The sequence below is a fragment of the Aptenodytes patagonicus genome, chromosome 4 (assembly GCF_965638725.1).
Source record: "Aptenodytes patagonicus chromosome 4, bAptPat1.pri.cur, whole genome shotgun sequence".
Classification (NCBI taxonomy): domain Eukaryota; kingdom Metazoa; phylum Chordata; class Aves; order Sphenisciformes; family Spheniscidae; genus Aptenodytes; species Aptenodytes patagonicus.
The window spans coordinates 14,546,819-14,670,040 of record NC_134952.1 but is presented as its reverse complement, the minus strand read 5'-3'; the positions used below and the strand labels follow the sequence as shown (position 1 = coordinate 14,670,040).

Here is a 123,222-nt window from a genome sequence, read left to right as displayed (position 1 = left end):
GCCATTTCAGTTGATCGTGTCAATAAACTACAGCCCACAAAGAAAGACGTGGCCAACCTGATTAAAGCATCATCAAATCACAAATAATAGGTTAATAGTCACAATTTTTGTCCTTACTTTTAGAAAAAGTGTTTTGCAGGGAAAAAACCCTGTAATTTCTAGAGTTTTTGCCTGGGATGAATCAGAAGTCCAGCCCTACGGCACTTACCCATTTACGGTATTTCCTTTGTGTCCATATGTAGAGAGTGTGTGACCTTATTTTTCATATTTCTGCTACAAAATTAGGTTCTTGGTTTAGGTCAAGACGTAGGCTGTCCCATGCAATTGGTCTTTCTCCAGCTTTTGTGAGACATAGGCCTACTGTTATTTAAGGAAGACTTCTGTTATCATTTCCTGGACCAAGTGCCAGCAGACACAAGCTTGGCATTACTTCCTATTTTTTTTTCTCCATTAGTTAGTTCATTAGGAAGAACTACATCTGCTTGATGGTAGTGCAAATTTTCTGCTTTCATAGTTAGGCTGATGGTACACACAGTGAATTCTAACCTCACTGAGACCATTAAGGTTTCAGAGTAAGTAAATCAGAGTACAATCTGACTTAATGAGGCTAGCTGCTAGGTCATCAATTCTGTGCATTGGCTGCTTTTTCTGTTGCCTACATACCAGTCAAAACCCATGAGGAGCCACTGTGTTTCCTGAGAGATCACTAACATTAGATAAAGATTGCTGGCCATGACACTTAAGTGCCTCAGCAAGGGTGTGCGTTATTTGTTAAGCACCTGGAACTTGCTGAGTTACTCTGTAGAAGGTACAGAGGAGGACAGTCCTTTCCCAAAACTTACAACCCCCTGAATAACCATAGCAAAGTGACCTACAGCAGGAGCCCTGGAGGAAGAGGTGTGCCAGTTTTGAAGACACATTTCTTTTCAAATATTCTTTACGTTAATATATACCTTTTTGCATCCTTAAGGCAGCAGCTTCTGACTAGGAAGCATGCCAGTTTTTTTAGTAAGTTACCTCATACTTTCTTCTAAAACCATCAGTAGCAAACTCTAGTTGGCTATTTGATATCAGAAATGAAATCCTCTTAGCTGCTCATTTCACATACCTGGCAAATAAATACACTTATTAGTCACAGATATTTGTATGTGTATATATATGCACATGCATACACAAACACGTATCTTTTCTTCTGTTACATCATAGCATATGGGGTGAAATGCACTTAAAATGAAAAACAGTAAGCCAAGTATTTGTAGTAGTACCGGGTGGCAACAGTGCAGTATCTAGTTGCTTAACAAAAATGCTATGTAAGGATTTTTCTGTAAAACTACAGAACTGGAGAAGACTATGCCTAGTTAGCTAAATTCATAAAAGGCAGATTACCATTAAAGACATGCACAGTGCCAAAGAGAAGAATAACTTACACTGTAGACAGGCTATCCAAAATTCTCCTTTTCTCTACAAGGGACACTACAACAGAGTACCCTGTGAATATGCTCAAATAACTGAAAAAAAAGCCTCACCAGTCAACTGGGGAATTTAAATCCATTCATCTTAATCTGATACTGATACTTCCTCAGGCACACACTTAATACACAATTGCCCATTGCTTTTGACCACCTTCAGCCAATAGAAGGGCTCAAATATAAAATCACATAAGCGGGAGATGAAAGGACCTAGTCAATTTGTTAAACCGTTTGCCGTGTTATTTTGGCTCCCTATAGCATACTGTCAATCTATACTTCTGATCATCCCTTGGACTTTTGATGTCATTTGGATTCTAAATGACTTTGGCTTCACACACAAATGAATTGTGTATGAATAACCCATCCGTGGGTTATTCATCTGTTCTGTTCTAGAACACTTGCTTGTAAGACAAGGGTATTGCCAAAATTAAATAATTAAAGTGCTTTTTGTTTTTTGAGAAACCCCTTCATTTCCACTTACAGGTGCAATTTTCTATATAAAATATTTTTTCTATTTAACACATCCAAGTATGATTTATGAAACGTTACTGAAGTAAGACAAGCTTATTTTACACTTTATTTACTCAGAACAGAACACTGATGGGAGAAATAAATGAGACAGACAAGATGATCCATAGTCAAGAGACATGACTTGCTTTATGCCACAGCCTGGAAGGAAATCTGGGCCTCTTGCATTACAGACCACTGACCTCAGAAAATGAGAGATGGAATGCATTTTGGATTGGACAACTGGAACAAACCACATAAGAAATCAGTACATATTGAGAGCTAATGACTGAATGCCAATCATATCTGCCAGACACAGAGGTCAAGATGCTCTGAACATGTAAGGCTGCAAAAATAAGGCATCGAGAGGTATATAAATGCTGCTGCCCTTATAATGCTCAGAGGTAAATTCACTATTTCAGAGTCCTCCTCTATTTGGTATGATCTTCAACATCAACAACAAAATCAGAACTGCTTGCTCAGTAATTGAGAGGCACAACAATCAATTTCTACCTTGAAAATGTTTTGCGTTGGTTTGGGAGTACTCCGTTCTATATTTGAAGTAAGCTATTCCACTGAGAATGTTTTAAAAATAAGTATTAGCCCACTGATCATTCTCATCTTCAAGTATGTTTATTTGGCTGCTGCAAAGGTAGTTATCCAGCCAGCAGTTTAACTACTTAAGTCGTACTTCCCAGAACTGTGCTGACGACTCTAGCATTATCAGTGATGTTTATGACAAAAAAACAAAGCCAATGAAGGAAAATCCATTGTTCTATGCCCTCTGAGAAAGAAAGGAGAAAAAAAATCAATTATTTGCCAAAGATAAAAAAGGAAAAGAGATGACAGGAACCAGAACATCTTTCTTTAAGAGACCAGCAAAAAAAAAAAAAATCGTATTATCATTTTAAACTGTGAGATGGAGATTTATTTTTATAGCAATAGGATGTTAAACAGTCTTGAGTTCATTTTTTTTTCATTAAGTCTGCACCAGATTCGCTGAGATTCTCCTACGTGAAACGAGTGAAATCATGACTCCAGCAAAGTCAACAGGACTTTCTCCAGTGATTGAACTCAGGTTTCATTTGCGCTCCTAACACCCATTGGAAAGCTTGCAAAAGAGCCAAAAGGGATGTAGGTGGCTAACGTGATTTTCAGACAAAATAAAATTCTTATATTAAAAACAATACTCACAAAAATGAGAGGGTTTTTTGAGATTTTGGAAGAAAACCCCAACCCCTCAGTTTTGCTATGCTAGGCAAAGAAAAGCCTAAATTCCCATTAAAGACATGAAATTCTGACTTGTAGGTGGAAGGGCTCACTGCTGAAATATTTCTAGTATCCTCTATCTACACACATTACAACCTTGCCCATTTTAGAATTAGCCCAAATTCAGCCACCGATGACCAGTGTCTGGTGCTTTTAAATGCAAAGCAGGAAAGCCATGTCTGTAACATTTCTGTAGACTGACAGCTGAATCCCAAGCACAAACAAACCTTTAGTCCCTGCCCCTTGTGATACCAAGAAAAATCTTGTCCCAATGGTAGAATAAACCAACACAGTGATGCTGACAGCAAGAAAATTTGAAATAGGAACTACAGTCACTTTCAAGTTCTACAATCTAATTTTTAATACTTTACAATATTTTGCCTATAATTTGTGCTCGCTCAAAGCACAAATGGGAAAAGAGGGGCTGCTCATGCCATCATCCATGAGAAGAGGTTGGTTGGTTTTGAAGCATAAAACTGCCTCTAGGCTGAGCACCGGTCTGCCTCTTCTCTCTCTCGGAGCTGCCTACCATCCGAGTCACTTGTTGCATCGCCTACAGTGGTTTTCCCTCCCCACGCTGGAAAGCAATGCACCTGCAAGACTACAAAATGAGCATGCTGGTTGCCTTGGGTTATAGGAGACAGCACAGTGATTATGAATCCTTTTTTTTTTTTAAGACAGACGAGATCATAAGATGTCCTCTCTCACTCGGGTTGCAAAGCTCTGCAATACGCATTTACCTTGAAGTGACGCGAGCGCCGGTTCCAATATTCGCGTTTTTCCCCCCCCTTTGCAGAGAGGAAATTGGGTCTCAGCGTCCTGACAAGCACGCTCGTCCTTTCCCTACAGGAACGGCTGGAGGGAAAAAAGGAGACGCGCTAAGGGCGAAGCTAACCGACCGGTGATAAACCCCCGGCTCTCCCCACCTCACGCAGCCGGCGCCCAGCCCCGCCGGCGGGGAAGGCGAGGCCGGGGCCCCCTGTCCGCCGCCTTATTTAGCGCAGTTTCCCCGCCTGGGGTACCGAAGCCGCCCCCGCCCTAGGGGAGGCCCGGTGGGAGCAGCCCGGCCGGGAGGCCCCCACCTCAGGGACAACGGCTCCCCCGCCCGCCCCGGGAGCCGTTAAGCGCAGGTCACGGGCAGCCGCCGCCCCCCGAACCGTACCGTACGGCTCCGCCAGGGGAGGGGCGCGGAGGGCGGCGCGTCCCGTCCCGTTCCCCCGCCGCCTCCGCCTCCACCTGCTGCCGCTGCGCCAGTCGCCGGCTGGGGGGAGCCGCCCGCCTCATCCCCGCGGGGCCCCTTTGTGCTGCTGCTCCAGAGCTGCCCTCAGCCAGGCGGCGGCTGCGTCACGGCCCAGGCGTTGCGGCCGCCCAGAGTCACCCCACGGAGGGAGAGCCGCCGCCTCGCCCCCCGCTCCGCCATTGCTGCGCGGGCCGCGGCGGAACGACGCCTCGCCGCTCCCCGAGGAAGGGCCGGGAGCCGCGGCGGTGAGTGGCGGGACCGCTGCCTCACACCTCGCCGTCCCTGCGGAAGGGCCGGGAGCCGCGGCAGTGAGTGGCGGCGGCGCCGCCCGCCAGCCCGCCGGGGGCCGTTGCCCATGCCCCCCGTGAGGGGAGGCCGGGGAGCGCCATGGCGGGGCGCGGCGGGAGAAGGGCGCGGGGGTGCCCTCCGGGCACGGCCCCGCTCCGGGGGGCAGGCAGCAAGGGGAGCCGGGGCTGGGCGGGCGGGGAGATGCGGCGGTGGGGACGGGGCGGGGGCCAGCACCGGAGCCCTGCCGACCCCGCGGGCTGAGGGGCGATGCCGCACCGGTGCCGTGAGGGAAGTCATCACTCGGATCAGGCTAACATGTCGGGGATTGGGGGTGCTTTTGGTTTTTTGGTGGGGTTTTTTTTTTTTAACTTTGACAATAAAAGCGCTGGCCATCGTTCTTGCTTCCTAAAACGCCAAAATGTAACCGAGTCACAGCGACCAACGTGTAAATTTTTTTTTTTTTTTTTCCCCATAAGATATTTCGGGTTCCCCAGGGGCTGGGGAAAGGTGTGGTGCATCCCGAGTTTCTGACATTTTGCATTTCTCTGCGTGTGTGCCCGTGTGTGCCAGCAGAAAATCCCTCTATCCTGGAAGAATGGTGAAATTGGGGAATAATTTCAGCGAGAAGAGCACAAAGCAGCCCCTTTTGGAGGATGGATTTGACACCATCCCCCTGATCACACCCCTGGATGTCAATCAGCTCCAGTTCCCACCTCCTGATAAGGTACAGTAGGCTTTAGTTTCCACCCTGGAGAATCACACCCAAATCTCAGGCAAACAACAAAAGAATAGGTTATGTGTAAGGAGCAGCTTAGAAATGTCAAGAACTACGGAGTGTTTTAAGGCATGCTAGTTCCCTCTGGGGAAAGAAACCTAACCGTTAAGCTAGTGAAAACCCAGTAGTAGTGATTTGCATTAAAAAGCAGTGGGAAATGTTAGCAATAAGCATATATAGATTTCAGTGCTGCTGTATGAAATATATAAACATAAAAATGCAGGTGTCTCTATGCTGTATTGTTATAGCCCTTCCTAGTCTGTATCTTTCTTTTTTGCATCTGGAAGGTACTGTGTGTTCTCTGTGAACGACATGAATTTTCTCTGTCTAGAAAAAGCCCCCCTAATGGGGGGATAAAGCACTGCTTTATGTCTCTGCAAGATGTACATGGGCAGACTGGCCACAGAGAGAAAGAACTTCCGTATTCCTTCTGTGCTTCAGTAGGAAATTAATGCTGGCCCCAGACAAGCTGAAATAATGACATGAGAACAGGCCCCTGAGTTTTCTCCTTGGCAACTTACTTGGTTCAAAACCCTGCAAATAGGTGATTCAGATGCTCTGTAGCTGGAAGGGAGCAGTCCAACGTGCTGCTCACAGGTTGGAAGGGAAGTGTGCATCCTGTATTCCTCATTATATGGCTTGATTACTAAAGATTTAATTTTAAGTAGTTAGGAAGGTGATGTGATAGCCTGTAAATAAGTTTATTCTCCTCACAATAAAGAATTTAGTAAGTGTTACTACAGGTAAGGCATACAGTAGTAGGATACTTTTTCAGATATTTCAGTATCTTGTTTTTCAGTATCCTATTTTAGTAGGATACTTACTTGCACATTTCTCACCTATGCATCTGGCAAAAAAGCTTTGTGGTCTTTGAAACATACAAAATTTAACTGGGAAATGGTCAGTAATATCTTTGTGCTGATTTTTATTTTTGGCATTGTTTCCTCCACGAGCTCAATTCTACTTCTAGATAAACTGATAGCTCTATGTTCCTCATAGCTCAAAAAAATTCACATAATCTTATCTTAGGGTAAAGAATTTTAGCTTGTGAAATTTGCCTCGGTAGAGCGTTGCTTGTAGGCAATACAAATAAATTTGTGATCTCCATTTGAATTGCTATCAACATTGTTCAGTGTTGTGTGTGGTAACCGGTTGGCAGGCATAAATGCAGTAAGCCATAACAGCTGTTAGAGAGCCTGAGGGTCCATTTTCTGCCCTCAGTTACATGGGTGTAAATCTTGTAACTGAGGACAAAATTGCACCCTAAGGCTTTAAAACAAGTTAAGTCTTACTGTGTCTGATACGCCTGCCAACTGGTGACTGGATATAACCAAGGACCAACGTCCAAAGGAGTTAGTTATGTTGCTGCACTGCTAAGCAGAAGTCTGAACTAGGGATCTGTATGGTAATAGGTTTAACCTGAGTGGAGGCTCTGTAGTGAACCCAGGAGGTTCTGTGTCAGCCTGATTGCTCCTACTAGAATGGGGCAGAACTCCTCCCACCTTCACAGCGTTTGCCTTGAATGAAAGCAAATGTATAACTAGCCTAGAAGCTTAAATAAAGGAATATTTGATTGGCTCTTCTACTCTTTCCACTGTCTATTTGTATATTAGCTTTCCTTTCCTTTCCTTTCCTTTTGCAAACATAGAGGGGGAAAAATAAAAACGTGTATTTATTGGTCCTTCTGGTTTCCTTCTGTAACTGTCTGGTTGGTCATGTCAGTGTGTCTTTACTGGTTGCTGCAGACTCCAAGGCAGTAGTAGAGCAACTGCTGTGAAAAAAAGAAACAGCATTAGGTCAAGATTGACACACAGATGAAATTCTGAAGTGTGAGGACACTCATGTATAATGAATAGGAGTACCTACTTAATATATCTATGCTTATTATTCACTTACAAGGCTCCAGTATGACAGTGAAGCATAACTTCTTGAACGGTAGTGACTACAGCACTGAGAATTTGATGATTTTGACAGCTTCTAAATTAAAGGGATGAACTGATTTAAATTCATATTTAGGTATGTTAAACAAAAGAAATTACATAACCAAGCAGATAGAACTGTATGTTCAGTGTCAGCTGAATGTGATTTGAGTTGCCTGAGCTTATGCAACATAAAGGGGGAGGAAGGGAAGTAAAATGTTAAAAAACATTCCGAAAATCTTCAGACGGTTTACTTCCGTGATGCTGTTGAGCAATCATAAAGTTACATAGTTATGATTGTTATCTTATTAATTATAGCTGAAATAGTTTCAGAAACTACCTATGTCCTGCACGTGTGTGTATAATGCTGTAAAAGTGTCTAATAAGCTTTGTGGTACTGAGTCTAGGTACAGTTAAACATCCTGGATACCATTTCAGGGAAGTGAGGAGAGGGGAACCCAAAGCTTTAATTTCAGTACCTGGCTACCTGCGAGTGTCACAGTCTTACTTTCAGAATAATGTAGTTGCTATTGATACCATGGGCTGCTCTAAAGATAGAATCTGGTTCTAAAAATCTCAGAGGGTCTAGATGTTTAGTCTTTGGAACAACAGAGAAAATTGAGCAAATCTAACTAGTGCCATCAGTACAATAAACTGCACTCTACCTTGAGAGTGATACTTTGAAAGAGATCCTGAAAAATTGTAGAAGACAAAAATGAGGCAAATAGGTTAGGTATGTGAAAATCTTGTACAATTAGAATGCCTGGGAGAGCACTAGAGATATGACTGACGTAATGAATATTTTAGGAATACAGGTAAGGTGCTAAATTGTGTAACTTGGGGCAATAGCTCATAGCAAGGAATAAACTGAAGTTAAAGAGCCTTGGGTGTTTCAATAAATCTCATTAACACAAGGGTTTGTGTGCATCTTGCTGCTTGCAGCTGATAATTCAAAAGTTAGATGTTACAAATAAGAGTGCCAAGAGCTATAGTCTAGCACATAGTGAATAGCAACTTGATGGGTCATTTCACTTTTAAACTCAAAATCCTGCCATCAAAGACCATGGCTACTGGCAGCATCATCATCTGCTAGATTTCCATGGGCACTCTTCAATAGTCGTCTCATCCTATTGGTCTCCAGTTTGAAATCCCACTAATGGAATCTCCTGAAGCAAGTGGAGGTGGCTATTTTCAAACTATACAAAGTGGGAAGCTTCATGATTTGGAGTTGAACTAAGTAGATGCTTGCCTAGTTTAGCAGCACAGTACCACCACAGCTGAAAAAATTGAATGTTTACGAAATTGTTGCATAACAAGTCCACCAAAACTACTTTGAGAGATAATTTTGTTGATGATTGCTATGACAGGAAAAAATAACTAACAGCTTACAGCTTCCAAAGAAGAATTACACAAAGTGGGGGTAAAAAAGCCAAAAAAACCCATTGTGCTAGAAGTGCTTGTAAGCAGGTAAAAGAAGAATTAATGAATAAATAAGATTCCTGTGGCTAGTTTCAGCTGACAGTTTTTTGATTTTTTTTTTTTTTTAAAGGTTGTGGTTAAAACGAAAACAGAATATGAACCTGATCGCAAGAAGGGAAAATTCCGTACTCCTAAAATAGCTGAATTCACAATCAGCATCACTGAAGGGGTTTCAGAAAGGTTTAAGGTAAGCAGTGCTATCTGAAGATGTTAATGACTCAGTTGTGTTCATAGAAGTGCTTAAAATCAATCGCTGATCATAGTCACAACTGGCTATAACTAACAGAATGGCTGTTGTGGGTATAGCTGGACATGAGAAAAATAAATTCATTGTTACAATAGTTCAGTATTTAGCAATTAGAAGCAAAAGCAAATCTTGCAGCATTATTGCTTGTAATCCTTCACTGGCAGATTAATTCAGAAGGCACTTCTGTCAGTGTGCGGGTTTCAGAACGTGGCTGGCCAGGTTGTATGTGGGCTGCACGCAGGTAGCTCTCATGGCATGGATAAAGCTCCCATTAGTGTTGAAGGACAAGAACCACAAAAGTATTTGTTTTCTTTCTGGCTTACTATTTTTCACTGTGGCCAAACCATTCTCTTAAAACACTGTCATAGTCCATTATGTGTTTTTTTTATAGTTAAAATGTAGGACTTGGCAGCTCAGGGATGTATACCAGAGCTCTTTGCTATTAGTTTTCCTGGTCCAATTGTATCTTACAGCTTGGTGACGACTGTTACTGGCAGATGCCAGTTCAGCAAGAATCTGACTCAGATTTACTCTTTAGTGTCCACACCCTTATTACTCCCTTTAGTAGTCCCAGAGGAAAGCTGAGAGCTTAACTGGTGCAAGGATTGAATTACCTTTTCCCCTTCTTACTGGAGGATAGGTTTTCTTGCTCTGTGTAAGTAAAGCAAAGCAGGAATGTTGGCGCTTCAGCTCATGCTTTCCTACCTATTCTCTTAACAAAGGAAGACTACAGCTTTTCAGTGCTGTTAATTTGTCATCTTACCCAAGGATGCCAAAGCATTTTTAAACAGTAGGCAACCACACTGGTCAGTGCACAAGTACAAATACATTTGGAAAGCCTAACGTTTAGTATGAGGGAAAAATACAGAGTTTCAGTAAAGACGTAGATTCTCTTTATATTGCACACTTCTAACTTCTGTTTGCATGATAGGAGTTTTAGGGCACACTCAAAGATTCTAGTTCTGTAATTTGAAAAATAAAACACAGGAGCTGTGCCTGACCAGTGGTTCTAAAAGCTACCCAGGCCCAAGCCTACCTTAGAAGCGTATATACAGCTCTCTGTGGAATCGGAGCGTGCTAAACAAACAAAGTGAAGGCTCAAGGAGGGGTTAGATGGCTTTGAGCTACACTTGCAGAAGAACTTTGCAGAGTGTTGCCCGGACAAATGTTTTAAGTGCAGGTCACCCAGTGGAGTCTTTAGCCATACGGTGAAGCATATAAGTTCCCAGTAAGCTGTGTGAGGAACCACCCCAGATAGCTAATAAGAGATATTATGGGGTGTGGCAGGGTTACTAAGGAGGTAAGAAACCTAGTTCCAGTTTTTCTATTCCCTGATTTGGAGCAAGGACATCCCATCCCTCAGGGAAAATGCTACATTCTGACTAACGTTCTCTCTTTCTCCTCCTGGCACCATAGTACCAGTCCTTGAGAGTAATCCCCTTCCTCTCGGGTGAGGGTTGTTGCACACTATATTGTTGGGTAAGATGCAAATGGACAGCTCAGAACAAGGAGGACCTATGTTTGCCTGTCTTTTGTGCGTGTCCTGGTCACACTAAGGTGATCTGAAAATGCTTACTACGTTGTAGAAGAGAAAGGGGAGAAAGTGTTTAGTTTGAGTACCCTGCTAGGACTTTGGTTCCAAGCAACTGAGCAGAACCTATGGCTGAGGAATTTGCACTTAACCCACTAGCTGTAGGGACTAAGGGATTTCATTGCTTGAACATTAAATTCTAGGTAAGGAAGGGTTTTGAATATCTTAGTTGCATCTGAATGTTTTGCGCATCTCTCTGTAGATCTGAGTTCTTTCTGTCTTTGTTGGGAGAGCTGAGCAAAAGAGACCTCGCTGAACAACAAATAAATAGCTTGTCATGCTGTTGGGTAGTCTTTTCTAATTTGTATAGCTGAACAGTTAGAAGCCTGAGCATTTTTCATTGCATTTTTATATATCTTTGGATGGCATACTTAAATAAAATGTCTTTTAGATACTACTTGATGATGATCACTCTGGGATTAATCTCATACTACAGGGTTGCTAGGTTTTGCTGCTAGGTAACTACTGCATCAGAGAGAGGTTTCAGTAAGATTTGCTATCTCTTGGGAATTGTAGGGTGATTCACACTGTGGCTGTAAGTCTAGGCTTCTAAAGAAGAGTGTGGGGGTTGATTAGTTAGGAAAATTGTGGTTCAATTAATTGAAAACAATAGTTTAATGCAGAATATTCAGGTCCTAAAAATGTCCCTTAATCTCTGTATAACAATTTTGGAATTGAATTATGCTGCTTGCAACATTTTAAAGAGAACTGACTGGTTCTCCAGCAGGGATGATTGTCATATTCACCACTCCCAGTAGTAAATATTACATGAATAATTTATGACATTTTATAAATATGTAGATGAAAAGTACCAATGTGTGAGGTTTTCTCCTGGGTCCTTATTAATTGTGAACCATCATGTTAACTGCTGCTGTTGATTCTGAGAGAGCAAAAGGATATTTGTTTGAAAATTAAATATTTGCTATAATTATGAAATGCATTATTTAACTGGTAGGATATTGATTTTGGCTTGTGTTCATGAAAAAAGCTTCAGATGCCATTTTAATGACTTTAATATTGTACATCACCGATGCATAAGCTTGCCACAAGACACAGCCCAAATGTTGTGCTAAAAATAAAGAAAGTCAGTCATATTTACAAATAATTCACACATGTATTCTAAGATGTACTTCTTAAATAAAGACAAAGCAGATTGCATTTTTGGGATTCAGCAGTGCAGATCATCTAAAGCTGTTCTTCTTGAGAAATTATACATTATAACAAATGAAGCAACTCCGGCATGTGTATATGTCATGTAGATCATTTAGTGTTTTAGCAGCTGGGTGAATAAGGAATCATAAAATGGATTTTCTGCATTCAATCCACATTACCACAGTTATTACAACAGAGCTGAGAATGTTTACAAAGAAAACTGCAAGTATAATTTTCGTGTATGAAGCCACATTCTGAATTCAAATCAGAATCTGTCAGAAGAATGTGAAGACTTTATGATTCCGAGAACCCTGTTGTCTTAATTTAGTTTTATGGCACTAACCACACCAAGGAAGATGTGATTTTTCACTGAAGATTATTTTTCGTTGAGAAATAGAAGTCTTGCTTTTGTTCTTTTAACAGTGTAGGCTAATGTGGGGAGTTGGTCCTTCACGTCTGGAAAGCAACTTGGAATGAGGCAGATTTTTCTCTCCTGTAAATTGTCTGCTATACAGAATAACACAACAAGACTGGAAATGTCATTTCAAAGGAGCCTTACGAATCAGGACACTGGAGGAAGCTATTGCAGGAGAAAATTGATGGTATCAGTTACCCAAGGCCAAACCTTTGCCTCCCCCATTGACAAAGCAGCGTTTTTACAAACTCCAGTTGGATTTTGTAGTGGGATGTCTGTTCTGGCACCCATTGAACTGGGCTACAATTGACAATTGTGCACAAACACACCAATTTTAAAAAAAAAGTCTGTTGTATCAAAGCATGAGATTTTTTTGTGTCTTTGGAGAAATCTGAATAAAGAACATTCAGAACTATTTTGAAAGCAAACACTTAGGTTTCCCAATAAATTTCAAGCCCTTAAATAAACCCAAGCTGTGGTATGCCTTAAACCATTTGGTTCTGTTCAAAGGCAATTCAATTCTTTGGACTTTATCTTTGACATCTCTACATATATCTAACTGCGGAGCCAAAGCCTCAAGCTTTTTTCTGTGGTAAGACCATATGGTACAAGCCATGTACTATCATGTAGCAAGCAGTTACTGAAATGTCTGCATGAGGTTATGGAAGAAGAATCGAGACTTCCTTTCAAAATCAGTTCTCGCAGTTTTGCCTGGTCATTTTAAGACTGAAAAACGTATGTAACATATGTAAATACTCCATTTTTGATCTGTCTTAAGGGGGCATCCTTTAAAACATGTTTCTGCCTCAAGACTTTTTTACCTGTTGTTCTTAGTAATACCGATGATGATTATTGCTGCAAAAATAATCACAGACAAGGAAAATATTTCTCTATTGATTTCTGTGTGATTACTCTGTGTTGAGTAGCTCTTTGCTCCCACTTAAAAAGTCTGTTAGGTGCATGAGATGTCAGCTGATGCCTATACGGGATATCACTTCCTTAAGTGTATTCTGTGTCTCTCAGTGCTGGACAGTGACAGGTACTTACTGCCACGCGTAGTTCTGTTTTCTTCAGTAGAACTACTCACAGGATTAAAGTTGCTCACAAATATAAGCATTTGGCAGGCTTTGAATTTTTCCTTTATTACTTCAAGCAAGAAAAATAAAGGAAATTCTTCTTTCAATGTAACTGCTATTTTAAAACAATTGATGTAAGTAAAGGCACTGCATGGCAACTGTCGGTTTTGCATTTTTCTTAAGTGTTTGATAATTCCCTGATACGATATTGACAATCCTCCTGCTAAATTTTTGGCTGAAAGGATTTTTTTTACAGTCAGAGCTGGAAGATTTAAGTAAAGTGGATGCCTAACAGCAGCTCCCCTGCTCTAAGTCAGGGGTCCTCTGCCATTGTATCCATTAGAAATCCTTTTCTTGGAGCAGAAGCAGAGACACTGGTGACACAGATGATGTTTTGTGTCCCTCCAGATGTAACACTTACATAGCCTTTCTTCTTCTGTAGTAACCTTTTCCAACCTTTCTCCTGGCCTCAGTTAATATCTTCTGGGTTTGTCTGGGAAGGTAACAAGGTTCTTATCTCAGGGCCACAGAGTTTCTTGAACTGCTTCCTCAGATCTCTGTAGTTAAGAAACTAATGCATGGTGCCGTGTGATGGAAGATGATGAGTACACGGTCATGAACAGCTGTGTTAAGCCACAGTGCTAGACTCTCAAGGCCACTGCCTTGTTAACCTGTTTTTGTCTAACAGTATTTCCCTCAGGTTTCACTAATTGACTCCCTTGCAGGCTGGTTCTGTTTTGCACTGTCGCTGTTAATAAGCACTGGGTCTGTAGCTTCTTTTCAGTTACTGCCCTTCATGAATCTATCTGCCTTTCTTGCTGCTACTCCCAGTCATCTCCAGGTAAGCATCCAAGCCAGTTCTCTCTTCCTCTTTGTCATCTTTGAGAAGGACAGTCTTTTGATTTCTCCTGCCTTTTTTGTACAGACTATCATCCTCTTTGAGCACAAAGGTTTGATGGGAATGTTCTGGTGAAGAAGTTGAGTTTAATAGATAGATAACAGTCATATAGCTAAACATGACGTGATGTTAGAAATACTCTCCTGAAATGACACATGGTTGTCTTTTGAGTCACAGGTCATCTCGTATATGTATGTATATTCCCATAGCAAGTATGGGAAATTGTACCAAGTTGTTCTGTATGATTTGGATTGCTCTGTAAATGAATACGAGTCAAATGTTGCATGTATAGATGTCAATGTTCTTTTTTTTTCTTTCATGTTGCCATTTACTTCAAATTGAACTTTTCTTATTCCTTAAGTGTGTTGTTTCAGACGCATCTTTTGTGTAAACTTCTAGGGACAGGCCCAGGTAATAGCAAACAAGAATATAATTTTGGAAAAGCAGGAATGTTAGGGGAAGTAGAGAGCCGATTTCAGTGTTCTCTAACACGCTAGTAGAGGGCATTGTGCAGCTGGAGATGCAGGATTTTAGTGGAGAGAGGTGAAATGGAGGTCACAGCCATTTGCAGGGAAGTCAATGTGGTGTTTTACGAATTTTAGTCTGTGGGATGCAGCCAGACACAATCTATTGTAATTACAGTCTGCCTGCCTAAAATTCTCTTGTAGTTTAAATTGGATAGCAATAATCTTAATTTTCTGTCCTAAATGGTTGTACAGTGTTGCTGTATTTCATCCCAGAGGGCTTTGCATTTCACTGGTGAGCAAAGCATATAATTGGTTGTAAATCACTTCAGATGAAAGGGGCTCTATAAATGTATGTCTTCACTCTTTTTGTTTGGTGCTAGCGCCAAGTCTGTGCCTAGCACTTTACAGGCAAAGCAGAAATGAAACTTGTGTTCCCAAGAGGCTGCAATTGAAATAGATAATGCATAGATGTAGAACAGAGATGAGATGTGACCAAGTGCCAGTGATTGAGCAGTGAAAATTACTGCCTGTCTTGTTAGTTCCACCATAGTTCCACTTCTCGTAATAACACGAATGCTTCTAGGTGGGTTTGTATGCTGAAAGGTGCGTGATAGAAGGAAAAGCATGAAGGAAGGCAGTGCAAACCAGCACAGTAAGAGTGGGTTAATGAAAGAATTTTAGGCAAGAGGAAGGAGGCATGATGAGAAAGGTGGGGGTGAAGGCAGAGGGAAAACAGATGGCATGCAGGCTTTAGCGGGACAGTGGGATACAGGCAAAATGGAAGGAGATAGAGCTAAGAGGAGCAAAAGGGGCGGACTTCTGCATGCCTTGAAACATGGCTTGTAATTTGTTCAGAAAGGGACAGGAGCCAGGAGAGGCTGTGAAGAGAAGCAGGCACAGTGGTGCAATTAGCAGGGCCTGTTGCAACAGGACAAGGGGGAATGGCTTTAAACTAAAGGGGGGTAGATTTAGACTAGATATAAGGAAGACACTTTTTACGCTGAGGGTGGTGAAACACTGGCACAGGTTGCCCAGAGAGGTGGTGGATGCCCCATCCCTGGAAACCTTCAAGGTCAGGTTGGACGGGGCTCTGAGCAACCTGATTTAGTTGAAGATGTCCCTGCCCATGGCAGGGGGGTTGGACTAGATGACCTTTAAAGGCCCCTTCCAACCCAAACTATTCTATGATTCTATAATTGATGAATTCTGCCGTAATATTCTAGCCTGATTAAAAAGGGAGTGCAAGAAATGTTAGCGAAGTGAGGACGGAGACTGCAGTAGCCAGGCAGAAAAAATACAGCTTGCAGTGTTTTGCAGCTGTAGCAAAGTAGGATGGACTGATTGGGAAGATCTAGCAGATCTTGATGGTAAGGCTTTATCATGAGCTGTTTACATGTTAGTGTAGTTGTCAAATCTGGTGAGTTTAATTTTTTCGGCTAAATGCTTACAGAGACTGAAGACAGGGTTTTTTTTGCTGTGGGTACACTTATTTCATTCATTAGTCATCTCTCATTTTGATTACTGTAATGGCTTCTGGCTAGACGTTGTCCTTCTTCTGCTCTTCACTTATAATCTATTAAAAAATCTGCCACATACATAATACCTTGTCGTCTTTTCTGTTCACTTCATTTTGCTGCCAGATCCCCTTAAAACCAACTTTAAAGGACACTCTCAAGATGAAAACAAAACCACACTTTGAGTTCCTAGTTAAAAGAAATGGTTGTTTGTGCTATCTTGTAGTTATTTCATAAAAAGTATTTTAAAAGCCCATCACTTGTGTGGTGTGACAGGCACCTTGGAGTTCTGCAGGATATACATGGCAGTGAATTGATTGTAGTAATTCAAAAGACTCCTGCTCCCACTCTGTGGGATCCTGCACTCAGCCAACTGGTTACCACAAGAAGAGATTCAAGATTTCCTTCTAGGAGAGGGAGTGGTCCTTGCTCACGCATTGCATCCTCTCCTACCTTGAACAGAGGAAGAGAGTAAGTTGCTGCTAGTGCCCCAGTAGGAAGAAGAGAATAACTTTCCTTTAGTTTATAATGAGTGTGCAAAGTTGCTGTGGAAGAAAGCAATAAAATGACAGCTTTGGTAGCACTTGTGGTCTAAAGAGCAGCTTGTTGCCTTCCCTCTTTCTGTGCTTCTGTTTCTGAAAGGCATCTAGGAGGAGATGGCTCAGAAGGTGAGGCAGGGAGGTAAGGTCATACTGTGTTACTGGCAGGGGAGAGAAGCTGACTGTCTCAGGTTCAGAAGTGAACCTGGGGGTGTGACAATTGTGGACCATTGGTGGTGGGTTATTATGAGAGTGAAGGAAAATAGCTGTTAGAAGGAAGAGAAGGATTTTCAGCTTATAAAGGAGAAGTGGATTGGATTAACAGGTGATTGGGATCACCTTGGAATCCAGTGATGGATTTCTTTCCATCTTTGTTGTTTGCATGTGCGACTGTCCTTTACTTAAATAGAAGTTACTCGTATCCGGAAGGATGGTAAGAGAAGGGAGCATCTCTTCTAATAGGAAGGAGACAAGAGCTTACTTAATTAGGGATTTGCAAATGGAGTGTGATTGCAAATTATTGGAGATAATGAGAGTAAAAATTTACATGTTAATACCAAAATTAATAACATTAGGAAATACAGTAAGTGAGAGAGAAAGATTCCATGAGAATTATGAACCAGGAGCCCTGAGAGCTCTTCCCAGTGGCTTACTGTGTGGCAATGGAAGAACCATGCTGGATGTGACTGGTACGAGCAGTGAGAACTCACAGCTCCGCGTAGGTCGGTGAAACAGGTAAATGCTCCATGTCTCAGCAAATCAGCCCTGAGGCTGTGGCTCTGCAACTTGCCAGGCTCCAGCAGTCTGCACAACACTGGGCTTTTGACCTCTTTCAAAAAGCATAATGACTTGCCAAAACAGTTTCAGAGCCTCGGAGAGAGTGATTCTGCAGTGATTGTGGAAATACAAATATTTTTCTATTGTCTAATATTTGGTCTCAACTACAAAGTAAAAAAGCTTGTTAGCTTTACAGTATGTTCCTGAGGCCTCATCTGTATGTCAAAATGGTTAAGACTGGGAAATAATGTTATAATTCTACTATTCCTTGCTAGTAGGATGGCCAGGGAATATGGTTAAAATGCTTTGAGATTTGAGAATATTTTTCAAAGCATTTTAAATTGTTTACTCCTATCTGTGGAGGAGACAAATGCAAGCTGAATTGATCCATACCATAGCAATTGTTCTGCTTGGTGTCTGTGACCCATGTCAGAGGCCTGTGCTCCTAGAGAGAGCAGCCTTTCTTGCAGGCTGTGTGGAATATATCTTGTAGGGCATGGGAAGCCTCAGCAATAATCCTATCTGGATTTTATCTTTTCTGTCCCCACTTTCTAGTCTCTCTTTTCCATTTCTTCTCTACGGGAAAGAGCAGTGACTGTCAGAGCAACAGGAACGGTATAACATACACTTGGAGTCAGTGGGAAGTGAATGACCCAAAACCTGGAACTTGGACCGGGCCACGTGTGTGTTGTAGAGCTGCTGGGCTGCGTGAGGAGTGCTCCCTCCTTCCTGGTTCCTCATCTTCCTGTGCTGCCCAGCAGCAGCTGGAGCTCAGCGGGGGAAGAAGGCCTTGGGCTCATGGCCCCACAGGCAGACAGGGCTGTGGACCTGCTTTGGGGCCTGGGCATGGTTAGGGCCCCTTGGCCTGGTGGCCGTATCTGCGTACGGGTACAGCGTGACACAGGCAGTGTGTGCGACTTAGAGATACCAGCAAGGCAGTAGGGAGGTAGGACAAGGAGCCCTAAGTGGGAACTGCAAATTTAGGGGAGAAAGGTCAGTTTTTCTAGAGCCTGGAATGCAAGGAGAATTTTGGGAGAAGAATAGAGAATAAAGCTCGTTAGAGTTGTGGGAAGGGGAAAACACTGGAAGATGGGATGCAAGGTTTGGGCCAAGCCAGAGGGTGAAGGGCCTTGTACATGTGTGTGGGTGGGATAGCTGGGGAAACATGGGAAGGGGCCCCAGCAACCGCAGAAGAAAAAAGGGAGAGGCCATACAGAGGACATACTGAGACATGGGATATGTGAGCAGAAAATATGAGGTTGGCAAAGACAGAGTGATCTATCCATGTTAACCTTTGTGTATGTGAACGAATAATAAACTTGGGGAAAGACTAATTGGATTTGAAAATTGATGTCAGTGTGAGGGTTTTGGAGGGTAAGAATATGATTTTTTTCTTTTTGTAATCCAGCGACCGTTCTGAGAAACTGAAGATACTGCTATTAACCAGAAAGGTCCTTTGCTCCATGTCTCATTTCGATTGGCATTGTTACATTAATATCTACATTTCTTCTGCTAAATTACTCTCTGATCTGCAGTTCTCCCTGCCTCTCCTCCAGCCCTCCTTTTTTTGCTTATTTTCTGTCTATCAAAAATCCTTATAAAATCCTTGGCTTCAGCAGCACACGATACTCCCCAACCTTGTTTCAGCCAGGAAATTTAGCACTTGCTGTTGTCTGCCTATGGTGAAGTTTGCTTCCCCAGCATGAGAAGTCCCCTAAAACTTCATCTCAGTCCTTCAATGTATTAGTCCCACTGCCACACGCAGTTTGCAGTGTTGCAAATCCTGTTAGTTCTGGGGTTTATCATAAAGGGAGTGTGTGGTGGTTTTTTTTTACCAAAAGGCAAAGCTACAGTTTTTTTTGTTGCTTTCTCAAATAACCAGATTATTCTTGTTTGCGTAATTGAGCCTGATGTGCCTAAGTTCTCTTTCTAGGAGGTGTATATAGCTGGCTTACTCGTCTTCATTTAAAATTCAGATCATACTATACTTTGCTTTAATTAATTAATCACATAATCTTGTTTGTTTCTGTTTATTACCATTTCTTATGCTGTAGCACATGCTGGCTTCTTTCTAAGTTGCCCCCAAAAAAAATCTCAACCACTCTTACTCTGTCATCTCCTTGAGCTACTAATTTGTCTATCAGTAGAAGCTTTAGAATAATAAAAACACACATCTGCACATCTGGGGCACTCTCCCACGTAATGAATGCTATTTGCTCAGCTCACACTTTCCACAAAAACAGGTCTGAACTGGGGAGCTTTGCAGTGTAACTGCTAGGCCAAAGTCTTCTGCTTTCTCTTGTCAATGGGCGAGGTAATTCTAGAGGTGATTGTGTCTCCCGTCTCACCTAAAAGGCTGCCGGTCTCCGTCTGCTCAGAATTTATTCCTGGGAAAGGTTAGCTTGATACTGACACTGATTTCAGGTTCAGCTTACGGTGCGTCATGGATTTTCCTCCAGACCAAATTCAGGACCAGAGAGGTGCTTAAGGACATGGTGAAAAGTCAGTGTCATGTAATGCAGTCTGTAATGGCTTCTCTGTGAGCACTGTGGAAAGAGGTGCAACAGAACTCCTTGAAGCTAGCCCTGTGTTGAACATGGTGTATTCCCTTACGGATCTGGCAGTGAGCTACTCCTGTACAGTCTCCGTGTGATGAAATAGTGTTTCAACCTATAAATTAAGGAGCATTGAGCAACCAAGCATGCAGACTACTGGTGTAACTATCCATACATTCATAGCAGGTGCAACAATCTCATCCTAACAAGAGAGGGCAGACATCACTTTCTCCTTGCCCTGCTAGAGTCACCTTTGTATTATCTGGATGACACCTGTGCTAACTTACTGTCACCTGACTCCATTCTTGGACAGGCACAGGGAAAACAAACATGCTTATTAGCTGACATAAACTAGACTTACACTTACATCATCCAAATACTGAAAAAACAGCTACCTGGATGTGTCCTTCTGGCCTCATGTGTACACTGGACAGAAACGCAACCAAAAAAGCCTTGCAGTACAGAGGCAACGGGCCACTGACCAGATCATCCGCTTTCTTCTCCGAGAAGGGGGAGGTAGAAGCACTTACGTGCTACTTCCTTGTTCTCCCTCAATAATAAAGTAGCTGTTTGTGTCCTTTGCTTGATTTTACTGTAAAGTGCATTCATAGCAGGCTTCTGCCGCCTGTAGTAACAAACAGCAATATAATAAGCAGTGCATTACTAACATGAGCATGTTTTATTTTTCTTTACAGGTAACTGTGCTGGTCCTTTTTGCCCTTGCGTTCTTAACGTGTGTTGTATTTCTGGTAGTCTACAAGGTTTACAAGTATGATCATACCTGTCCAGAAGGATTTGTTTTCAAGGTAAATTGCATACACATTCTAGAAGAATAGGAGAGAATGCAATATTCTCTGTGCTGTTTTCTGCATAACTTTGATTAAGTCATGCTGTATTGCATAGAAATTTGTGTTTGTTTTCATAGGTTACTGTGCTTCCTGCTATGTTCCTTTCTGCTTAATTTATAATTGAGGATGTACTATTGCACAATTTTCATAATGTTGTTATTTTGCTAATGCTTTAAACATTGAAAATACAGCACAAGTCCAAACACCAGTGTTCTCCAAACCTACTTCATCTGCAGTTGTCTGGACAAAGCCCTCATTTATTGGGTCATGTGGTTTAATGTTGCATGTTCCTCCAAATTCGTGTGTCTTGGGAAAGAAGAGAATGATAAAACCTGGAGGAAAAAAAAATTCCTCTGGAATGTGTGTCAAAGAAACAGTAGAGTGATGTTCTCATTAAGAGTAGCAGAGTTACCTTAGGGTTATTTTTGTAGAAAGAACTTCTTGTTCTAGAACAGTGACCTCTGAGCCCTACTGCCACAGGCCAAAACTGATGCCAAAAAAGGGAAAACACATTTATTGGAAAAAATACTGGTGCTAACCAAAAGGGAGGCTGGGGCTCACTTCATTCATGTGAGATGGTAGTGCTGGCTCCTCAGCTATGACCTGGGCTGAAAGTCAGAAAGGTAACGTTGATTTGTCAGTTGTAAATTTAGCAGGGTTGAACTTGGCTGTAATTAGATAAGAAAAGTAGCAGTGACGATGGCATTCTTCCCTCTAATTTTTTAAGAATATTTAGTCACGTAATGAATCAAATGAGTACCTACTGTGATCTTAAAAAGACTTTAAGAAGGAAAGGCTGCCTCAGCATTCCTTGATGATCCTGTTCAGGACTTTTGATTCTGTCACTTCAGGCACATAAATATCTTGCAAGAATCTAGTCCAAAGTTAAAATCAGTGATGCCCTGCTGGATTAACTTGGCTCCAAGCATTCAGTTTTAGGTTACCGCTTTCCCTTGGTTCAAGGGCAAGAGGTACTGTGGTTAGAGTATTTGGCTGTAACTCAGATCCAGCTTTTGGTTCTGCTGTTGTGTTTTTGTTTTGTCTCAGACAAGCACTGAAACTCCTCTGTGCTCCTGTCTCATGGGACGATAGCCTTTTTTCCCTAAGCTTTCTCTTGGCTTTGAGCAATTTGGACTGTATGTTCCTACTGAGCCTATCTTGATGTGATCCTGACTTGACAGGAACGGCCAGTTACATGCTCCTGTCATAAGTCTAGTAACAGTCTGCTGCTTCTGCTTCCTTTCATACCACGTTGTCCCTTCCTTTGAGTTGCAGTCTTCTGGCTTCTTTTGTCTTTTCTTCCTAGTGTTGCAAACATTTAAGGGGAGAACAGTTTCTTAGCTATATTTCAGTTGCACTGTGAACAGAGTCTGGTTGGGTTTCTCTCCTTAGGGCCCTGTGTTTGAAACAGGTTGGGCAGAACGTCCCATAGCTCATGCGTTGTTTTTAAGGTGCAGCACGTACACAGGGCTGCGTTACTATTACTCTCCCAGCATTGGGTTTTGCAGAGGCTGTTTCCTAGCTGCTTGATGACATAATGCCAGGAGACACAGCATCTTTGGTCATGTAACTCTGAAGAGTTTTACAGGATAAACACGTTAGCAAATGACACAAGGCCTGAAACTAGCAGTGTTGACATGAATTTGTATGTGTTGCCTTTGCATCTTTTTTGGAAGGGTCCATAATACGTCATGGCATAGCTTGGCACAGATGTCCTATGAGAGATGAAGAAGTCTGTCACCTTGTGACCAATGTCTCTGTGGACTGGTTTTGTGCTTCAGGTGGACTCAACAACATTCTCTGGTGCTTTCCCGGTTAAGGGCAAAGGTGTCTTCTGCCTCAGGAAGCCTGGTACCATGGGAATCTCTGCATAAAGGCTGAGCTACCGCAGCTGTGAGTCAGACTCACTCTTCTCTGCTTTGATGCTCTCATACATGGAGCAGTTCCAAAGGTTTCGGTGTTTTCAGCCTTTCTGCTGTCCTGCACATCCAGGGCTTGAAGGTGTGCTTGAAAAGGTGCTTATTTTCCTTTGTATAGCAATCTTAAACTGCTTGAGCACAAAATTTGTGCTTGCTCAAGCTTTCTGACGCAGCCCTAATACTGCTGTTGTGCAGATCAGTCCTCTGAAGCACTCTTACTGGCTGTTGGCGAGACTCACCGGAGTTCTCCTCAAAGACCTGAGTGCACTTACATCCTGGAGGAATTTCTCCAGGGCTTTGGTATGCTCCATACTGCATCTGTTATCCTTTAGCTTTTGTTGCCAAGGCACCTGTGTTCGGTCAGACTCATGGTCAGTACAACAGAGTAACTTCAATGCTTTAAAGACAACACCATCATCTATTAAGTTTGGAATTACTGACCCAGCAAAGTTAATGTGACAGGAGATACTATTTATAAGTGAATACCACTGGGGTCTTTATGTCAAAGGAACAAAAGGAGTCATCTTAATACAGCCAGATACAGACCAGGATTTTCTCTGGCATCAAAGGCCTTAACCCATAACTCATTTCTGAAATAGAAGGGTTGTGAAAGAAACAAGAGATTGGCAACTCACTCTGGAGCATCCAGATTTCTCCTCATGGCCTTCCTTATTACTTCTCTCACCTGGGAACAATGGAAACAAATAAAAAGGATGGAGAGAAATGTCCTGCATAAGCTGAAGGTCTCAGGCAAGCAGCAGGGTAAGAATCGGCACCAGTTTCCATCGCTCGGTCACTCCCGAGTGCTGCATGGCTTGCCTTGATTAGGAGCTAAGCAAAGGGAGCTGTCCTTGGGCAGTACACAGGGAGCAATGAGTAAAGGGGAGGTTTTTCCTGTCTTTTCTAGAAGCATGAAATCCCAGGAGCAAAAATGCAGTCAAGGTGGAAACTCTGCTGTGTGTTTCTTTAGGCTCTTCTGTCAGATGTTGTGCATGTTTGTGACTACAAAAAATAACATTACTGAGTCTTTTTTTTGCCTGTTACAAAGCAAATCACTTCTAAAAGCAACAAAAGATTCTGTGGCATTTTTTTAGCCTTGGCTTGTGTTCAGCACTAATAATTATATTTGCTTGAATTTCCTTGGCAGATTTCATTAGATCAATGGATTGTGTTCCTTCCCCCATTTTAAATATTTAGAACTGTGACTACATCCCATGACTGGGTGAAATAATCACTACAAAGATGTCTGTGTCTACATACTTCTTCGTCATTTTATCACATCAGAAGTAGTGTCAGTTATCCCAGATAAAGCATGGATAATACTTCCAGAAGATGGCATGGTTGATGTAGGTGAACATGCATATCAAAGAGCTCTACTCCAGAGTTGTCCTGGATTATTTTTTTGTTAAACCTAGGTCCTGGTCTTGCAGCTGACCTATACAGTGATTATGACCGTGGGGAAACCTCTCTTGACTTAAACAGTGCTGAATAGGCACAAGTGTCTGCTTAGCCGGGCTTAAATCCCGTCTGCTTTGTAGTGCTACTTCAAACAAAACTGTGAGGGAAGATGCGCCCTGGCTGCTATGTTAACAAAAGATAACAAACAAACCGAACCTGGGTGGATGTGGCAACTTTGAGCACTGTTGCGAGTCTGACACACGTCGAGGCTTCTGTCACACAAGCAGGTTAGAACCGATGAGGTGTTAACTCCGTGGGAGAACTGTTAGTCTTGTGACAGCGAGTCTTCTTTCAGCAGTCAAATTTGCCACAAGATTGTATTCATCAGCGGCAGGCAGGTTCGAAAGACTACCTGTAGGCCTATTGTTTTGGCGAGTCTTGCTTTTTTCTTTCATACCTTTTGATGCTTTTTTCCACTCTAACATTTTTAGGATGCAAAATTCATATTAAGCCAAGACTGTGGGATTTTTCCCGCAATCATTCTGTGCTTTGCCATTTAAACCATTTGAAACTGTTGTTACTGGTGCTTGCTTATGCCACTTCTCTTTTTATTTTTTTTTTTTTTTTGACAAGAGTCAACCCAAAAGTAAATGTGGACACATTTGAGATAGCATCTGGTCCTAAAAACCGTGACATTTTTGCATGTGTTTTTGTGCTCAGAGATTTCCAGTATTAGGTTTCATTTGCCAAGTTCTATGAGAACAGTAGCAGTTCAAAGTTGCTGTGCTGTAGTATTACAAATTCTAGTCTTCCGGTGCTGGAAGCAGGAAGACCAAACAGCCTATTTCTTCTTAAAACAGTCAGAGTAGAAATGATTAAACTTATATTTCCTCAAGCTGCAGCTACTCATAGCTTCTATTTTAGAGGGTCGGTTCAGTTGCCCCGATGGCTGCCCCAACACTCTGAAGTATCAGGCCAGACTGCCTGGACTGGCAGATATGGCAGAGGACCTGCGGAGAGACCTGTGACCTGCTGGAGCAAAACCTGGGGGGGGTCACAGGATATGTCTAAGTCGTTTTTTCCTTCAGCGCAACTAGCTGCTTCGTAGGCTTTTACTGCGTCATCACTGGAACGGTTGCTAGATGATACCTGCTGACTAATGCACTGCAGGTGCACATTCACTTTGGTTTTTAAGATGACAGCAAAGTTTGGATCCTGCTTAGTATTTCTCTCTCTAAATCGGGTATTTCACTTTCAAAAGCTCTGAGCATCTAGCATCTTCTATGTAGTGCTCTTACGCTTCTGGGAAATGAAATAACATGGTCCCACAGCTAAAGATAGCTTTTTAAAAGCCTGCTGTTGGCTACATCTTTCTGACAATCAAGAGTGAAGTATTTTGTATGTGTGTACACACTTGCACATAAGCTTGGCCACCCACAGTGTTTTCCCTCTGTGTCTTATTTACTGGGCTATAAAACTGTTCATACCTTGGCACCAATATATCTATTAATTTGTCCCTCAGCCTGAAAACACGGTATTAAAGTGCCTGAAGCTAATCTAACAGTAGGATAACAGACATGAGTAATTGTAGACCAGACAGTTGGAACAAGGCGGGGAGGAAAAAACAGCAAAATACAGCTGGAACTAGAGATTGAGTACTTTTAAAAATAATTTTAGGCAAGCAGGTTTCTTGTGTGTTAATTATCCTGGCATATAAACCCAGATTGGTCTTCCTGGCAAACGCACGAGTAGTTTAAGGATTGCAGGGGAGAACATTTTGAACACAGTAGGACAACGCTGTAGTTAATTGCTGTATGTTGCATCTTGACTCCCAGAAAGTGAACGTTGGCTTAGACTAAACGGAAAAGAAAAAAACTAACCTACTTTCGGTGTGTATGGGACCGTATCTGTAATCTAAGTGATGGATTTTCTTTTCAGAATAATCAGTGCATTCCAGCTGGGTTGGAAAACTACTACTCTGAACAAGACTCCAGTGCTCGAGGGAAATTTTACACAGTCATAAACCACTACAATCTGGCCAAACAAACCATCACGCGCTCAGTGTCCCCGTGGATGACAGTACTGTCAGAAGAGAAACTATCTGAACAGGAGACTGAAGCCGCTGAGAAATCAGCTTAGTATGATAAGCTAATTATTAACACTATGTCATTTGAAGGTAACTAAGGGACTTTAAGGAACTTTTCATTAAATATAATTATGGATAATTTAGAGGTTACTCATGTTTATGGTGCAATTGCTTCTGTTTGCTGATACCGCTTTGCAAAAAGAAAAAAACCAAAAACTTGCTGCAGAACATTCATGGGCATAAAACAAGGTGCATATCAGCATTGCTTTAGAGCTTTGACACCATTTTCAATGTTAAAAAAAATCCAATGTTAGATATGTTCTTGCAGTTTATTGGATACTGACAGATTTCTTCACTGGATTTTCAGGGCTTGGACCTTAGATAAATCATGTGTTCTGTTGTCTGAACTGATACTTTATTTATTAATTTTTTTACTCTGTCATTTTGCAAACTGAAACACCCCAGCCATAACTAGAGTGATCTCTTGTTTAGCTGAAAGCTGTATTTAATATTTAGTTTTGGCTCAAGCAAGAAAGATAGTCAGCATTGATGTCAAGGGCATAATGTAACGACTTGTATGGAGAAAGAAACTGTCAGGTAGCACTTTTCTTACGTTTTTCTTTACTGTTATTTATTTGTAAGTGATAATGAAGTTCTCTGCAACATGGCATGCTCAATGTTTTATTATTGCTGTCGACAGGATTTAACTGCATTTCCACTGTGGCTTTAGCATCTTGATAAGGATGTGCACTGGAACACAAACTAGATAGACATTATGGAAAAACACAGACAGTTTTAGTGATGGATGTGGAGGATAGTGTAAAAAATACACAGTTCAGGATGTTCTAATGAGAAATGACATCTTTTGATCATACTTAAGAGGCAGAAAGCCTATTCACAGTAGATGTAGTCCACTATGTAATTCGGTGGATACAACTGAGGGAGTAACGTCTCTAAGTTTTCTCTTTTATTACCTTAACATTTTCCCTTTTTATTAATTAGAAAGGCCTTTCAGTTTATGTATGGTTTGCAGTTTGGTACTTTTTAGAACACAGAGCATCATAAGTGAAACAATAGCGTACTAGATAACACAACTGGCTGTTTTAAGGCTACGTGTGAAACAGTGAAGAGTAGAAATGTTTATGTATGGCTTGGGAGGGGAAAAGATGTAGAAGAACATAGTATTGTGGATGCACGTTAAAGTTCCATTGTAATTACAAACTTATCTATTCTTTGTGTGAAACCATGTTTTCATTTTTATTATAAATCTTAAATATATTACAAAAAAGACATCTTATTAATTTAACAGTTAGACAAAATAAGTGTGTGAAGCATCTGGGCAAGCAAGTGACCTTTCTGTTCACGTAACTTGAATGGGACAAGGTGTAGTGGACATGTCAAAAGTTCCTTTTTTTGGTAAAGACTATACAAAAACGAAGGGAAGACAGCAGCCTTTCTCAAGATCTGTAGTAGAACAAACATGGTCAGCACTACTTTTATTTTTCTCCAGTAGAAACGCTTTATCAACCACCTTTCTTACCAATACAGTAAAAATAACCATTATTACTTAATTCTCTAGTTTTGATATGAAATGTGCATTACACAGCATAGCTGTAGAAGGCTTTTTATTAAGTCAGTAGGGTATGTGGAGTGCATAAAAAGCAATAAATGATGTGCCAAATTTTTCTTTGCATTTAAAAATTCCAAGCTTATGTTAAGATATTCCAAACATACCATGTTTGCATTTTCTAACAGGCATATGCTTCGTTGAATGTAATTAATTCATATGTAACTTTTGACATTTTCACTCTGTGCAGAGTAAAGAATAAGGATGCTGCTGCTTGTTGCGTATAATGTATAGAAATACACATTTCAGAAGAGAGCTAGCAAAACACACATTTGATATCAACATATTTACAGAGGACATTCGGATTTTACAAGAGGGAAAGATCTGTTCCCCAAGACTGTCCTACATAGAAATGACTCATGATACATCTCCTCCCCTTAAATTTAGGACAATAAAAATAAAATAAAGAAACCTTTAATGCTCAAGTAAATACTGATGAGAAACAACTTATTTCTCTCATAACAATAAACATTGAAAAAATACTAAGCTTTACGATCTAGGAGAAACAGATCCCTTATGCTTCTTGAAGTCAAAACCATTTTTTCCTCTGATTTAACAGGAGGGAGTTTACTGATTCTTAGTTACAGTTGGTTTTGAGACTTTTTTTTTTTTTAGTTAACAAATTGCTCCCAATTTAAGTACTTTGAAGAGTTTGGCTTTAATACTATCTATCCTTTGGCTTTGTTCTGACATCGCAGAACATCTCTTTCGCTGCACCGTCTGTCTGTGTTGCATTCTCTCTTTTCACCTAGAAGTAAAGCTCTTTAGTTGACTTATCATTATTATTACTATTAAATCAACCTGATCTCTGACTCGAGTAGTTTCAAAGGATCAGAAGTAGAGGTCGTCCATGTGCAAAATGATCGCTGTGTACTGAAGTGGTATGATTAAATAAAAGCCTGAGAGAGTGTAGACGCTTTTGCACAGGAAGAATTTTCTCTTGATCTGCTCTGCACACTGGGAGCTGGACTTTAAACATCACAGATGCGCGGGTGACACTGATAAAACCATTATCGCTTTTTTTCCTCCTTCTCTTAGCTGTGCTCCAGCTTGTAGCTTTCTTACCAGCTCTTTCAAAGGTTTCTATGTTCTTCGCAGGATCAAGTGTGGTTTTACGTTCGATAAAGGGATTTAAAATGAATGCTAGCCACTCCCTCTGCACTAACGGATATATACACATGCTTATTCATTGGAAAATACTTCCATCATAGCGGTATGAAAAACTGCCTAAAATACACAGGTATGCCATATACCCCGCTCCATTGAAAAAAATGTCAGAAGTTTTACAAACAAAGCATATAGACAATACTATATTTTTAATTAATTATCATACCAGTCCAGGAAAAGCAAGGAAAACGAACACATCACAAGGAAGAATAAGATCCATACTCTAAATCCAGCATTGTTTTTGATTGCCTGTGGAGAAAAGGTTATCTCCATTACCATCACCAGTAAACACGCAGTAGAATTTCAACAGTGCCAACCCGAGATGACCATTAGTGGCGTCGCTCTTCCCTCCCGTAAGAGAAAAAGCAAAACTTGCCTTTAATTTCAGGTGAATAAAAGCCAGGTTCGCTTATCTCTTTAGATTTATCACACTAAAGTTTCTCTCAAAAATCTTAAAATTGGTCATTTAAAAAAACCAAAACACAACAAAAAAACCCCCCTAAGATCCCACACAGTGGAAATATACCCCAAACATTAGGAACGACATCAAAACGTACATGCTTAAAGGTTAGTTTTAAGTTCCAAAAGTGAAATTCTGTGATTAGAAATAATCAGGCCTTCATCATTCTAATAAAATCTTCTGACTAAAAAAAAAAAACCCAACCAACCCAAAACCTGCCAACTATTGCTGGAGGTTGATTTAGCACTGTCAATCACTTATTTCAGTCTCAGAACAAGTAGAGCAAGGAGCAGGTATCGCTGGTCTTTTTCTTGGATTCTCCTTCCCAAAACTGAGACCAGCATGTAGCAGGGGACCTGTTTCTTTCTCTCATTTTTCAGATTTACACATGGAATAGATTTTTTTTTTTTATGCAATGCAAATGTTAACGTGAGTGACGAAGTCTTGTATTTATCACCTTTTTCTACTGTTTCTCATTGTGGTTTAGGAATCTTAGTTCTACCTACAAATGTGAAAAATGAAGCAAAAATAACTTCAGTTCATGCCATGCTGTTGAATACTGATCTCTAACTATGAACACGGGGACAGTCGGCTGGCATCCCTGTACCCTCCCCAAGCGTCCTATCTAAAGCGCTTAAGAATCCCAATTTAAAGGCAGTTACTGTATGCTAAATATTACTAAATCTATTAATTTAATTCTTTAAAAAAACAAACGTCTTCCCCACCATGTGCCATACCACCATGCCTGTTGGACAGCTACTGAAAAGAATACTCCAGATATTCCACTCTACTTGAAGAAATGTGGGAATAAGTTCCAAATCAGAAATTTGAAGTCCCTAAGTTACGCTTGCTCATGTGCGTTTGATGCACTTTTCAGGAGAGCTGAGCAGTAGATAACTCATCCTTGAGTTACACATTCTGTGTGCTTTCAGGAGGGAGAAAAAAGAACTGAGCCATTTCCTCAGTGGCCTAATTTAGGAACTCTGTTTTTACCGAAATCTCAATTCCTGAAAGAAAACATCCTTTCATTCTAATTAGTCAGACAATGGGATAGACTTGTTTACTGGGAGCATGTGAGATGCGTTCAGCATGGTAAAGAGACTCTTCTGCTAATGCTCAGCATTTAACTCGTTTCAACAATTTCAGCACCATCTTTCATTCTTAGTCTGCAATTCCCCCCCCCCTTTTTTTTTTAAATAAACTTCACAGGTGCTTAAACAAAAAACAGGTGAGGCCAAGTAGATTTCTGCAGACCTGTATAGCTATTCAAATCAGTTAGCGAGACAAGCACTGCGAACTGTTAAGAACCTTAACGTTCCAAAATCATGCCCTGACACCCCAACACAGCTGCACCTGTACCCTGGGTGAGCTCGTACGTGCTGTTGAAAGCAACACTTGGGCAAAACTGAAAGTTAAGAGAAACAAGTTGAGTTTAAAACACAACTTAAAGACATTACCTCTCTTATGTCTTCGTTGCCTTCTTTGATATTCTCTGTTGCACCCACAACTAGTTGATGGATATTGTCAATATCAGTCTCCTGTTAAAAAAAAAAATTGAGAAACAGTGATGAATTTTAGGAAAAAAACACTTCTAAGGATTTGGAGAACAAGCAGAACTCAAATATAAAACCTAGTATTATTAACATCTTCGTTTCAATGATGCAAAGGTATAGAGGCAATTAAGTTGCCATTTCTTTACCTGTGATTTTATGAGCCTGAACGGAGACCGCCAAGATCAACAGCAAGTTTCCCATTTATCTAGAATCAAATTTAATCTGTCTAATTTTTGCCAGCTCTTAGGTGCCACCATTTACAGAAAAAGATGCTATTAAATAACGCATTTAACAGGACACCAATTCTGAGGCAGAGGGATCATTCTAACACGTTACATCTTCCGTTCCCAGTACGTACTAATAAGTAGCCAACAGTAAATATCTCGATTTTGCATTTGAAAAACAAACAGAAAAATCTTTTCCATCGCATTTGTGTCAAAGATTGATTAATCTTAACGTTTACAGCTTGCATGCAACCAAGACCAAAACACCCCCAAGAAAATCTTCAAGCTGTATTTGCTGCTGTAGTATGAAATTATACTAACCTGTTGCAAGACTTTTTCAGTGAATATCTCTTGTAATCTGGAGATTTCCACCACTTTTCCTTCAATTTGTCTTGGCAAAGAACAGAAAGACTCCATTAGAAACTAGTGCAAACATTTCTTGCTCCTGCAGATTGAGATTCTCCAGCCCGGTAAGCGGGCTATTCAAAAGGCACGGCTCTTTTGTCAGCCGCCTGTTACGCAGCAGAGGCCTGTGGTTAGTGCTCTGCCAGTTCGCGGCTGGAAGACGACCAGCCCACAGTGGAGCTCTGGGAAGGGCTCCACCCGGAAGTTCCCAGCTGGCGGCCTTCACTGCGAGAGCCTTGCGTATCGTCCTTCTTTCATCTAATACAACAAAATCCACGGCGGACCCCAAGTAGTTAATTTTGACTTGTCCTTTTTATATGCTACTGTGAAGTGCGGAATTCACCTCGCCTAGTACTAATAATCCAAAAGTAAAGCTCTAGCTTGAGTTAGCCATTCAGGTTTTCTGCACAAGAAGCGGAGAGCAAACGGCACCGCTGCGCTGCCATAAGGAGAGGCAGGTCTCTGCACGGGGGTCAGTGATGGCACCTCCCCTACTGCCGTCTGTATATGCAGCGGACAATGCGGTATGAATGGAAAACTTAATTTTTAAAACTTAGATAAGTGAGATAGAACGTAAACCTTCCAAATTTGACCAGTACTATTTTGGATAGTTTGTGGGTCACTCAGAACCATTCTTTACACTGTGGGACAGCACAGTGTGTAAACTCGTACAGTTCATTTCCCGGGCACTCCTATTTCGTCCCTCCTTCTACCACACCACAATTCACGCAGCTGGGTGTCCTGCAGCAAATTGACTCTGTGTGGGTGTTGTCTGGGTTATGGGACCAGCATGCACAGCAGTCTGTCAAGTAACAGAGAATTGTACCTGACTTCATCAAAGAGATTATTCATTTCACCAACGAGTCTCTGGTTCTCCTGTTCAAACTGGAAGAAGGAGATCACACACGTGAGTTCACACGCTCAGACCCAGGGCACTTACTTCAACCCCCACCCCGATCAGCCAACTTCCACCCTTCCCTGCAAGCTATTTACAATGCGTCTCAACTGAAAAGATCTTCAAGAATTACTAATACTGGCCTAAGTGAACAATCTGAATCTGCTTATTTGTAACCAGTCACGGTAATGCTTGTCATTTTCTTCCCATAAATGAAACAAACCCCAAAGTAACTTGAAGATTTTGCTCAAGTTACTTTACAGTAAGGAAAAATATAGTCAATGAAACCATCCTTTTTTGTTATTTTAGAAATTTGAGTGGGGAAAGCTTTCAGGCTTGTGAAAGCATGTGATTCTCTTCACAACATCTCTGCATTATCATTCACATTACTCATGTACTGCCCATGGCATGAAGTTAAGAGCTTTTAGATTTTGCTACAATATGAAGTATTTTGACATCTAGTACTTCATACTTTACAAACGCATTGGCTTTAGTTATTCCAGCAGACCTCTTCCATTTAAAACTCATGAGTAATCAATGAAACATTTAAATACACTTTTAGCACTACATTTTTCAAATACAAGCATAAATAAAAGTCTATACAGGAAAATAAGGTTTGACTTTGTAGATGTACTTGACTGTCAGATCATTTGGGATTCATTACAGAACAAGTGAACACAATGATTTGCTGAAACAAAATCTGCACAGCCAAAATACAGCTGAGAAAGGTATCCCATGTGGTAGCGGAGTTTGTTGGAAACCACATCATAAGGACTGTGTTTTAGAAAGAACCTGTTAGGACATACTGAGCTGGGATTTTCAAGGTGCCTGAATGACTTCGATCCTGCAGTCTGGCAGCCAGCTCCAGATGGTTAAAAGCCCGAGGGGGACCTGCAGCGTGCCGCTCCCTGCCCCACAGCCACTCGGACCTGGGCAGTACGCTCTGGGGAGCACTGTGGCCTGCCCCAGCCAGAAGGCTCCTGCCATCAGGGACAGCAGAGCACCTGGTATCGGAAGGGTCACAGATCCCATTTTGGGGGAAGGAGGGTAAGCGTATTCAGGGTATTCTGCCAATTAATTCTACACGGCCAAAGCCTCGGTAACAACTGGAGCTTTGCGGTATGGACACAACTGACTAGATCTTTGCACTTCTCTCACAAAGCTGGGAAAGACCTGGTCTGTGCGGTTATACAGAAATAGCACACAGGATATACATTTCTACTGAAAACATTACCTGCTACGCGCCCCTGACAAACCTGGGTGATGCACACTGCAGTGTGAATACCAGAAAATGGGATTCAGAATGCAAAGAATTTGACACGGGAGCTGTGCAAGACAGCAAGCCCTGTTCTAGTTCCATTAATCTCCTTATTTTGAACTAGCCTACATAACACACTGGGATTTTGGCATAAATTCAATCACGTTACAATTTCATTAGCAGTAAAAGTGCAGCAGTCCTCTCAGCCACCTTGCAAGGTCTCATTATCCTTTTTAAGATAGAGCAGTGTGTTGGCAAAGATAAAAATGCCAACAGAGCAGCACTGCTTACAGGTCAGACCTGGTTTTCAGTCAGTGCAATAGGAATTGCTTGCTGAGCAAATGCCCAACGCTTAAGCTGGCAAGAAAAGGACGTGCTGCCCAGAGAAGAGAGTAAGTATTTGAAAACAATGATCATCTTGTGCAAAAAGCAAAAGAAGGAAGGAGGGGGAAAAAGTCTGAATCGCAGAGAATTATGGCAACAGTGAGGGTCGTGTTACATCAGTGAAAGGCAAATGGGTGTTCTGCTTTTAGAGCAGTGCTACTCAAATAGCTGAAAATGAAGCACTTAGTATTTCAAAGTAGTTTAAACAACAACGCAGTTCATCATTAAGATGCAACATGAAAATTAGTGGCTATATGACATACAGTTCATCTGACCCGTAGCTTCTTTCACAGAGCCAGTCTGTAGGAGTACGTAAATTTAACATTATTATACTGCTACGTTTGGTGACGACCTTTGGCTCACCACTGTGACCCCCACCCTGCCCCAATCATGCCACCAGCGTCCCTGTCCCAGGTCTTTTAAGATCTTCCCTTTACAGTTTAAGCAACCCCTCGCACGCATTGCTTCAGATGCTGATGTATGCAACCCTTGAAATGATCCAGAATGTTCCAGTTGAAACTTCTGCCATATCAAGTGCTTTCATAATACTAACACAGAGAAGAAATAAAGTGTGTATACTGCTTAGGGTGCAGTGAAAAAGATCTAGTGCAGCCACCGAGGAATTTGTCCTGCTCCTCTCTCTCCCCACATACAGAGTCCTAAGCAAGCGCTGCTGCTAGTCCGATTTCACAGTATGACACTTTAGCTCACTAACCACCTTTTCCACCTGAGTCTTCTGGTAGATTAGTAAACTGAATCCCACCACAGGACCAGATAGGGCTGGCTTAAGGGAGAGTGGATAGCAGGAGCCGAGCAAGACTTCTTGCTTTTCTGCGTTGCTCTGTGGCAGTGCAGAAAACGAGAAAAGGCAAGCCACCTTTCATACCCTTCACCTTCATTCCATCCTTCTCACACCCCACACCATCGCCACTGTCCCCCACACTTTGTGCTGTAACGTTTCATCTTGCTTCAGGCCCATCAGGACCTCAAAGAAATAGTACCTGATTCTCTGCCAACAGCAAATTAAATGTCAGCCTGCATGACTTAGAGGGAAATGGTTACTGTGTTAGAAATCAGAAACGTGTAGGTTTAATCTGGCAGAAGTGAGTGTGAAATGACAGGTATGTTTAAAGAAGGGTAACAGCGAATCTCATACAAAAAGGTTTAGTCTTCTGACATAGGCAATTTATGTCATGAAGAATAATGAAAAAATTGTTTTTTCTTTCTTTTAAAATATGAATTTCTTTTTGTACTAGAGGTTCACCGTCTACCTGATTGGCAAGAACAGCTTTCTCTCCTTGGTTAAAGGACTCCAAGAGTCCAAGAGCACAGACGAGGAGGAGGGCTGTCGGGCACTGTCACCTTCAATGTGGGGTAGAGGCCTCAGGGAAGGTGCCCAGCCCCACGGGTCGAGGGGGAACAGAGAGGAACATACTGCACAGCTCCCTGAAGTACCACTCTAAAGATCCAATGGTTTTGTTAAATAAAAAAGTACCAGGGTTGCAAGACATTCAAATGTCATTGTCGCTGCTGTCTGTAGTGTCTCCTTCTACAGAGCAGAGCATTTCTTAAAATATAATTGACTAATACAGTGATATTTACTTCACAGTGGCGGATGGTTAAAGGTGTTTCATCACTGGACTCCATTACGTTCACACCACTGTATGTCTCTGGTTTTAGTGGAGTCATCTCAGAACAAAGCCAAGGAACAGAGCAATGAAATAGAGCCACGAGATTTAGCACTGAGTCAACTGGTTGGTCCCTAAGTGACTAAATGGGGCCAGGAAGCCGTAATTGTTTTTCTGACTACTGTAAGGATAAGTATTTCTGGACAAATATTCAACATCAAAAATTCCCTATTTTGCTGCCTTAGAAACTGAGATGATAACTAATATAGAAGGCAAATTTTCAATAAAGAAACAGTGAATTATTTTAATCCCTTACAAATAGCACAAATCCACTTGAGAAAGTATTCTTTAAAAAGTCCCTTTGATATTTAAAACCCTCCACTGGCACGGATTGCCTTTTGAACTGCAAAATGATCTTTGCAATTTGAAATCATGGCTGAGGGACCGCTTGGTGCAGACAGCGGTAAGATATGCTAAAATAGTCAATTGAACAAAAGGTTAGAGCGCAGAACACATCGTATACCAGTGTGTCAAAGGGATTTACATGATGGGAACATAAACCAAAAACTCTAGGGATCAGTATAGCTCAATGATTTATGGCTTATTAAAGTAGCCTCTTTTATGACAGTGAAATATTCTGTTACTAAAGTATGGCATAAAGTGACAAACTGCTTAAGATATGTCTAAAAATCTAATGCATAGAAGAAATAATCACAGTTCTTTTTTATTATCCCATGAGATAAGTCATTATATGTACTGTACCTGAATTTAAGGCAAAACCAAACAAAGATAAAGTCAGGGAAAATTAGATATTTTCCACAACTCAAACAGCAGAGCCAGTTTTTTTCCCCCTCTCAATGCAACCACAAGACATCTGCTCACAATAACTATAAAAACCATTAATATACCTGTACTCAGAGTTATAAACCAAAATTTATTGTGCAAATCATACAATAGCCTGCAACCAACCATTCTGAACAATGTAAAGCGCTCTCCTGTGGGAAAAATAATGATAGAAATTGCTGCTGTAGCAATATGATAGGGCTTTAATTCATTATTTTACCCCCAGGAAGGATCATGGAACCATGATCGAGAATTGTTAAGTATTATTTGACACAACACATTCCACTTTAAAACCAACACAGCAGTTTCTACACTGTAACCTACCCTCTTCTGAGAACTGCTGGATCTTCTGAGTAACTTAAATGCAGTTAACCCAAGCTTCACAAATCAAATGTTCAAAGAGTAGAAATTAACTTCTGTGTAACAGCAAACATAATGCAGAGGAGAAATAACGAACTGTCCTTTGAGTGAATAAATTAACTAAAACTGTGAGGGTTTGCTACCTGTTTGTAAAGACCCTTTGATTCCTGCATTAAAAGCACAATGAGGTAATTAAATATTGCCAAGTTAGTATGAAGGATTTATGTGAGCAGTGAAAAAAGCAATGCACATTCAAATACTCAAATTATTTCCTAAGTTACACCTATATTTACAGCTTGGACCCAAATTTACCTGGAAATTAGCATAATGGATCCAGTTACTTTAAAGTCTGTTAGGAGTGAAATTATACAGTATCCAACTTTTACTAATAAAGGCCAACTCTTAGCTGTAAGTTTCCTCAAAAATGCACCGAAAGAGCAGTTTTGCTGCAGGATAGTCAGCACACATATCCCTAGCCTTTGTAAATTAGCTAATTATAGTGTTCATAAAATGAACACATAGACTCCTTCCAAGGCATATTGTGGAAATAACTGATGCTTGTTAATTTTCAGGAGAGGTAGAAAGCAAGCCTGTATTTCTTCACAACAGTGCCAGAAGCATAGACTCATAGTCAGTGTGAGAAGGAGCTGAGGCACGGACAGCCCTGACCACTGGTGGTCATATTGTCAGCCTGCTGCAGCGAGGTACAACAGGAGAGAGCAGCTCTGGGTGAGATCAGAACCAGAACCACAGCAAGATTCAACAGGTGATTCAGACATCCAGCTCAGAACCAGCTTTCTGCAAAACTGAGAATAAATTATAAGCAGAGAGGAGGCTGTTCTAGTGGTAACTTCCCTTTGTATGCTTTTTTCAATCCTACAAGTACTGAGAGTACATAACAAAAGTAAGTTTTAAATGCAAATTCACACATGGAAATTTAAGAATAAACTATGGCACGAAAGCAGTAATAATATTTCAGTGTATTAACATATATATAGGACTTCAAAGTCTGTTATTTTTATTTTGGTAGCATTTTGATCTTCTGCTTCTCTAAACAGACTAGTAAATTTCTCTCTCTTTTCCCACGGAGCAGACTGATAAAACTGAGATCTAAAGTTTCCAGCACAAATCATTTTTCTCGGCTTAATCATCACACTGACATCAAGGCACTGTTACATACTATACATTTTCTTGCAAACTATAGGCAGAACTGTGTAAGCTAAGAATAAGGACATATTATAGTCTGTCTGAGCTAAAAGTTTATTTAACTCTGAACATCAGTATTATTTTTATACCCCTTTTCACAGGAAGTGCAACTCCTCAAAGCACAACAGAAGTAAATCAGTGTAAAACAACCGGTAAAAGTTTAAAAAACATATAATAATAAAAAAGCATAGCACAGGAGGGCTCTGAATGGGTAAAGAATAATAATGGCTTTTTAAAAAAAAAAAAAAGTCTGTTGGTTCTCCCCTAGGAAGAGCTGTCCAAATGCCGTATAAGAAGCAGTTTAGGATTGGAGATTTAGGAGTCTAGAAATCCTTCAAAGCATGAAACTGTGAACATAAGTTTTTTCCTCTTATTTAGGCCTGGAATCACTGCCCCTCACAAGTCAATAAAGAGAACTTATTCCAGGGAAAAATGCAAATCCTCAGTGGGCAAAAATCAGCATTTTAAGATGTTTATCTTTCTTCAGTCTTGATAACAGAAATAGAACAAAACTCTCAGACTTCGGCAACTTATCTAAGTTGTGAGATATCTGGGGCCTTACTCTAAAAAGTATAAAAGGATTTCATGAAAAAGAAATGTATTTATTCCCAAAGTACCATGGCAAGGGATGTAACATGTTTAAAACCTAATTACAGCATGAGGCCTACAAAAAGCAATCCAACATTTAGTAGTCAGTTATTAGTAAGCCCTGTCAGAGCCATCACCTCTGATGCTTGTTTCCTCCTGATCCTCTGGAAGCTTACAGCAAGGGGCCTAATAATATTGTGCCTAAACACAGAAGAATGAAAATACGTAAAGAATTCTCTTCAAAAAGAAAACAGAAAACAGGAGCAAGCCTTTAGATTTCAGACTGGCACTCAAGAACAGCATGAGAGCATCAAGAGCAGCCTCTGAAGAACCTTTTCTCTTTGACAAACCATACCGTAATTATGTACAACTTACTCATCTCTGACGGGAAGAGTGATGCATATTGTGTCTGGGAACATCTCTAATCACTGCCAAGGAAGCTTCACATATTCATACTGCAGCAGCCCTTTGCCTTAGTAAAGCTCACCGTTTTGAAAACCACACATCTACTGGCTAGTTATAAATCAGTTTTTCTTTCTTTATATAAAACAAGGCAATGTGTGCTAATGTAGAGAGGTTTTCTAAGAATTTTGAGCCATGTTCAAAACAATCAATTTTAGGAATATCAAAAAGTCTAACAGATAGGTTAGTGATAGTGATCATGCTTATGTCAGAAATTTTGTAGTGTATCAGTTCAACTGTAAGCAGAATTGGATCAAACAATACATAAATGTGCTGATAACGGGGAAATGCAGAAAAGGTAAAATTCATGAGATTCTATTGTGACAGAAAGCTTGTAGCTATTCCTTCTAGTAAACCGATCTGATTTTGATAATCCAAAAAAATAAAAAGGAATAAAATGAAGTATAACTTCATAGTTATACTGAGATAGTATAACTATTTAAGGGGTGTTCTAGAAATAGTCCAAGTAAAAAACGGCCAATGCTTTATTCTTTCAGAAGTTTCATAATGCTTTTTCTGACGTTGCCTTGACTTCTATTGTTTTCTGACTAAACAAGCAATTCATAATTGTAGTTTTAAAAACAATTTTAATTTAAATTGTTGAAAAATAGTTGTTACTAATTTCATGGCTCCATGTGAGCAATTTTAAATATTAGCTGCTACCAGAAGAACCAGGAAGCCATGTGCAGAAGGTATGTCTTGTTATGGCATTATTCTGTATAAAATGAAAGCTGACAATGAATTTGGGTGAATCTGTACTTTCTTAACACATATGAATACAGCAGAAAATATAATAAAATGGACAATAAGACACAAGATACACTTACCATTTGTATTTCTTCAGGTGACAGCTCATCTTCACCTTTGCCGTCCCCCCATAATCCAAGGTTACTTTGGGCATCAGGCAGATTCCTGTCTGTGAAAGAACCACCAAACATTTGAGACAATGCAGGACACTGAGTAGTAAAGTGAAAGTAATTTTTCATCCATTTCAAAATGCTTGTGAAATTGTTATATCTCATTTGTCATTAACTGAGATTCACCCTACATTTACAGCACAAAATTACACCAATAACTTTTAACTTCTAAACTGGGTCAAAAGTCTACGCGTATGTTTAATTTTGTGAACTACGAGGAGCTGCCCTAATATATTGACAGGGAAGGATGTAAAACAACTCACAACGCACTAAGACTTGTTAGGGCACAAAATATCGGAGCACTTGTCTTTTAACAGAAGACAACACACAATTTTCAAAATGACGGTCTATATGCAAACTATTCTCTTCCAATGAGACTTGGCAGAGCCACCAGCTCCTCATTCCAAGAAGTAAAAACAGACTCTCAAAGACTTTTGAGCAAAGTTCACAGGACAAACTTGATTCCCTCACGCTGTTCAAACTGCACATTATGGTGCAAATCCTACAGCATGCTATACAAGGGGTCTTCCTGCATATAACAGGAATTGGATCCGATCCCACAAACTAACCCTTACACATCATAGCTGCTTCACTGATTTCAATAGTACTTCCCCTTTGATTAAAGCTAATCATCTGCATAAATCTTAGCAGGAGTCGGGCATAAAAGATCTTGAGCGGCTATTTCTAGGATATTCCCTTCTGGAAGATTTATTTTTAGGCTTAATTATATACTTCTGATTATAGACGAAGAAGTTAGAATGGGAAAGAAAAGAAACTATGCTACAGGATTCTACTGTTTCTGAAGCTGTTCTAGCATCAGTGTTTAAAATCCTAACGATAAGACTGCACCCTTGAGAAGGCCTCTCTTCTCTCTACTGGCTGTGACATTTTTACAAAACCCGATAGAGCAATTTGCACCACCCCACAATGGATCAACGCTGAACCTGCTTTGACTTACCAGATGCAGGTTGCAAATTAAAATACAGAAAGATTTAGTTTTTATTTTTCATAGATTTCAGACTTCCTGTTTATCCCAGTCAATTTTTTCAGGGATGTGTAAGTATTTTCATTTGTTTTGTTATAACCTTCTAAACCTAATTTTTTTCCAATTGCCTAAGCAGCAGTGATGCATCATCATTCAGATACTGACTTCTCTTGGGAAGCCTCTGAAAGGAATAGTCCTATTTATGAACAAATAGATGAAAAGGATTATAAGCAGAAATTTCCCCCTTTATCCTTCATTATAATATTTGTGAAAACTCTTGAAAAATAAATATTATAAAAGAGTATTGTTGTGTATGTCTCCTTTATAAATGTATATTTTGCTTCCCAGCAACCAAACCAGGATGTACAAACAATGACAATGCTACAAGTGAGGGATGTGGATAAGGAATATAGTAAATTAAAAAGAAAAAAAAAAAAAATCTGTTCTTTCTTACAAGTCATAAGAAGTAAAACCAAGAATATCTTTAAAGACTGTTTAGAAAGGATTCAACTCTATGTTTTCCATGGGGTATCATCAGTATTTCAAGTCTATTTCACAGAAACACAAAACTTACTTGTTTAGGTAATCAATGTATTTACATTATATCAAAATTATAATGAATTATTTACTGGATTCAAAGAAAAGAAGATAATTAGTTTATGGAGCCAAGAAATAAGATATAGTCCTATTTTATCCCAGAGGAACCAATTACTTTCAGACGCTGTCAGCACTGTTAAAAAAACAGCACCTGTATCCAATGTGATTGCTAATAAGCAAATATACTTATGGTAAGAGGTAAGTGAGAAACACATATCTCCCCAGGGTTCCTCCTGTCACTGCAGTATGTTTCTGGCTACTGGGAAAGTTGTTCTGCAGCTTTCATGGAGCTGACATGAATGCTTTTCTACAATTCATCCAGCAAAAGCCAAACTACATTTCTTTTGCAGAAAGAGACATAGTTAATGCACGACAGAGATACAAAGTAATGATCAAATCCTCTGAACCCTTTTCCATGCTGAAAGGAGACAGCTGCTAAGCTTGTGCACCAGTTGAAAAGCTACTCATTATTTACATTTATTTCCATAAACTAAATGTCAAGTTTGTAATATGCAAATAAATACTGTCAGCATATAAAAGCAATCTCCAGAAAGACTATTTTCCTACCATGAGGCATGTCCAGTATAATTGTAACGTAAACAGGTGCTTTGCCTCAGAACAAAAGTAATCACATTTTGCTTTGGTTTCTGCCAAAAAACTTGACAAAACCCAAGTTGTGCTTCAGCACGCCAAGTAGGACATTCAGCTGTTCATCCTAATGTTCAATTTAAGGACAGGACCACAAGCTGCTCTCAGAAGAACTATCTCTACAGCTGAGATATTTATGCAAGGGTCCCAGGCGCACTGATGATGGCTAATTTATAAATACAATTTATAAATTTATAAATACAAATGATCACCATTCTCTAAACCAACAACATCCTGAGGATGAGATAGTTTATTTCTAAACACGATAATTTCTCCAATTTCTTGAAAATTTGAAAAGTTACTTGGAAAAAAAAAGTTATCAAAGACTACAGATTTAAACTGAGCTTCTTGTTTCCTAGTTATCTCATTCATGCTATTCCCATGCTTTGACAACCACCTACCAGTGAAAGTCACAAGGCTGGTTTCTGTAAGCAGCAGCAACCAACACTTACACTTATGTGAGGAATCACAGGCTGTGTGCATTTACAAACTGTTTCAGGCAGATTTATTTTGATATACAAGTTTCATAGTTTTCTGAAAGACTAGTCAGCAACCCCTAATAAGTACTGCATCAGCATCACTTATGCGATGAGACCCCTACTTTCTTATAAAAAAATTAAAGCATAAACTAATAAAAGTGAAAACTGGAGTAATCAAAATTAATGTGCAAGAAACAAAGCTTCGTTTCTGTTTATTGCAGTGGTTTGCTGCGTCCAAGGCAACCAAAGAACAGCATTTTCCACAGTGTGGCACAGATTTTTGGAGCTAAAATATTATAATGACACTATGTGGTGGGAGTGCACACTTTCAGAGATTGCAGAGACATTGAGTAACAAGGAAAGAGCACAGGGCAATGAAGATACTACTACACTGCCGCTTCTCTGCTGGCACTAGCTCACAGCTGCAAAACACTGATAACGTGTTAAGGTGAAACTCATCTACGTGCCTGTGTGCTGCATCACTTAAGACATACTGTAAAAACGTAGTAAGCACTAGAAACGACACATAATCAAAACCTTTACTTCTTACAATAAATTCAGTGTCGGGGGCCGGGGTGGGGAAGCACAGTGATAGGGCTGCAGAAGTACAAACTGGTTAGAAAGATAAGCAATGCCATATCAGAAAATGAAACCGTTCGCACACTGTGAGGTAATTCAGTATTAGAGTCTTCATCCAGAAATGGAGTACCCACTTCACATGAATCCACCCTTTCTATGGCCCTAAAGTCACCAACTAGAGGAACTTTACTCTTTTAATAAAAATCACTAAAGAAACAATAACTGATTATCAGAATGCTACGGCCATCCAGTGCATTTCTTCTATCTTGATGAAATATTATCCTAATGTAATATCACATTTCATACAGTTTCTGTTTCTCTCCAAAAATAATTTTCATGCTGTAAATCACAGGGTACCTTGGACTCCTCTAGACAGCACAAGCAGGAGAACTCAAGCCAGGGAAAGCAACTCCAGAATCACAGAAACAAGGTTTCTTTTTAGGTATGCTACCTGAAATTATCTGCATAGTGGTGGTACTCTGAAAGGCACTCTGCAACGAAGTTCTGCCAGCGTACACATCCCAGGACAGACCGAAAGAGCTAAGAGAAGGGACTTGCATCCCCTGGCCTCAGAAGCAGGCCACCAAGGAATCAGAAGCAATGTTCGCAAATCCTGTCAAGAATAGCACCAGCTGAAATGACCCTGGGGCCAGAGGTACTGCTTTGGACTTCTGGCTATCTCCTGTCCACCGAAAGATGAGATACAATCCTTCCAGCAGGGAAACTCAATGCTGTGGAAAAGACCATCCCCAAAACTACTGGATCTGGCCAGCCAGTAACCTTCCCTCTATGAGCATATTCTACCTTCGAGTTCCTACTGTAGAGGTGTCCAACTCAAGGTCTCTGTGCATAAAAACTAGAACATGTTCCCAGAAAGTTGTTGAGCTACTTTCCAATTCCTTGCCATCAGTGAAAGGAACATGGAAAAAAATCAGACCGATCTGAGAAGATATGTAAGTAGATGGATATTGATAAAAATAAAAAAAAAGGAAAAAGTTCACACAGAGTTTATCGAGAGGCTGAGGAATCCAGCAAGGCATAAGACTTTTTTAACTGGTTGGAAAAAGCATGTCAAAAAGTTTAAGATTTTGCTTCCGCAGTCTCACTTTTGCTTTGCAAAAGCCTGATCAACTCAGGGAAGATGAAAATAGAAAAGGTGCAAGTCACAGGAACAGGCCCTTGTAATGTGAAGTAAGTACTATTGACCAGACAGGCCTTGCCACAAAAAGTAAAATATAACTACGTTTTATTCTTACCTCTGCTTTCCTCAGCAGAAAGTTTTTCTTCAGAATCATCTAAAGGATTCTGTGAAGATTTTTCAGCAGAAAGAGGTGATTTGGACACGTTGCTCTGCTCAGGTTCAAGTCTGGACCTAGAAGTACAAGAGCCTATAATTTAACTGATATTACACAGTTGAATTTCTCTAAAACAAGAACAAGCACAGATTATTAAATTCAACACTTTAATTCTTGCAAACTTCACATTAAAGATTTCCCAGTCAAGATACAAAATGTACTTAGCAACTTTCACTGAAATATTATTACAAAAGCAAAGAAAGCATGAACAGTACTCCTGAACAAAACACATTACGTGTTCAGAGTTGAGGAGAATTTTGAAGGCTATAGCATAAAAACACAGACATTTTATTAAACTTCCTTTCAAAAATCCAGGGTATTAAAATATATATTTAAAAAAACCAACCAACGTTTTGGTCATACTGAAAATTCTTTTTAGTAGCAATAGCCAACACCACTACTCCCCCCCCCCCCCCCCAGTAATAATTACAATTTTACTTTATATTGTCAATTATCGTAAAGTAAGAAAATACAATAGAATTAGCTTTTCCCTGAAACAAATATTTTTGTTTAACTAGCTTTAAAGAACAGTTTAACCAGGATGAAAGTGATCCTTATCTTGTCTGCCAAAAGATACAATAGACCATTTAGAAGCAAGGAAAAGAAAGAACGTATGCAGTGGACAGATATATACTACACCTAAGTCCCTGCTATGTAATTTTAATACAATGGCAATGCAAAAAAATGAGAAGCATATTCTCTGATTATATATTAAGTACTTGTCAAGTACATTTCACTGTGGCACCAAAAAAAGTTTAAAATTAGCGGCAACATATTTTTTCCAGTAAACTTCTGTGGTTTATTGTTGCCTACTATGAATTCTGTAACTGCTACGTAGTAGACAGTTAAATGCTTAGCAATTATGCTGTTAGAGAAGCTAAAGAACAAAAAACCAAAAAGCAATGGGCTGAATCCCTGCTGTGCCACCTTCATCACTTCCTTCCCTCTCAAATATAATCGACAGTTAATCTCATTACAATCTGCAATCTTCCCTTGCTGCTTAACAGAAGGTGTTGCATTTTGTGTCCCTTTCCTTCTTTGTACTGTCTAAATTCTAACCCATAATTAGAAAATTCTGAGAAAAAAGAATATAATGCATTAGTCATCACTGAGTGACTATGTTATTTAAGTAAGAAAAAACAGTAACAGGGAACCTTTCTTAGTTCTACAAACTCTGCAAGTACTGGGATTTTGGTAATTTTACACAAAAGAACTCTTCTCCTCTCGTCTCCTCCCTCTCAAGTCCCAAATTTGCCTAATAATGAGGAAAAAAGACTTATCTGGATATCCAAGCAGTTCAAATAATAGTTCTGATACTAATAAAATGCCAATTCCCCAGATAATAAAAATATCAGCTTTATTTTAATAACTGCATACAAAATTCACAAGATATTCTAATGGAAAAAGAAGTTAAAATTGAAATATAATTTTGAATACCAATAAACATAAAACCTGAAAATCACAACCAAGTACCTCTACAGAAAAAGCTGCTTGTGTTTCTATTTCTCAGCTTTTCATTCTGGGGAACTAGTCCTATGTAATTGGCAGAACTTTTTAATCAAAATAATATGAGTTAATACATAAAGGCAACTTATGTAAGAAAATTGTAACACTCAGGCAATTTATTGAAGAGCTTAGGATGTTTATCAGACTAAAAGGAAACATGATGAAGTATATTTCTACTGCAAACCTTTCAGGATTGTCTGATACGCACATATTTTAAGTTGACTAAATTGCAGGAAAGAAGATCTGCACTAGGATTAATTTACTTCTAAAGAAATGCATTCCTTTATTGTTTGTTGTCCTTACTTTGCACAGTATGCTAATGTACGAAGTTTTCAATTAAAAACTAACAAAGTGCCTGGGATGCACTATTTAAAGAATGCCTAGTTCTTTTAAGTGATGGAACAAATTCTTACTACCACATAAAGCATCTGCTGAAATCCTTGGGGAAATTATGAATCAACTAGTTGAAGGCATATGAAAAAAGACAATTTTTCTTCGAGTCATCATAAAGATTGGTTTATGCCCTGTGATTTATTTAAATTGAATTTTAATTTAAATGACAATTTAGCCATTACATCACATCTGCAACGCATACAGACTCCACCTGGCCAACATCTGTTTTCTAGTTCTTACATCCGTAAAGAAAGGCAAAGATGTATCTTCCAGTATTACATAAAAGGACTGCATCTACCGGGTTATTTTTTTAATGCATTATTGCTCTTTATTTAAGTGGTATTCTAACTTCTGAAATTGCTCCATGTTTAGCGTACATCAAATTGAGTAGTTTTCTCTGTTTAGTCATCTGAGAAATCTTGAACCTGGGATTTCACATGGAAACAGTAATGCAAGAGTACAACAAACAAGAGCTGGTATTTGTTAACCAATTCTATAACTGCAGGAACCATGCTATCTTTCTTTGAAGTTCTTTGGTGTGAAGAGTACTGATACTGGGTTTTTTTGGGGGTTTGTTTGTTTGGTGGTTTTTTTTTTTTTTTTTTAACACATGAAAAAAATCACACAGTTTGTTTCTGTATGTTTTTTCTGAGAAGTTATGGGACTTACAAGAGCACCAATGCCTTACTTTTCTCTCATTGCTTCTTGCCAAATTTCAGAACTGGTTTGGTGTATTTTGTTTACTTGGTTTTGGCTTGTACTGCTATTTATGTCTCAGGAGGATATATTTGAGTGAATCTAGTTGTGCTTAATCATGCTGAATCACTCTGAATAAAATGTACTTACAGACTTTTGAAAACATCTCTCTAGTTTCAGTGTAAATAGCCAACTGAGCCAAACACCAAACTGATAAAACAGCATCAAGTCTTGGAAAAACACTCAAGAATTTATTTATTGATGTGTATGTTCTAGATTTTTTTTTTTTTTAATTAAAATGTACGTAATGGAACTTAAGGTTAGAATTCAAATAATGCAGATTGAGAAGACATGGAAAGCCTTTCAGGTATTAAATAAATTGCAAACCTGTTCATTCTCCCTGTCATTCTTACACCTGGGAGCATGCAGAAAAAGAAACTGAAAAAGTATGTTTTTTGATACTTGACTGAAAAAGGAAAAAAAAAAAAAAAAAGACCAAAAAGCCAGCAAGCACATAATCTTTAACTTCTTCTAGACATTTTCACCAATATGTTAGCAGCCTGAACACATGCCATGATAGGAAGCAGAAACTCTTTTGTTTCAGTTAAAAAATCTTGAATGTAACTTCTTATTTTAATCATGTTTCTACTTGCCATGAAGACCCGCCATCTCAAGTAGCATTTATTCACAACATAATCACTTGCTTTAGCAGAAAGATAGTGGCTTAAAAAAAAAAGACAAAAAGAAAGAGAACGGGAGAGAGAAATGAACATCTCCTGTACCTAAACAGACAGTATCCTAAATAGTGTCTTTGAGACATATTACCAATGTGCAGGATTTAATTCTAAATTATTTTATGCAGACTATTACTTAATGGGACACACAAAAATATTGTCTTGCATTTGTAGAAGTCCAATAGGTTTATTAACCCACATTTTACTGATTTGGTGCTTTAATAATTTACATAAATGAGAAGTACAACACTATATTGGCACTCTGCCATTTACCGACTTAACTTCACGTGCCAGAAGTGTAAAAGAGCCCTGGAATGCACCTGCTGACAGCAGAAGTTGCTCATCCAACTACAGATTTCCATTAAAACAATCTCCTTAGAATCTAAACATGAATAATAGTTTTGCTGAATGTCCTACAAACAAAAGGCACAGTTAAACTATTTTTTGACACTACTCACAGTCTCTTCTTATCTATCACTCGCTTAACTCGGATGGCTCTTTGTTCAGAATACAGCTTACATACTCCTGTTTAAGATAAACAGTAAACAAAACTTCAGGTTAGAAGAGCATGATTTCTTTCTTGGAAACCATTTTTAACCATTCAATAAACACTAAGTACTTTTTAAGTAATCTTCAATGAAGTCCAAGACAGCTGTTCTGTGCTCCTTTACCTGAGCAGACTGGACACCCTTGTGTGCTGAAATACAAAAGAAAGATGTAAGACAACTTTTAACTTTTTACTGAATTGCACAAAAGTTTGCATTTTCAGTTGATACGCAAGTTATATTCAAGAGCCTATTAACATTTTATATATGTTATATATTAGTATTTATTTTAAAGATAGCTATATTTAAATATAGGTTCTGTAAAACAGTAAATCATTACAACAAACCAAAAGCTGAAAACAACTAGTGTCTTACAATATTTATGTTATTGGTTTGTTACATACGCATTATATTATGTCAATTAAATTTCTAAACAAGAATAGATGTCACCAAGCTAAGCATAGCAAAACAGATCTAGAGATTTAACTTGCTTAAAATATTGAACTTCTAACATTTTACATTTTCCAGTGTATAGACTAGGTGGAAATCTTTGGGATTTATTGTGTCAAGCATCCTTTTAATTCACATATATTAATATTTCTTATTTTGATACTATGTAGTTCCCATGAATGACTGATTTTCAATGATTCAAATAATGCTACAACTATGTTTAGATGGCATTCCAAAGCTGATGAAAGTCTTTGGTATATTGATAAAACATACATACAGCAAGTAAACTTGAAAATGGCAAAACAGAAGTTCTCTCTACAACTTTCCTAAGATAGTGTTGTAAAGGTATGATCCCATACTCAAGTTGTCAAAAACGCTGTTACTTTACCAGGACTCTGTTAAAGTTATTTAATTATCTCAAACTTGGAAAGATTATACTTGTAATACCTTACAGGTGGACAAGCTAGAAAGAGACAACCATTGAATTTAGTGAACTTTGGTTCAGGCCTCTGGGCCACAGTGCTAACTTACTATTCAAGTAGTAAATATTGAAGACTATCTTTTTTTACACTTACTAATTAGTGTATTTGAACAAATAAATAAAATTCTATGCTCTGGCTTCTCCTTCCTCTAACATTACAGAAAATTAAGTACAGTACTAATCAGCCAATGGGATTACACAGATGCAAACAAAAAGGCAATGAGACTTCACCAATCTCTTTCCAAAAGCATTTCAGATTCACCATCCAAGATTCAGCATTATATTAGCCTTTATCAATAACTAAGAAGAAACATTTAAGAGTTGCTCAGTTTACCTTCTGTTCTCAGCTGATGAATGGCATCGGCACACGTCCTCATAAATATCTGAGCATCTTGATCTATCTGATCACGCTCTGTATCTGTCATCCTCACATACTCAGACATAATATGGCTGAGAAACAAGACAAACTGTCACTGAAGAAATCCCCAACATAAAATCTACAAGTACACATCTTAGACCTTCTTCCCACTCACCATCTCCACAGAAGCTTTTCTGCAACACTGAGTTTCACAGAAAAGGAAGTAAAAAGTACAATAACCATCACTGATAAAAATGCCACTTCTATAAAGCTGAGAGGTTTTTTAAAACATTTTTTGACTAGTAAAAGATGTAGGAAAAGCAATATATGCTATCATCTTGTACATAATTAAATACTGAGCAGATAAGGAGAAAATACAACTAGAAAAATATATCATTACCCTCAGTACTTATTCCAGTGAGGCATATTTCAAGTCTAAAACCACGAAAACAAGTAGGATAAAAGAATAGCTCAAATGTTGAAAATAGTAAAAAAAATTGGAACTTATTTACTTAAATGTATGTTTTCATTATCCTAAATACTGAGCTTCGTTTTTAAAGTAGTTGTACTATGAAATCTGTAAATTCAAGCCATAGTAAGGAATAATACTGGAAAATAATGCACATTTTTGTTATCAAGTCAATTATAAGATTTATTAAAACCTGTTCCCATTGTTTATTTCTATTTTAGATTATATATTATGTATTTAATATTTTTTAATAGGATTAATGCATCTTTTTGTTACTAAATTAATAAAAATGGAGGCCTATCAGTAAAATATTAACACACTGTAGATAACCACCAGAAAAGCATACTGTATAAAGGTATTTAACAGTGTTTGCACAGCCATAGATGATAAAACTTTGCTACAGCAGCTTATCTTATGTTCATCTTGGGTTTCCTGATGATACAGTCATCACAGCTTATTATATTTGTGTTTAAAAACAGGAAAGAAAACCTTAACTCATACTCTTATTTTAATTTAGATCTTTATTTATATGTGAAAATTTCCCCCCTTGTTCAAGGTATGTATAATGCAACTATATTAATACAGTAAATACAAATAAAAAGAAGGGATCTTCAATTTGCAAAGCTAGCCTGATACCCTTAGAGATCTCTCATATACTTCAGCAAGAATGCCAAATCTTCCCTGTGACTGCTGCAATCCCTGCCACGGGAATGCCTACAACCAATGCACATCACCCTGTTCCATCACGTCTCATCACATACAAAACCACCAACGCCTTCCTGCATCTTCAATGCACTGTCAAGCCAGATCACCTCTACAAAGTTTTAATGTTACTCTAATGTCCCTGAGTATTATACCAAAATGTCTTCATTCCCATCCCATGTGACTGCTGGCACATAAAAAAAGCAGCACATGGTTCATCTGGCGTGAAAATTAGTTTCTGCTTACTGGCCAGCTAGTACACAAGCACAGATTAGCCAGCAAACAGTAAAGCAAACTAATTAGAAGTAATATTCTGTATTTTACTTGTTTGTTTCCAACACTGTCATGTATGTGACATCTAAACATCAGGATTTTTTTCATTAAAACTATTCTAAATGTTATAAAATTATTTTTTATAACTTACAAAAAAGCAGCCATATATAGTGTTTCCATTTATATTTTACTAGCTGAATTGCTCTCCTTTGGTCAGGACAGATGGGTTTCATAAATCTGTGGCAAAATCCCTATCGCAACTGTAATCAGTGGTCTTCTAAGCTGTAACTCTAATTTGCACTCTCTGAGAAAGCAGCTTCTGAATGATGAAAGATTTGAAATAGTCTGATTTTAGAGACATCTGATGGAAGGGCTTTCCACAGCCTGGTTAAGATGACATATTGATAGCTACATATGCAATATAAGATAACTCATATTGTTAAATACATTAGGACAGATCTCTCCCCCACTCCCTTTGCACAGCTTATATAGATGGGACTTCTTATTACTAGTCTGTGGCATAAGCAAGTTCTCAGCATGTGTAAAGCCAGGAAATCCATTCTTACACCCATCTACGCACAGGTCCAGACAGAAGGGGACCATTAAGATCATCTGGTATGGGATAATGCATAACATTGTTCAGCGATCCACGCCTAGACAGTTACTTGAGCATGTTAGGGCACACAGATTCAGATGGAAAATGAGCATGGAGTAACAGCTTCATGATGGCCCCTTGATGAAGCAAAAAAAATCTCTACTATTCTATTTCAGATTACAATAATAAGTTCTGGCTGGTCTACTACTGAACAGAGTATAAAGTTCTTGTCTTTATATGTCTAGGTTCTTGTACCCTGCCCAGCTTTGTGGTATTTGCAGAGTTCTATGCTTTCAATGCACTTTTCAACATTATAGGGTAAAATAAAGATTACAAAATGCAAACCAGAATTTTCTTTTAAATCAGACTTAGAAATACATATGAAAAAACCTGCCTCAGGCACACTACTAACAGTGTAACTAGTAGTAATATAGCGATACACTGAGGGTAATTGTAACAGCTTTAACATCGGGAAACAAGTTGTTCAGTTACTTTTCATAGTTGCTAATACAAAAATAGGGTAGATCAAATTCTTAAATAGGAGTTTCACAGCTTCAAAGGTAGCAAAATGCAGCTTAATCCAGTAAAAAAGAAATAAAATACTCTTCCTTTCATAACTGCTTACAGCTTACATAGCGTCTAGTACCAGCACTTTCGAACAAGAGCTGGTCAAGCCACTCGGAGGCAGGGATACCTGAAACCCAATCTCCTTGGGAAGGCAAGAATGGAGTCATACAATCACATCCTATTATGTCAAAACACATATGGCATCCACTAGTACTAACAGGGTACCGAAGTCCCCATTGCACTCCCCAGTAAATCTGCACGGAGAGATTATACTGAATATCCATCTAATCACCATCCTCTAGCCTTACTGTAAAAAGAACCATTCATTTAAAAAGAACAGGACAAGGAAAAACAAACACACACAAAAAACCTCCCAACCGAACCAAGAAAAATCCAGCTGTGTCCTGTATGTCAGAGATGCAAATACTTGCTCAGAAGTGCAGTGGCAGTATCATAGCAATGGGCTGATACATCGCTAAATCAAGAAAGGTCAAACGAACCAGGTTTTTCAGAAGCAATCAGAAGAATCAGCCAAGACACACACTGGCTAATGCATGCAGATAAAGAAGGGAGAAAACAAATTCTTCTAGATTTTTATCCTAATCAATAGGAGAAATCTTCATGAGAAACTTGGGCTGGAAGGCAACTTGGGTCATTTGTGATTTTTAAGAAGGTGGGTGAAGAGTAAGATAAAGACAGTCGCCATCAAGTAGGCAGACTTCAATAGTCTAGAAAAATTAGTAGGTTAAATTGCATTGAAAAGGAAAACCTAAAAAGGGACAGAAAAGAATTGAGGTGAAGTAGTAGTTTCCATATAGAAATGACATTAAGATAACTTGCAATTCTGCCCTTGATGAAAGGGAAGAATAGGCAATGCAGTAAGAGATCAACTTAGTTCCTTCATGAGCTCTTCACTGAGCTCAAGCACAAAAAGCAGAATACAGAAAGTGCAAATTAGGTCTGATTGCTATTGACAAGTCTAAAGGAACACAGCATGTAGGGACACAATCAGAAAAGGGTCAAGTGCAGGATGAGACACAACTGGCAAGGGATGCCAATGATAACAAGAGATTACTCTGCAAATACTACTAAGAGAAACACCTAAAATAGGAAATGCATCAAATGAGATCCTCACTGCCAAGAACTAGGGGAGAATAAGTGAGTGCTAGGTCGATGAAAAGATGAAGCATAGCAACTATCTTTAAAAAATAGCGTTAAGGAAGAAAAAAAAAAAAAACAGAGGACTTATAGACCACTCAGCCTAGGAAAATACAGGAACAAATAATCAAACAATTTTTAAGCGTTTAGGAAAGAACAAAAAGATAACCAGCAGCCAAGATGTATCAAGAATAAGTCATATGCAGTGTAATTTACTTCTGGGATGCAGTAACAGGTCTTATGGATGGATGAAAAGCAATCATTGCTATCTATCTTCTCTTTAGTGTGGCTTTTGTTACCATCTCACGTGACATTCTCATATGCTACCAGCGAATAAATGAGTTGGAAGAAACAAGTACCACATGGATGTGAAACTGTTTGAAAAGCTGAACTTGGAGTAGTTATATACCAAAACAGAAGGACACACTGAGTTGTGTTCCACAGGGGTTTGACCTGGATCTGACATTAACAACTCAGACAGCAGAATGGAGTATACACTTATTAGATTTGCAGAGGCATACAGTTAAGTGAATTAAAACTGTATCAAGAGAACAAGACTTCAATTCAAAACAATACTGTCAACTTGGAGAAATGACATGAAGAATTCGAATAAGGAATGGTCAGAGGCTCTTTGTTGCAGCAGGAACAATTATCTGAACCCACAGAGAATGGGGAACAACTGATTAGAGAACAGTTCTTCAGAAAGTCATCTGGGATCATATTGGATCATAAACCAAACATAACAACAACATGTTGTTGCATAAAAAGTCATCATTATAATGGGATGCATAAATGCAGTATAATCCATTACGAATGAAAAAGAATCTTTCTGCTATCCTTAGCTTTGGGCAAGGCCTCAACTGGAGTTTTGTTCCATTTCAGCACCTCACTGCAACAGCAACTGGGACAGTGTCCAAAGGAGAGGAAAAAGTACGATCAAAGGTTGAAGAGAACACGTATGAAAACCCAAATATACTGTAATTGTTGATTCTAGAAAAGACTGAGGAGAAACCAAGATAAGTTAGTGTAAAAAAAAAAAAGTTCTAGTAGCATGGATAAGGAAACAGGAAAAAACAGAGGGAGGATACGGAATCTCCATTGAAAGAAATATTTGAAAGCAAGCAAAACACGGTGGTAGAATGACCTAGTCATTCTCTTTTTGAATGTGTCAGCCATGCTCCTTCCAGCCTATCATTTCTATGATCCTATTTTGCTGGCAAAGCACGAGGAACCAGAGCTGATGGAGGCATTACACCAGCTTTTGGAATTAGTAACTCTTTCTGCTGGTGCATAAAACATTTTCTGCTTACTGATTCAATAAAAACACCAAATCAAGCAGAAAAACTTGATTTTCCTCCAACAACATATTTTAAAAAAGAGAGAGAGAAGCAATAAGCTGAAATAAACCAGTTCTAAAATACTGATATGTACTGTTTTAGCAGAGATGCCCAATTGACCACCTGCAGATATTGCCTTGCAAATATATACATAAGTGCTCCCCCCCCACACATAAGTGTGTAGGTATATGCACATGTATGTATAACCTTAGTTGTAAATACAGCAGACATTTTTAAACTTCTTCCCTTTGGGCATCTAGTATGTTTTAAATTATTTTATTTCTTATTTAACTACTAAATTTAAACATTATTTATTATGTTTTGTGCATTTTAATTTACTGCCTTTTTCCATCCAAATGCTGTCCGACAAATCCAAGGTAAAAACTTGTCTACTCAAATGACAAAACATTCCACAACAACATATTTAAAACTTTTTTTTTTTTAACTCTGTGGGGAAGCTTCAGCTACTATAACAGGCAGTACAGGCATACCTGAATTAGTATTTTCAGTTTTGTAAAATATTGCTGAGAAATTCCAGAATGCTGCTACAAAGAATTACTATTTCTAAAATGTGATATATGAACTTAGTACAATCAAAAAAAGAAGTGAAATAATTTGAAAATAATTCCCTGGAGAACGGGAAAATACTATATACTCCTCCTTGAAGAAAGTCCTTACAGATCATCTACATGTTTTACTATCCTAGTATAACAAACAAAGCCTTGCTTCTTGTAAAAACGCGATTAAGTCAAGACAAGAAAGCAGTCTGGCATTGTATGGAAGCCAGTAAGACACTAGAGTGTCCTTTAATGTCTACTTCTTTTCTTTTATTGGTTAAGCCAAGGGAACACTCTCCACAAAACTATAGGGTAAGCATTCTATGATTTTCTGTTAGGTGGCAAACATGTAACTAATTTATTGCTGCTTTTTTTTTTTTTTTTCCAGCTTTACTAGGTAGATAAATGCTAGAGCAAGAGGCGTAATTACTGGGCACCAACATTATTTTTAAGACAGAAAGATAATTTGTTAAGAATTTTTTCAAAGTATATTATTTGCAATTAACAACATATGAAATGTTCAAACACTTAACTGTACAAAAGGACCACAGAAGCATGTAATGAAGACACATCAGAAGCCACCCATCCAGCCTTTCCCATGGGAAAAATCATTTCTACTCAGAACCAATCTACGCTACACTGATGAACTACATAAGTATCTCTGCAGTTGCAAAAGACAGTAAGTTAGATGTCTAATAATCCCAGATGGAAAGCTCTTCTCTCAAAGATTTTCCTTTTAGGTATGAGGTGTTTTGTGGTCAAAATCTAGAGTTGTCTCAATTCCTTTCCAATGTCTGATTAAAACAGTAGGAATAACTACTGGTCTTTAAACTGTCTAAACCTTGAAAGATCCTTCAGAGAAACTGGAGGCTGCGGAGGAATCCCAAGAGGACCATTTCAAATTCCCAAGTGTTGGGGCACTACAGCTAGTTCCTCGAACTATAACTCAACCGTACAAACTGCCTTGGTGGTTCAATGATCAAAAACATGAAGGAGCCGATGACGAAAAGCAAAGGCACAAGTTGTTCACAGACAAAACATAGACAATTTACCAAAGACTGAAGATAGGATCTCACACGGCACAGTGTAGAAAGCAATGTAGGAATGCATTATAGCAAATGGACTGAGAGGAAGAATATATAGAATGTATACCAGTCATACACTAAAAATGGGGAGGTAAGTAACAATCCTCATCTGAAAGGAATGATCACAGTTTGCTTAATAAGCAAAAATAAAAAAGCACCCACATCTTGTTAACATCTTCAGGAACCAAGAGTCCCTGCCTTCTCCTTTCCAGGAACAGCGATCAACTTGTTCTGCTGGAAACAGTTTATGACCAAAGAGAGATGAAAGAAATGGCCACCTACCCTTACATCTAATTCTCTACGGAACTGAAAAAAGGAAAGGTACTATTCATTTTTCTGTTATGGCAACATAAATGAGAAGTTATTCCACTAAATTCAATAAAGTCTCATCAGCATTATCACTTACGAGAGAAGAATAAGAATCTGATACTCGGACTTTACAGAGTCAGGAAGGGCTTTTTTTTTTTTTTTTTTTTAAGTACTGTTCATCACTAACTCACTAAAGCTATGCATTAGCCAAATGCAACATTGCTGGGAAGTCCTTAAAATCACAATTTAGCAGGGATCATTTTCTAATATATGTGTGTCTGGTGTTTACCATATTTACTCATCAATTGAAAATTACTTTTGTGATTATCAAATAAACTTAAAAAAAAAGTTAATCAGTTCTGTTTTAAGGAAAAGTCCTTGGTTATTTTCTCATACATTGCCTCAAGGACTACACCCCATGTGTGCTTTCTAAACACCACTCTGAAGCTTAATAAGCCTACTTGAAAAAGCTGGTGAGGAAGTCCTTGAGATAAACCATAAACCAGATATGAACAAATAGCCAACTACTGTTTACCACTGCTGTTTTTAAGTATTGTCAGAGCATTTTCCAATAGAAACTAATTAATTTTAAAATACTCTGAGATGTCCTAAAGCATTTCTTGATTGTTGAGTTTCACTTCTTTCCAAAGATTCTTGGAGAGAGACTGCAGTTAACAACATCACACGTGACAGCTCAGAGACAGCTACTATTAGCAGGAACAGTGATGATGCAATGTCTCATGATTTAGCTACACATTTCTTATAAAATACTCTGCCACTGACTGTGTTCACTGATCACGAGTATGATACCCAAAGGGCTTTGTTAGGTTTGAAATGTGTATCTGAAGCTAACAAGAAAATAATTAAAATTATTTAAGTTATTTTTAAGACAAGGCTCTAATGTTAAATAAAAGCAATGGTACATATAGTTATTCGTCCTTCCCTTAGTAGCTGTTACGAAGAATAACATGAGTCACTCATAGTCTTTGCTACTCATTCAGTATTTTCATTATTTATTATTTTTCCTTAAAATGTGTTGTAGAGAAAGCCCAAGTTTTCACTATTCTTGCCACAGATTTTAAGATTAATACAACTCCCAATTTTTAAGCCAAACAACAAGAAATAACCATGCATTTAGAGAGAAGTTTGAAGAAGCTTCTACATGTGCCCCTCTGTAAATCAGAGTTTTCTAACAGGCCAGTTTCAAGTTTCCTTCCATTGTAACTCATGCTGTCAGTAGAAGATGATACCACATCTCTGGTACCGCTAGAGCTCTCAGAAGTTCTATCCAGAGGAGAGAATCACGGTAGACAGGGTAAAACAGGCAAGAAGACAAAACAGAAGAGTTCCTTATCACAAAAAGCTGAAAACCAAGGTGTAAGAGAAAGCAAATGAATCCTGATAAACAGGAGAGGATAAAGGGGCAATTGCTTGTAAGTCAGTAAGCTTAGATCACTGCGTCACTAGTTTCATCTGTTTTGCCATTCACATCTTTTATAGCAAACAGTCAAATCAAGAAAAAAGAAGGTGAATAAGCAATTTACTAATTCTTGAGCTTTTTGGACTCAATTTAGGTATTTCAGTTAAATATTTAAAGTTTGATAAAATGGGTCAGGGCCTTAGTTTCAATTAACCCTTCTTCCAGTTGTCTTCCACATTGCTAAAAATCTTCCTCTAAAAATGAATTAAAGACATCCTCTCCGTAGCAGGACATTTTATGTATGCCAAAAATAAAGACTCTATTAATAAAGAATTTATAGTCTGCAAAAGTAAGGTCAAAGAAGCAATCAAGGACCTGGATGTAACACATTACGAAGAAGTTTTACAAGGCATACCATAATTCAACTTGGTAACTGAAAAGCCAAATTTCACCAACACATCATGCTATAGCTGAAAAACAAATAGCAGGATTGACAAAATACAGAGCAGCCAAATTTCATTAACAAAATTAAAGCTCTTACATAAATTCCAGCACAGCCTTTTAGCATTAAATTGTTTAAAATTTTTCCCCATAGCTTAAGTATTGAAAAGTTGTTAAAACTGCTGTCTTGAATGAGTGAGGCATTTGCTAAGATTGTAAGATTCTATGACGGCATGGATTCTATGATCATCTTTGCATCCACAAAGTAGAACAGCATGAGCAATGTAGTATGGAATTTGACAGTACTATCTATTTTAAGTTTGACCATTAAGGACAGGATCAACTGCAATCACAGATGAGATTTGGAGGAAATGACACTTCTTTTTTCCTCTCCTTAGTTAATACCTGAGGTGCATGGGGGTGAAAATCACCATGATAACTGGTTAAAAGACAGTTTACAAAAAGAACATAAAAAAAGCCTTTTAGAAACCAAAATAGCTTGGACAAATTTTTACTCCTCTTATCACTTCAATTTTATGCACACTACTGTTAATAAAATACAGGGAGTACCCAAAATTTAACTGCTACTGACTTGTTTGCTCCTACTGCAATTATTTGCAGTTTCTCAGCTTATGCATTCACATGAAGTTTTCACACAGTAAAAATAGTTATTTCAGTATTAAATTGGTAGCTCCACCTAGTGTTGGTCATGACCTATTCCAACAGGAATTGAAAAGCAGAGAGCTAGTCATAACATGTAGCTGTACACTACTTCTGCTTGCTGCTTGGAAAAGCAGTTCCTCATACGCCTTGCACACAGAATTGACACCCGCACCCCCAAGATTCATTTTCACCGGCACTGACTATGAATAGCTCTCATGGCCTCACACTTATGAAACATGTCAAAATCTTCATTTTTTTGTTTCATTTTTGAAACAACAAAATACTGCTTTTAAAATCTCAGGGAGACAAAAAAAGGTGCCTGAAGTCTTCTGGCACCTTACTTAGGGACACATTTTGATACCACTGATTGTATAGTACTGTTATTACTGTAACAGACCCTTTCAGGCCTAGAAGTTGTTTCTCAGAAAGCCTGTTTCTCCAGTATGGACTGAGCCTAAGGAATAGCAGATGGCTCATCTGTTCCTATTGTCTTCTCCTGGGGGATGGATACCTGTCTGGATAACGCTCCTATCGGGTACCTGTGAAGCCTTTTGGAGAAAGGTATTAAATTGATTTGGGACTCAGTGTCTTCAACCCAAGATGACTTTAGACTGCATTTTCTCTACCTTGATTGCAGCAACAGCTTAGCTTTAGTCAGGGTTGTGGCAGAATCGGAATGCAGACAGGGCTGACTCACCCCATGCAATACTGCAGTTATGCTGAGGGACTGGAGAAATACAACACAGGAAATTGTGAAGTTTCAGAAGATCCTATAAAAGGGAAAGCTTACCTACACTGTTTCATTTGGATATATCAAAACTTTCTCCACACAATAATAACTACCAGAACTGAAGCCTACAGTTTTTGTCACAGAAAAGCAAATCCTGTGCTGCTGTCCCCTGACACTGTGTTCTCAATGGTGTCCTTCGTCTGGAATTCACATTCGGGTCTGAAATATGAAGAGTTCACATCATTCTCCTCCAGGACCTGCTGATGCTACTGACTGTATACTTCATGATAACAGGTAGGTTTAGTGTCACAGAGTGAAGGGGAAAACCTGGATCATTTAATCCAGTATTCTGCTGTCTGAGGAACCTTTCAGAAACCTACTCTGCAGGTCCTTAAAAGGTGTTGGACTTGGGACTACCAGGTTGTTTTGTTTCAGAACTCATTCCTAAGAGCCAGAAATCTTCTTCAAATTCTGAGTCTCATTTTATTTAGGATCATTTTCTTCTTGTGACAGCACTATTCTTCATCTTAAGTAGCTTACAGTAAGCCAATTAATAAGCAATCTATGTTTTGGTTTTAGTCATTATGCCTATAGATTTTTAAGCAGTTCACTTTATAAATCTGAAAATAAATAAATAAATCTATTTAAACACAATGTACACTTACCTGTAAGCATTAATGTAATCTTTTCTGTGTTGCAGAAGAAAATCTTTCAGCTTTCCAATATGAGAAATCTAAATGAATAGAAATCATAATTAAACTTCAGTCAGATAACGGATTACTTTTATGTTTGAAGTTCAGTATTCCACACTTCAAACATGAATTTGTAAAATTATTTATTCTGTAACTAAAAAGAATCATAAAATTTACTCTTTTGTAGTAGTATTTTCACATTTTGCAAGCAGTCAATGCATAAAAATAATCTAAAAAAAGATCTGTTGTAAGAAGGTACAACTCAGAGAAAAGTAGTTAAAATACATCTTCTATCCAAAAAGCATAAACTAAACACTAAATATTAAATATAACTACAATATTAAACATGATCATAATAACACAAAACATTATCTAAACTGGCAATCCAGAACCTAATGTACATTTTAGAAAATGAATTCATTTTAGAAGATCATGCAAGAAAGTTTTAAACATTTTGCTGATGGGACATGATATAAATATTCAAGTTCAGTTATTAGAACGTGTAGAGCAAGGAGAGATCCCTCTCCTTTCTATTTTTGCCATAACAGAATGACCAGTTTGTGCCTAAACTAAAGCAGTATCTCTATCATCTGATAATCATTAGTAAGTTTTGCCAGAGCATACATCCCTATCAAATTTCTATTTCTGGATTTCCACTTCACTGTGGATACATTTTGCTATAAATCCACTTGATTTTATTAAAAGTCTTTACAAAGATCCTTTGAAAAGATGAAAAAACTCCTAAAAATCTGAAAGAACTTTTGCAAACTTTAGTCTGACTTACAAGATTTGTTGTAGCATAAGATGCTGCTTATCTTAGACAATGGAGGAACTACAGAAATTGAGTTTAATTGGCCACAGAAATGAGATGACTACCAATATGACTTCCTTGGCAGGTCTTGAAGGAGACATGATGGCGGGGAAGAGGAGAGGGGAGAATTATATACGTTAGTGGTATGTATTTTCAAGGGGAAAGCAGGGGGCACCTTTCTAAAGCATATTCTCAAACTTTCATTAATAATTCAGTGTAAAAAGGCATGCAAGGAATTTTACAAAACTATAATTGTTTTAGTTTACAAATACAATAAATGCGGTTTACTCCATGTATCTGGGAAAAAGCATCAGAAGCCGTTCAAGTCTTAAAATCCTATTTTCATGCAAATGTTCCTTGTAATTAAACAAACAAAAAAAACCACAGAGAAAGAACACAGAATAGTTTGGATAAATAGAAGATTAATTCCCCCAATTACTTTTTTCAAAAGATCCGCAGCTCTTTGAAAAAAGTAAGAGGAAAAAAAAAAATGTACTTAGTAAGACTGCAGTGATTTGTACAACTAAAAATAAGTGTTTCCTTGTGCAAATAAATACGCATACATTTCCCTATCATTATTTGCTCTGTTTCATTTTTACTACAACTCATCGTATTGGGTAAGAATTTTCCCAGTTTTCATGTTTAAAGTTTTCCATGTGATTAACAGGATGGGGAATTTCATCCCGTTCATAGCAAACTGAGTTCTGTTAGTATCTCCAGTAGATCTAAAGTTTCCTGAATTGTGTTAGCACTGTCATAAGCAATAAGAAGGGAAATACTGAAATCACTACAAGATCAGTGAGGCACAAAGAATAAGCTAAACCGTTCTACAGACAGTCCTTCTCATTGCCACTGGAACTTATTTTTTGTATACTAATCTCCTTCTCAGCTCAGACTTGGTATGTCATGAAATTTGCCGAATAGGTAAATTAAGCTCGACTATGAAAGCAAAACATTTAAAACAGTCATACAGTGTTTCAGTAGAACAATAATACTTAATAGGCAGAAAGAAAGTACTACAGAGGACAAAGAGTAGAAATGTAAAATAAGAAACATTTCAAAACATTTATATTAATATGTGAACAAACACTAAACTAGAAGAGAGATTAACAAAACTTTATAAGTAATAAATCTTAATATTACTGCAATAGCTACAATTTAGGAGTGATTAACAAGCAGAAAGAATCAGAATGACAAGCAAGAACACTGTCTTACAGTAATTAATTCATCTAGTCACAAAGAGCATTCTATTTAGGCTAAAATTGTCATCATGTGTTTGAATTGCACTGACCCCACTTTGCCTCTCCTTCATTTGTAAAGCTATTTTCATGAATTTAGAATGACACCATTATGCCCATACTCGCATCAAGCTCTTAGTTCCCAAGATTTGCATCAGAAGTGAGACTTCTTGTTCTACTTTCCCTCAAATTCTAACAGCATCTTCTGCAATCCTGCACTGCTGCTATTTCTCTTTTGCCTTTTCTTTACCGTGTACTACTGGCATAGTTTTGAATTCAACTTGTCATTACCATATCAACAAAATTAAACAATTTTTACAAAAAAGATGATCTCACTAGCATAACAGGGAATGTGAACTTTATCCAAAAAAATAGATTTTTTTTTTTTTTTTGGTACAATGCTTAATCTTCTGCAGACACGAAATATCCCTGACTATACAAATATAAATTTTGACAATATCTCCAGTGTCATCAACCTGCAATTATTCTGGGGTTATCAGAGGCATACCATACACTCTTTACAAAGTTATCAAGCTCCAGCCTAAAGGTAATAAAACATCTCCCTATTCCAACTGAATGGCTTTATCAGAAACCTATTGCTCTTATTATGAATAAGAACCTTCAAATTTCCAGGTTTATGGATTACCAACTTCTTGCTTCAAAACAGTCCTTTCCCTTAAAAGCTCTGCTTCCCTGCATGTGTGTTTGAGTTTACCGTCAATAATCCTATCTCCCTCTAACTTCTGTAGGCCTGGACAAACGACCCCAAGCTTTTAGTTTCTTCTTACAAGATAGTTCTGAAGTTGCCTAACCCGTAACTTTCTGTTGCATTTCCTCCAGTTTGTATCCATCCTTTTCCAATGCAGATGGCTAGAAAGGCATTCACTGGTGTCAGTTACTTTGTAACTCAGCTTGAAATATCTTTTCTTCCACCATTTTCATTGATTAGTTTCGAGCTTATTCTTTGTTTCGGTCTCTAAATACATATTCTACTGCTGAATTTCTTTCTTCTCCCCACAACTCCAGACCCCAGAGTCAATCAGCACTTGCTGTAACGTGTCATGCTCCTCCCTCTCCTTCCTCTCAGCATTCCCTCATCAGTAAATTTTACCGATGCATCTTACTCTGGGATTGATTTTAAACCTCATCTTGTTTAGTACTGTTCTTATTTTGGGGAATGCAAAAAGTAATTCCACTATTAACCTCTCTTCAGCCCAATGCTTTTTTCAACACAGAAGCATTGCTTCTGGTTATTCATCTTATTCAGTTAATATTTTCTCTGCTAATCTCCTCTAGACTTCCTATTAGCTCTTCATCAGACACTTTACCATCAAATACCAGGTCACCTTAAGGAAGGAAAAACAGATTTTCTTAAAGCATCAGGTTGGTTGGGCAAATCCTATTTTTAGTAAGATAGCAAATAATACTGCATTGTATCTTGCTTTCTATTTATCATTTTCCCCTTAAAGTCTTTTCTGAATCCTGGACCACTTCTGGGTCAGGCCCTGCTGATGCCATTATCAGTTTCCCTCTGCTGACTTAATTATAGGCATTAAATTTGCTTCCCTCTGATCAAATGGTACCATCTTCAATTCAATGTATTTTCATTAAAAATAGATGCCTTCAGAACTTGGGATTTCTCAAATCCGCTGTGTCTGAACTCAACCCAGAGATTATCTAAAAACCACAATTTGACTGCATTAAAGTTCTGAGATTTTGTACAAATTTCCAGTAACGTGCTCTGGTTCCCAGTACATATCCTGCTTTTACCCTGCTGGTCCACGGCTTTTTCCTTATTAATTTAGTCTGGAGACCATGCCTAAACTATTCTTAATCTATACTCCAGATGCATGACAAATCCACTTTTTTGCTAATTCTCTTTTTATTTACATAGCTAAAGAATATTTTAACTTTGGGGGTTTTTAATATCATTAGTTAACTCGTGAATTTTGCCAAACCTGACTTTACCTCTATGAAGTCTTCCCTTCTGCAACAGTTTTCTTGGCCAGTCAGTCTCTCTCTCCCCCTGCTTTTTCCTGCCTTTGCGCTAATTTTTTGTATCTTCTCTAATTAATCTTTCAAGTAGACATAGAACAATTTTAAATCCCACTTGCATTTCAGCATATCCATTTTTTCCACTCCATTTACCCATCCATCATAACTGCAACTTCTTACTTGCTGTATATGCCTGTTTTCAAAACAATTATACCACCAATTGACACAGCCGTCAAAAGGCTAGATGAAAGCAATTCGAAGACGAAGCACAAACACATCTGAGTATTGGCCTCTTGTCATGGTTCCCATTCTCTGCCTCTGGAAATTAGCTTTCTTCTTCTCTGAAAGCCTGGAGCAGAAAAATAAGCCTCTCCTTCAACCTTGAAATAATGAAATTATTTTGGTTTTTCCCTGATAGGATAAGGAGGGCTTAGAGAAATGCCCCCTTCATAGTTGCAGCACTCTTGCACTACGTTAAGACTAAACTTATATTATGGGGTTTCCAGATATAACTGACATTTTTATGAGAATCATGGGAAAAAAAAATACCCTTCCTCCCACTATTGCCAACATCAGTTATATCGTTATACTAACAGCATGTTCTTGAGCTTCTATTCACTACCAGAATACGGAGGGTTACGTTCTTTCTGACAAGGAAGACTGCTTACGAAACTCCAGGCCCTCCCTCTTCTCTTCCCATTCCCACTGGCACTCCCTTGAGGGTCAATACCACACACCAAAACACTGAAACAACTTTTTTCAAATCACTCTTCTGGAAGTGGGGGTTAATAATGCTTAAGACCAAATATAAAGAATCGGTTTCTTTCATTTCAGCTCCACAAATACCTGTATCAGCACAAGGGAGAGCAGAAGCTGTAGGAACTACAGCACCAGTAGGGAACTTCCTAAAAGACGCATCTGCCATGAAAGGAGGTATATTTAGTTGCAACTTAAGAAACTTAAAATGATAAGCTCCTAAGCTCAAGTACCAAAGCTGGTGACTCCAAGTGTTATTTAAAAACTCCCAAGTGTAGTTCTGGTCATGATAAATCAATTGAGTCTCTACAGTGAAGCAGCAGCAGTTTTCCACTGGGTGGCAACAAAAGCATCAGCATCACACAAGTAAAAAACACTCTATAAAGTCACATTAAAGCCTGTAATGTAACTTTTTTAAAGTTACTTCAGGTTCCAGTTTGCACTTCAAAAAGTTTATCTTCATTGTAAACTACCTCTTTAACGCACATATCTGTGTTTTGTTGCCACTCTAGACTTTTTTAAACATCTCTTATTAAAACATAAAAGCAAATATTGCATATAATGCAGGTCCAGCACAAAAGGAAGCTGTGAATGGCTGCCATCTGCTACCACAGGTGGCATGCACAGCTCTATTTATATTTGGGGCCTTCACTAGAAATGGTACATGTTCTTCTATTTAGACACTTTTCTTATGATTTTAGAGCAGGCTATATTTTTAAATAAGAGGAGAAACAGGAAAACATTCCCTCCAAAGCAGCATCTTCAACAGCTGCATATACTTTAGAACACAGACGCTGACTCTGCTTCCCTCAGTATCTTAGCAATACATACAACATTTCTTTCCGCTCCCAACAAAGAATTGATCACTCATGAAACAGTAGGTTCCAATTTGCATACGTTTAACCCAATGCAAGAAGCAGCAGCATTGTTTACGATTAAAATGATTGGAGTAAGTTCCCGTGACATATTGTAGGGAGAATTCGACAGCGTTGAATAGTCATTTTCATTGAACAAACATAGCATTTTATCAAGTTTACTCTTCCAGCAGAACAATAAGCAACTATTTACTACCATATAAAATTGACTGTTACACTTCACACTATACTGCCATTCTGAATTTTTAAAAGATGTACTTTGTTAAAGAAAACTTTAAAAATACTTAAAAGCAAAACATAATAGAAAGGCTCTTGCAAAAGTCTTAAGAGACACGGCATTTACTCTTGATTCAGCAGCACCGACAAGCACTGCTGATGGAAGTGTCTTATTAACCATAAAAATTTAAAAAAAAAAAAAAAGTAAAACTTTTAAATTTTTCAATACATCCAAAAAGCCTGATCTTCAAATGTCTTACCTAAATAGATCCCATCTACAGATTCATGAGAAGGTGCCTACATTGTACAATCCCCTCTGCAAAGAACAGCAAATTTAAGATTGTTAAGATTGTTATAATATCTAGACACCTATCAGGTTTTCGATTCCATACATACAGTCAACCCAAACATACCCACTGCCTATTTCAGAAAAAATTAAGAATTTCAATAAGACATTAGGTGATGTACAGGGACTGCATGTTTCCGACCAAAAAAAGTACAGTCTCAGTACTAGGAGGAGATACAGTAATTGGTGTAACAACAAACTTGTTCTTATTACAAAAAAATTTTTTTCCAGTGTCTAAACCATATTAAGAAAAAAAATAAAAAGAAGAAATTTTCCACAGTTAGTGCATGTAATGAAGGCAAGCATTTTCAGAAATCTGGAATAAAACACAAACAGAATAGATACTATAAGAAGAAATCCAATTTATATTAAATAAAATTTTAAAATTAAGAGCTTGGGCTCTTACCTAAACTATTACAGTTGGGAAAGACTAGTTAGAAAAGTTTTGATGTAGACATGACTCCTATGGAGAAGTTTCCCACTACAAACTACCTTGGATTATTTTAAAAATACAATACATGAAAGGCCAGGTCCCACACAGCTTCCTTCTAGGTTATATTTTAAGCACTGTCAGCCCATTGAATTCACACAGGCTCCTGCAGGATGTTGCCTAAGAACAGACAAGATTTTGTTTTTAAAATACTATTACCAGGATTCTATATTTGAGAAACTGGAACCTTCAAAATGATGTAATTCCCTGATACAGTGGCATGTGACAAAGACTAAACCAATTAAATTAAACCAAAGATTAAATTCAGAGCTGAAGCTTCAGCTCTGAATTCAGTAGTGTGAAAACTGTTATTTAAAGGGGTTTGGATGGTGACTTATTAGTAAGCCATGAGGTGGTGCTGTCCTACCAGCATTCATTACAGAGCAGCGCTGGCTGCCTCCAAACATCAACTGGCAAGTTTTCAGCTGATTTGTCTCTTGAGGGGATACATTTGGTTTAGGTTTCCCCAGCAAACGTGAAAGTTTCTGAAATAGGTCACACAGATCAATTGCTCTCGTAATCTGAAACCCAGAAGAGCAAATAATATCTAAACTGTGGCATGGGGGTGGCCTGATGCTGGAAGCGGGTAGCAGGAGGCGAGGAGACAGCCAGCCTGGCTACCTCTAATCTCGGGAAAATTGTGACTTTGTTCAGCTTCTGCTTTACATCAGCATATATGTTACAGCAGCAGCAACGGACAGGGCAACATTTTAACTGCATTTTATTAGTAGTCTTGCATTCGGAGCAAAGGAATTAAACATAACCAAGAATGGGGGTGTTGTATTAATAAGATGTATGGTACGTGGCATAAGAACATTCAAAATTGAATTAATTGAATTAAAAGCCATGAAAATGAAGACTGAGGCATTTTGACTCTTCAAGGTAAAGATGGTACAAAACTTTAAAAATATTTAGAAAATAAAATGTGTAATATTATCAGTATTTTTCTAATTTAAAATAACACAATATTTTTTTGTAAAACCAAAGTAAAATTTTAAGGAATCACTGCAAAAATTTGCATTAGCCATTGTGGGATATTGGAAGATAAAACCTGTTTGCAGAATACCACAGGCAGTATTCGATGATCATTAACGAACAGATTAAGAAACCTCTAAACTGCAATAAGAAGCAAAGCCAATTTCCTAACGCCTGGTCTGGAGCAGAAAATGCTTCCTTTTGCTTAATATCAAACTGGCAAAAAGGAAAGAGTCAAAAAGTACTGTCTTGCACAGTAAAGAAAAAAAAAGCTTGCTTTTAAAGGAAATATTTTTTGTTTTTCAATTCCTGCTTTACTTAGTATATATTTATAAATACTGCCTATGGTTCAAAAATTGTCTCTCATTGATTTTTGCTACTGTCAGTTCACATTTGAAATACTTAGCCTCTAAAGTGCACTTTAGATCTGCACTTGGTTATTTTGATTTTTTTTATTCACCATTTATTATACAAAGTGGAAAATTTGGTAGTAAATAACTCACTATCAGCCTAGAAGCCTCACATTTCATTTTACCATGCTTTCCTTAAAAATAATCCAGAGTTCGTATGAGATTTGGTCAAGTGCATGATGAAGAGATTATTTTTGGAATTCTGTGACACAGTGGCAAACCATTTTTTTGTTCAAGACTCTTCTAGTAAGAGTAAAGCAAAATGAAGACCTAAGAGCTCAAAAGCTCCAGTTCCCCATTGACCACAATAAAGACTGAAAGTACCCAGTATTATCACTGGATTTAGGTTTTACTGGGGTGTTATTTGGGGGTGGGGTTGCTGCATGTTTTAAGAATGCGTATGGTACCTACAGCAAACTCCAACTGTATAGAAAAATTATTTTGAAGCCATTGAATTTTTTTAAGATTGAAGTTATCCTAAAGTATATTGTATATTCTTAAAACCATTTTAATGCTTTTTATTTCAGGCATTTATAAATACAGAAAAAGAAATACCTTATTTTATAGGATAATTACTTATAAACACTGAATTTTGATTCTGAACCAGAAAACTGCAATACATGTAGAATTTAAGATAAAGAGGTCTCTGTTAATTTTGTCACCGTTTTCTTAGGTCTTGTGGGAACACACGGTTTGATACCCGCATGTACAGAAGCACATCTAAATATTCTGAAAATGGACTGTAGAGGATCAACAGGAACATGAGGTGACCTCCAGAAAAAAATTAACGGTAGACTTTCTAAAATGTAATGTCATGCTAAATGTTTTTAGTAACTAGTCTTCATTTATTCTCTGTGGCAACAAATACTTTCAGTTAAAAAAAAGCAACATCTGATTTTAATAAAACTTACTATTTCCCTTTTTCTTGTTTATTGTCCAACTCTAATCATAACTTGCTTTAACATTTATATTTTTACACAATCATCCAAACCCTCATTGACTAAAATATAAACCCCACAACAATTGTGGGGAATGTTTTGGTTGAGACATAAAAGTAAATTGGTCAAAATACATATTTGCAATAATTGGCCTTCACCATTGCTGTTCAAAACGCTCCATTTACAACCTTTCAGTAACTGCATTCAACTTTGCTTATGTCTTTCTGTAAGAGATATTTTTCTTGTCCCTTGTTCTCACAGCCTGAGCTCATTTAGCGCTGTTTTCTTGACTCAAAGATGTTTTACAATATAAAAAGATTTCCAGTCTCATTTAACAGACATACAGTAATAAAAGGCTACTCTGTCAGATCATCATTATGGAATTCAAGAATCCAAGTTTTTGCAGTGCAATTCAGAGAGAGTTACATGTACGTGTGCTTCACTTTGGGACTAAATTGAATCTGCTTCAGCAGAAGCCATCACAGGGCAGCAGAGCAGTTAAGCCTGTGGCATCAGCTGTGCCGTCGCGCTCTCTGCTGAAGCCGCAGCCAGACCGGAGCCTCCCTCACGCATGCCGCAGTCCCACGCTCCTCTGCCAGGCCCTTTTCATTCTGAGTTCTACATTTTCAGTGTATTTACACTAATACACCTATACACTGATGCAGCACAAACTGACACAGCACTTACTCTGTCTCAAAATCTTACCACTCTGTCAAATACGATTCAGGGGGACCAAGCACAGTTCTGTTTCAGTGTTCAAGTATTCTTCTGGATTTTCATCATCGCTACAATAGTGTTCTTAGTGCAAAAATCCTTTCATCATGTTTCAACACCTTCATTTGTATTATGCAGATGAAACATTACTTTAGTGGTTGCTCTAGCATTTATGCCAAGTAATAAGTTTCTCCCCCATTAAAACACTGGACTGGACCAAGAAAACGCCCAGTCAGAAACGAGAAGTTTATCATTCCTTATCTAAAGAACACATATAGATCAGACACAAAAGCAAATAAATAAGTGTACTGGCAAGAATCTAATTCTGTACACATTAAGATTTTCATCCAAGTGCTTTATGGTATCAGCAGAAAAATTAAGACCAAGGGCCCTTCCCCCCCGCCACGTAAGAGGAAACCCCAAGACCTGGATCATCTGCCCTAAATCTTGGGAACTCACTGGGCCACCTGGTCACTGTAAGTCCTTATGTGGCTGATGCGCAGTGATGCACTGATAGAGGCTGTTCACATCTTTGGTAAATCTAGACAAAATTTCTCAATCAGGCACGCAGATCTCTTCCGTGCCGCCCCACTTCCAATGGACTGCTTTGCTGCGTTTTCTGAGCAAGCTACTATTCTTCTGTTATAGCACCTAGGAAGCAGAACCAAACAACAACAAAAAAATCCCTCCTCCATCCCTGGGGAAAATAACTCTTCTCCACTAGTCCTTATAACAGCAAAAATCTTGGCTAAACTGAGGTGAGGAAAACAGCAGTAGACCGAAAAAAAAAAAAAAAAAAAAAAAAGATAATCCTTTTAATAACACTTGGACTGGACAGGGATACTAATAGAGTTAGCCTGAAATCCAGTCTGCTAATATTATCCCGTTCCCTCCACCCTACCCCTCACTAAGAAATAGAAGTGTCTTATAAAATGGTAATTAAGGCAAACCACGACAGGTTCTCAACTCTACAGCAAGGGCTAGAAATTTTATCAGAGCACAAGCTGGCCTAAAAGCATCACTGAGAATGAAGGCACCTTACTTTGTCCCCGCTCAAGAATCTTCTGACATGACCGAAGTCCGGCCATAATGCCTGAGAAAAATGCCTTCCTTTACAGTACATCGCTCTGTCATATTTCTGTTAACTACCAAATAACCATTAGCTTCCCAAGGTAATGTATGATGTAGCATGAAAAAGTGTCTCTGGACCCCTATATTTTTTCCACCACAAAATGCTATTCATACTGGTTTTGATCTGCCTCAGGGTATTTGCCAACTGGTTTGGCCTATGAAAGAAATGGTCCCCCCCAACCATGGGAGGGAATAATTTCTACTTGAAAAAATTCCAGTAGATAGTCACGTAGAAATTTCTTCCGAGAAAGTGTTTGCAGAATTTGGGAGCCGTAAGCTTTAGCTGTAATTAAAAGGGAAATCAACGCTATTCTTTCGCATCTGAGTAATGCTGACAATTCAAAAGTATATTTTTAATCACTGAAAGCAGAAACTCCTGTCAAGAATTTAAGTTGTGAAGTAAGGCACTTTTCCTTTCTCGCTTTTTCTCAGCCATGAATCTCAGTAAGATTTTTTAAATGTCCGTTTCCTGTAATTTTGGTAATTTTAGAGTATAATTATTTTTACATTTTTATGATGCCTTTGGGGTATCATTACAAATATTTTTTGAGCATTTAAACTTAGAAAAATAAAATTAAGTAATAGCTTCTCTTAAGGAGAAACTGTCAGCCCTGTTCTGAATAAACAATCCCTTTTAAAAGCAATCTAGAGATTTATATCCCCGTAACCATAGAAATTAATCTTGAGTTTAAACAAAATAGAGTAAAACATAATTTATTTAATGAAAATCAGAACACTGCTATTGCAAATGAAAGTTGGGTTTCTGTTTTTTTAATTCAACAGACAGCTTTGTATGCAGTCGTAAGATTTTACTTGATGGGCTACTTCTTACAACTTAATCATAGTCACTTAACCAATTTGAACAAAGCATTCAGATTTCCGAGTATTTTAATTTTACTCAAGATATATGTCAATCAGTAAGAAAAAAGGTAAAGACTTTTCAGATTAAAGAAGCTGAAGTTAAATGTTAGAAACATTTAATAAGAGCAATCACAAGGAACTGCTATGACATTGTGAGGCCATATGAGTTTTTCATATAAAAAGTTTGGGAATAGCAGAGAAGAAATGCACAAAGTGGGAAACATTTTCGTATGTCAGCATAGCTAAAAAAATGACATTATGTTCAGAAAAACCAGTGTTTCCTATAGACTAAGAGTATTTACAAGGTTGCATGAAACATTCCAGCATACAGACCCTCAAAAGCAATGATAATGCATAAAGAACTTCAAGGTTAAAATAAGTAAATATTTAGAGCTCAGTTAAGTAAGAGCTAAAAGAGCATCAGCATTTGCCATGTTTTCAAAAAGCAAGGAAAAGAACTTGAAGTTCACATGAGGAAACATGGACATGCTTCACAATGCAACATCAAAACAAGAAATTATAGCCCAAAACCTAGAAAATTTTTCACAGCACAATAGATTGAAATAGTTTCCTCTGGGAACACTTGTAACAGCCACATAAATCTAACAGAAGTTGTGAAAGATACACAAGTATCCAGTAGAAGGAATCTCTATCAAAAGAAATACAACCTAACAGATCATTCCTCTAATCCCTGTATGGATTATGATAAACTATTATGTGGCACTTCTAGCTGTTACATTACCTGCATATAAGGCCTTCTCCTAAGCCTCCCTCAATCATATCAACAGGAAATTATCAGACCATGTCAGAAAAAACAAAAAAGAAATCCAGCCTTATTTACAACTAGAAAGCTAAACTCTAAACCCAATTATTCTACCTATTATACAATGACAGATATATAACTGAAGAAGAGAAAGAAAGAAAATTAAGCTGCTTAAAAGCCGGAAGTTTCTAAAAAGACAGTAATAGGTCATAAGCCACAGTAACAACTCCGAAGTCCTCAGGAAGCCCCTCTACATGGAGTGACTCACTGTCAAGCTTTGCGATTTGAAAACCAGCAAGCTGTTAGGATACTTGCAGCTGAAAACCACAGTGTTTCCCATAATTTAAAACTTTATTCCAACTTTTATCACAGGCAGTGAGAAAAGAGATGAGTTTCCAGAATGGCACTGCCCTTACCTCCTTGACTGAGGGTCTTTTAAAGAAGGAAGTGAACAGCTGAATGTAAAAGGGCAACCGTTACAAAAGCACTGATCTCAAAGAGTCGGTTTTTGTTGTCAATACATAAAATAACGACATTCTCTACCCCAATGTATGAACAGTTCTAGGATGCCCCTATCAATCCAACGAGGCTACTATCTGCAGTGTTACTGGTTTACTCCAAACACTTTTGTCTGTAGATCCCCCTGTAAAACCTCATTTGAGCAAAACCTGAACCTGGCTCTTCATTCACAGCCAGCAGAAATCGGTTACTCACAACAGCTTTGACTTTTACTGTCAAGAAAACAGAGGTAACACAATGGCACACTGACAACATTTTAACATGAGTTCCCTCCAAAGTCATCTCTCTCAAACAGAGAATGTAGGCAACTTTTCCCGGCAAAGTAACCTTCTCCTGTCTTGCAGAAAGGTGAATCGTGTGCTCCCGTTATCCTCCTCCCACTCCCTCCTTCACACACATGCACCCTCCCAGGAAAAACTTCTATTTCTTCCAGCTGCATCCAAAGCCCGATGACATTGCCTGATGACATTGAACAAACTATATGTTCCTCTTACCAGCACCTCAGAGAGATTTATGAAAACCGCCATATCTAGCAATGCTCCTTAGCAGCAACTGCAAAAATATGTCAAAATGGCCCAAATTGATGCTTGCTCTTGCAATGTCACTATTTATCAGTCAGCAGAAAAGAAACCTGGATGTGATTGGGGTGAGCTAAGCAACTGTGTAATAAGACACATGAATATGCATCATCCTAACCAATGCTAACATAGGAGATACAAGCTTCTGGTATCCTTCTCTTACCCCAGTCCATAATGGAGAATTCTCTAGGAGACTCAGCCAAACTCAAGGCTCACATGGACATATAAACACTTGGATTGTAAAACAAAGGGGAAAGAGAAGACTCAATTAAGTGAACTTCGCAAGTCATACAAGACACCTGAAAATACAAGTCCATTCCTGTCTCCTAGCTAACGCACCTGTTCACTGTACCTCTCCCTGCAATGTATTACTCAGTTCTGAAAGCATTATGTCTATCTCTACAAAGCCTCAAACTCATAGGAACCCACAACTTAACGTAGTGGGTAGCTTTTTGATGGTATGCATCCACAGAAAATACACAATGTGCAAGTAGGGAGAGAACACAGAAACAAGCCAAAAAAACTAAGGCAAAAACTTAGCACCGACACACAAGAAGAGGAAAGAAAAAGGTTGGCTGAAATAAATAAAAGGAAACAGCATCTGCACTGAGACATACCATCACCATATACTGCCATGTAGAGTCTGGGGTTTCAGCCAGTAGTCAACTCCAAAGGGCCTCCAAGAAGAAAGAGCTGTAAACTACAGAGTTATCTTCATGGTTGCTCAGGAAAGAAACCCAGCCTCCATTCTGAAATTACTAAGTGACTATAAATACAACTGAGTCCCCAGCCAGCTGTGAGACAATCTTAGGAAGCAAGACGGTGAAACACACACTGACACATCTTATATTTATTGACAGATTTATGTTCACAAGCACTTTGCAGTGAGAGCACATTTCAGTTATCCAGCACCTAAGTACACCGAGATAACAGCATGTTAACTTCCAGTCAGAGGAAAGGGATTGTGCTTATAGTTGAAGCCATAAGAGTTAGAGAAGCTTTGTGTTAAGATTCAGTGTCCATCAAGCAGTTTCATTGTCTCACCAACCTGTACACAGCGAAGAAATCAATGTTACCTCTGTGTCTTTTGCCATAACAACTAGATTGCCCAGGTTTGGCTGCAGTAGCTACTGCATTGCGGGGGGAAATAACAGAACAACTGGATAGAAAATACTTGTGTTTCAGCAGATATGAATATGTAGAACTAGGAGTATCTACTATAAGATGGGTACTGGTTTGTATACAGTTTTCACTCAAGGTTAGAGTAAAATGCTACTGCAATTTGCCACACCAAAGTTTTACAGCTCTCATACGAATTCTGTGAACAGTCTCTCATGTCAAGGACATGATACTATGTTTTCCAGTTTTTATTTGGGTTACAAACACCTGATTTACAGATGTCATACCACTGTTCCACAGTTCTGCTCTGCACTACAGATGAGTCAGTATTACTGAAATATTTTTCATCAGTATTTCAGTATTCTGCCCATGCACAGGCATGATGTACTTAGGAAGAGAGAAAGGTAAACATGAGGTACCTCTCAACTGGGAAGTTATCTCACCAGCAACTTTAAGATGAAAACTTTAAGGCTAGGAATCAGAATTAAAACATGAAAAGCTTAATATTGGGAAGAGAATTTACCGTGAGGAGACTGGTCAAGATTACGTGGTAAATGTCAAGCAGATATCTGACTGTGTGAGTAGATGGAACAGGAGTTAGTAAAGCTCACTGTGGTATAGAGGTTAAAAAAAAAAAAAGCAACACTGAAAAGTGAAGGAAGGCAAGAATTGAAGATGGAAGATAGATTAAAAATGGCAGCAGACGGACATGGTCTGAGGTAAAGAATGAAAAACCCCAAAACATCGTAAGATACATCCTGGCTAAAACAGTAACTGTATTTTCAGTGCAAATGTGAGACAGACACCAGAGACACAAGAGCTAGCATGTACTTGGGAAGAACGAGGCCCTTATTTAGGGTAATAAAACAAAAAACCCACTTAATAGAGGGAAGAAAAAACCCCCCAAACCCAATAATTAAATCTATTAGGATGTAAAATATTGTCCTTGAAAGTGTTCAAAATAGCCTAAACAAAACACTGTATGCTACATATATGCTAGCAAAGAGAGGGTTAACATGACCTCATGTTTTTAATAGCGTGTTTTACTCCTCAGCACATCTGCATTAGAACCAGAGCATCTCAAAATTATCATTTTTGCCCCACAGAAACACAAAACTTCAAATTCCTGCAGCTCTAACATTATACCAATGGAAAAGCATATTGTTGAATGCACTGTACAGATGTGTAACTGTGTAGCAGCAGTGCAGATACTGAAAGCCATGATATCTAAACCAGTTTGAAAGTTTTTTTTCTTTTTTGTCCTGAATGTTCTTCAGTCCCCTTCATAATGATTCGAACCTGCAATAAGCAACTCAAGTGTCTGTCTGACATAACTACAGCATCAATAAGCATGGAAGAGACAGACAAAAATGACTAATGATAGAAAAACAGAGAAGGAAAACAAAACAGCTTTATCTAAATAGAAAGTTTTACTAATATAACTGAACAAAGTTACATTTAGTTGCACTGTATCAAATTAGCTGAACTGCTACTCTTTATGAAGTTTAGGTAACAACACAATTTTTCTTTTATTTAAACTAATTTGAGGAATCTGCACTTCAGAAAATAAGAAAAACATAGCTTTAATGACTGCATGCATCTTTTTATTGCTTAATTAGTAGCCATTATTAATACTAATTAATGATATAGATGGAGTCAAGAAAAGGAAAAAGCCCAAAAAGCAAGAGTTGGACAGGAGAGGGAAAAAATTACAAAGGAAAAATAAATTGAATGGATTAGAGCTTGACATGGACTGCCCTTTTCCTTTTAATTTCTTTGTCTTATAAGACAAATTAGACAGCAACAAAGAGAATAAGCCTGCCTTCTTCTGCAGAAAGAAAGTAAAACAACTGACTAGATATTTGTGGGCAACCCACTTACCCTTCCTGCAGCTAAAATTTTCTTACCATTTAAATAAACAAGCAACTATTAAGTCTGTAATATGTGCTGGTAGAAAATCAGGAAACAAATACAGTAACAAAGGAATCAAATGGAGTGCAAACGAAGAAGAAAATATCAACAGTAAGAAATCAGTGACACTAAAATTGTGAGAGACAGATTCCAACAGAGAGCTATGATGAAATACGACACACAGAGCTAGAAATAAAAGCACACATCAAAAAAATAAGAGTTGGAAGTAACGGATGAGGACAAAAGAAAGCTACTCCTTCTTTTAAATGAAACAGGAGAAAATGGGGTGACTCCTGAAGAGCCACTGTTTTTTGCCAAAGTCAAGAGACTGTAATATAGTTAATACTCCCTTTAGATTTAAAAATGATCCTACAAGGAAAATTAAATGCATTTACTTGAACAGACGCAGTTAAAAAGACACGTGCTCTCCACCCGGTTCGGAGTGTGTGCTCCGAGGCACAGAATGTACATGCAATTGTAAGAGCTGACAAGTAATCTGGTTTGAAAATAGTCAACACAAAAATATCCACTGAAGCAAAGGACAAATACTTTCACTTTTACAATTTCCCGTTCCATTAAAGTGAAAAACCAGTTGTTTTTTAAAAAATAATAGTACTGACTGTTTTTCTCTCACATTACAAACATGTAGTGTACGCAATGCACATGGCAGAAAATCTATTAGGCAATGTTAGTTGAATGCGACTTCCTAATCGAAATTGGGTATTTTCTTGCAACAGTCACAAAACAAACTCCTTTTGCTAATGAGCAAAGAGGTGGAACCGTACCAACCAACCCTCACTTGGGACAAACAGAGTTGATAAGGACATGAAAAATCTTGAGAGACTATGAAACAGTCATTTTTCCATTTTTACTGTAACACAATTTTTGTCTATTGTGGCAGGCATTACTCTCAACATTTACTGTTAGTAGCCTTAGTATTTGGGGTGAAAAGAGGGTCGCTAGATCTTAGAATTAAAACTACCTAGATCAGACAACACAGTGCAAAATCTAGACTTCTCATTTCAGGTAACCTACAGACTAAAGGCACTGCCTTAGTTTACTCTCAGAACATACTCATTTCAGCTGTTGGTCTAAAACGCTTTAGTTTCTGAAGTGCTGTGCAACACTGAAGCCCTATAAAATGAAATGGAGCAGAAGTAACAGATTCAGCATCCTGGACGTAGTAGCCTTTTTCTAACTCCTATGAAGTTAGAATGTAACACAATTTTATTACATTTATTACATAAATTAAAAAATCCAGAAATTTGTATCAACCATCCTTACTTCCAATTACAAAGCCTGGTGATACGTTGAATGGCAGCATAAACTTTAGCAGAATTCCCAGGTGAATTGTTTATTTCTTATGGCCATTATGGTAAAGAGAGGAAGAAAAGTGCTATGGGACTTATTGGAAGAGCTCACTGTTCTTAAACAGCATATGGTCCTATCTTCTATGATGAACCTGCTAACAGAAATATGATTGTACAACAGGTTATGGCATTCGCCATTAGCAACAGCTGAAAGGTCGTCTTAGCACCTGATGTGGAGTTAAGGCAGGGAGGAAACAACAAGTTCTCAGTGCTTTTGTAAATAGGATTTTGATGAAGAACTGAAATTGAAGACTGGATTTCCTGACTTCTGAGGGCATGACAGTCCTTCTTTTTTGAAAGGGAAAAAAAAAAAACCAACACCCAGACCAGACTGATGTTATATACCAAAGACTACTATGTTTCCTCATCATATACTATTACAAATTTTGCTTTAAAATTATGATTACGGAAAGAATCTTATGTATTTCCATATTACTTTTTCAGAACACTACCGTTCATCCAGAAAACTACTATACACTACAGAAAAACAGAAGACAAGTATTAGAGAACTTTTCCCATGCTTATAAAATAGAGACAAAATACATTCAGAACAATCAGTGCAATCTCTTGGGCCTCTCAGCTTTACAGTTACGCAACATTTCATTAGATCAGTTTTTTCTCAAGTGTTACAAGGAACACCAATTAAACATCAAAAGATTCCTGCTTGTCACATCAAATTTACTACTCATTGGAACAGTATGCCTTATTCCCTAAATACGTGTTGACTTGGAAGTCATCATGAACCACATTCTTAACTAATTACAGCAACTGCTACAAAATACTGATTACTATTAAGAATCAGTAAGCTAAACTAAACACACCAATTATCATAGCCTTCACTTGCCAAGAGACACCAGTCCAACAAAAGCACACCACACAATTAAAAGTTAAAAATATAGCATTTATTCTGTCCTTAATCATTGTCCCTCCACTGCTACCCAAGAGATAGGAAATGTACTATTGTAACAACAAGTCTTGCACGCTGCGGTTGGTTTCTGCAAGCTACACACATCTTTATTGCAAAGAATGCTTCTCAAGTGAAGGTTGCACATAAACTGTCGTATAAGGAATGAGAACATGATGTTGGCAATGTTATGTCAGACAGTGAACACAGCGCAGGATAATTCTCAACAAGATGTGTATTATGTGGTTTGTTTCGTTTATGGGATAGTATCAAAAGATGCCTGGGCTTCAACTTGGCGGTCAAAGGGATAACCTATACTAGGTGCTTCATCTTGTAGGTGTGTATGTATTCTTTAACACTGCCTGTATGGCTGAATGGATAGTCCATTTGCTCTAACTGAAATAAATTAATAAAATATATCTTTAGCACAGTTTGTAATCTGTGTCAACTACTGGCAGTATTGCAGTCAGGTAGGTTTGTTCATTTTTCTAAAAGAGCAAAAAACAACATCAAAGTTGTTTTTTTTTTTTAATCTGAACATTAAATATACGGATACAAGCACAGAGAATAAATTACATTATTTTGTTCAGATTCTTTCATAATTTTGTTGTAGCAATATTAAAGACTCAAAAGAGATGGTTAACCCACTTTTGTTACATTTAAAATGATTTATCCAGTAAACTCTTAGGACTCAGTGTCATTTTATTAACTTCACTGAGATAAAAATGTAGCCGTAAACACTAGGTCAAGAAGTAAAAACTTTCATAATCTAGCAACTAGGTGCAAAATAAATCCTTTAAAAACTATCAAATGAAGCTAAAAATAAAATTAGATATAAATTCAAGTTTTAGACTGTGGTCAATTGAGGTCTAGACAAAACCCTATGTTTGTTCACTGCCTAGTCTCCAGTCTGCTCCAAGTTTGAAAAGGTAATTGAACTCAGTCTATAATTACTGGATTAGATACAGATGGGCTCTGTACATTTCAGGGAGGAAAGAACTGTTTTGATTCATTTTATGATTGCCTGTAAGGTCAAACTTTTCAAAATGTACTTTCATCTGTTAAATGGTTTCTCAAAGTCCCAGGGGGACATCTTCAATAACTGATGTTTTAAGCAATTTGGGTCTATCAGATCCAGTCTTTGAATGTAATACGTTGTCCATTTTCTAGAATTATAAATGTGCATGTAGGTTAATTGCTACAACTCTTACATATTTTCAAAACTACACTTTTTTGAAAAATTGCAAGTTTTACCCAACAACTGTTATGCATAAATATTCATAGAATTATTTTGGTTTAGGGTACAGAATATCTTTGGAAATATGAATAAATAACGCAAATTAGAGATGTTCTTACTTGCAATTCCTTCCCATTTGTCAGAAGTTTCCGAGAATGCTCTCTTAGGACCCAATTCAATAATGTATGAATAGTCCCAACGAATTCAGTTCACTTCTTACAAACCAAAAAAGTGAGGAACGTACCTTAATAAAATATCCTAAAAAACACTTGAGAAGACTTCTCTTTTAGCACTCTCTTATTTGACCCTTCATCCTCACCCTCACTCACAAGATAAAATGTGGAACAAACAATAAGCATTAAACTTGCACTCCACTAAGAATTTTTTGCAGAATCTTTTCTTCAATTAAACCAACCATAACTCTGCAGCCTGTTTCAGTACAACCAGGATTTCATCTTGCATCTTTAAATGACTTGCTTAGTTACAAGTTCAAATGCTCCACAAAGGATATCTAGCTCTGCTCTCAGTTAGGGACTCTCAGAGCTACCGTAATAGCAATTCAAAGCAGAAAACACATCATGCAATCAGAAGGCAATATAATAGTTTGGTTCATAGTCTTCAAAGAGGTAGGAAACTTAATTCCAAACAACTTACTATTCAAGAGTTTCAGTTTATTTGCATTACAACAATCTTCTTACTTATAAAATTCCAATAAGAAAGTATTTTTTGTTACAACATACATTTGTATTTAATTAACAACATCATCTCACCGGCAACAACCTCAGTCAAACAGTTATCTTTGTAGGATCAGACACCTATAGAGTTATTCTGCCAGAGATTTAGTATTTAAGCACCTGTTATAAGGATAATAGGAAATATGTTAATATAATCTCCCTCTGTCTCCAAGTGTGCTAATGGAAGAGGCTTAAGAGCATAGCAAGTTATCTCATGTAATTTCCATGATTAACATTTTATTCATATTATTTCAAAGTCCTCCAAATAAGGGAAAAAAAACAAAGTCAGAACCAACCACCACAAAGCCCCAGCAGAAAGATGCATGATAACAACAGAGTTATTCGTATGCCTGCTTGGACAGAAGATCGTGCCTATCATCATCAGGCTGTGCAGAACTCCCACTACAACTTACAAGTCTCACTGAAAAAAGAAACTTCTTCCACTATATTTTAAGAACTGATTGACACAAATCAGTTTGTTCAAAACAGTTCAATCCATAAAATGCCTGCAAACAAACGATGGGTTTTTGTAATAGAAGCTCTTCTTTAAATGTAAAAGCATCAGTAACAACCATGTATAAACAACAACAAAAAAATGGTCTTTGAAGTAAACTTCTGATTCTTATTAGTGTCAAAAACAAGCATGCAAATTTACTCAGAAGATAAAATCCATGAAATATTTGCATTATCTTCCTTCCCATATCTCTAATGGATGCTTTTAAATGTATTTCTTCAAAACTGGAGTAATATTCAGATTAGAATTTACATAGGGTGCATATGCTTAATTCCGTAAAATAAGAATTGATCTTTATTTAAGAGCTATATAGAAAAAGCTTCTTTTCATTCATTGTAAGCAAAAAAAAAAGCTTCCTTCAGAAAATGTACATGCCTTATTTTCCCTACAAAATAAAATTATAGTATTTCAAGCGCATTGTGCGAACCCACAAACCACTCCTGAAACTACTGTAATTTTTCAGACAATAAATTGTGAAGCAATGGTAAAGTAACAGCCAGACCACAGCACCATGTATTCTCTATGCCATAACACAGAAGAAAATAAATATGGTATAAGAAGTTATACTAGGTCACATTTTAGTCCAACTAATTAACTCTTTGGTATTTTTTCCTTTTTTCTTCTCCTTCACATTTTGATTATCTCGAAGATGTATTTTCCTGTATTTGCTGTACGTTCCTTTACAACATATTCAAAAACATAAGAAACAGTATCTGAGCTCTCATAAGTATTTCCCATCTATACTTCAATGGGTTCCACAGTGAGCTAAAAATCTTATCAATTGCAAACAACATAATTAAGAGAAATAAAGTGTATTCTTCTAATAAGCTAGTCTCGCTCACATTATGGTGTATCATTGTATCTTTTCACAAATCTTTAAAAAACAAAAGGCACGCAATAACCAATTCATATACATGAAACTGATTTGGTACGAAGACTACAGAAATGTAGTCATTCATTTAACCAATGAATACCTCACACTGGTTAATGCTGCCTTTATTCTTTAAAAAAAAAATCATTTAACTGTCTTTGTACATACGGAAAAAAAAATCATAAAAAGAGGTTACTTACTTTGCAGTAAATAACTTCTGTAGTAGATAACTAGATTAAGCACCCTGTTAAGTCTAATATAGCTATTTTATTTTAGAAATACTTTAACACATTGTTTCCTGTAAGTTCATTTATTATTAAAAATGAAGACAGAACATTCATACATTCACACAGTCTAAGGTCAGACTGATCAGAGTCATAGGTCACTGGAGCAGTAGACTGGGATTTGGGAAACCAGTATCCAATTCTTTGCTTTGGTACGAAGCAGTGTCCCATATGTAAAAAGGAATTCCTGAGCCATCCCTATGCATTAACTCCTGCATTACTTGTTGAGTACTGCACGTATTTTGCAATATATGCACTTGACTTAGAGATTTCAAGTGATGCAGAATCTACCAAATCAAGGGTCAGCTGAATCACACCACAAATAATGTGTACTTTTTTCAGCACTGTATCTTACTTTTGCTTTTTCATAAGAACCATGAACAATCGGAGACTTTTTCTTGTGATCATGTCCCCTGACAAAAGAGGATGAGAACACTTCTCACCACAAAGTAGGTTTTTCAGACTTTAGATTATTTTTGTACCTCTCTTCTGTAAAAAGCAAAACAAAACAAACAACCTCCCACCACCATACTTCCGAAAAAGGTTGACATCAGAACTGGACACAACATTTTGTCATTTTAGCAGTGCTATACTCTTTTCCCTTAATTGGTAATTCCCTCTATGTTTCACTAAAGTTACATCTTTTAAAAACTTAAAGTTTCTTTATTTTGGTATTGACTGCTATGTGCAGTATTGACTAGGAGCCAAAGAGACCAAATTATGCCCTACCATACCTACAACCAGAATTGATAAATGCCCTACTTGTACACGCAAAGGTAATATCACGCCCAAGAATCTTTGCATACATGTAATAATTTTTCTATATTAGTTGAATGACCCATGCCTCAATTTAAGCCAACATAAAGGAACACTTTCCCTTGAATATCACAGCAGAAACTACAGTATGCATCACACTGTCCAGCTGAATTGACCCGAAAAAAATTATATATAACAAAGACAACTGAAGAAAGAAGAATTTTAAATTAATCAAAAATTTGTAGCTGTCACTTGAGAATGGGTATGCAACGAGGTTCTGAAAGAAGAATAACCCAAGAACACGCACATCTGTTTAATATTACAAGCCAACTGTCAACATCCTAAGTGAAGTTTTAATTTAATATTTTTTCTTTCTTGATGTTTTACCTTTAGTCAATGCCTTGTGAGAGTATCAGCTTTCTATAAGAAACTGTTAAATATAAAGAAATGTTATTGTAGCATGTTTATAAAATCATAGTTCGAGAACTTTTTATTTTTCTAAAGCCTGACCACAACTTAATTATCTGCAGGACATTCCAAGCTCACAATTGCAAGCTCCAGTTCCCAAGCAATTTTAAACAATATCTACTGTACAGAACATACGGTATTGCAAATACCACAACATGGTAGTGTTTCCAAAAGTCAGCATTAGAGCCTTTAGACGTGGTTTTTATTTTCAATAAATATTTGTTTCCCTACTAATCATTAAATGGTTTTCACCACCATTACATGTTTGTCTTTCACATGTCAGTTTGCTATCACCATTTATTTTTAATAAAAGTGAACTAGTTATAAAAAAGACAGATATAATATCTAACACACCTTATGTTATACATAAAGTGCCATAAGACTAAGCAGTATGTTCCTCTGCAGCTCACACAATGTTTTGCTGCTTTTCCAGGAAAGAGCAAGAGTAAAAGCAAGAAGAAAACCCCTGCTAAACTGGAGATAAGGTAGGGGGGGAAATGAGACCATTCGATCAGCCAAAAACTCTCGAAGAAAAGCTAGAATTTCTTTAAGAAAGAAATCTCAAAAAGCCTGGGAGTGCAAAATTGTTTCTACTTTGCAAGAACATCCAAACCACCTGAAAATAGGCAAGAAAAAAATCCCATAATGCAATTATGTCTGTATTTTACATGTCAATCTGAAAAACAGCAGATGATACAACACTTTAGAACAATTTGGAACTCCAAAAGCATGCTTTTCCTCCTCAAAATACCAATGCTCTGTAGAGCACCTTGGTTTCAACACGTTGCTGATGAACTCCCCTGTCTTCCTGCCTCTTTAATCAACTTTCCCCTTCTCTCAAGACTGTTTGAGTACTCTTGGCATTCTGCACTCCCCGGCACACTGCCGCCATGGAGCCAGTGCAAAGAGTCCCCACTGCACTCGTGGTAGGCTGCCATACAACCTGGTGCTCGGTTCTCAGCTTCTCTTTTACCTGCTAGGCCTCAGGTGTGTATTTTGTTCCAGAAACCCCCAGAAGTCCTGCAGCAAGATGGTCTTCTAAATGTAGTGATATTTTACTTTCACCTGTACTAAACAGTTGAGGACTTACCATAAAAAAAAAAAAAAAAAAAAAAATCATCGAATGACCATATTAGAATTCTAATTAGAATATTACTCCATATTAGAGCTCTGATAAACTTACGAGTCAAACCAAGACCCCTTCTCTTATTTTCAACCACAGACCAACATAACGTTTAAGAGCTTCTGGATATCCTCACAGAACCTCCACCAACATTCACCTGAAACCCATTTCACACTTGCTATCCAATTGAGACATGGAGAGACGGGAAAAACCAGTCAGTTGCATCTTGTACTACAGAAATGAAATACTCAATTTAGAATCAGTGAGATTACACCCACATTCAAAACCATTTAAAAGTCAACCAAAAAATGAAATATCCAATGGGAAACGTCAAGCAATCTATTAATAGTGGAAAAGCAAAGACTGAAAGGAAGCTAGATTACATTTAACTGTATCTGTTCTTTTGTTTTGTTTGTTTTTCAAATGCTGGACATCACCTATGGAAATGGAATAGATTTACATTTGAGCAGATGCAGTACATCCGCTTTTCTATTGCTCTCACCACCCTCCATCAGAAGGGAAGGCAGAGTCAAATGAAAGGGTAAAAAGGGACAAACACCTCAAGTCTGGTGCCTGATCACTGTAAAATATCATTTTTTTGTCAGACAGAAAGCTTTGACACACCACCCTGAAGTCAGGAAACTTACATTTTCAAGAAAGTATCCATCATTTAAAGTTCTATGCAATTATCTCACACTGTAATACTTTCAACACTAAAGAACATTTTCCCAAAATTGCTGGAACAGATTCATACCTCCAATTTTCACCCTTTAATTGCTTTCACTGCTGAAGCTATCGTACCAGGTTTTAATATTTGCCAGTCTGAGAAATATTTTCAAGCATAGTGGTCTGAAGTTTCAAAGACAGAGCATATAATTACATAATCTTTCACTGAAAAAAATATATCCTTTTGTCTATGATGAAACACACAAAAACTTAATCCACTCATTACCAAAAATCACAAGGAATCAGCTCAGCATTACAGCAATAACTAATCGTGATGACCAAAACCAGCCCCAATTAGCAAAAACACAAGTGTCAGTACTACTCGTTGAAAGCAATGATTTGTAACCCATTTTTGTAAGAAGTTGCAAAATCTTTATGCTTTGAAATAGCTGTTCCCCGAGATTAAGAGGGTTTAAATGCGGAGGGGTGGGGGTGGGGTGGGGGTGCTGATCACACGTGTGAAGCATAGGTAGCATCCTAAATTACAATATCTCCCCATTTTATTAATATTTCAATACACTTCAGAGTTCAAAGCAACTAACATGACGACTGAGAAATTGTTTGCTAATTTGCACAGAGAAGAAAACTCCTTAGTCCAAGTCTAGATTTAGCAGAAGCTAACAAAAGTAGTACTTCTCAAATGTCCAAGACATAAGGAACGCTCCTCTCTACCTAACTTAAGCATTTCTGCACACAGAAAATGAGAACTGCAGGATGCCGGAAGAGTCACGGGTAAGTTCTTCTCTGGGCTACTATCCACAAAATTTCTCCTATTTAAAAAAAAAAAAAAAAAAAAAAAAAAAAGAGGAGGAGGAAGGAAATCAGAATCTTAAAAGTTACTAACTTCCAGAGGAATTAGCTTTATTTTGGCCTCACTGCTAATACCTGGAAAAATAAACCCCAGCAGTTAAATCTCTAATGAATCACACAGACTCTTGGGTCTGCTTATTTTTAAGTTCATTTCTGTCCCAAACAAGAGATTATAGTTTAAAAAATACAAATACAGAGCCCAAAGCTTCTAGCGATGACAATGTATCGAAGTACTCAAACCAATGAGCTGTTCTTGCTCCAAAACCTTTGATAAAAAACCCAGAGAAACAGTAAAAAGCGTAACTGCATCAATTAAATTCACTAATGTATAAGTATTAAGTTTCATTCTCGCTCTTCCTTCCTTCATTTCCCTTCCTTTCTTTCCTATTTAGATGTATTCTATCATAACCTCCTTATCATTTCCTGGTATTCATTCTTTTTACCCATATTTCCACCTCTTATGTTAGACTGTCTCTTCCCCAACCTACGTAATTCTATTTTCTCCCAGCTAAGCCTGCTCACTTTCTCTTGTCTTTCTCTTCCATTGTATCTCTCCAGCTTTTCAGATGCCACAGGACCCACCACCCTGCCCCTAGCCTGCCTTTCTCCTTCTTCAGATGTCATGCTAATGTAACCTATGTTTGAGAAAAGAAAGAGGCTACATATGATAAACCTCAGCTTTCTTCTACTTCCATAGGCACTACAAACTTCCATAATTTATTTCCTTATTTGTGGCAAGATGACAAATCAAGAACTCACAGGAGGTGTCAGTTTAATGGACAACCATAGCCTGGAAAGAGTTTGTAATGACCAGCTACATGATAGAACAATTCCTCCAACAACTGTAAGTCAGGAAAGAACCTCCCACAACCAACCTGGCCCTGGAAGGAGGTGAGGTGAGGACGAAAACAACGTCCCCAAAATGGGATCTGCAGTCCTAGATACTTTCAGACTCCTCAGCACCACATGAGGTCCAGTTAGTCAAAACAAAACTAACAGGCGACTAAGGAAAGTTGTCTCCCAAGCCAACTTTCAATCCTGCTGTTCAGTTATATTCAGAAAATAATTCCCATGGAGTTAAGAATGTACTTAAAAAACAAACAAACAAAGCAGGGGAGGACAATGACAGACATTTCCCAAAATATAAGAGTTCATAACTCTTCCCCCAAGGCCAACCTATACCCTCACCACTGTTACTGATGTGAGTTTTGCTAAAACCAGAAGCATCACATGGGGAACATTAGTGATCTGGCATTTAATCCTATTGCATTGAACAAGGTCAGCATTTCATTCCTCTCCAAAAATTTAAAAAAAAAAAAAATCCTTCCTCTGCTATTTCCTTAACAGGCTTTTTATGTGTTTCTCCTCTACTAATGAAATTACCAACTTCTTTCCCTTCCATCTCTCAGGCTAAATTTCTTCTCTAACAAGGAAATGAGAGGTAAAAACAATAAATGCTCATAATAAAAAACTAACATTAACCATAATTTGCAGAGGCGAAGAGATAAATCTGAAGTATTAGAAAGCAGTACACTGTAACTCCCCATTTGAAAAAGTGTAATTTAGAATCATATTTTCTGCCTAGAAAGTGGGTGAGGGAAACCCATGTGCATGTAAATGAGTGCAAAATGCAGCACCACCAGTGAACTTTGAGGAAAAAAGTGGCTGTTCATAACTGTACGTGGGAGAAGTCAGAATTAATTCTAATGACCTCAGCTATGGGCCCAATTTATTAGAACTTACCTCTCATTAAAAGTTAAGAAGTGAACTGAAATATCACTTGCTGTCCAAAATTTGGCACAGTCATTAATTTCTAATAAAGACTGTAATTGGCTATACCATAAGCAGTATATATTTCCCTTGCATCCAAATATTCTCTCATGGGATTTATCCTTATGTAATCATTAGAGTCAAAACGATCGTATAAACTAACCTTAGTAAATCGGGTTGGAATTTTTTTAGTTTGAGTCTAAAACAAACAAAAAAAAAATTAAAGCACACCATTTTAACTATTTTTGGCCATCTGCCTCATAGCACTGGTTAGTAGCAGCTATTCAACTACAGCAGAAGTAGTTCACTATGTGACCATGCAGTCTTTGATGCACTGCCTGGGTTCTGCCATGGGCTTTAATGGTACCACTCTCTGATTTGGAAGTTTTCAGGATTAAGCCACTAAATCTGGCAAATACATGTCCCATCCTATAAAAAGTTAATATAGCAAGCTGGTTATTTAGTTATTTTGGATATTTCTCGGCCTTTTAAAAAGCTTAGATGTAATTAGATACGTTCTGCAGACACCAACCTGAATTTGACTCAGAACCAGAGCATAATAATTATTGTCATATTCCAATAAAACATTTAATACTTGGCATTTTTATTTTCATATACCTTTTACTTTTAGAACACGGATGATGTTACTCCCTGCATCAGCAGATTGGTACCTGCCTACCACCGAAGCTACTATATATCCAAAAGTAGGCAGTGGAAAAGCCTGTGGACCTCCCAATCTGCAAGCCAACTCTTTTTTTCTTATGATACTAAAATGGTATTAAGCACAAGGAATCCTTTGTTTGAAATCTAGATCTAATCATCTCCTAATGTTTTTCAAACTTTTTTTATTTGTAAACCCCTAGAAATTTTCCAGTGAGAGTGCAGACTTGTCTTTCTCTATTAGCGCCATGTACTGGCCACTGATTATACACTGTAACCAGATCCATTACACAATTTCGGTGGCCGAATTCTATTCTTGGTACCTCTTCAAACAATCCTGAATAGTCTGAAAGGGATCAAAGTATATATGTTTAAAAATACTCACTTTTAATTGTGCTATGTCAATAACGTCATGCTATTCAAGGTGGGCCTATACAGTCAATTTGGGGGACCAGCTACTGGTTTGGGCATTCCCCATGCTTTTTTAGGCTTTATTAATGCAGTGACAGTGGCAAAGATTAAGCCATTGTAAACACCATATACAAACACCCCTACCCCTTTTTTTCTCCTGCGAGAACGCTCTGAATACCAAAGTGTGCAAAGATGCACAGGAAGATCTCATGTTTGGGACCAAGGACAAAACATCAGCTTTCCATCTCTTCTAACAGCAATGCTTTTTTGAGTTATCCCAGGGGCTGCATCCAAACAATGAGATACACTGGATTTACGCAGGTATGCATGAAAAGGCTGTTTTACTTAGTGTATGTAAAATTGAAAACAAACAAACAAACAAACCCACACCAAAAAAACCCAACCCAAACAAAAAAGCCACTGCTAACCCGTATGTAGCCAGAGCAGTATACTACAAAAGTCAGGTGGCCTTGTAATTAGAAGGTTTGCACAAAATTTATATTCAATGTCATTTGCTCTGGCTTTCACAAGAACTAGTTTTGGAGGCAAGTTTTATGTGGGGATTTTTCCTCCTCATTACATATTTGTACAGAGCAGCCGAACATATTCTTGATGTGAATATTGGCCTATCATACCAATTTTTTTGAAGAATCAGTTAATCATCCTACAGAATCCATACACAGAAGTTATATGAATAACAGATGTTGTAGCCTCATGAATCTGGCATCCTTATGCGTTCAACAGCTTCAAACACAGACATTTGATCATTCTGAAATTTTGCATTTAAAGACTTAGAAACATTGAACCTTTTAAATTTTCCATTCTCAAGGATATGTTTTTAGATATGTCTGGTATTGCTTTTGAAGAATTCATGCTCCAGCACTTCATTTTTTAGCTTTTTGCAAAACCTGAAAAAGAAGAAGAGAATCTCCCTAGCAAAACACAAAACTTCATTCATGGCTGCAATCAAGCCCACCATGAAATTCTGCTTGACCATTAATTTATTTTTATTTCTGTTAATAGGCTGTATCAGCCCTGATACCATTTCTCCAACACATATTGAACAGTCAGCAATGATAAAAAGTTCTCATTCCTTCAGTATTTTCAAATAACTAAGAAAAAAGCATATTTGACAGATTATATTCCTAATAGCTCATACCTGTCAAACAAAAGTAACAGGAAAGGCTTAAATAGTAAGATTTCCTGAGACAGAAGTTCAAATGCCAAACACTTTCCGAAACTGACAATCTTTTAAAATATCCAAACCTGCAGGATTAAGACCATGGTAAAGCTGTGAACAAGTGTCACATAAACTGGGCCTACGCTATATCTGAACTGCTTATGTTTGTCCCTGAGCACTTACTTCAAGCCCAGTTTTTTTTATTTAAATACTTTTGGTATAATCCTTAAAATTCTTCAATCACTTAGCACATTAACTCAGCTTGATCTCAAATCTGATACCATACCAAGGAACTACATAAGCCTGTAAAAGTATGATGAAATGCAAACTTTAATATCCCTGCATACTACATTTTAAACAGCCGTGTCACTGTAAAAGTCTAAGGACAAAAAAAAAAAAAAAAAAAAAATTTGCTGCTTGTGTTTTAGTTGACCAAAAAACACTAACATACACATAATGAATTCTAACAATCTTTTATAAATTGCAAGCAATGGAAAGTCTGCCACTGATATTGTAGCTTTCTTGTAGGGAATCCCTCAACAATCATTTCTTACCTGGTTCTAGTCAGTATGTAACTGGTGAACAGGTGGAGAGATGCCAAAAACATTCACCATATGTACAGCACTAGTCATCTTTCATTACGTATCAGACAATCCAATGGTTGTACAATGCAGACGACAGACCAAAAAACCCAAACCAAATAAACAGGTGATGGGTCAATGCTGGGGCAAAGAAAATCCTTTCAAAAGTTCACAGCCATAACAGTCATCTTTGATTTAGAAGAGCATCCATAGGCAAACGGATCAGTTTTGTCACAGTTTAACAATACCACCAGCAACAGCAGTCTCTGCAACTAACATTACACTGGCTTTAGATAAGTTGGTAACACAAGGATGTTACGAGGTTAAGTAGTAACACTTATATCAGCTATAATACATCAGCTCCCCACAGACTGCAGCAATACAGCATATCTGAGCATAAACCAGTCAGCTTTCAAAAAATACAAATTAATACAGAATGTTGAAGTATTTTTTGTGACCAACGCAAAATACCAAGAGCACACAAAATGTATCCTCCCATCACTAAACCAGTTTCCCCACACAATATTGATTCAAGTAAAAGCTCTTATATTCCACATTCTCCGTGCCTACTTCAATCCACCTAAAAAATCATGTTAAATTTGAGAATGTAAAACAGGACTTTATAACCGTATCTCCCAGGTGCAATGACACTTTACCATAAATACAGAAGCCCACTGTGCAGACACAGTGCTTTCTTAAGAAAGAAAAATGAAATTCAACAGAAAATAAAAGAACTATTACAACTTCGCCAGCTTCTTCTCCAAATGCTAAGCACCTTCAATCTTCCTTCTTAAACACCACTTAGAGTTTGTCTACGAAGAAGACAAAAAAAAAAAAGTAAACATTTCCACAGTCTTCAGATCCTACAGCAAAACTCATGGTCCTTTAGGGGAAAAAGGAGGAAGAAAACATACTATGTATGACAAAGAGTTACATCGCTTAATACAGTTCAGTCAAATGCTCAAACACATTAATAATGCGATATAAAACCTCCACGGGATGGGCTAGAAAGAAGAACTCTGATCCCACAGCTGTGCGGCTGCCCCAGGCAGGGCTGAGCGCCCTCCCAGCCCCGCATTCCAGCTGTGCTGCCGCATGTTTGGGCCAGGGCTGGCTGCCGCTCCCGCAGCTTGGAGCGCAAGCAGCATCAGCACAGGTCTACCTGCAAGAAGCTAGGCAAACCCACCCAGAATATAACATTGAAAGGAGTATGTCTGTGTGTAGAGTATGCGTAAGTATTTCAACGTTTCCATATTTGCATGTCAAATTGAGATCTTCAACTATTATGCAACCAAATAAGGCATAATAAAAGGGGTGACTAGGTGTAGATTACTCAGGGTCTCCATTGTTACCCTACCTGGATTCTGACCAGCGTCTTTCATGACAAGTTTTAAAGACAACAATAGTTAACCATTTGATATGTTCCCCAGATTAAAAAATAAACAAAGAAAACCTATACATAGACACAGAAGAATTCACTGCCTTTTGGGGGGCTTTTTAAAACAGAAATACGTTAATGAATTAATGCATCTATCAAAGATCAGATTTGCAAGTTAAGTTGCATAGCCTTGGCAGAAGCAGCTAATTTTTTAATTGTGAGGCTACAACAAACTATTTGAAAGAGAGTTTGACACATATACGATCAAATCAAGTTGTATTTGGCTGAAGCAAGCAATTAAATTCATGATTTATTTTACTACAAAGTTTACTCTTCTAGCTGCAGTTTCAATGTTTTATTCACACATTAAAATCAGACCTTCTTAAAGAAGGCCTAAGAAATGTTATAAAGGCTTCTCTGGTCTGGCAGGCTGTTGGCTCCACTGTCACAAATGTAAATGAGTTACAGGAGCAGAGATAGAACAAGCCCAATCCATTTCATCCCTACTCACTGATCAGCATGTTGATAGAAATCATGTTCAGTCGTGCTTCAGCAACACATTTTAAGCCTTGGCTTCTTCTCCAAAGTCATTGTTTATGTAAGTACCATTAATTAAACCCATTCTCTCCCCTGGACAGACCATTCAGCTCATCCACTGTGGCATTAGCTGTTTACTTCACTTGAAGCTCTTGTAATTAAACAAGATACTTTTATCCACATCTTTGTCCTTCTTCCTGTTGCCTGGACAGTGCCCCAAGGAAACTCAGAAAGGACGAGGAGCTCAGAGAGAAGACTGGGGCAAGCAGGAAATAGTAGCTGTGAATAGGGGGAAAAGAAGGACTAAGGTAGGAGGAAAAGGGCATAGCTATATCATGCCATCACTGGACAGGACTATGGCTGGGCAATAAGAATAGGATGAAGGTGAGGCTAGGCTTGAGTATGAACAGAACTTAAGAAAGAAAACCAAAACCGGGAGGCAGCTAAAGCAAGGGAGCATTGATAGTACGAAGGGAAGGGAGAGAAAAGACCAGGAGGGAGGAAGGAGTGGGTGTGGGTCTAGTCTGAGGCTAAAAATTATTTGGAATACAGACACTGAAACTGAGAAGGAAGAACCAAAGTGCAGACAGAGACAGTACTGAAGGTAATGCGGCAGAAGGTAAAATGCTTCGGAAGGAACAAACAGAAGTCTGTGGCTGTAAGAGTATCTAGAATGGAACCTAAATACCTCAGATTTCCTCTTACTTCCTCTGCTACTGCAAATAACAGTGAAACACTTTGGCAAAGCATCCAAACACCGTCTAGTGCTAAACCCTTAGAGGGTAACAATCTGCCCTCAGCATCAGCCCAAGTGCTGGAGTTCTGAATGGCAGATTTAAAAGTTGCAGCCGTGTTGATGACGCAGATAAATGTCAACATGATGCCCTGTGATAAAATTTCAATCCCTTTTAGAATTCTAGGAATTTACACACATGCAAATTGTGTTAAAAATTAAAAAGGCTGCCCTGTTCTGGGGTAAAACTGAAGGAGCCTGTTCTCTCTAACACTGCAGAATGTGGAATATCTTTAGTTAAAATCAGGAGATACAGTGGAGGAAAAAAGGTAGATCTCATGGACAAAGATCTTGAATATAGTTTTATGGACTGGTCTGATCACTGCAGATAGATCCCTACCATAGAACTCACAGTTGACAAGTCACTTAAATCAACTTTTTGTAATGGTTAATAATTATATGTTCATTTAACAAGTACCCAACTTGACACCCTCTGCTTAGGCCTCAAAGCAACCACTGAGCTACTGAATATCAAACATCAAGTGTTATAAAACATGTTAGTTATTAAGTACTCTCTCTCAGAATTGTGAAAAGTACAATGAGCACAGAAATGTGACATTAATATCTGTGATTGAAAACTAAACTATTCATAAGTTAGAAAATGACGGAACAAGGTTACTTGTGCATTCTTTGTTTAGTCCTAAACTTGCATATGCATTCTGTAAGCCTGCCTCCTCAGAGAGTGTACTGAGCAGTCTTTTCCTTTTAGTTTTTCAAAATATGGTCCAGTGCCTTATTAAACGTGTTATTCAAACCCTGCTTTGGTATCAAGACTTTTTGCCTTGCCTTTTACTCAGTATGGAGGAAAATAACCTGCAACAAATTTGGTTTTACAGCACGACTGTGGACTGAGGACTATTATTAATGCTGGTCAGCCTTCAGCTCTATAATTCCTAAACTCCTCTGTGCTTGCCTTTTCAAGTCTTAAATTGTTCTGATTACCTTTTCACATGTCATTTGTATAGGACTGGCACTTTACAGCCATACTACGTGACAGAAAAAACAGAAAATACTAAAGACAGCATATGCGGTGCAACATTACAAACGCTTATGCTCGTATTTGCTATGGAAGCGATCTCTTACGTGGCAACTGGCATAAGGAAATACCCGTGTGAATGCAGGCACGACCGCGGCACAGACTGAAGGAAACTCGGTTTTGCCCGATTAGAAGCGTCAGCCCTCGCAGGAAGGGGACGCAGCCAGCAGAGCCCCCCGGGACGGCCCTGCGGGCCCCTGCCGCGGAGCGGGCCCCCGCCTGGGAGGAGCCGCGCCGGGGGGAACGCGGGCGACAGGCGGGCTCGGAGCCCTCCCCAGCCGCCACATCAGCCGCCGGGCTCCCGGCTCTCACGCTGCGCTCCCGCCCTCCCGGCCCACATCCGTGTGGGAAAGAGCTGCCCCGGGGTTGTTCGCGGGCGACTCCGGGGCCCGCTCGCTCGCCCCGGGCCCCCGGGGAGAGCTGGACGCGGCGGCCCGCTCCGAGGCGGGGGTGAGGGGGGCGGGCTGCCCGCGGCGGCGCCCAGGCGGAGCCGCTGACGGGGCGCCGTCAAGCGCAGGCCGCCGGCAGGCCCGGCTGCCGCTCGTCCTCCCACCGCGGCCAGGGTGCCCGCCGCCGCACTCACCACCTCCCGGGCCCGGCTGGTGAAGTCGCTCTTGGAGCGGGCGGCGCTCCGCTTGAGCAGCTCGTCCCTGGCGCTGTCCCCCGCCGCCACCCCCAGCGCCTTGTTACGGGTCTTCACGGTCTTCACACTGGCCTTGAAGAGCAGGGTGATGTCCACCGCCATGGCGGCCCGCCCCCTCAGCCGCCGGCCGGTGCCGCCGCGCACTCTTCCCCGCGCAACGCGGCCCCGCGCGGTGCGTTCCGCCCTGCGTGGGGGTGTGGGAGGGGTGCAGGAGAGGCCTCGTCCCCACGCTGCCTTCTCTGCGCTCCCGGCTTAATTAATTGCCGCCGTCCGGCGGGGGGGCCGAACTCCTCGTCAGCCTCCGCGGAGCCCGCCTGGGCTGCGGCGGGGAGTGCGAGGCCGAGCCCGCTCAGCCGCGGGCAGCCGGTGCTCGAGTTTGGGAGAGGCATTTGCCATCTGCCTTCACAGCTCACCTCATGTCAGCTGAAACCGGCGCCTGCCTGCGCACGCACCGAGGCGGGAGTGCTGGGGCAGGCCTGTACGGGGCTCCCCTGCACCTGGCTGCTGCCTCCTCCTACCAAATAGCAACTTCGCGGAATAGAAGTTATATTCTAACAAAACTTTGACATCTAGACCACCCTGCTATGGCGTCATGGCAGGTGTAGCCAGGTGGTGCTGTTCTACGCTGTCTCTCACGTTTTTAGCTTGGCAGCTTAGTCATGGAAAGACAGGATAATTAGAGTTGATTAATACATGTTAGCAGATCTGCACTGGGATCCAGGATTAGCGCTGGTGTGAGATTCCCCTAGGAAATGATCACACGTGTATGTCCCCTGGTTACTTACCCCTGAGTTGTATAGGTGGAGCAACCTTGTTCCACCTGGAACATGCAGCGACGATTTCTTCTCCACAGGAAGCTGGCCTCCGAGGTCCTCCGATCTGCTGCCGTCCAACACCGGGACAGTAGCACACTGGTACCTGGAAGATGTATCGCAGTCCGTTACAATACTGCACTGTTTGTAATCTAACTGATTCTGAAGAAACCTTTGTTATTGAGGCAACTTTATTACCATGTTCTGTGCAGTAGACTAGCTATGTGAAATTGCGTGGCACAGGGGCAAACTTTTGACCAAATAAACAAGTGGTGGTGTTATAGATATATAAAATATGCCATATAATGCTCTGGGATCCAGCAGATACCATGTAGTTTTTAACTGTGCTCTCACTGACCAGAAGCACGTTCCCTGAGACAGTCTCCAAAGAACACAGTTTCAAAATCCTGCCTCTCCCCAGTGGACTGGAACTTAATCAACCACAACTATTTTTCCTATCTGCTCCAGAGTATCAGGCTTTCTTCCACTGTTGATTACTATGCTGCTTTCAGTTCAATTCTCATCAGTTCAGCCTTAGCTATAGATTAGTGGTTCCCTCATAGTTACGTTGTGATTAGTATTCATTCATACTTTGTTATTATTGTTCTATTTTAAATTGTGTTTTTATTGTGGTACGGATATGTATTTCTAATTAAAGGAATAGACCGTTTAAGTCCCTGTCCTCGGTGCTGGATTTACCATGAAAATATATTTAAGGTATTAAAAAAGTGGACAACAACAGAGATTAAACTTTTCATTCCAGGAATGCCAGCAGTATTTGACTGAACCTCGAGCCAAATGCCTTTGCTCTTTCAAGATTAAGAAATTCAGTAGAAAGATACTTTAGCAAAACACATATTTAATAAAGCTGTGTGGAATTTACACATAATAAATCAGATACTTTCAGGTATGTTTCCTAGAATTGGTTGTTTTCCTTTTCTTTGCATTACCAAAAGCAAAGTAAGCACACTTAATAAAATTCCAGGAATATCTTGATCATATTGACACCCTCAGTCTGTAACTCCCTGAAGACATTTCTGAGACACGTTCACCAATGCTACGTGTTAGGGTAGTTTCCATATGCTGTGGTTCTGCCATCCTTACGGTGACTAATGCCTCACTCCACAAAAATGTTAGTTCACAGGCCCTTGCACAGGTAACTTTCATGCCAATAGAAATAAGAAATTCACAGCTTGGCCCGCAGTAGAATGCTCCTGAAAATGTAGGTGATAGAATTAACCTCTGGTTTTGTACATATTCAGCTATATAGCTTGTTCCAACATTTAATGAAGCTAACATTCACACTCCCTTGAAATATTCCCATTTAAGTGGGCATTGGATAAGAATCTATAGATTTTTGCTATTAGAGTGCTGCTTTTTTACATTTAAACTGTAGGAATATGAAAGTTATTTTGAAATTTTGAACTTCACCTTCCCTTCCTACTTTTAGAAAAAAACAACTTATTGGTGCCTATGTCATGTTATAGTTTACTCATTTTCTAATGAAATTTAGGTGCTTTAAAATAACCGGAATACTCTATACATTTTTGGATGAAAAAAGAAACTACAGTTTGTTAAAGCAATGTAAATTTTAACAGACATACTATAGTTTACCTCCTAACTTTGCAAAGATTTGTACACATACAAACCACTGTGAATACTGGGAATACTCCCATTGAGGTCAACGGAACCACACATGGCACACACAGTTGAGCACATAACCCTTTTACCAGATCAGGAACTTAGCTGGAAATTCTTTGGGAACAAGATTGTGTCCTTATTTCTACTTTTACTTATTTATTTGTGCTTTATGTATGTGACCAGTAGGTACTGAAAAACACCCCAAAACAGTAATAGTAATATTACACAACCAATTTTGAACCTCAGCGGTCTTAAAACTTCCATTCGGGCACGAGGAAATAAACAGAGACACATTTTAAAAGAAACACAGTATTAAAATTCCGTGTAGCTGATCTCATCTGTCAGAAAGGGACTGAACAGTTAATCTGGCAAAGGAAAAAGTTAAAGTACCTTTTTAATGTGAAAGAAGGTTGCTCAAATGGTCTAACTCATTAGGTATATAATACCCAGGGCCTCTGCTGTAGAGATAAATAGATAGCTTTGAAGATTACAACTGCTTTAAAATCAGTTGCTAAGAACTGGTGCCCAGAGCTTTTATATGAACTTGATCCTAACTTCCTGTATACAGTAACTGCATCTACTCAGTAGCTATTTGCACTTCCACAGCCACCTTGTTTTGAAAGTTTAAAGCTTACTTTGGAGCAGATAGGTTTCAATAGCACATGCTGGAGCTTCCTGTAATTGCTAAAAAGACTAACCTTGAAATTTAAGATTTTAAGGTTGGAGTAAAATTCTGAAACACACACAAAGGACTACAGTCCCACCACAAGCAATGCAGGTAAATCTGCAAGAACGCATGCACTGCGCACTCAGTCGTGCCTCCGCAGAAGTATGTCTGGAAGAGGAGGAATGAGGAGTTTGCAAACTACAACAGTTTTGCGTGCAGTGTGAAGACAGCATGCTGATCATCCGGTCTTGGTGTACCTGCTTAACAGGCGTGTCCAGTAAAACGTCCTGGGCAAACCTGCCAGTGAAAAGGAGTCAATGTTTCCCTGTGGTTGTCAATCAATGTGCCCATTAAAGGGGGGCCGGTGGGGTTCATCTCCACTCACAGACAGGTAACTCCTCACGTTTTAAGTTCGTTTTGTGTGAGAGGTAAACAAAAGAGATAAAGCTCCTGAATGTCTTCCCTTCTAACGCACTCCAGCTACAAAGGTCCTAATTTGGCATGGACAATAGCCGTTTTATACATTTTGTATTTTTTCTGGCACAAACCAAGTAACTTTCTTTTTGTGATGGCAGTGTTGCAAACTGAACAAAATATCAAAAGGAAGGCAATTTGCTTACAGTGCACGTTTGCAATCAAGGCAAATCAAAAGGGGAGAAGTTGTATTTGATGACCGTTTAAACTTTTAAGCCAATAGCATGCATGCTTATTGGCTTAAACTCGAAGTAAATACAACTTTGTGGACATGTAAAGAAATCCTCTTTGGTGTTTAAAAGTAGGATTGTAAGACAGTACAACCTGTACAAAGGAAGTATGGTCACTGTGTACAACGAAACAAAGTTTTGTGGAAAGAATGGATATGAACTGCATAGCTATAAGCAACTTGTATTGTCTGTGGCAACAACTAATTGACCGCTGGAAACCAGTTCAATTGGCAGTAACATCAAGGTTCTGTTATTCCTCTTGAAACTAGACCATCACACCAATATTTACACCAAAAATAATTAAAAAAGAAATAGAAACCCCTCATGTAAAATATATTTTTGCCTGAAAATATATCTGTATATATGATGTCTAACAATAGAAATTCAGGGAAAAAATAACTTGATTTTCCAATTGTTCAGAGGCATATTTAATTCTTAGAGACGTTATGTATAAAACTGTTCTTTAGTTGTAATGTAACTCCTAACATGATATATGCTATCCAAACTACATCATCAAAGAAGTGTGTGTGTGTTCAATGCAATTAAGCTTCAACTATGCAAATGCTAAAGAGCTGGCTTCTGCATGCGAGAATAATTCTCAGGAGTGCTGATTCTTCCTCACGTAAATGGAAACACTCTCCCTGCCTTTGGACATTGCATGTAAAAAGCAGGTGAAATTCCAAGTGAGGAAGAAAATTGTAGGTCTTCGTCAGAAAGAAATTACCTTATAGACAAGGTTTTATAAAAAAGAATGACTTGGGTTATATACTTAACCTATGCACTGAAATAAATGTTATTTTCCAAAGCAGCAGACTTCAGAGGGTAAAATCTTCAGTTCTTTGCTCACAACTCAAAGTATAAACCTGCAGATCTGTGCTTATCCTACAAAGCTTTGAATCTCATAGTGCAGTGTATATTGGGGTTTTTTGGCCTTATTATCACTACTGCTTTCTTGACTGATCCAACAGCAGCAGTAGTTACAGCAAATGTATTTGTACAACTAATAACTGTTTGCTGCTAGTGTTTTAAGCAGATTATTTTATCTAACTTGGATAGCACCTGACTAGTGGATCCAAAGCAATGGCAGCTAAGAAGAAGCCTAGAATCAAAGCCTTAGGTCAGATTCCCCAAAGGTAGTTAGGAGCCTAACTCCTAAGGAGATCTGAACCCCATTCAAATTATTTATGTATCACTTGATTTCTGTGAGTTTTGGGTGTCAGGGCTCACCAACAGCCTTGACTGTCCCTGACCAGCCTCCTCTGGGCCCTCCCTCATGACCTCCCTGTGGGCTGATGTCAGAGAGGTGCCCAATGCCCTGGGCTGGGGGTGCCCCTGACTGCCCGGCTCCCCTCACGCTGGGGCAGCAGGACAGGCTCCAGCTGGCGAGGCCCTGCTCTGCTGACTGTGGAGTTGCAACCAGCTCCCCATCCCTGAGTGAGTGGGATGATCACTTCCCTAGTCCTGCTGGCCACGCTATTTCTGATACAAACCAGGATGCTATTGGCCTTCTTGGCCACCTGGGCACACTGCTGGCTCATATTCAGCCGGCTGTTGACCAACACCCCCAGGTCCTTCTCTGCTGGGCAGCTTTCCAGCCACTCTTCCCCAAGCCTGTAGCGTTGCATGGGGTTGTTGTGACAACAAGCAAGATAGTACAGGAAAGCTTGCACTGTCACTACCCCAAGCTGTTATTTTTCTTGTGCCTTGAAAATGTTATATTTTGGTCTCCAGGTGTAATATGCACATTACATGTATTTTTAAGAAAATCATTTCATGAATGAAAAATGTATTCAGACCTTCCAAAACCACTGATTTTGGAAGTCCTGAAAAAAGTAGTTGAGCATATACTCAGACCAATTCTATGTTGCATATACAAGAATCCCACATGTCTCTTTGCTGCTAGACCTGCAACATCTGCAGACTTGCATATTCTATAGTTTAACATACTGCTATCTGAAGAGCTTCTTCATTGGACAAATGATGGCAGTTAGAAGAATGGGAATTTAAGAATGAGAAAAGAAATATAATGAGCTTAGGGGAAAGATGAAAAGTGGAAGAAGAGATGCAGATAAGGTCTATACCAATTCAAATATTACAATAAATTCAAGCTGGGAGCAAAATGTAATGCAAAAAACAATTAAGAGCTTGTAAAACAAATATGGGACTGGAAGGTCTTGGGGCAGGGCACAGACAACTCCATGTAGCTGAATTTTAAGAATTGTGAAAATACACGTGGCAATAACCCATTCGAGACAAAGTAAGCCATTTGAACACTCTCTAAATGGCACTGATGAATGTTAAGAGGCAGCTTTGGTTAAGCGCAGGAATGTCCAGAAGTTTTAGGTAGACCTTGGTTTAGTGCCTAGCACATTCACAACCTAGTTTGCTGCTCACAAGCTTCCCTGAGTAGATGAACCCTTATAAATTGAGCAACAGCCAACACAATGGAATCTGAATGCAGAGTTCTTACAAGTATAATTTAATATAGGTAGTGAAGAGAATGAATATCCCTAACAACTACGTATGTGGCTGTCAGCCTATGGGGCCTTAGAAATGGGATACAATGAGCACAGACCAGACAGGCCTGGATTTTGCACACCACTGCCCACTATATTGGACGCAAGAGGATTTGGCTTGAAAATATATATGCAATAAATATTGTATATGCGGGATGCTCACATTGTCCCATAGGCTCTGAGTTACTGGCAGTGAGCAGAGCTAAAAGTATGTATGCAAGAGATCATTTAGAAATTCCCCAAGAAAAATAATGTTGATATGCCCACTGTGAAAAGAGTAGGAGAGAAATTGAAAAGAGACACTTTTCAGGAACCATCCTTCTATGAAGACTGAAAAGCAGCGCAGACACAGCAGTTCCCAATAACATAGTCCAGATTAAATTTATTTCTCAAGTTCCATGGGTTTAGGAGTGAAATCAACCCAGTTACTCTCTAAAATTCCAACCCCTTAATAAAAATGGAGAAGAAAAAAATCTGTTATAAAATATTAAGATGAGCTTCAGTCATGGAGCACAGTACAGAACATACTAATGTCTTGCATTAAAGCGGAACTGTATTTAAATGTGATCTTCCACTGAATCCATATTAACAACATGCAGAAGTGATGGTGGGGTGGCCCCTACAAGAGGATGGGTAGAACAAAAATGTAAAAAGGGTAGAAAAATTAAAATGTAAGAAGAACCCATTTAAAGAATTATTTTAAAGGAGAAGAGGAGAGGAAAAGGAAAGAGCTTCTCTGAAGTTATTTACAGACAATGGTATAAAAAAGGGAATTGTGAAATATGGACCATTTTTGTTCAATTTTCTCATAAGAAACTCAAATCCTGGTGTGTACATAACAAACCATGATGGTTCGACAGGCATTGATTTTATGTTATTATGAGTGCTTTAAAAGTAAAAGAGGAAAAATCAAACTGGGATTTTCATTCTGTTTCATTTGGTGTTAACTGCAATGACCAAGTGATATGTCAGAGAAACAATATCTTTCTTAATGCCTGAGTGCTCCCCACATTTATAGGGTCAGAAATAACAATAAACCAAATCAAAGACATTTCCGTTGTTGGGATTTGAATCAGGCCCAGCATACATCACTACAGATCCTACAAAGTCTTTGCCAAACCCACAAAGGACTGGAGTAATTCCATAGCTCCATTCTGACATTTCTGAGGTTAGGCAATGGCTCACTATCTGCTGAATATCACGCAGATTAGCAGTACAGTGGCTTGTCATAGTGGCTTTCACAGTAAATAAAGCACCAGTAAAGACACCAAATTAATTGACATTGCAGTACTCAAAATTAAGTTCTCTTTAGTTCTATTGCTTACGACTTTAAGCTCATGTATGTTCTCACAATATTTGCCTAGTTTTATTACAGTTAAACTCCCTGAACTTTTTCATGGCCCAGTTGCAGAAAGCACTAGTGTGGGTACAGGGGAAGGGAGGGGAACAAACAGCTTGGGGAAGAAAGGGTAGAAAGGGACTGCAACAACCCCAGTTTATGTTGGTTTATTCTGTCAGTGAACAGACCCAAAAAACAAACCAGCATAAAGTTAGGCAGACTAGACTAACAGAATAATTTTATTCTCATTTGTATCAGCTCAATTTAGTAACTCCACAAAGCCAGTGGAAGAGGCATAGAAAATACAGCAACTGACTCTATTCTTGCTTATCTTGGTAGAAGCAGGAGTTAAACTTGCTGTAAATAGGTGTCAGAGCACTTATGGCACGTTTACAGCCTGCATAGCAGCACTGTATAGAGATCCCTGAGCTGGCTCCAAGCAGGCTAGCGTGTCCACAGCGTACGGGATTCAGTGCCCTGAATGTTTTCTGCCAAGGTGTAATCATATCCCCCTTAGCCTTCCAGCTTAGACTTGTACAAAGGCATTATTATTGCTATACAGAATATACCTTACCTGATAGGGTCTTAGAACCAACTTGTTCTTTTCATGTTGATGCCTGAGAGTCAGTGCCCGGGCTTTCCTGGTCATCTGTCTTTTCCAACTGATGAACCTCCAAATTAGAGCAGAAATTATTCTTGTTAGCCCCTAAGGGGAAAAGAAGGAAAGGACTGATACGCCTTAACTCTAAATAATCTCAAAGTTGGTACACAGTCTCATCTCATTCTCTAGCCACTTCTACAGCCAGTAGTCCTTTTGGCAAAGTGTGCCATTGATTCTAAGGGACATCTCTGATGGGTGAGATGCACGTCCTTGCAGTGCCTATCTTCAGAGTCTAGTTTAGACTAGACTTTCAGCTTAGGCTAGGCATCTAGTTTCCAGGCGGACGATTTTAGGTTAGATGAATGCAATCTTTCTTATCATGGTACTTCATGTGATAAAAATGGAATATACCAAAATGAAATTATTCAATACTTCCTTGAGAACACTGGAGGGAGCTCACAGAAAGAGACAGGAAAAAAAGAGAAAAGGTGGCAAGAAAGAGATGTTGTTCCAGTTATGGGAAAAGTTACGTGAATATTTACACCTATAGATTGCATCTAATTTCAATCCATGTATAAATGTAGGAAAGAGGTTTTTTTGTTTCTATTAAATGCTAGTAATTCTTTATATTTGTATCCTGGCATCATTGTAACTTTCTATTTTGAACACATATATTTAGAAAACACACATAACAGGCCTTTTCTTTTTCATTTAAATTGATGTTTATTTGAGTTCTCTTGTTTCTGTTCACTTGGCTTCAGGCTCTGCAGTCTGATATTTAATCTGAAATGAGGGAGAGGGACTTTGGCAAACTGTAGTTATACATCCCCTAGGAAAATACCATCATCTTCAGTGAACACAATATAATGAGGAGGTGTCCTATTACATAATTGAGGAGGCATTGTCCTTTATATGCATTCTGGTTCACTTTTCACACTAAATTAATCTTAATAAGCATCTGCTATGAGTAAAGAGAGTTTTGTGATATTTCAACCATGACCTCTCTGGAAGTCCAACTGATTTCACTTTACATTTCAGGCTGGAGTATTCTTTTGAAACATTTCCCTTTACTATATGAAAATCAGTGTGTTAACATGAGCTGATTAATCCCATCAGTCTAACACTGATACCATGGCTTTTGTGCCCTTTCCCCAATAACCTCATGGCTGCAAAATCACTGGCTTCTTAAATGAATTCAGGGCAATCCTACAGATTATGTTATACAGGAGGTCAAACTTGATGATCACAGTGGTCCCCTCTGGCATACAATCTATGAATCTGTAACTCAAACTGCAAGAAATACAAATAACTGCACAATAGCAGTAACTGAAGAAATAAAACTAGCTGCTTTTAAGATAGAGCTTGATATATTTATGAAAAGGATTATATGAGCTGGTTGCCTGCAATAGCTGGAGCATGGACTTGGTGGCCCTGCAGTCGCTTCCAGATCCATTTACTGTGTTTCAATTGCTCATCAGCTTGCTCTCATTTTTAATATTTATTTTAAAACAGTTTTTGATACAGTTACTAGGATAACAAACAAATTAAAGATGGATTTTAGCCTTTTAAAGAAAGGCTCTCTTTCATTTCAGATGACAGACTGAATTGAGGCCTATGAATAATGCTTGTGTTGACCTGCCAGAATATGTCTTAGCAGTGATGAATTCTCAAACACCCAGGCTGAGCTTATTCATTTTGAAGTCAATGGGAGGGAAGGCAATACAGCCCAGTGCTGAATCAGGCTGCGTTTTAACATATCAGTGGTCATATACTGTGTTTTCTTTAAAAAATAAGAAAAGACTTTGCAAAAGCCACATTTGATTTTGTGAGTGTGACTTTTGCTATATAGTTTATCTGCTTAAAATTATACTACCATACGGCATGTGTTAAAGAAAATGTTCAAAATTTGCTGCAGAGTTCCACGGATACAGTTCTCTCCTGCCCTAGTAATTTGTAGGACTTGACAGAGTTGCAGCTCGGAGAAGGGCTGGACTGGGTGAATATGGGAAATGGAGACATTTCCAAGCAAAGTAGGATGTGGGTTTGGTAATTTATTCAGTAACAAACAAGGATCTGGTCCAATTAAAATCATTGGTAAAATTTACACTGGCTCAAGTGGGAATAAATACAGGGCTAACCATTTTAAAAGCAAGCTTCTTTCTTACTCTGGAGATACATCTCAGATAAGACAAAAGGAGATTCCAGTTCCTGTTTGTCATGAGCAGTTTCATGGCACTTTTTAATAGGCTTGAGATTGGGAAAAGCATTGTACACCATCATGTCTTAGCCAAATTTCATCTCCAGTAACTATTTTTAACCACCTAATTTCTTCCTGTGGTTTCCATTATTTATAGTGTTGCTAGGTTTTACTACCCCTGCTGTGTTTTCCTCAAGATGTGCTTGCCTTCCACTGGCAGGTGACTAGCTCCTGGTATACTGTTGCTGCTTCATGGAAAGTTTTATGGAATTCTATAGGTATTTGTGAAACACTTGGAACTACTTATTTGTAAAAGAGCTTGGAGGTGCTGATTTAAACTCATTATCGCTGTAAATCTCAGTGTGTAAATCAAAAGCTTAAAGCAAGAGCATACTTAGCTTGCATTCTTTTGTAAGATTTCCAGTCTTTTTCTCTTCTGCTCTCCTCTCACTCTAGCATGAAGTTAAAGTATTTCTTTTATTAAAGGTTAATATTTATTGTTTTGTTTGTATTTCTTTGTCTGCTTATTGGCAAAGCACCAGCAGATTGCTTACATAGTAGAAGAAGCAAATGCACACAGACTCAGGTGCAGTTACATTGTCTCTTAAGGTAATGTGAGTTCAGGCTGGTGCTGAAAGACCCGTCCTGCCTGTTGCTGGCCCTGGCAGCCTGTGCCCATGTGCTGTCATTACCACTTGTGTGGCTGCCCAGCCAACCAGATCACCTTGCATTTTCTGTAGGCTTGTATTTCCATCAGATTGGCTTGCTCATGACCACAAGTGCCAGCACATTTAATGCAGTGAGAGTGCATAACCAGAGGCAACTGGGAGGTTAGGATTCCCTTTTTCAGCAATGACCCCGTGTAAGAGTGGCATAAACTGAGGGAGAAACCACACCTGTGATTTTTAAAGATCACTAGTGATTATGGCTGCCTCTATTTCTGGGTATCTAATTTAAGATATTTTTAGAACATGTGAAATTCAAAATCCTTTGATAACCAGATCCCTTTTAGGTCCTCAAATTGAGCTCATCCAAAAAATTAAATCATTTCTGAAAATCATAGCTACAATTCTCTTTCTTAGGGCTTTATATCTAGGGAAATCTTTCAGACATGGATTATTTGATTGTTACCTGTACAGAGCTGAGCATGAAAAAACCCTTCTTTATTGACTACGAGATGCAATAACACAAATAGGAGATGTCAAAATAATAGTAAACTCATATCCTAAGGTTAGCATCAACTGAGTGGATTTCAAAGATACATTAAAAGTCCTGTTTGTTTTGTTTAAAAAAAAATAGTGAATTCCTTGCAGTGTATCATGTCATGTGGATTTTAACATCTCTACCTACAATCCAAATTTTGAATCAAGATTACTCGAGTGGGTATCAGCTATCATGCATCACCAAAACCCATTTATTCAATTCATTGTCCCCTTTCATTTCCAACCCATAGTTGCCTGCAACATGCATGCTTAAACTTGCAACTGTAATTCATATGTCAACACATTTCCATTAACTAATCACAAATTATCAACTTCAGTTCTATAGGTCTGACCACAGGTAAGTTTTCCCTTTGTCCAACACACTTTAGAGCTCAGATGGAGATTTTGAATGTGATTATAAGTGATAAGATATGTAATGATAGCAATATTTTGTGCTTGAAAGGGTATTTTTAGACTTGCATGTTTGTGAATACTTTTGTGTTTAACTAAATTAGCATGAACCTATGGTGTGCATATAGTCCGATGCATATGCATATGGGGTTATTCAGTGATTTTAAAAAAATGTTTAATAACTTTATTACTTAAAAATTAACTTGAATCATATGAACTATAAATGTGTAAGTTAAGAGGATTTTAAAGGCATATTATCTGTAGGGGAAATATAACTGTGGGTTAGAATTTGCCTTGGAGAAGAATATTACTTTAGTACGGCTGGGGCGGTCTTTCCCAGCTGATTCCCCAGGTGAGAAGGAAGGTGAAGTGCCTCCACAGCTTGAAACCACTTCCCAAAAGTTCTGTGGTAGCATTGTTAGAGGAGTCAGGTTCTCTGTGGTGCTTTGTGGGCAGAGATGAAGGGGCAGTCAGTCTGTAGGAAACAAGCCCACGGCCTCAACGCGTGGAAAACTCCTGTGTCATTCACAGTTGCCACTGAGGGAACTCAGAAGAGCTGCGTTAGCTTGGCTACTGCAAGACTGAGAGCACAGCGCTGGCAGACAGTCGTATGTGTTTTCAGCTTTGTGAGTTCAGGGACCTTAGGTACCCTGTGTGATCTCTGGCAGCCTATGACCACTGGTGGACACGTGTCTTTGGAGCCCACTTATTAATTCAGTAAAGTGTCGTCTTTCTCATGTTCTTTACCAAAAGAACTAAACTAACACCTTATTGTGAATTCAGTTTCAGATAGTGTTAGGTTGGGCTAATTACTGATATTCATTACAGCAGAGAGCTTGAAGACATAGGTTTCCATGTGAACATACAGAAAGTATTACTAGACATCAATTAGAGAACGCTGCCTCAAAAGGAAAACTCCAGTAAAATCAGACAGCTCTAAAACCTTTCCACCTTCTGTAATATTCATACATGAACTACAAAAAAAAAAAAAGGCTATCTTTTCTGTCCATTCATACCCTAAAGATTGCACTTTCCTCACTGACTTGAAGATAGGAAGCAAGGCAGATGTAAAGCTGGTAAAATACGTAAATGTGATTGGTTTTATCTGAAAAAGGCCTCATTCTGTAGTTTTTAAAAAGCAGCAATAATCTTGGTTTTTATTTCAAAGGGTTAGTCTGCTTTTATGACAATTTCTGTTTCTCATTTGGTTTATCGCAATAATTCCTTATTTGCATGGCAGATTTTACAAGCAAAGTAGTTTACTACGAAATATTAAAACCTCTGACGGCTTCTTATTAAAACAGTATCAAATCCTGAACCCGCTTGTTCAGCTTTTTCACCACCTTTCTCTCCCTGACTCACAGTGAATCACTGAAAACTAGTGCTAAGAAAGTGAATACAGATTTTAGCATTTGTCCCAAAAATAGTTTTAAATTGTTATGTCCAAATTGCTGAACATGTTAACCAGTCCATTTATACACGTTCATATATTTCATTTATACTTTGAAACCAAATTAGTGTAATCCTACAGATTCTCAGTCTTTGTGTGAGATGATTTTGAAGTGATGTCCACAGTCAGCTCTTGTCAAAATTTAGCTAAATTGGTAAAGGTTGTTAAATCAAAGCAACCCTTTTATTTTGAGGCAGTCATATTAGCACAAACATGGTCATAGCCTATTTGTTCACACTTGACTGAATTTATGACAGCTTAACTATTTTGAAAAGAAAATGTCTTCATGATAATATAACTGCATCCAGACTAAGGGATTATAACAATTTAATTTGTCTTTTTGTTTGTTTGTTTGTTGCTGGTTTTTTCAAATTATTGATTTGGTCAAATTGTTGGGTGCAAAAATTGTAGATCAGGCCTCAGATCATGCTCTTATTAGCAAACCAAACACTGGTTTTGTTTTTGTTGCTGACGTTGTTTGTTTTCATTGCTGTCTGAATGAGTCTTTTATGGTCTCTGCCTTTGCCTGGCTGACTGCGCCCGATTGTATTTAATTACATTTACTCAGTAGTTTTAGCCGGGATCCCCGGCCATTACCTATCAAGTCCAATTACTATTATTTGAATCCAATGACTCAGAATCAGAGAATTTATCTTTTACACAGTTATTGCCTAAACATCCAGCATAAACATGCAGAGATCTGGAGGACTTGTTCTGACTGTGCTGATTAAAGGCAAAGAGCAAGATGGATGGAGTCAGTTGTGATCAGCAGGCTACAGCGTCCTGCTGTGCTCCAGTCTCTGCCATTGTGCTGGGCTCTGGGTACCAGACTTGCCATGGTCCTCTCAGCTCTAAAAGGAAAGCTGGCTTTGTTTGCCTGTAAGCATCTGCAAACTGTTCTGACACATGATCTACCCTCTCAGCAAGGCCACTCATTAGGCTGATTATCACTTCAAAGTTTGTATTATCATCCATCTCTAAAGGCAATTAGGAATGGGTGGCTTTGAGTATCAGACACTGGGTGACACTAAGTGACTCATCTTTATTGATTCTTTTGTGAGCAGAGACAGTGATTGAGATGATAGGATTGCAGCCTACCTGCCCCTTTGACTGGTAAATACTGAAGAAAAACGGTGTGTAATTAACTGACAGTTAATATAGGTTCTGTTTAGTGTTCAGAAAGCACAATAGTGGAAGCTGCCCAAAAGGAACAAAGTAATGAAACTCCTTTGACAAGTTAAACTCTAAAGCCAACTGTGTAATTATCTGACAGTTAAAGGGGGGAGGGGAGGACTTGGTTTAGTATTTATGAGACCAAAGGAATTCCTGCGCCTGAACAATGGGGACAGTTACCGACAATAATCATAACAGCTACACAAAATATTTGTTTGTGCAAGTCTGGCTTTCAAGTGAATAATAATGATTGGTTTCAGGGTCAGAGGAAGCCTTGCAGTTTAGTACCGCGGTGCTGGTGCTACAGCTTCCTCCAGCCTGCCCGTGAGAAGGGAGCGGAGCCATCCACCGGGGCTGCACTGGTGGGGCTACGGGCCCATAAATTAGATTAACTAAGCTGCTGTTGAGAAAGTCAGACTTGCATAAAAGGGCTACAGCCTGGTCTGCACGAAGAAATGCATTGGCAAAACTTGATCCACCCTGGCTAGCATTCACATGTAATGTTGTCCTACTAACAAACCCTTCACTTTTCCAGCACAGTTATAAATATTCCTTTTAATGTAGTGACACAAGCCTTCTGCCAGGACAAGTCGATCAACACCGAGGCAATTCAGAGGCACGCTTACTGGTCCTCCACCACAACACAATAAGCTATTCTCCACGTACACACTCTCCCACGATGCAATATTCACTCTAGGAATAGCCTGCCTGGCAGCATTTTGAAATCCTCTGCATGAGGGTCACTGTAAACAAGGAAGAAGAAGTCAAATTCATGTTCCAATGTAAACCATACTATTTTGGAAAAGGATGTGCTCTGTCATCTTCTGGAATGCACTAAAGAGAGAGCTACTGACTTTCGAAGTTCACAAAGAAGGAGTGTTATTACTGGAATGAGCCTTCTGGTAGGTACTGAAGTCCGAAAGAGATGATCAGGGTGTGCCGTTGGAAATGTCAGTCTACTAACTACCATGGAGTTTCAGAGGAGGTCCTTTCAGAGTCTTTGGGGTGACATTTTGTGGACTGAGGGCTGGTTAATATTACTTGTGATTTTGTCACCCTGGGAGTGCGGGGGCTTCTTTTTTAATTTTGTATGAATTGTCAATGAGCAAGTAATGCTTTAAGTTTCTTTGTGAACTGAGGATCTCAAAGCGCATGGCAGACTAAATAAGCCTGAGAATATCTCCATGAGATGGGCAAAGAAAGGGAAGCATATCAGCCCTGCAAATTTTAAAACGTATATGCATATACAGCATATAAATGTAGAGTAGGTAGCTTGTTGAAAGAACACCGCTACATGTTTTCCTTTCCTCTTCTCTTCTGTTGACTTCCCATTGACCTTTTCCATACAACAGAGAAAGACTTTGGGGACACATAGAAATAATGGCTAGGACTTTTAATTTTGAGCTGTCTCTGGTGTAATCATTTCCCTGCTGCTAGCACTGGTCGCATCTTGTTGGACATGCTCACAGCAGGGGTGAAAAATGATCTGTGGAGTTTGTGGGGTTCAGTGAAGACCCAAGCAAGGAAAGAATTGGGATGACGTACAGAGCTGTGAGGTTAGGCATTGGGAGGCAAGGTAACTGGATGGAGGAGGGGATTCAATTAAATGGGGTGGTTGAATCATCAAGCAATATCAGTATCTTGTGGCAGTGGGAGATCAGCAAGACTGTGTGGACAGAGGTCTGAGGCATATACAGGTTATCTACTTTTAGTCATCATGGTGAATAGTGAACTGAATGTGGTATGGCTGGAAGATCTCTGGCTGTGTCAGCCAAGGACTACCCAAACACAAGGAAAACGTTAAAACTATACATGGTCCTTCTGAAACTGCTGCAGAAGCGGAATATTGTACCAAGTTCGGATACTCATTCTCCCAAAAGAAAATACAAGTAGAAGAAGTATAGAAAAGAGCTATAAAGATCTATGTGAAAGACTAAAAATCCTAATCTATTTAATTTATCTATAAGAAGCTTAAGACCGTTCAAAACGATCCATTTAGTTGGGAGATATTAACCTATCAGACAAATACTTAACAAGGCTCAACATCTGGAAACTGAAACCCGACAAATTCAGAATAGAAACAAACCATATATTTTAGAAAATGGGAGCCATTAACCATTGGAAGAGGTTATTCAAGGGTGTGAGGTTACATAGGGGTGTTGTGGCTTTCTTTCTGGTTTTAAATAAAAAATAATTAAATTGTCTTAATTAAATTATTGTCTTAATTAAAAAATAAGCCAGAAGGAATGGAAGAAGGACACCATAACAAAATTATCCAGCTTGTAGAATGAAGGGGCATTGACCAGATAACTATATTTTTTCCTCTGGATTTATATCTATGAGAGGGTGAAGTAAAGAGGAGCTGGGGAGAGAGTGAGAAGTGGGAAAGATGCCTATACTAGCAGCTTGCAGATGCTGCTGAAGCACAACAGATCTCCAGAATCCTGGCCCTGCTGCTGCTGGCCTGCTGTGCCTTTGGCAAGTCATGATGTCCTGCAAGTTTTTTAATTCCCCAGGCATCCTTTGATTACCTTATCTACTTGAAATAAAGTCATAAGATAGCGCTGCTTCTGAACAAAATAGAATGCAAATCTCAAATACAGGTATTACTGCAATACAAAAACAGAACAACAACAAAGGACACTAACTTGGTTAGCTTCTCCCTTCCAAATCACATCCCAGTCATGCCTCTGAGTCTTCATGTGAGAAATGTAGGATCAATTTCAAAGACTTGCACTGATACAACAGTTAAAATGAATCAGTATGAGAAATGCATAGTAGAGCAGAAAGTAACAGCAGCAACTGGAAGACTTGTCAGCCGGCAACAGTGTGACCAAGGGAGCTGACTATGTTAACTTTAATTGTGCTAGATGCTTTTATTCTTCCCAAGACATTTTATTACATTACAATAATAAGAGACATTTCAAATTCACATAATCTAAAGAATTTCCTTTGGACATGCTGTTATAGCTACCCTCTTCCAGAAAGTACGCAGAAAAATCAGACAGGAGGAAGGGAAAACTTCAAGCATAAAGTTTGCTAATTCATTTTGACTACCACTAGTCATTTGTAAGGTCCGTTCTACTTTCTCTGTCTCTCACTTTTACCTTCTTTCTAATTTAATCTGATCCAAACAAATTATACATGAACAGTCATTTTCGTTGGGGTCTTGTTCACTGAGATACTTAGCAAACAATCAACTGACGAACAAGATAAGAACAGCAAAAGAAAGATAAGCTTTTGTTTATATAGTGGAATCACAGATAAAGACCTAAGCAGGCCTGCACAAACTCAAGAACCAGTGATATTATCTTTTAAGCTATGGCACTGTGGTTGCTTCCGTTGTATTTATTCGCTATACATAATCATAAAGCCTAATTTACAATCATTTTAAATGTACACAATCCAAACTGTTGGCGTTTTTTTTTGTTCTCCTTTTGGTTGAAATTGGGGGAGAAACTCTGAAAAGTAGATGATTTGCTTTTCAACATTTGTGGTTTTAGTCTGGAAAATGCAAAGGAAAAAAAAAATCACCTGACCTGACAGAAACAGAGGGAACAGAAAAGAAGAAAAAATGTGAAAGTTACAATATAGGAACCACTCTTCTCATTAGGACTTGGTTTTATTAGTGGTGTTGGAGAGCTGATACCATGACTATAAATGTAGTACCAGTTCTACGGATAAGAACACCACCACAAGAGATATGCTTTGCTTTCAAGTCAAGTATTTCAAAGCATTTTATGAACATTAGCAAAATAAGCCTCATAGCTTTCCTGCAGAGTAGGTAGGAAAGATTAAGCCCCCTCACGGATGGGCAAACTGAGTTACAAAGCAGTCAGGTGACTGGCCTGAGGTGAAGCAGCAGGTCCAGCAAGGTAGGGAATGGAAACCTGACCTATTGACACATGCCTCTATTCCCTAACCACAGGACCTGTACTTACTCTGTAATAGTCCATGTAAAGTAATAGGCTCTAGATGAAACCCATAGAAAATTGCAGTCTCTGAAGAAATTTATTTGGCACTTTTCACTAGCACTGCAGCCACACCATTATTTTGTGTTTTTTTAAAAGCATGCTCCCATTTAAAATATACTGAAAACTATAGCAATTCATTTATTCTGTGAGAAAATACATGTGTACAATTAGAATACAACCAAATATTTAACCTGGTGAATGAACCAAATATTTAATTTGATGAATGTGAACTTTACTAGAAAGTTTTGCTGAGAAGATACACTTAAATGTTGTTCTGCTGAACATATATACAATATATATTTGCATAAAATGTTGCTGGAATATCTGTACTGTTATAAATATGGCCTCAAATGATATTTAAATATGGACCTAACGATTTTTTTAAATATAAGGAACTTAGAACTTGAGCATACAATTTCTTCATGTCAGAGAAATAGGCTTTTTGTGAATTTCTGTTGGGATGGCTTTATGTATCTGAGGAGACGTTTCTTTCCTTTAGTTTTTGTCATACAGAAGCTTTAAACCACCACTTATACAACCATCACTGTGCAATGAGAAAACTGAAATTTCCTACAGACAATCTGTAGGAAATACAAGTGGATATACATGCCAAGAACTGTACTGATTGAAGCCTTATGCTGACTGCAAACACTTCACAATTACTGGGATGCTCCCAGCCACCGTACTGTCCGTGGACACAGGCGTTCACACGCTTTTTAAAGAACTATGAAAAGAGATGTTGTGCTTGTCTGGTCTTATACCTGTTCAGAAGATCAAAGCAGAAGCAGACATAATTTCCCAATGTCTCGTGCAACAAAACTCAAGGATGGTAATGTAAAATTTGGCTGCTGGGGAGCAGATTGGTGTAACTGATCAGTATAACACAAGAATAGAGAAACAAAGGAAAGGAGAGGTTCAAGGCATCCTGAGGGGAAAAAGGTGTGAACTTGATGCAGTAGAGTGAGAGTAACCAATGAAAGGATTCAAGGTGCCTGTGATGGATACCATGGTCCATACAGTGGATAACGACCATAGCAGCAGTGTTTTGAATGGGCAGATGGTATGCAGAGCAGACTGGCACAGCTGGGGACAGGAAAGGAGGAGAAGGAGAAGCAACTGGGTGAATGTTAGAAAAGCCAATCATCAAGCAAGGAGGTGAAGAGAAATGTGAGCCACCAGAAAAAGTCATGCTGTGGAAATGTTAGGGAGAAAGCAGTAATAAAGTTTAGCGGTAGTTTAGGTGTTTGGAATGAAGGACAGGGATGAGCTGAGGAAGAAATGAAATTTCAAAGGAAAGAAAATAATTCTTAAATTAGACCTAGGTCTGGCCCCAGGTTTCAACATCCGCTAGTCTGGAGTTTTGGCTCAGCTCACAAAGGGAGGAGCCATTCAAGACTGGGTTCAGATTTCAGTCACACTAAAGATGCAAGGTTTTGGTTTGACATTATCTTAAAAGAAAACCCCATATAAAACAGCTCGGAGTTAGGTCTATATAGAGGCCAAAATATAGAGTATTATGGTGATTGATATTTGTTTGGGAGTCAAATTTGTTCTGCATGAAAAAGCCAGGGAAAGGGTTCCTCTTCTCTGATTCACTGAACAGAAGGTAATTGAAAGATCTCTTTATGGCAGGATTTACGACCCCTGAGCCTCAGTTGTTTTGAGCTAAATAATAATGCATTTGCATCGTAAGTGTATCTAATTTGAATTTCGCTTCCTGCCTAAACACTTTGAAAAGATGCATGCCTTGAGGTGTCTGCCTGAATAAAATTCCTGTGGAATTGAGGCTAACAAATAAAGTATGTCGTGGTGCGTTAGAATCTGCTCTGCCCTGGAGAATAGCTCCCCTGATAAACTGTCTGATTTATAATGACAACTGCTCCCACTGTTGTATACAAGTATACCTTACAGTAATGGGGAATTAAAGAGGCTTTCATGTGAACCAAATATGTAGCTTTGAAGTCAGTGGGAGCTGGGAGAACCCAGCACCTCTCAGGATTAGTCCCTTGGGAATTAACCTTTTCACCTTACTATTGAGGAAGGATGAAATTTTAAGAAGGGATTTTAATGGTGTGAGTGTACTGAGTAATAGGAAGGATGAAAATTCATAACAGTGAGTTGCCTTCTACTTCAGCGAACACTGGGATCATTCTATAAGACTACATGATTTTCTCAGCACCTTGTCCCCACTAAGACTTACACAGAATTAGTTTTCATAGAGAATGTAGCCTGTAGTCTTCTGTCATAAGCTTGATCACAGAGTACAAAAGTCTCAGGAAGGGACTTTATGTTTTAAGTTGCTGTGTTAACTAACCCGTCAGCACCACATCAGTTGCGCAATACCAGTTTTTATATTTTCCTGTGAGAGATTTTCTATCTGCTTTTTGCCTTCTGTTCACTGTTTGAATTAACAAAAGTGACGATGGAAATCCAACTCATTCTGCAGTTTCTTGGTCAAAAGTGAGTGCATTTTTTCCAGGTATTCTTTTATCGATGATGATATTAAAAGTGACTTTTAAATTGACTGTTGTGAAATAAACAGAATCTGCCACGGAGGGAAAAGACAAACTGCTTATAATTAGTTCTGGCAGCTGGAGGATGGCACTCCTGCTGTTTCTGCTGCTGGCACTGTAAAGTACATCATGTCACAATGCATGAATTATCCGAGGTCAGCTCTTCAACACACCCAAATTGCTACCAATTATTAATTAATTAGTATCATTATGGGACTGCCTTAAGGGCCCTATCAGTCCCCTTGAAACAAATAAAGTGACTAAGAAAGAAAAGGAGGTAGAAGTGATTAGTGATGAGTAAAAAAGGTAATTCTAAGGACAACCTCATATGGGTCTAATTGTGCAAGATACCTAATGCTTCCCAACTGATCTCAAATGCTCTCCTCATGATCTCCAAATGCATTTGAGTTGCATGGGAATATGAATCACCTGTTGCATGTTAATGTATTTTTCTTGACTAAAATTTTGCTATTTAAACATTACTGTCCAATTTTATTGGTTTTATTATATCTTTCTTCACCTGCTCTTCCTCTGAAGGCTTAATCTACAATACTTTAGGAGCTGTATCTCAGAAGACGTGTAGTTATAATGCTAAATAGTGCTATAGCTAATATTTTGTCATCTGTCCTCTGAAATGAACTGAAGAACTAAATACTGCAAAGCTTCCCATGCAATTCAAAAGTTAAATAACTTAGAATGGGGTTTGAAAGAACAAATGCAATGAGAGGGGAAGAAAGATGCAGTTTATTAACTGGTGATTACAGGTTAAGAATGAGTGAGACACAAAGTCTCTAATTCTGCCGAAGTGCCACTTTAGGAAGCTAAGTCCTTATTTATGGAAAACCAATACCATCAGCATATACTGCACTTATTGTAAATGTGCACAAATAAATACATATCTAATGCACATGCCTACTGCAGTGACGTCTGGTTGTGCAGAATAAAGGATGTGCAAAGTTTGACAGATTGTGATAGCTTAGTATCATCCAAGTTTTCCAGAAGTCTCCAGTCATTGTAAAGTGAAGTGCTAATTATAAAATGTCTACAAATATGAGCTAATGATGTCTAAAAATATAGTGAGTCAGGTGATATGGGACCAGAGAAAAAACAGAGACTCTGTGGCTATATGCTGATTGTATGCTCCCTCTCTACAGAAAAGTATGTCTGATAAAAGTGTCCATCAATTGATGTAGAATGAAGAAGAGGAAAACAGCCTTGATTGACAGACATTTGTAAGGAGTCAGTAGATAGTTCTTTAGCTCAAGTAAGAGGCAAGTGTATTTTTAAGGGATAAACACCTGGATTTTGTCCTGAAAGTATTTTGCAGTCTAAGCCACAAGAAACAGACATTTGTAACTCACATTTTTCTAGCTCATTCATCACTGGAATATCAGAGGACCAGAGTTTCAGAAAAGCTCAGCACCCACCTAGACAGGTGAGATTTACATTTCAAAAGTGCTTGGCACACAGTAGATCCCAGGGTAGAGCTTATGGGGAGGGATTTTCTTCTGTCAAGCAGTGCTGCTGTCTTGAAGATCAACCACTTACTTTGGCACAAGAAGAGTTCATGTCTTCCTAAAACACTTCCTAAGGACCTCAATTCTACATGTGGGAATAAGTAATTAAGAAATTAGAGCAATTCAGTAGGTGACTGTAATCTCTGGTTTTAAGTGTGCTTCTTGCATGTTTTGCCACAAAACTTCAATGGCAAGTCTACACTGTTCTGCCTTAAATATTTTCCAGAAACGTTTCTCGGAAATAGGGGAACATAAATAAGGCAAAAGAGCTAATCTCAGTCATAAGTGATTTAAACCATGGATGTTCATTGTTATTTCAAAACAGCTGTCTCAGGGAGGCTTTTTAAAATATATTGCCACTATTATATGTAATTGCTGTAATTGTATTTTGGGTCTGTAACCAAGTGAGGAGGTTTATCAACACATTCTTTTTCTCCAAATGCATCGCAATCATGATGGGTATAGTCATAAGCAAAGAAGGCCAAAAGAAGAAAGGAGGAGGGAGTTCTGAAGAGAATAAGCAAAAACCGGAATTTTCCAAGTACAAAAAGAGCATTCCCTGTGTGGATTCCACTTCCCTGAAAATTGGGTTGTTTTGTTAGGTATTTACAAAATGTGGTTATTCCCATGCATCCAATACTGAAAATTTCAACCTTAGGATAATTTATCCCCCCATCCCCAGTCTGCCTCCTACATTGATTTATCATTGAATTATTACTTTTTAACTTTAATGAAGTTTTTGCTTAGAAAGGGTAGTAAGAATTGAATAAGGACTCCAAGATATGGCCTGCTGAAGACAACAGATGAATCATAGAATCATAGAATCATAGAATCATAGAATCATAGAATGGTTTGGGTTGGAAGGGACCTTAAAGATTGTCTAGTTCCAACCCCCCTGCTATGGGCAAGGGACACCTTACACTAGACCAGGTTGCTCAATCCCCGTCCAACCTGGCCTTGAACACTTCCAGGGATGGGGCACCCACAGCTTCTCTGGGCAACCTGTCTCACCACCCTCATAGTGAAGAATGTCTTCCTTATATCTAATCTAAATCTACCCTCTTTCAGTTTAAAGCCATTACCCCTTGTCCTATCACTACATGCCCTTGTAAAAAGTCCCTCTCCAGCTTTCTTGTAGGCCCCCTTCAGGTACTGGAAGGCTGCTATAAGGTCTCCCCGGAGCCTTCTCTTCTCCAGGCTGAACAACCCCAACTCTCTCAGCCTGTCTTCATAGGAGAGGTGCTCCAGCGCTCTGATCATCTTCATGGCCCTCCTCTGGACTCACTCCGACAGATCCATATCCTTCTTATGTTGGGGGCCCCAGAGCTGAACGCAGCACTCCAGGTGGCGTCTCACAAGAGCAGAGTAGAGGGGCAGAATCACCTCCCTTGACCTGATGGTCACGCTTCTTTTGATGCAGCCCAGGATACAGTTGGCTTTCTGGGCTGCAAGCGCACATTGCCGGGTCATGCTGAGCTTCTCACCAACCAACACCCCCAAGTCCTTCTCCTCAGGGCTGCTCTCAATCCCTTCTCTGCCCAGCCTGTATTTGTGCTTGGGATTGCCCCGACTCATGTACAGGACCTTGCACCTGGCCTTGTTGAACTTCATGAAGTTCGCATGGGCCCACCTCTTCAGCCTGTCAAGGTCCCTCTGGATGGCATCCCTTCCCTCCAATGTGTCAACTGCACCACACAGCTTGGTGTTGTCAGCAAACTTGCTGAGGGTGCACTCGATCCCACTGTCCATGTTGCCGACAAAGATGTTAAACAGCGATGGTCCCAATACTGACCCCTGAGGAACACCACTCGTCAGTGGTCTCTACATGGACATTGAGCTGTTGACCACAACCCTTTGAGTGCGACCATCCAGCCAATTCCTTATCCACTGAGTGGTCCATCTATCAAATCCATGTCTCTCCAATTTAGAGACAAGGATGTCATGCGGGACAGTGTCAAATGCTTTGCACAAGTCCAGGTAGATGCCATCAAATTAAAGGGCCTAATATATAATTTTGCCATTCTTCTATCCAGTATGCTGGTTTTGCTTTTCCAGTTTTCAATTTAATTGCTATTCAGAGTCATGGTTGTGCTCTAGGATGCCCTTCCAGGGAACAGTTAGACTTGCAAATGTGTAGTTTGACCTGACTATTAAGAATGATATCACCTGAGACATTTCATTACAAAGAAATGTCCCAGTGGTTGTAGCTGAAACAACATATTTTTTAACAAATTAATTAATTACTGTAAAGAACATACATTTTCTGTGCTGGATTTTGACTTCATCTGACATATGTGTGAGCAGTTCAGAAGCGGTATCTTCCATCAGCAAAATTGCACCAGCGTTGGTTCATATGCACATATGAACCAATACAAAAAAATGTAGATGTCTGATGAATGGTGACATCAGGCTTGAAACTGCAATGTTGGCAGTCTTCACTCTGACCTCTACAAACAGGCAAGATTTTCCACCCATGAGCTATATCTGATCTCCAGTATGCTGATGTGAATCCAAAGCTACTTTTTCCAATACTCTTTAAATTAAATGGAAGAATACATTCTCCTGTGAGGTTACCCACAACACAAAGTGGTTTTCTACAAGCATCTGTTGTCCAAAACAGTCTGAAAGAGAGCTTCATTATGTTGTGACAAACACCACTAGGGAACGGGGAATTTTTTGTGATTTTTGTAGAATTTGGACATTCATAATAAACTGTTCTGAATAGGATTATCATCTGTGCCTTATGTTCTAATGACCTGTACTTAGAGTGCAAAACAGCTCCATTAGTCATTCCTGTGGATTACAGTTCCGTTACCTGAGGTCCCCATTGTCCAGCTCTCTGAAGAAACCATCCAATCTTTATGCCTGCTTTTGGGAGATGTTTCCAGAACAGTCTTTGCACACCAGTGTGATGCAGTATCTGTCAAACTGCACCTCACAGTGATCGTGTTTGGATAGGCACACTCAAGGCACTGGGATTTATGGCCAATTCCTTCAGACAAATATAGACTAAGGAAAAAGCCTTATGACATTCCTGTGGTTTTGACGTGGCACGTCAGGCATGCTTTGTCTTCTCAAGCACTGTGTACCACTGTTACCACAAGTAACAGATCCAGACAAGAGGGGTAACCCGCTACTGATAAGAACAATATTAGATTACTTTCAGAGGAAACAAAGGAAGAGCCACAGAAGGTAACATACTTCAAGTCCTGATTTTTTTTCTGCATCGGATGCAGTGAAGTTAACACATTAGCTCTTAGCAGAACCAATATAAGGTCTGCATTTTTCCTCAAGAAAACAGCTTTCACCACAACCGCCCTCAACTGAGTGGAAATTAAAAATATGTGACACCTTTCAGAAATACTAACTAAGTAGGTAAAAGAACATTTTGTTTCAGATGGGGTTTTTACCACTACAAGGGCTGTGCCATGTGGTTTAGGGCCTCAAATTAGGTTTCATGAAGTTGGTTTTTGAAAGACAGTAGGAATGGAAATATTGCCATGATCTGTGCTCATTATAAAGGGAAATGTTTTGCATTTGAACATTCTCTTCCAGTGTTGTGAGTCCAGCTAACACTCTAGGAGTGCCTGAGAACCAGACTATGAACCTAGCCAGAAAACAGCTATAAAAACAAGTAACATGGACTACTCTGTTTTCCATTTGCATTTAACTCAAGTGGAAGGTAATAATAAGAAAACTGGATTAAAAAATATTTCAGACCCAGTTCTGTCTGGCATTTGTGCCTCCTTGTACAGGCATATACTAAATTGCACCTTCCCCAAAATCTTCAGAGAGACCACAGTCACTTCACAGAAGCTCATGAAACAATTTTCATGCTGCAGACTAGGGGCCAGAAATACACAC

At 38.8% G+C, this 123,222-nt stretch overlaps 2 protein-coding genes across 3 annotated transcripts; one reads left to right on the top strand and one right to left on the bottom strand.

Annotated features, from left to right (window-relative positions):
- Window positions 1–4,499: 4,499 nt before the first annotated feature.
- NSG1 (neuronal vesicle trafficking associated 1) lies at window positions 4,500–28,264 on the top strand. Its single transcript, XM_076335934.1, has 5 exons — window positions 4,500–4,730; window positions 5,347–5,497; window positions 9,017–9,133; window positions 20,873–20,983; window positions 26,281–28,264. Exons 2-5 carry the CDS (start codon window positions 5,369–5,371, stop codon window positions 26,479–26,481), a joined length of 558 nt encoding a protein of 185 aa, XP_076192049.1. The 5' UTR covers window positions 4,500–4,730; window positions 5,347–5,368; the 3' UTR covers window positions 26,482–28,264.
- Window positions 27,894–96,788, bottom strand: STX18 (syntaxin 18). Of its 2 annotated transcripts, none has more exons than XM_076335932.1 (11): window positions 96,582–96,788; window positions 61,183–61,250; window positions 50,188–50,303; window positions 48,997–49,074; window positions 48,836–48,902; window positions 44,950–45,065; window positions 40,316–40,404; window positions 32,691–32,749; window positions 31,781–31,850; window positions 31,140–31,220; window positions 27,894–29,471 (listed from the first exon to the last, which is right to left on the bottom strand). In XM_076335932.1, exons 1-11 carry the CDS (start codon window positions 96,741–96,743, stop codon window positions 29,376–29,378), a joined length of 1,002 nt encoding a protein of 333 aa, XP_076192047.1. In that variant the 5' UTR covers window positions 96,744–96,788; the 3' UTR covers window positions 27,894–29,375. The 2 variants fall into 2 exon arrangements, with proteins under 2 accessions (XP_076192047.1, XP_076192048.1); XM_076335933.1 differs by lacking the exon at window positions 96,582–96,788 and adding an exon at window positions 91,300–92,046.
- Between the last annotated feature and the right edge of the window lie 26,434 nt (window positions 96,789–123,222).

What these genes read in the sequence shown, in the direction of transcription:
- NSG1 (XM_076335934.1), top strand. Translation starts at nt 5,369, where the DNA reads ATGGTGAAATTGGGGAATAATTTCAGCGAGAAGAGCACAAAGCAGCCC. An exon ending in GGGTTTCAGAAAGGTTTAAG is followed by an intron (nt 9,134 to 20,872) that starts GTAAGCAGTGCT and finishes TTTTCTTTACAG; the next exon opens with GTAACTGTGCTGGTCCTTTT. An exon ending in CAGAAGGATTTGTTTTCAAG is followed by an intron (nt 20,984 to 26,280) that starts GTAAATTGCATA and finishes TTTTCTTTTCAG; the next exon opens with AATAATCAGTGCATTCCAGC.
- STX18 (XM_076335932.1), bottom strand. Translation starts at nt 96,743, where the DNA reads ATGGCGGTGGACATCACCCTGCTCTTCAAGGCCAGTGTGAAGACCGTG. An exon ending in CTGAAAAAGTCTTGCAACAG is followed by an intron (nt 31,221 to 31,780) that starts GTTAGTATAATT and finishes TTTTTTTAACAG; the next exon opens with GAGACTGATATTGACAATAT. An exon ending in GCAACGAAGACATAAGAGAG is followed by an intron (nt 29,472 to 31,139) that starts GTAATGTCTTTA and finishes TTTTCTCCACAG; the next exon opens with GCAATCAAAAACAATGCTGG.